Source organism: Ranitomeya imitator, chromosome 6, assembly GCF_032444005.1.
Source record: "Ranitomeya imitator isolate aRanImi1 chromosome 6, aRanImi1.pri, whole genome shotgun sequence".
Classification (NCBI taxonomy): domain Eukaryota; kingdom Metazoa; phylum Chordata; class Amphibia; order Anura; family Dendrobatidae; genus Ranitomeya; species Ranitomeya imitator.
Genome location: NC_091287.1, coordinates 448838890 through 448983068, shown reverse-complemented (window position 1 = coordinate 448983068; position 144179 = coordinate 448838890). Strand labels below are relative to the sequence as shown.

At 44.0% G+C, this 144179-nt stretch overlaps 1 protein-coding gene across 1 annotated transcript; it reads left to right on the top strand.

Moving 5' to 3' along the window:
* The first annotated feature begins 29666 nt into the window (after window positions 1-29666).
* Window positions 29667-121633, top strand: PPP1R42 (protein phosphatase 1 regulatory subunit 42). Its single transcript, XM_069731431.1, has 9 exons — window positions 29667-29717; window positions 32422-32614; window positions 59280-59446; window positions 60155-60293; window positions 61022-61138; window positions 70549-70666; window positions 81783-81911; window positions 85539-85704; window positions 120570-121633. The coding sequence occupies exons 2-9, from the start codon at window positions 32483-32485 to the stop codon at window positions 120670-120672; spliced, it is 1071 nt and encodes a 356-aa protein (XP_069587532.1). The 5' UTR covers window positions 29667-29717; window positions 32422-32482; the 3' UTR covers window positions 120673-121633.
* The last annotated feature ends 22546 nt before the right edge of the window (window positions 121634-144179 follow it).

The following is a 144179-nucleotide window of genomic DNA, read 5'->3' as shown; positions in this document are numbered from 1 at the left end:
CATAGTAACCAGGCTTCGCTCACCAGAAATAGTTACATACTGTAGGTTGAAAAAAAATCCATAGGTCCATCAAGTCCAACCTTTCTCCACCAGTTATACTTTCTCTATCGTTATTTATCCACAGTACCATTTGCTATGTGGAAATCGTCCAGCCCTTTTTCAAATGCTCTTATAGTGTCTGTCATTACGGCCTCTTGCGGTAGAGCAATCCACAGCATACACTAACTGTAAAGAATCCTTTTTTCTTTTTAGCTGCCGAACAAAATGCTCATTCGTTGGATGAAATATTTTGGTTTTCCTATTGGATCGCCATTCTACACAACACATAGTCCTGTGTTTCCAAGACGAGAGGACATTCGATGCTGAGAACAATGGCAGCCTATGTGCCGTGAGCGATCTGTTACTAATCGCTGTGTGTGCATATTAAATGCTGCCTGACTGTGCCCATGTACTGTATTAAACGACTGCCTATCAGCAAACTAGCTCAATCGGCAATGATGTTCTGCAAGCCAGGTGGAGTAAACCCACCGTTACTCTCCTCTGACAGATGTCGGGGAAGATTATTGTCTGGTAGTTTGAATTCTGTTCGGCAGAAAAGCCATTGGAATAACAATCTGGCAGCGTCTTTTTTTTTTTTTTTTTTCTCCTCCTTCTCTCTCCCGATAGAAAACGCACAATTAGTTTAATTATTAGTGATGAGCGAATATACTCGTTGCTCAAGATTTCCTGAGCACGCTCGGGGGTCCTCCGAGTATTTTTTTAGTGCTCGGAGATTTAGCTTTTATTGCCTCTGAATGATTTACATCTGTTAGCCAGCATAAGTACATGTGGGGATTCCCTAGCAACCAGGCAACCCCCACATATACTTATGCTGGCTAACAGATGTAAGTCATTCAGCTGCGGCAAGAAAAACTAAATCTCCGAGCACTAAAAAAATACTCGGAGGACACCCAAACATGCTCGAGAAATCTCGAGTAACGAGTATATTCGCTCATCACTATTCATAATCCATGTGCCAAATTGTAAGAAGAAACACAGCCCTTGGTAATAAATATGGTGCATCTTTGGGCAACAGGAAATTGCATTGAATGGTGTGGATTTGTGCAACCTGTTATGCAAATTCATGGCACAAATTATGTTCAGGCTCTGGAGGCCTCTCACACAAAACTCTGCCTACTTTTATTAGCTGTTTCAAATTGTATGGAGAGTAGCTCAAAACTGCATAAATGTCTGCAACAAATTATGCAACTTTTTTCCTTTTTTTTTTTTTTGTACACCAGAAAAGTGATGTACAGATTTCCTTAAATGCCTGCAATGTCAGTGAATATCTGTGCCGTTTTAGCCCCTGCCTCTTTCATAGATCTCTGTAGTCTTTGTGACATTGAGGCTATTTTTTTTTTTTTTTTTTTTTTGCAGGCCATGTGCTGCGCTATATTTAACAATGTAATGGGTGGGAGAAGCGTTTGATTTTATTTTTTTAAAAAAATTTTTTTTCATTAAAAAAAAAAATTACTGATGGGGGGGGGGGGGGGGGGGGGAGTGAACAGACCGTAATGAAAATTGTACCCAACACATGGATGATAATCCAGTGAGGTGTTTTGTTTTTTTTGTTTTTTTTTTTTTTTTTTTCTGAAATACGAGAAAAAAGCACCTCTGTATGAGGCCTTATACAGTAGCTGTACAGGCATAGGGATTGAGATTGTCTTGTTGAGTTGTCCCTTTAAATATATTGTTGACTGCAGCTGGGACCTTAATGCATGCAGGGTTTGGTATGGAAGCTTTATAAAACCTGTACTCGAGATGTTTTGGGGCAAAAAAATGCTTTGTCCCTTATAAAAATACTGTTCTGAAATTAATTGCTACAAAATGTTGTATGTAACCCATTTGATAATACCAGCAGCTGGAGGTAAGAATTGCTTCACATTATATCTTGACTTGCTACATCCTCTGTATAAACCAAATAAGCTGTGTGCCAACCTTTCATATCCTGAGTTGTTAACAGAAGCAGAGAATTGTGCTGGGGATGTGCAGAACAAACATTGTTGCCTGTGTAAGTTGTCAATCTGCACTGGAACAGCAGAAGAATACAGAAAGGTGCAGCTTTCATCAGTGACGCTCCACAGGTTCTGAATAGCTTCCCCTCCATATGCTGAAGACCGATTGACAGCGCCGACATTCGATTTGTCACCCGCAATGGGACAAAAGTGCATACATTGTACTTAATGTATCTGGAAATATAATTGTTCAGATACCAAAGTAAATAAGTGGATCTATTGTGCTGGGACATACTGTCATTGCCTCGTAATGTAGCCAGAGTTTGCTTCTGCCAGAACAAGTCCTTGCTACAAATAACCCAAATGTAGAGGAAGGTTAAAACTAAGTGTCGCTTTAATTGGATTTTTTTCATTGTAGTCTACGTATATAAACCCTGTGGCCGCTTAGGCTTCCTTTATGATAACAGATGCTCTATTAAAACATAAGTATGTCCATTAATAACCATCCCATCCATTATGATCATCACATGGCCAGAAGTAAGCCCAGACTCCTTCGTACTTTGCGTGTAATGTGATAAATCTCATACATTGGGTACAAGCCGCTGAACAAAAAGGTGCAGACCGGAAGGAATCCCATGGCTGTTCAATCTGCAATATGCCCATAATTTTATGCAAATATTCTGTATCCGTGAGTAGAGTTAAACTTGGTGTATTGTAGATAAATAATTTTATGGATTGTAGGAGGAATAAAAGAAATATAATAAAGATGAAGCTAAGTAAATTGCATCATCCATCAGTGAGGAGCAGACACCAGCTCCTCAGCAACAGATGTTGCAATTCACTGAAATATTTCTTTTGTTCCTCCTACAATCCGAGTATCTGATGGAAGATCATTAGACCAAAACTTCACTTTTACCCTTTTTTATTGCTGATATAAATAATCCATCATGTTTGCATTTGAGAGCCAGATTCTTTTCATACCGGTTATACGTACGAGGTTGGACCCTATCTAAGTACCTAGACCCTCTCGGAACTGTATTTCCTACTGTACAAGGCTTTATTTATGGCCTTATTTAGCATTTTTTTCTTCTCCGGTTGTCGTTAACAGCTGCAGTAGCTTCTCTTTGTATCTTTTTTTTTTTCCTCCTTCCCAATCAGAAGTACATAATCCAAGAAGTGACTGTTAAAAGGGTTGTCCAATACACGGACAACCCCTTCTCAATCTGCATTCTGTTCCAGCGGTATCGGCACTGCCAATCGTGCCAAATCCTGCTGCCAATCAGTGTCCGCTTCACTCTCCCTGCCTTACGACAAATCGGTTACATCCATAGGAAGTGAATGCTGCTCTCTCTTCCTCTGGATGTATGTGATGTGTCCGAAAGGGGGAGAGTAAAGTAGACTCTGACTTCAGGGTTTGCGTGACGTCAAACTGTTACGGATCTCCGAAAGAAACAGTGCCGACATCACTGGAACAGTGCTAACACCGGAGGTTAGTTTAAGTGTTAGGCGGGGCCACACTTGCGATAAACTCGCACGAGTCTCGCGTCTTTATACCCGCCACTGCCGCCGGCACTCGGGACCTGAGTGTGCAGCTGCATGTATTTCTATGCAGCTGAGCCCTCCGGTCCAAGTGTCGGCGGCAGTGTCCGATATAGAGTCGCGAGACTCGTGCGAGTTTCTCGCAAGTGTGACCCCGGCGTTAGGGGGGGAAACAGATTGAAAAAGGGTTGTCCGATTAGTGGCCAACCACTTTCAGTGAGGAAAGAGGTGTAAGTTCCTAACATTCACTGCTATTATAGATTTATGAATAAAAAAGTTAAGTCTCTTGAAACTCCCATTAACAGAATCATTAATGTGGGTTAACCTGATTTGAATCACATTAGGATTAGTGATAAGTGAGTATACTCATTGCTCGGGTGATCTCCGAGTATTTCTGACTGCTCGGAGATTTAGTTTTCATTTGCTGCAGCTGCATGATTTGCGTCTGTTAGCCAGCTTGATTACATGTGGGGATTACCTGGCAACCCCCACATGTACTCAGGCTGGCTAATAACTGTAAATCATGCAGTTGCGTAAACAAAAACTAAATCTCCGAACACCAACAATAACTCGGAGATCACGCGAGCGAGCAACGAGTATACTTGCTCATCACTAATTAGGATAGGATGAGTTTAACCATGGGAGGTCCGGCTATGATATTGACATTATAATTCTCCAATATAATGATAATTGGAAGTAACATGAGTGTTAAGAGGACAATCTTGTTACATGCCTAACCTAATCAGAATTTTTTTTTCCAGAAATGACATATTAAATGCATACAGTGCTCCATATAAATGAGTACACCCACATTGAAAAAACAAGATTTTAATATCTCTCTAAATGCAAGAACAATTTCCAATATTTTGATAAGACCAAGTTTTATAGAACATTTTTTTAACCCATCAAATGAAAGTAAGGTTATGTAACTTTAATTACAAAATCTTCGTCTTTACCCAAATTAATTGATGCAAAAATTAATACACCCCACATCAAAAACTACTACCTTTAGTATTTTTTATGACCTCCATGAAGGGCAGCACCAAGTCTTCTAGGCATGAAATGAACAAGACAGCAAGATTTTGCAACATCTACAGGTGCTTTTCCCTCAAACTCCACCCAAGCTCCACCCCCAGTTCCACCTCTACCCTAGCTCCGCCTCCAACCATCGAACCTTCCACAGTCCCACCACCCACTCTTGGAAAAACTCCACTTCTGCACCACGTCCTCACCAATCACACATTAACACCATATCATATACATAGCCATCAGCTTTTGTTTTGACCAAAAGATTTTTTAAGCTGCCACGACGACAAGGTAGACTCTTGATCTAACAAGAGGAATCTGACTAGAGGAACCATTGGTGAATATCAGTCTGCACTTGGGATGGGCCGCGGGTCTCCTGACCTGAACTCAGCAGCCTCACAGCATGTATGAGGACGCTGGTCAGGAGATCGGCGCCCGATCCATGCACTGCTGTGTGAGCACAGACCGATTTCCCCCTTTCAAACATTACGCTGCCATAATAATAAAGATGCTTCCCATTCATATATACTCTCTTGCATCAATTATTCTCCACCCCACTTCCCAACCTCAACCAAAAGTTATAAGTTACTGGATGATCCTGATCTGCTGCCTGATGTTGTAATTGGGCATTAGGTTTTGCAGCAGCTCAGGCTCATCCAGTAACATATATACATTGCTGTTGGGGAGTGGGAGGGGAAAGGAATGATTGTATCATACAATCACATACTGAAATGGTGGACAAACGAATACATGGACTTGTTATTTACTCACACAGCCGATGTTGCCACAGCGCGCACTACCCAGTCAAGAAGAATCTAATGGTCGCCTCAGCCTGCCCACCGCTGCCGCCTCAGCCTGCCCACCAAATAAATGGAAACAGTGTATATTATTGCATATATAATCACCAATTATGCAAAACTAAAAAATATCTTTATTGGCATTTATTAAAAATCTATAAATTGTAGAACATAAATACACCTCAAAACTTAACTCAAAGTGATCGTATAAAAAATAAAAAGTAGTCAACAGTAAAGGGGAGATCACCCCATTTATATACTACCCAGGTTAATACGATTAAAGGGAACCTGTCACCCCGAAAATCGCGGGTGAGGTAAGCCCACCGGCATCAGGGGCTTACCTACAGCATTCTGGAATGCTGTAGATAAGCCCCCGATGTTACCTGAAAAAGGAGAAAAAGACGTTATGTTATACTCACCCAGGGGCGGTCCCGCTGCTGGTCAGGTCAGATGAGTGTCGCTGGTCCGCTGCGGCGCCTCCCATCTTCTTTCCATGACGTCCTCTTCTGATCTTCAGCTCCGGCGCAGGCGTACTTTGCTCTGCCCTGTTGAGGGCAGACAAAGTACTGCAGTGTGCAGGCGCCGGGCCTCTGACCTTTCCGGCGCCTGCGCACTGCAGTACTATCCTCTACCCTCAACAAGGCAGAGCAAAGTACGCCTGCGCCGGAGCCGTGGCTGAAGATCAGAAGATGACGTCATGGAAAGAAGATGGGAGGCGCCGCAGCGGACCAGCGACACCCATCTGACCTGACCAGCAGCGGGACCGCTCCTGGGTGAGTATAATATAACGTCTTTTTCTCCTTTTTCAGGTAACATCGGGGGCTTATCTACAGCATTACAGAATGCTGCAGATAAGCCCCTGATGCCGGTGGGCTTACCTCACCCGCGATTTTCGGGGTGACAGGTGCCCTTTAATCCCCAATCCCCACAGTTTTAAGCGTGCCCTAAAAACTCATTTGTTCAGACTGGCCTACCGCCTCAATGCATTAACCTAACTATCCCTGTGTGGCCCATTCAAAAAACCTAAACCATAATCAGGTTCCTCGCATCATGTTCTCATACACTTTATGCAGTTATTAGCCCTCTGTATCTGTACTGCTACATATTTAGGCTGATGACTGGTTCATGCAGCTTTACATGAACACCTGAGCCTAAAGGTACCGTCACACATAACGATATTGTTAACAAAATCGTTATGCGTGACAGCGACCAACGATCAGGCCCCTGCTGGGAGATCGTTGGTCGCTGGGGAATGATCAGGACTTTATTTCGTCGCTGGATCACCCGCTGACATCGCTGAATCGGCGTGTGTGACGCCGATTCAGCGATGTCTTCACTGGTAACCAGGGTAAACATCGGGTTACTAAGCGCAGGGCTGCGCTTAGTAACCCGATGTTTACCCTGGTTACCATTGTAAAAGTAGAAAAAAAAACACTACATACTTACATTCCTGTCGCGTCCCCCAGCGTCAGCTTCCCTGCACTGTGTCAGCGCCGGCCGGCCGTAAAGCAGAGCACAGCGGTGACGTCACCGCTCTGCTTTCCGGCCAGCGCTGACACAGTGCAGGGAAGCTGACGCCGGGGGACGCGACAGGAATGTAAGTATGTAGTGTTTTTTTTTTCTACTTTTACAATGGTAACCAGGGTAAACATCGGGTTACTAAGCGCAGCCCTGCGCTTAGTAACCCGATGTTTACCCTGGTTACCCGTGGACTTCGGCATCGTTGGTCGCTGGAGAGCTGTCTGTGTGACAGCTCCCGAGCGACCACACAACGACTTACCAACGATCACGGCCAGGTCGTGTCGCTGGTCATGATCATTGGTAAATCGTTAAGTGTAACGGTACCTTTACACTATGGCTGGTCCGAATAACTAAAGCAATTGTTACCATCCACCTCTCGTGTCTCCCCTTTTCCTCATAGTTTGTAGCTTGCGAGCAGCAGGGCCCTCACTCCTCTTGGTATCTGTTTTGATTTGTGTTTATTGTTATGCTGTAATGTTTATTGTCCGTACAAGTCCCCTCTATAATGTAAAGTGCTGTAGAGTATGTTGGCGCTATATAAATAAGAATTATTATTTATTTTACTTACTTTTATAGCACCATTAATTCCACAACTATTTACAATTGTCAACTATTCTTGTTTGCTACCTGTTCGCAGAGGTTGGCACCCTCTTGAAACGCATCGTCGACTAGCCCTGGTTGTCCTCGCCGTCTCCACAGCCTCCCCGCAGCAGATTCCTCCTGCGGAATGCAGATTCACCCTAGCAGCCTCCACCAATGGGACACCGACTCCCCGCAACAGATTCCCCCTGCAGGACGCAGACTCCCCCTAGCAATCTCCACCTGCTGAATGCACACTCCCCTTAGCACCCTTACCCTATTAGCCTCCCCTCACCCTGTTGGACGTGGCCCCCAGTTCCCATTAGCCTCGCCCTGGGCCCTGTTGGATGCGGCCCCAGTCCATGACTGGCTGCCACATCCAACAGGGCCCAGGGGAGGTTAGAGGGCTGCAGGGCAAAGGGGGAGGCTAGTGGGATTGGGGGCTGCAGGGTCCAGGGGGAGGCTAGTGGGACTGGGGGCTGCAGGGCCCAGGGGGAGGCTGGTGGGGACTGGGGTGCTGCAGGGTCCAGGTGGAGGCTGGTGGGGGCTGCAGGGCCCAGGGGGAGGCTGGTGGGGGCTGGGGGACTACAGGGTCCAGGGGGAGGCAGCATTTAGTGGGGGCTGCAGGGCCCAGGGGGAGGCTGGTGGGGGCTGCAGGGTCCAGGGGGAGGCAGCGGCTAGTGGGGGCTGCAGGGCCCAGGGGGAGGCTGGTGGGGACTGGGGGGCTGCAGGGTCCAGGGGGAGGCTGGTGGGGGCTGCAGCCAGGACCATGATGTCCCCGGGCCAGTGTCAACTTAACCCTGCTGTTCTGTTCGGTCTGGGGAGACCTATTTTGAACTTTGGTATTTTTTGGGGTGTTCAAGATGCGGTTCTGAAACTTGTGGTTGATTGACTTAAATGAGGATGGGTCGGTCGGCCACGGGTTTCAGAGCCGCATCTTGAATATTTTAAAGAATATTGAAGTTCAAAGTCGGTCATTTTTGACCAACAGAACAGCAGGGTTAAAGGTACAGTGCCCATTTACGTCCGCCCGATGCATTAACAATAACAACACTGTAGGTGTATCTTTAAATCACCAGTGTTGTTATGCATCGGGCGTTCGGCAGAACACACAACAAAATGTCCAGGGGCCCGATGAACAGAAACAAAGAAGGGGGCCCGAGCGGAGTGACCTGCCAGCGTGTACGGGCCCCCCTTTTTGCCTCTGACCACCGGGCCCCATACTGTAGTGATGGCTGTCATGCCCTGATGGCGGCCCTGCCAATGGGCATCGCAGGTCCGGGTCCTCCCATCTTCATACAATGTCGTCATCTTCTTTGCTTCTGTCGCGGCTCCTGCGCAGGGGTAATTCTCTGCCCTGTTGAGGGCAGAGGAAAGTACTGAGGTGCGCAGGTGCCGGGAAAGGTCAGAGAGGCCCAGCGCCTGCGCACTGCAGTACTTTATGCTGCCCTCAACAGGGCAAATCAGTACGCCGCAACAGAGGCAAGGAGGATGACGACATCGTATAAAGATGGGAGGCGCTGGACCTGGACCTGCAACGTCCATCGGACCACCCCTGGGTGAGTATAATCTAACTTGTTTTTTCCCTTCACCATGACAGCACCGCACGTGAGAGATGGCATCCGCCCCCAGGAACAGGAAACCTGTAGCAGAGATATAAGAATGGGGCGGCCCCTCCTCAGTTTTGGTTTCCTGTTCCTGCAGGTGGATGCCTGTCGCGGAGCTCCTACCTCCGGAGGGATCTCCCTCTGATGATGCCGGTCCGGAGGCCGAGGTCCGCAGGGGGGCCAGCCGTACTCGGCGGCATCGCGTGCGGTGCTGTCCGGTGTCAGGCTGCTGGGTCCGCGCCATCCCTTTCCCTCGCTGGACTCCCCGGCGACCGCTCTGCAGGAGGCCGGTCCGGGGATAAGGGGGCGTGTCCTTCACTGACGCTGGCGCCGAAGTGAAGGATGACGACTTCCGGTCGCAGGAAGTGACGTCACACGCCGAAGGAGCCAGTGTGCTGGACACTTCCGGGCGGAAGCTGATCCAGTGGCGCGCACACCGCTCCTCTATATAATAAAGCAGCAAAGAGGAGTCGCTGGTCCTGCTCTTCAAACGGAGATGTCCGAACCAGCGGTAGATCCGGAGCTGCTGATGCCTGCGCCCAGAATGTCGGAAGACACTCAAGCTGCAGCGGTACCCAGGGTCCTGGAGGGGTGAGTGCCTTTGTAAGGCAAGCCACACACACACTGATACCCTGTACACTGTGTTTTATAGGAAGGGAAAGCCACCTCCAAGCAAAAGAATAGGGCCTGTCCACTATGTAAAGAAAAACTCCCTAGGCTATACAGCAAAAAAATCTGCCAGCCCTGTATCGACAGAACAGTTGTGGAGGAGTCTTCTTCCTTATTACAAAACATTAAAACAATTATACGGGAGGAAGTTAAATCTACAGTTAAAGAACAGTTGAAACATCATACAAAGGAGACCCCCCCCTCCCCCAACATGTGAACAAGGGTCGGACATAGATTCAGGGGATGAGCCGGGAGCCTTAACCCCCTCTGATGCCTCAGATTTAGACTCCTCAGATGAGGAGTATGGCCACCCATGTTTTCAGTCGGAGGACATTGGAAAGCTGCTCAAACTTGTCAGAACGACTATGGGGGTAGAAACCCCTAGAGAACCGCGGACAATCCAAGACACCATGTTTAGCAATTTGGGGGAAAAGAAGCGGAAGTTTTTTCCCTTCCATGATAACATAATCAAATTAATAAAACGTGAGTGGAAAAAGCCTAATAAAAAGATGTCCATCCCTCAGGCTTTAAAACGCAAATACCCCTTTGATGAGGAAGTCTGTGAAAATTGGGATAAGGCTCCTAAGCTAGATGCAGCCATCGCTAGCACCTCTAAAGGGGTTGCGTTACCATTTGAAGACATGGGAGCCCTGAGGGACCCCCTCGACAAGAAAGCAGATGCTTTTCTAAAGTCGGCTTGGGAAGCAGCGACATGGTCATTTAAACCCGGGGTTGCTGCCACTTGCACGGCACGTGCTATGGTCAAGTGGTTAGAGGAGTTAAGTGACCAAATCAGAAACAAATGCCCGAGAGAGAGACTTCTGGAAGCATTGCCCTCTCTGCAAGGCGCCGCGAGATTCCTAGCAGACGCCTCAATAGATTCTGTTAGAAGTGCCGCACGTGTATGTGCATTATCCAATTCAGGAAGGAGAACATTATGGCTGAAAAATTGGACGGCTGACTTCCAATCAAAGGTCAAACTCTGTGGAGTACCCTGTGAAGGGCAATACCTTTTTGGCAAAGCTCTAGACGAGATCCTTGAGAAAGCGTCGGACAAAAAGAAGCGGTTTCCACCTCCTTCCTTTCCCAGGCGCCGATGGGATGCCTCTCGTTCGTCCTTTCGTGGATCTGGATATAGAGGGACCCGCGGCCGATCAGATGACAGGTCTAGTCGAGGCAGACCCTGGAGGGAGCGGAAAGAAAGGGGATTCCTTTTCAACAAACCTCCCCCCAAGCCTGATCCCAAAAGTCAGTGACGCCAGCATTCCGGTGGGGGGAAGACTCCGGCGGTTTGTCCATCACTGGGCAGCACTGCCGGCTTCTCAATGGGTAACAAATTTGTTGTCAGAGGGTCTAAGGTTCAAGTTCTCCAACCTCCCACCAAATCGTGTACAAATGACCCAGGTGGCGGGAAAAAATCAGGCCATATTAGAAAGAGAAATTCATCTCCTCATGCAAAAAGAGGTGTTAGTAGAAGTACCCCATCAAGAGATAGGGAAAGGGTTCTACAGCACTTTATTTCTAACACCAAAACCAGACGGCTCGCTGAGAGTAATATTCAACCTAAAGGCCCTAAACCATTACATTCAAATAGACAAATTCAAGATGGAAACTTTAAAGACTGCAGTGAAAGTACTCGACCCAAACTGTTACATGGTGGTGATCGATCTTACAGATGCTTACTACCATGTGCCAATCGCTGTCCAACACCAACAATATCTAAGATTAGTGGTAAATCTGGGAAAAAACCCTGTCCATCTACAATATCAATGTCTTCCTTTTGGGGTAGCCATAGCGCCCCGTATATTCAAAAAAATTATTTCCGAAGTAGCATCTTTCGTCAGAAAAGAAGACATAATGTTGGTACCCTATTTGGACGATTTTTTGATAATAGCAAAAAACAAAGAAAGTTGCGAAAAAGCGGCCGCAAGAGTACTAGAGGTGCTGACCAGTTTAGGATGGATGATAAACCTGAAAAAATCAAGGCTTGTCCCAACTCAAACTCAAGAATTCCTCGGAATCTTATTAGATTCAGTCAATCAGGAGTGTGTCCTCCCACAGAGGAAAGTTCAATCTATTCAACAGAGTGTACAGTCATTCCAACTACAACAGACTATCTCTCTGAGGAATGCAATGTCGCTCTTAGGAGCCCTAACGGCAACAATTCCAGCAACGCGATGGGCACAAAGCCACACACGAGAGTTACAATGGCAGATACTAGCCGAACAAGAAAGAAATCCATACAATCTGAATCGGAAAATTCTTCTATCACCAAAGGTTCAAAACTCACTAGAGTGGTGGCTGAAAACAGAAAATCTAACCAACGCAGTGCCATGGTCAATACGGGATCCAGTAGTCATTACTACCGATGCGAGTCCGTGGGGTTGGGGGGCACACTTAGAAAATCAGGTCCTATAGGGTCAATGGGAGAGCCCAATGACAACAGCGTCCTCCAATCTGAAGGAATTATCTGCGGTAAGGCTAGCACTTCTTCATATAGAAGAAAGGATTCTAGGAAGACATGAGGTGGTGTTGTCCGACAACAACACAACGATAGCTTATATAAACCGCCAAGGGGGCACAAGATCAACATCCCTTATGGCAGAGGCCAAAGAACTTTTTATATGGGCCGAAAACAACCTTCTTTCACTAACCGGAACATACTTAAAAGGGTCAGAGAATCAAGTAGCCGACTACTTAAGCCGTCACACGTTACATCAGGGGGAGTGGTCCCTGAACCAGCGAGTATTTGGAAAAATATGTGCCAGCTGGGGCGTTCCAGACATAGACTTGTTCGCCACAAAAGAAAATCGGAAGGTGAACAGGTTCTATTCTCTGAACCCGAGAGAACACCCGGAGGGGGTAGAAGCGTTCCTATATCGGTGGAAATTCCATCTAGCATACGCATTCCCCCCAATACCATTAATCCCGACAGTCCTCAGGAAAATTCGGGAAGACAAAGCACGAGTGATCCTCATAGCTCCTTTTTGGCCGAAAAGAGCATGGTTCACGTGGCTCAGGCGCATGTCTATCTCGGACCCGTGGATCTTTCCGGATGCCCCGGATCTCCTACACCAGGGGCCAGTTCAACATCCCCAAGTTCACAGGTTGCATCTCACCGCATGGAACTTGAAAGAGGACTTCTGTTAGCAAAAGGATTCTCAAACCCTTTAGTGACCACATTGCTCGCTAGCAGGAAAAAGGTCACCTCAGACAAATACCAACAAATCTGGCAAAAATTCCTAGATTTCTCGGGGCGACAATTGTCTAACTCGAGTCAACAAGTCCCGGTAAAAGAAATTTTTGAATTTCTCCAAAAGGGGTTGGAAAAAGGTCAGTCTACTAGCACCTTAAAGGTGCAAGTCTCTGCCCTGGGTGCACTGTTTGATCATAAACTTGCTGACCACCCTTGGGTCTATAGGTTCTTTCGAGCCTCCTTTACTTCCAGACCCTCAAAATTATTACCTAAGGTAGCTCCCTGGGATTTGAATTTAGTTTTGAAGGCTCTAACCGTTTTCCCCCTTTGAACCTCTTGATTCTATATCCATAAAATCCTTGACTCTAAAAACGGTTCTCCTAGTTGCCTTAACGTCAGCGCGCCGTACTTGTGAGCTGCAGGCTATGTCGGTGAACCCTCCTTACACTATTTTTCATGATGACAAAGTGGTTATTAAAACCGACCCTGCCTTTCTTCCGAAGGTCAACTCTAAATTTCATAGAGACCAGGAAATTATTCTGCCCTCTTTCTGTTCCCAACCAAAATCCCAGGGGGAGCAAACCTTCCATTGTCTCGATGTCAGACGCTGCCTCCTTCAATACTTAGAGGCCACAAAATCTTGGCATCAGTCATCGGCCCTTTTTGTCACCTTTCAGGGGACAAACAGGGGAAAAAAGGCCTCAAAGGCAACTATTGCACGGTGGTTGCGTACGGCTATTTCACTTTCATATTCTTTTTCTGGTCAAGTTCCCCCACAGGGTGTTACGGCTCACTCCACGCGTGCTATAGCCACTTCCTGGGCGGAAAGGGCAAACGCCTCGATAGAACAGATTTGTAAAGCGGCAGTATGGTCCTCACCCTCTACCTTCTTCCGACATTATAGGTTAGACTTAGGTCTATCGGACTTGTCTTTTGGGAGAAAGGTGTTGTCTGCTGTCGTCCCACCCTAGGAGTCTTCTATTTCTTCCTCTCACGTGCGGTGCTGTCATGGTGAAGGGAAAAATGATAATTACTTACGGGTAATTTGATTTTCCAGAACCATGACAGCGCCGCATTAATTCCCGCCCTATCTTGGTGATGGTTGTGTGATTCACAAAAAAAAAAAAAAAAAAACTTATTGTATATAAGTAAATGTATATATGCAAAATATGTGTGTAGACAGAAGCTAACGAAAGATTATGCAAATGTAAATATGATACATAACTGTGTACTAACAAAGCGGTCATCTTCCATACTCTGGAAACAAACTGAGGAGAGAGGGGCCGCCCCATTCTTATATCTCTGCTACAGGTTTCCTGTTCCTGGGGGCGAATGCCATCTCTCACGTGCGGCGCTGTCATGGTTCTGGAAAATCAAATTACCCGTAAGTAATTATCATTTTCTTATCTTTCAGGTTACATCAGGGGGGCTTATCTACAGCAGTTTATTGGGCCAAAATGAGGTGACAGATTCCCTTTAACAGAAAAAAAAACACTTGACATTGATCACTCTGTCTGTAATGACTCTATATAATTTATGAGTTTCACTTTTTGTTTTGAAGAACTGAAATAAATTAACTTTTTTATGATATTCTAATTTTGTGAGAAGCACCTGAAGATGGTGCAAAATGTTGCTGACTTATTCATTCCATGCCTAGAAGACTTGGTGCTGCCCTTCATGGAGGTCATACAAAATACTAGATGTAGTAGTTTTTGATATGGGGTGTATTAATTTTTGCCTCAATTAAATTGGGTAAAACCAATTTTTTTTCATTCTTCAAGAATGATCTCTTTTAGAGCCTGGATGCTGGATGGAGAATAATGCTCAACTTCTGTCTTCAGACTTCCCTAGGGATGTTTTATCTTGGTTTCAGATCAGGAAAAACTTGGCAACTGAATCACTTTCACCTTGCTCTTCAGAGGTGCAAAACATGTGGTTTTGAATCATTGTCATATTGGAAAAGTGCACGTCTACCAAAGGCACGGAATGATGGTAGCATCATCTATTTCAATATAAAGCAGTACATATATGAATTCATGGTTCCATCAATGAAATGTAGCTCTCTGATGCAGGAAGCACTCATGCAACCCATGTAAGGACACTGCTCCCACCATGCTTTACTGTAGGTACCATGCATTTTTCTAAATGCACAGTGCAGTGGAAAATATTCTGTTTTGATGATCCAGGTTTCCGCTATATTTTGCTGATGAGAAGGTCAGAGTTTGGCATAAGCTGTGTGAATGGATGAACCTTTCTGTAAGGTGATAACAGTTTTGGCTGGTGGAGGTGGAGTAATGGTGTGGGAACTATTTTTATTGTAGCTCCTGGGTACTCATTTGTGCATGGATATTTAGACATTGTGGCTTACCACGTTCATCCGAATAAGGCAAGTGTTTACCCTATGGCAGAAGGCCACAGCAGGACAATGCTCTGTGGTACAAGAGTCATCTAATCACAGACTGGTTCACACTCCCTAGATCTTAATCTTGTTGAGCATGTCTGGGATGACATAGAATGGGCTGTTCAGAACATGTCCGTACCTCCATCTAGTTTGTGGTATCTGCAAGAAGCTATCCTGTCCACAGTGGCCAATGTTCATGCAGAATGATTTCAGCAAGTAGTGAAATCTACCTAATGTTGTAAACCACAAAGGCCATCCAACAGTCCAGTACACTGTGTCTTAAACAAAGGGACTATGCAATGAATGTATCACATTGTTTCTCAAGGCTCTCAGAACTTGAGGTAAGTGAGATAAATTAGTGTCCATGGGGGCATAACATTCTGTGATCTACTCGTTATTTCTCCTATTGAAGCACACTGTAGTCGTTTTGCCCCTGTCTGAAATGGTGGCTTGTGGGGAACAATAGATTGCACTGAACTGGAGATAAGATAGGTCTAGTGTCCCTTGAAGGATACTTCCTGGATATCTGCAAAACGCATACTCTGCATAATGAATGAAATCATGGTCACATATATAATCTGAAAAATGTTGAAGTCATTACAATATATGATTTATAACACGCCAAGAGACTTCCAGTCCCAGAAGAACATGTTTATATAGAAACACTTTACTAACTCATTCTGGGCCATTGTTGTTTCGAGAAAGTAGTCGGTATGGTACAATGTAACCGCATGATACATTTTCCTACTGTATGCTCCACAAAGTGCAAATAAACACAGCATAACAAAAGCCGAGCAAGACTTTAACCCATAAACTTTTCTTTATTGACAGATTGTCACTTGAGTGATGCATTACAGAAGTGTGAATTATGCACATGTGCAGGAATCCATTGATATGACCCTGCTCTGCTTTGTGTCTGTACACGGTGATGTAAGCAGAGAGCGATAGAGCCGGGACTGGTGGCTACTCCAATGAGGCACCACTGCCAAAGGAAGGACACGCTGAAAGCTGAGAAAGGTTATGATTTGTGTCAGAACTTAACCCCTGTTCTCCCAGTAGTTACTTTTTACCTTTAGGACTTTATCGCCAACCTTTTTTTTTTTTTTTTTTTTTTTTTTTAACGTATTTCATAGCATTTTTTATTTGTTACATTTGGGACATGCATTTTTTTTATGGTTGTCTCATAGAGAAGACTATGGTAAAAACACCATGTCTAGAGCATGCTGCACTTTACAATTAATGCTGCTGACCCCAAAATGAAAAATAAATAAATAAATGAAGGGTAACCTGTTACCAGTTTTTGAGCCTATGAACAAATGGCACCACCTTTAACTGCTCCAGTGCTGCATTGCACAAACGTGTTTATTAGCTCCCAAATCCCTCTGTATGTCCCCCAAAATACCATTTGATATGCTCCTGAAAAAGCGCTGAAAACTCACAAAATTTTGTCAGAACTCCAAGTTGTGCCAAAATTTTGCAACTGTTGTGTTTTCACATCGGAATCTCACAGCTCTGCCAAAATGGGCTGAGCTGAGCGTGGTGGGTGTGTGACCGCGCGGATCATCTAATTCATGACTTCCTGTGGTGCTCCCTACAACAGAAATCTCATTCCAGTTCATGACTGGAGTAAGATTCCTAAGGGGGTGCAGGGAAGTGCACCCAACTCGTCAGACGCTCCAGATACATGAAGAGGCGGCCATGTAGATTCACGGATCTACAGCAGGGGTCTCCAACCTGTAGCTCAGGAGCCACATGTGGCTCACGAGCCCGTGATGTGTGGCTCGCGGCTGCCTACCAGCTTGGTGCATTAGCACCAGGTGTAAATGTGACTTTTGTGTGTAGCCCTGTACAGAAGAGCAGATCTGAATGGGGGTGAGATAGGAAACCATGGAGCTTGGCATACTGCCTTGGTGTGATTTCAGTGGAAAAGCTTTGGTTATTATACCGGTAATGGAGGCTCTCAGTGTCACTACTATGAGTGGGGAAGGATCTGGTTGTGGCTCGCGATCCTCTCAGAGCTGAATGTGGCTCATGACCTCTTTCATAGCTGGATGTGGCTCTCAAGGTCAGAAAGGTTGGGGACCTCTGATCTACAGCATCTGACTCCACAATGCCCCCTCATCAAGACAGGCAAGAAAATCACAAATAATGGGTGCCTTGTGAAGCCACCGTATAGCATCCATCCATTTTTTACAGATATGTTGCAAAACTTTGAATGGTCTTATAAATTATTAATAACTGCTGCTGTAAAAAAAAAAAAAAACGGGTGTCAAATGAGAAAAAAAATTGTCAAAATTTTCAGGATGAAATAATGACAATTTTTAATGTGCTTGTGTGAACTTAGCCAAAAACTGATGAAAGTCTGACCAAACTCTGATGAAACTTTGATGACAATGTGATAAAAAAAACTGATGGAACTTGGATCGTTTTTCTTGTAAAAACTGTGCATGAGCCCAGTGTTGTTTTTTTCTGCAATGTATCCAGCTCATGTGAGGATTGTGCTGCTACTACCACAACATGAGATCTCATTAACAATCAGTGTATTTTGTAAGGTTAAGCACATGACGCCATGCAAGAAGATGACATTGTCCCTTATTTTAGGAACAATCCCTCATGTATGTAAACATGTTTTAGATTCATACACAAGCCATCTATCATGTCCTCGGAGAAATGTGCTGTTTACCTTAGATCACTTCACCTTAGGGCTTGTATATCACTACACAGGCATTAATGTATTAAGTAGGAAATGGTGCTATGTGCATAAACCAAAGGACACACACTAATAATTACATCCATCTGAACCAATGTATCCATTTACACCAGTAAGGCAAAATGCATGTATTTCATTTATACCAGTGACCATGGGGAAAAGCAGAGAAACACTGAAGGAGTCCATTTAAGTCAAAACAAATGTGGCCATGGCAATGAATGATAGTAGCTAAGTATATATTATGTAATAAAAGCAATATGGTCCTCACCTGATCAACAAGGAAATCAAACCAACTTTTGGAGCGCCCCCATGGGGCCGTGGGGTACTCAGTACCGGGTCCTGCGGTTCACAGGGGGATGTCATGGTGGCTGACCCGGTCCGTGGCCCTGGGACGTCCGTGTAAAAGGGAAAGGTCTTTAAAGGGATAAACTTTGTGTTCGTGACGCCACCTGTGGTATTCGGTCAGGGTGACCGACGCTGCTTTAAGGGGTCCACAGGTGAAGTATGTCCCCAGGGCTTCCCGGTGTGTAGATGGTGGATTGTGAGAGGCGCAGAGAAGAATAGGGACACAAGGTTGCAGTCTCTTTACCTTTACTGAAGAATTCAGCATCCTCAGTCCAGGGCACCAAACCACAGAGCAGGCAGAGTCCGGCCGGTTTGGAGGCAAGTCCAAAGTCCCCTTGTCCAGGTGGCAATCAGTAGCCTTCCCTTGCGCTGCAGTGTTGTAGTTCCTTACTGCCTAAGGCTTCACATAAGGTCCTCACAGTTGCAATGTCTTTCTCTCTGTCACCCATATAGGATAGGACAAACCCGTATGACTGATGGCTAGAGGCTGTTTATAGGGACTCTAGCATGTCCCGGCCTCCAAAGGTTGCCTCCGTGCCTCCTGGGTGTTGGGTGGACAGGTTGCAATTAGCTGTCCTGCCGGTCTCTGGAGCAAAGCATAAAGGTCGTTACTCCCTCGGTGTTCTGGCTACCAGGATTCTGCGCCACAGAAGGAGGCAGCCTGTGTAGGGCTGGTCCCCTTCTGGTATCCTCTCCTTTGCTACGACTTCCTTCATGCTCGCTGCAATACAGTTCTGCCTTCTATGTGTCTCTTTCTGGGAGCTACAGCTCTGAGGGCATGCACAGCTCTGTGTCCTTCTCCTTCATTCTCTGAGAGGATCCCACCCCTGTCAGGACCAACTCACTGAGCTGAGCTCAGCCAGCAACTAACTAACTTTCCCTACAGGCGACCAGTTTTACCTATGTGGGAAGTGACCTAATAAATAGGAGCAAGAGCTCCCCCTGGTGCCTGGAGTGTGAAATGTGTTGCATGTTTGTGATACCTGGATGCAGTTATCCTTCATTGCCTCCAAACGTAGCATCCTGAGTGGAAAGCAATACCACTGTGACGACCAGGACCCTGGGGCTCCGCACTATGATAGCTGGGGACCATCTATCATATACTCATATGAATAAGACCCCCAAATACACTAAACCAACATCGGTTGAACCCACCAACAGCCAAATATGTATGGGACAGTCCAGATTCTTCCAAACTGATGATGTCAGGGGAGATAAGGATTCTCCATGTCCAATTTCAAGCTAATGATTGGCATGCTAAGCCACCGCCGGAGGAGTCTTTCAGTGGCTCTTTCCCATAGAACCCAGGAGCGAAGTGCAAAGTGAGCACTTCTGTGTATGGAAGAGTCGAGAGACAGAGCTGCCAGCCGAATGATCGCCAACCATCGTTCAGCTGACGGCTATTGTGTATGGTTCCCCTTAGGCTACATTCACACATCCTTGTGAGTGTTATTGGAAGACAGAGGATAATGAGAAAAAATGTTCCCCATCTCTGTACCTGAGATATGGTGATGTTATACTAGGAGTTGTGTATAGAAGATGTACATTTGAAAAAAACACATACAGCATATTGTCATCTATCAGGAAGTTGTTATTACACCTCTGCAGATCTAGAACTCAATCCTAGTTTGAAGAAAAATCTGGCAGTTGTTATGGACCGCTCTTTTTATCATAATTAAATCCAATCACAACTTTTGAATAGAGAAGTTTATTTACCTCTACCTAGTAATCCCACAATGTCAGTCAAAGAAAAAATAGCATTGCTTCTGGAGTGTGCTTTAACTCACAATATTATTGATAAAAATACCTAGGAACTTTTGACCAAAACAGATCCTATCGTTCCTGTCTTTTACACACTGCCTAAGATACATAAGAGGCTTGATAATCCACCAGGTAGACCGATAGTCGCCTCGACCGACTCTATTTTATCCCCCTTATCAAGGTTATTTGAGAAGGTCCTTACTCCCCTCATCAAGGATATACCATATTCTCTTTTAGGCACCGGGGCATTTTTACAAATTATCAGAAATTTAGGTCGAATATCAGAGGGGACTTTACTAGCAACTTTTGATGTAAACAACCTGTATACCTCTATACAGCATAGTAAAGGTATCACAGCAATCAAACAGTTATTGGAATGATCTTCTATGGATTCTGTTGTTGTCTCTTTGATTGATCTATTGAATTTAGTACTAACAGAAAATTTCTTCTTGTTTGAGCACACATTCTATCTTCAAATTCAAAGCACGGCTATGGGGTCACATGTGGCTCCACCATATGCCAACTGCTTTATGGATTTTTTAGAGTCAGAATTCATATATCCGAATGCATTGTACCAATCGCATTGTCTGTTATGGTGAAGATTTATAGATGACATTTTTTGTCTATGGCAAGGACCACCAGAAACATTAGATCAATTTCACATTTATCTTAACAGTAGATAGCCAGAACTTACCTTTACCTTAAATAGTCATACAACAGAGATAAGTTTTATTGATAGCAAAATAATTCAAAATGCCCATGGTAATGTGATAGTTGACCTTTTTTATCAAAGATGCGGACTGTAATAATTGATTATTATACGAAAGTTGTCATCCGGTTGCAGTAAAAAAAAAAACATTCCCATTTCACAGTTTGAAAGGGTGAAGAGGATTGTCAGTGACCCCATTAAATGTTCTCAACGGTTGGATGAAATGGAGGAGAAATTTGCACAGAGAGGATATCCTCGTCGATTATTACGATGTTGTCGCAATATCATACGTCCCTCACATAAATCCACATCAGGTCAGGGGATCCCATTCCTCGACACTTTTCATCCTTTTATGTATAGATTCCACAAGAAAATCCATAAACATTGGCCCGTATTGAAAAATAGTTTCCCAGAAATTCCTGAATTTCAGGTACCTTTTCTTCCATGCTGACATTGAATCCACTCTCAGGATTTCTAGACAGAAATTTCTCCAAACACAAAGGAAAGGTACAGTACATCCCCTTGTCATCAATGTGCACAGTGTGCCAATGTTTTAAAAGGACCTACCATTGTCTTAACTCGTACCGAATTTATTGTTTGTACATGTCCCCGCTTAATTGTAAAGTGCTGCGGAATATGTTGGCGCTATATAAATAAAAAATATTATTATTATTATTTTACATCCTTTCACGGGTGTGGACATCCCTATCAAGGGATTCTACACTTGTGAATCAAAATTTGTGGTTTATGCCATGAAATGCCCTTGTGGCAAAATTTATGTGGGTGAAACCACACAGGCTATAAAGGACCGCATCTCACACCACAAATCAAATATACGATGTGGACTTCATCACTTACCAATTTCCCATCATTTTCACAATACTGGACATACCATTAATAATAATAATAATCTTTATTTTTATATAGCGCTAACATATTCCGCAGCTCTTAATAGACATTATCATCGCTGTCCCCGATGGGGCTCACAATCTAAATTCCCTATCAGTATGTGTTTGGAATGTGGGAGGAAACCAGAGAGCCCGGAGGAAACCCACACAAGCACAGGGAGAACATACAAACTTTTTGAGATGTTGTCCTTGGTGGGATTTGAACCCAGGACTCCAGCACTGCAAGGCTGCAGTGCTATCCACTAAGCCACCATGCTGCCCAATTGCGCAATTGAGATTTTTAGTACTAGAAAAGATTGAAGGAAATAGAAGAGGAGGTATCCAGATCAGTTTACTCAAACACAGAGAAGCCTTTTGGATTCATTTTTTACAGAGTATGGAGCCTAAAGGGTTAAATAGAGAATATGATCCAATGAGCATTTATTGATTACTAGATGGTGGCCCGATTCTAATGCATTGGGTATTCTAGAATATGCATGTCCACGTAGTATATTGCCCAGCCACGTAGTATATTGCCCAGCACAGAGCCACGTAGTATATTGCCCAGCCACATAGAATATTGCCCAGCACAGAGCAACATAGTATATTGCCCAGCCTTGTAGTATATTGCCCAGCCTTGTAGTATATTGCCCAACCACGTAGTATATTGCCCAGTCGCATAGTATATTGCCCAGCACAGAGCCACGTAGTATATTGCCCAGCCACGTAGTATATTGCCCAGCCACGTAGTATATTGCCCAACCACGTAGTATATTGCCCAGCCACATAGTATATTGCCCAACCACGTAGTATATTGCCCAGCACAGAGCCACGTAGTATATTGCCCAGCCACATAGTATATTGCCCAGCACAGAGCAACGTAGTATATTGCCCAGCCACGTAGTATATTGCCCAACCACGTAGTATATTGCCCAGTCACGTAGTATATTGCCCAGCACAGAGCCATGTAGTATATTGCCCAGCCACGTAGTATATTGCCCAGCCACGTAGTATATTGCCCAGTCACGTAGTATATTGCCCAGCCACGTAGTATATTGCCCAGCCACGTAGTATATTGCCCAGCCACGTAGTATATTGCCCAGTCACGTAGTATATTGCCCAGCCACGTAGTATATTGCCCAGTGACGTAGTATACAGCACAGAGCCACGTAGTATATTGCCCAGTCACGTAGTATATTGCCCAGTCACGTAGTATATTGCCCAGTCACGTAGTATATTGCCCAGCCACGTAGTATATTGCCCAGTGACGTGGTATACAGCACAGAGCCACGTAGTATATTGCCCAGCCACATAGTATATTGCCCAGCCACGTAGTATATTGCCCAGTGATGTAGTATACAGCACAGAGCCACATAGTATATTGCCCAGCCACGTAGTATATTGCCCAGCCACGTAGTATATTGCCCAGCCACGTAGTATATTGCCCAGCCACGTAGTATATTGCCCAGCCACGTAGTATATTGCCCAGCCACGTAGTATATTGCCCAGCCACGTAGTATATTGCCCAGTCACGTAGTATATTGCGCAGCCACGTAGTATATTGCCCAGCCACGTATTGCCCAGCCACATAGTATATAGCAAAGCCACGTAGTATATTGCCCAGCACAGAGCCATGTAGCATAGAGACTTAAAAAAAAAAAAAATAAACATATACTCACCTATAGCCCGTTGGAAGTCCTGCTATACTTACCCTCCGCCGCCTTTCTCGCTCCTCTCCACGCTTCCGGGACCGCGCCATTGCAAGCGGTGTGAGTAGGACCTATGATGACGTCACGGTCACATGACCGACCATGACGTCACGGCAGGTCCTTGTCCCACACCAGCCCTGGGACGGGAGCGGAACCTGCTGCTTGCAATGGAGCGATCCCGGGAGCGTGGAGAGGAGCGAGAAAGGCGGCGGAGGGTGAGTATAGCAGGTTTTTTGTTTTTTTTTATTATTTTTAACATGACATATTTTTACTATTGATGCCGCATAGGCAGCATCAATAGTAAATAGTTGGGGACATACAGGGTTAATAGCAGCCGTAACGGAGTGCGTTACACCGCGGGCCGTTACCGCTGCCATTAACACTGTGTGAGCGGTGACTGCGGGGAGTATGGAGCGGGCGCCGGGCAGTGAGTGCAGGGGAGTAGGGGAGGGACTAATCGGACTGTGGCCGTCGCTGATTGGTCGCGGCAGCCATGACAGGCAGCTGCCGAGACCAATCAGCGAACGGATAACCGTGACAGAAGGACAGACAGACAGACGGAAGTACCCCTTAGACAATTATGTATATAGATAATATCTAGAAAGTGATTTCCTTATAAGATTGTAATCCATGTTTTGTTTCATGTTTTCTAGCAACAACAATCAATTTAACAACGTTAAAGAATATATGACACGGAGGGGTATGGACATAGATTGTTATTATTTTATTACTATTATTATTTTTATTATTAACATTTTTATTTTTATTTTTTAATTCTTGTTTAGAGTAATTTCCACCAGTGAGGTACTAATTATTCTCTTTATTCCATTCCATTCTCTTTATTCCATACCTAAGTATTCCTGTGTTCCACCGATACGCTCTTCTGGGCACTAAAGACTGGTATCGTCTTACATTACTACGCACTTCCGGTTTGCTTTCCACCATGCGTTTCACTAGTAACTTCCGGTTGCGTACAAACTCAGTGATGCACTTCTGGTACGCCGACTTCCGTGCGTTCCAACAGAGAATCCTTTTCCGGCAATCACCATCTGGAAACATGGTTGCACTACATATAAAACCCCCCGATATGGTACTATCTCCTAGCGCTCTTTCTATAGCACAGCTTGCACAACTTACTTAGCGCCAGTCACACTGGATCCCTATTCATTCAAAGTACATGGTAAGCAGCTATATGCATTTGTTTAAAGACTTTCCTCTAATGCATATACCTTCTTTTGTGCTAATACCATTATGGTATTTATATATTTTTCTATCATTTCACAGCGCTTTTGAAAGGACATTTTTCTCCATCTCCTATACCTCAAACATACGGGGTTCCGCTAAAGGCTTACAGTACAGACCAAAAGTTTGGACACACCTTCTCATTTAAAGATTTTTCTGTATTATCATGACTATGAAAATTGTACATTCACACTGAAGGCATCAAAACTATGAATTAACACATGTGGAATTATATACTTAACAAAAAAGGGTGAAACAACTGAAATTATGTCTTATATTCTAGGTTCTTCAAAGTAGCCACCTATTGATTTGATGACTGCTTTGCACACTCTAGGCATTCTCTTGATGAGCTTCAAGAGGTAGTCACCGGGAATGGTTTTCACTTCACAGGTGTGCCCTGTCAGGTTTAGTAAGTGGGATGTCTTGCCTTATACATGGGGTTGGGACCATCAGTTGTGTGTGCAGAAGTCTGGTGGATACACAGCTGATAGTCCTACTGAATAGACTGTTAGAATTTGTATTATGGCAAGAAAAAAGCAGCTAAGAAAAACGAGTGGCCATCATTACTTTAAGAAATGAAGGTCAGTCAGTCCGAAAAATTGGAAAAACTTTGAAAGCGTCCCCAAGTGCAGTGGCAAAAACAATCAAGCGCTACAAAAGGCGTGCGCTAGCGATGTGCCGTCATTGAGTGACGGACCCTGGGACGCAGGCTGCAGCGTTTCCAGGTTCGTCACCGCTAGCGCAGATAGAGCATTTGCTAGCTCTATCTGCGATAGCAAGTCGGCACTTGCGTTAACGCAACCCGTTTAACGCATGTGTTGAACGGGCTGCATTAACGCAATGTGAACCCAGCCTTAGAGTACATGATTTGAAAACTTATATATATGGAATATATATATATACTTATTGTTGTATCAGTCTATAACTGAAGTAAGTTCATGAATTGTTTTTGATGATTCTCATATTATTAATGTGAGGAAATAGGTATTTTATACCCTTGATTACCACTCAAGGTCATTGAGTTTGACTTGTAACTCTGTTTATCCATGGGTCTTTATCAGCTCATTGTATTTCACTGTATTTGTTTGTTGTTCAATTTTTGTATATCAGTGATGTATTATAACTGATTATGTACTATTCTTTATTTTGTTAATTGTACTCTAGTCTGAAGGAGGTCTAAGAGAAGACTGAAACGTTACATGAATATAACCTTTTGGAGTATTATATTCAAATAAATATATTTTTTTGTGGCTGAAAGGCAGTGCCAGATTTTTTTTCAAACTATTGATAGGATTGGTATCCTTTCTCTGTGCACCCTAAGTGTGGATAACGGAGTGACGTGTTATTATTGACTAGAACTCCAGCTTAGACCAACGATTATCCATAATTCATATGAAAATTAATTACCTCCTATGTGATACTTCTGATTGTCTTCTTGGAGTCCACAAAGAAAAATGTCACGTTCCACCATCTCACTGGGATTCAGTCACCTGTAAAAAGACAAATATATGATAATATGTTCCTGCTACATGCTATACACACCAATAAGTATAACACACTGGAGCCAAAATTACATATCTCAGAGATAATGACTGTGGTCAGTCTATGCACAGTGTATTGTAAAAGCTGTAGCCAGTCAGTCCACAGTCTACTGTAAGGCTGTGTGCACACGTTCCGGATTTTTCGCTATAAAAAGGCGATAAAACCGTGAAAAAAGCATACATTAAGCATCCTATTATTAGAATGCAACCAAAATTTTTTGTGCATGTTATTCTCACCTTCCGACGGCCCCTGATCTCCTCAGCGGTGCGCGCGGCGGCTTCCGTTTCCATGGATGCTTTGCGCGAAGGACCTTTGTGACGTCACGGTCATGTGACCACAACATCATCCCAGGTCCTTCACGCAAAGCATCATAGGAACTGAAGCCGCCGCGTGCACCGCTGAGGAGATCGGGGGCCGTTGGAAGGTGAGAATAACCTTTTTTTTTATTATTATTAATGTTCTATCTTTTCACTATTGATGCTGCATAGGCAACGTCAATAGTAAAAGGTTGGTCACACTTGTCAAGCACTATGCTTGGCAAGTGTGACCAACCTGTCAATCAGGTCCTCAGAGCAGGAAGTGATCGGCTCCTCCCCTCCACTCACCCCATACCCTCTCTGGCCAGCATTAACCCTCCCCTAGGAGCGAAACTCCACGCCCCCTTTCTTCCTGCTCCAAACCCCCTGTCATGGCGGCTTCCATGTAAGCTGCCCAGGGGAGGGGGTGGGGCGGCTCGCAACAGCCTGGTCTTGACATTGGTATTGTCGACCACCGTGAATGTGTCTCCCCAAGGGGTCTCCGACCCCTTTCCTTCCCAACATCCAAATAATGACATGAGTCTCCAGTTGGATATAATTGGCCACAGCGGCCTTTATTATAAACAAACAAAACATATAACCGTAACATGATCTGGGAAGGGGTCCTTGAAGCTAAAAGTCTGGTGTTAACCATAGTATAAACAAGTGGACAAGAGACCAACCGTAGATTACTCTCAGCCGTTACCCCACAGGGTCGAGAGCACCAAAATACCCCGAAGGGTTACCCTTGTCCACTTCCAACTTAGGAATCTGGCCCACCGTTACCAAGATTCCCCCAAATCACCAGACCCGCAACCAAAACTTATACCAACTGGAGAATCCGTATACCGACGGACCCCCCCGGCCAATTTAGCACCAACTCCAAGGACCCCTCCCCCTGCCACCACAAGGATACTTGACCCCCTCAAGTACCCGAGACCCCACCAACCTTAACCGCTATGGCCCGCTCAATTCCAGACTGCAGCCTAAGGGCGCACAAGTCAATGCCCACTGTGTTCAGATGAACACCATCACCCAAAAGATATTGGTCACCACCACGATCCAACTAAAAATGACGCACGGCAAAGCCCCCCTTCCGTACGACAAAACCAGAAACAGCCCGATTCACCTTGATGCGGACCTTATTAATCTTGTCCACCGACCTAGCGCGCCTCCAGGATTTCCGTTGAACAATCTCCGACCACACAATAGACATGTCCCGAAAAGAAACCCATAACCGTAGCAAGTCATGTTTAATGTCCCGGATCAACTCACGACAAGGACGAACTCCCTGTGTCCGTGTGTGTCTGTATCCGTGTGTTGTGTCTGTGTCCGTGTGTTGTGTCTGTGTCCGTGTGTTGTCTGTGTCCGTGTGTTGTGTCCGTGTGTGTCTGTATCCGTGTGTTGTGTCTGTGTCCGTGTGTTGTCTGTGTCCGTGTGTGTATCCGTGTGTTGTGTCTGTGTCCGTGTGTTGTGTCTGAGTCCATGTGTTGTGTCTGTGTCCGTGTGTTGTGTCTGTGTCCGTGTGTTGTGTCTGTGTCCGTGTGTTGTGTCTGAGTCCGTGTGTTGTGTCTGTGTCCGTGTGTTGTGTCTGTGTCCGTGTGGTGTGTCTGTGTCCGTGTGTTGTGTCCGTGTGTTGTGTCCGTGTGTGTCTGTATCCGTGTGTTGTGTCTGTGTCCGTGTGTTGTGTCTGTGTCCGTGTGGTGTGTCTGTGTCCGTGTGTTGTGTCCGTGTGTGTCTGTATCCGTGTGTTGTGTCTGTATCCGTGTGTTGTGTCTGTATCCGTGTGTTGTGTCTGTGTCCGTGTATTGTGTCTGTATCCGTGTGTTGTGTCTGTGTCCGTGTGTTGTGTCTGTGTCCGTGTGTTGTGTCTGTGTCCGTGTGTTGTGTCTGTGTCCGTGTGTTGTGTCTGTATCCGTGTTGTGTCTGTATCCGTGTGTTGTGTCTGTGTCCGTGTGTTGTGTCTGTGTCCGTGTGTTGTCTGTGTCCGTGTGTTGTGTCTGTGTCTGTGTCCGTGTGTTGTGTCTGAGTCCGTGTGTTGTGTCTGTGTCCGTGTGTTGTCTGTGTCCGTGTGTTGTGTCTGTGTCCTTGTGTTGTGTCCGTGTGTGTCTGTATCCGTGTGTTGTGTCTGTGTCCGTGTGTTGTCTGTGTCCGTGTGTTGTGTCCGTGTGTGTCTGTATCCGTGTGTTGTGTCTGTGTCCGTGTGTTGTGTCTGTGTCCGTGTGTTGTCTGTGTCCGTGTGTTGTGTCCGTGTGTGTCTGTATCCGTGTGTTGTGTCTGTGTCCGTGTGTTGTCTGTGTCCGTGTGTGTATCCGTGTGTTGTGTCTGTGTCCGTGTGTTGTGTCTGAGTCCGTGTGTTGTGTCTGTGGCCGTGTGTTGTGTCTGTGTCCGTGTGTTGTGTCTGTGTCCTTGTGTTGTGTCCGTGTGTGTCTGTATCCGTGTGTTGTGTCTGTGTCCGTGTGTTGTCTGTGTCCGTGTTGTGTCCTTGTGTGTCTGTATCCGTGTGTTGTGTCTGTGTCCGTGTGTTGTGTCTGTGTCCGTGTGTTGTCTGTGTCCGTGTGTTGTGTCCGTGTGTGTCTGTATCCGTGTGTTGTGTCTGTGTCCGTGTGTTGTCTGTGTCCGTGTGTGTATCCGTGTGTTGTGTCTGTGTCCGTGTGTTGTGTCTGTGTCCGTGTGTTGTGTCTGTGTCCGTGTGTTGTGTCTGTGTCCGTGTGTTGTGTCGGTGTCCGTGTGTTCTGTCTGAGTCCATGTGTTGTGTCTGTGTCCATGCTCCTCCTGGTGTAGTTGGTGCAGCTCTCACTCATGGATTTTCCACGTGTAAAATCCACAGCATGTTACTGTACCATTAAAGTAGATAAGTTCAACATAAATCGAGAGTCCACTGCGTGGACAGCCTCCTCCGAATCCATGTTTCTCCCTGTAACATAATAACATAAGATATTATGTATATATGTTAGCTTTATTTTCCAACACAGCAACGATAAGATCAGCGCATAGCGGGAAGTGGAGCTACAGTCGTTCAGTGGTGTCTGGCGGTCGGCACCTGGGTTGACATTGCTAAGTATCAACCAGACTCCTCTCAGCAGGGGATGGCTGGTTATGCGCCTGCGCGGTAACTTTGTCTCCATAGTAACGCACGCTGTTCCGGGCTGTGTACTTACACAGAGCGTATGGAGCGGTGCGGCCGGTGAGTGACGGGACCTGCTCGTTATTGTACGTTATAGCCACGTGCACGGTGCTCTGGAGTGTTATGTGAGCGGTACCGGCGGGGCCAGTCAGGAAGGAGACCTCACCTGGCTAAGGCCGAGGAGGCAGTGCAAACCCCAAACACTGGCTGAAAGCTGCTACCCGCAATCATGGGTCACTGTATACCGACCCCCAAATTCCAGGCCAGGAAGCCACTGAAGCCTTTTCTGTCTGTCTGCCAACCAGTATCGCCACTTCTCACTTAGTGTGCCAGTCATATGTGCCCCTATAATAATGTGCCAGTCATATATGCCCCTATAATAGCGTGCCAGTCATATATGCCCCTATAATAATGTGCCATTCATATATGCCCCTATAATAATGTGCCAGTCATATGTGCCCCTATAATAATGTGCCAGTCATATATGCCCCTATAATAGCGTGCCAGTCATATATGCCCTTATAATAATGTGCCAGTCATATATGCCCCTATAATAGCGTGCCATTCATATATGCCCCTATAATAGCGTGCCAGTCATGTATGCCCCTATAATAGCGTGCCAGTCATATATGCCCCTATAATAATGTGCCAGTCATATATGCCCCTATAATAGCGTGCCATTCATATATGCCCCTATAATAATGTGCCAGTCATATATGCCCCTATAATAATGTGCCAGTCATATATGCCCCTATAATAATGTGCCAGTCATATATGCCCCTATAATAGCGTGCCAGTCATGTATGCCCCTATAATAGCGTGCCAGTCATATATGCCCCTATAATAATGTGCCAGTCATATAAGCCTCTATAATAGTGTGCCAGTCATATGTGCCCCTATAATAATGTGCCAGTCATATATGCCCCTATAATAGCGTGCCAGTCATGTATGCCCCTATAATAGCGTGCCAGTCATATATGCCCCTATAATAATGTGCCAGTCATATAAGCCTCTATAATAGTGTGCCAGTCATATGTGCCCCTATAATAATGTGCCAGTCATATATGCCCCTATAATAGTGTGCCAGTCATATATGTCCCTATAATAATGTGCCAGTCATATAAGCCTCTATAATAGTGTGCCAGTCATATATGCACCTATAATAGTGTGCCAGTCATATAAGCCTCTGTAATAGTGTGCCAGTCATATATGTCCCTATAATAATGTGCCAGTCATATATGCCTCTGTAATAGCGTGCCAGTCATATATGCCCCTATAATAGCGTGCCAGTCATATATGCCCCTATAATAGCGTGCCAGTCATATGCCCCTATAATAGCGTGCCAGTCATATATGCCCCTTTAATAGCGTGCCAGTCATATATGCCCCTATAATAATGTGCCAGTCATATATGCCCTTATAATAATGTGCCAGTCATATATGCCCTTATAATAATGTGCCAGTCATATATGCCCCTATAATAGTGTGCCAGTCATATATGCCCCTATAATAATGTGCCAGTCATATATGCCCTTATAATAATGTGCCAGTCATATATGCCCCTATAATAGTGTGCCAGTCATATATGTCCCTATAATAGTGTGCCAGTCATATATGCCCCTATAACAGTGTGCCAGTCGTATGCCCCTATAATAAGTTTGTCCAGCACTGACGGCCTTTGTGTGGCACCTACATAATCCTCTTGTCACATCCTGTGCCGCACACAGATGCCTCTTTTGGTAGTTTGGTTTCTGGATTGGTGACATTTGAGCAGGCGCGTGCTTTGTGGCATACTGTAGCGTGCCACCTATATTTATACACTGGCTCAGCAGAGAGTTTAGATGTTTTCTTTTTCTGGCAATTGTGTTATCCGTTATAGAAAAGAACAATGTTTCTCGTTAATGTGCTGTATGTCACACTTCACATGTCTTCTCATTGCTGGATTTTCCTTATGGAGCTCAGTGGGAACACTACTATAGGACTGGCAGAATACCGCTGACCATAGGGCGCATTATAGTGACGGGGGGTTGTCCTAAAATTGCCATGTGAGAGCACATGCCGGGGTGGATTTTCCCATTAAAGATGGCAGTGCTCTGTGTTATGAATGCCTTTCTGCTGTGTGATATGTTCTGTAATAACATATAAGCTTGTGCTTTAATAAAAAAAAGTGTGACAATTGGAAGTGAGAATGGGGCCATATTACATGCATTGCCCCCGCATCTTACTGGTCTTATTATATAACTAAACGTAGTTACCATTCAGTTACCATGAACCAAGGGTCCCTTCCTGCCCTGACACGTGGTCCTGGTGATAGGTCATCCGTGGCTTTACAAGTGATGACGAGGCATAGCTCCCACTCTCTCAATAGATGATTCTTAGGCAATTCATTTAGCCTAATCCCAGTTCTGCTGACTTTTTTTTAGATAATTTCTGAATAAGTATAAATGAGCACTATCTAATAAAGTAGACATGTCAGTACTTCCCACAGGTTGTAATTCTACAGTACTATTTTATAGCTTTATATTTCATGTGTTGTCTCTGGCCGGATCCAATCTAATGGCTCACTGTCAGAGCTGTCTGGTCGGTTCGTGCCTTCTGACACTGAGGAAAATGTCGCTATGTGTCAGATAAACCTGACATCGATTTTATGTTCTGAACTATTCCCACTGTAACTTCTAGGAGTTAGTATTGGCATGTGTATAGATCAGGGATAAACTGAAAACCTGCAGTAGATAATATGGCATCATTTTCTCTTTTCTTTTCAGGGTAATGATGAATCTTAGAATCATACACACTTAACAAGTCTTTTGTTTCAACTAAGTAATTATGGTGCGTCTGACAGTTGATCTCATTGCACGGACCAACAATCACCTCCGCAACAGGAAAGATGAAAACATCACTCAGTGTTTGAAGCGGGTGACTCATCTGAATTTTTCTAATAAACACATAGACTGTCTTGTAAGTACCAGGAATCTATCTATCTATCTATCTATCTATCTATCTATCTATCTATCTATCTATCTATCTATCTATCTATCTATCTAACACTGGTGGGTGCGGACCCACTCTGACATGGGCCGGGCTTACCTTGGAGGGGCATAATGAAGCGACTACCTGGCATTCAGTAGAGGCCCTGATGGTGAGGGTAGACTTAGGACGTAGGTAGTCACCAGGTACCACTCTCAGGGCAGTCCCTGGGTCTGCAGCAGCTGACCGGAGGGTCAGAGATACTGGTAAGAGGTACAGGAAGATGAAGATAAAGATGTGGTCAGGGCAAGCAACACAAGATCAGAGTATAAAGCCGAGGTCAGGAGTGGAGAGGTCAGACAGGATGGGTATACAAGCCAGGTCGATAACTGGAGCGACAGAACAAACATGTATCCAAAGGAACCAGAAACAAGCAAGTGGGGACCAATGCTTGGGTAAGAAGTGGTGGGCGGTGCTGCCTTAGGGTATGTTTCCACGGTGAGGAAACATTCAGGATTTGCTGCGGATTGGATGCTGCGTACAGCCGCAGTGTCCAATCCGCAGCTTCCAGATGTTAGAGCTTAGTGGAAACATACCCATAGGTAGCCCTTAGGCGGCCCTGCGTAACCGGACATGCGGCGCGTCTTTTTTGCAGACCGCAGCATGTTTATTTATCTTGCGGAGACGCTCCGTCTCCGCAAGATAAATAGCCCGGTCTATGAATATGATGCGGTGATTCCACATGTGTTCAATGAACACATCCAGAATCACCACGCGTACAACAGGGGGCGGCACTTTGGGCAGAGCAGGGTATCCGCTGCGTCCAAAGCGCAGGGAATCCTGAACGTGGAGACATAGCCATAATTGTGATGCTGCTTATGGGTAGGCTGGAGAAGGCAAACACAGCAGGGTTAAATTCCTGAAGGGACTGGCCACACCACCCTATAGCCAGGTGAAGGTTTTCTAGGAGCAGAGCTGGCAGGGAGCACAGGCTCAGGGACATAGTCTGACGCTGGGGAAGCACAGTGGTGAACGCAGTGAGTAGGGCGTGCTGAGAAGACGTGCGAGGTGTCGGCATGACAGTCTGTCTGTCTAGCCATACATTTCTAATTGACCTCCAAAAACAATAACATTTTCTTTTCATGTTAATTCATTATTGCTTGTAGTATGGCTATAAGATCAGGAAATATTGCAAAATTGCTAAAATCTTCTCTCTCAAAATGATCTGAATATGCTGGAAAGGAGATTTTAGCTATACTTATTTTGCCTTCTGCTCCAACAGGTTGCAGGCTATAAAGTGCAATTTGTAGTTTTAAGCCCAATTTTCGTTGTTGCATTGTTTTTGTTTTTTTTGTCACTTTCTTCCAGGAGCCATCACTTTTTTAATTATTTTTCTGTCAACATAGCAGTATAAAGGATAAGCTTCGCAGGAATAGCAAGGGGGCAGCAACTTGGTCATTCAGCAGGGAGTTTGACAACATCATTTAAATGGTTAATAGCAGCAATCAGAGCTGCACTCCAGACTCTGCTGTATCTAAAAGATACCAGAAGGATACCAGTAATGTAATGTAGCTGACATCTTATGCATGTGGTGTAGTGCAGCGGGGTTGGAGCAGTGTGACAGACTGGCAGTGACCACAGGAAAGTTCAAAATAAAGTGTCTTTAATGTCCAACATACTCACAAACGGAAAACAAATGGTATCCTCCGGATCGCAGACGGTAATCAAGATAGTCTGTATCTGAGACCAATTGCCGTGGGCGACTGCACCACCGTGTGGCGCTGAGGGGTGCCAGGCCTTTTGGCTTCCCTTGGCTCCGTGTTACTTCACTTAGACTGAGCCTTACTGAAGAAGGATCACTCCGAAACGCGCGTCGGGGTGGGTTGGAGCTGGCACATCCCCTCTGCTACATCACTGGTATGTTCCCTATTTGGGCCACGTTTATCTGACATTGGTGTGTATGTATGTGTATATATATATATATATATATATATATATATATATATATATATATATATATATATATATATATATATATATATATATGCACTTTTTCACCTGTGCGTTCATGTTTTCATCACTATTTGTATACTACTACTTACATTGAACATGCAGGGATGTAATTATGTACTTTTTTACAATATCCAATGTCCACTGATTAAGTGGCTACTTTGGGGATGATGGTCAGTCTCCGTGTGCTCCATGTAGTTTGTTGGTATTTGTAACCCACTACTGTCTAATTCTTGTCATTTATGTATTTATACTCAATAAATTGATTTATTATTATCTATTGGATTCTTTGCACCATTTTTTTAGTGGTTTTGTGCTTGGTAAGCATTGGTCTGTTCCATATTATTCCATCAACAGGTTCATGATAACCCTATTTACATGTTCTGTTGGATATCATGTTTAGATGGTTGTACTACTATTGCCTGTTTTGTTTTCATTGCTTTCATTAGACTGAGCCTTGCAGAGCCACGTGTTTGGTTTGCAAACCAAGACTGACAGACCCAACCCTTTGCTGCAAAGTTTTTTTAATGTAATCTGTGGCCATGGGCCACTTGTAAGACCCGGCCTGGAGGGAGCGAACAGGCCCACTACCATCCTGTAGTTCGCTCCAAAAATCAAAAGCCCATGCCGGGTTTTCTTAAATCTGCCTGGGGCAAATAGCTTGTCCAAGACCACACCATGCACTACAGTGGCCTTAATACGCTTCTATGCGCATTATGGGGGACACATAGTGACCCTCGCATATAATACCTCTTGAGCCCTTTCCTCACAAGGCAACCCCGCAATGACATACATGTACAACAACTTGTGTTAAGGTGTTCATGGCTTAAGTCTGGTGTAGGTGATAGAGAGAGGAAAGTTTAAGGGTATGTGCACACAATAAGTAAACGCTGCGGGTTGGGCACTGCGTACTTGCGCAGCATCCAGATGTTACACCATAGCCCACGACTTACCTGTGGAGACGGACATGTGGCATGTCTTTCCAGACTGCAGCATGTCTATCTTGCGGAGACGTGAGCCTCCGCAAGATAAATCTCACCCATACAATGTATTGGACTTGGTGATTCCACACGGTCCAGTGAACACATGCTGATTCACCTGCGTTCAATAGACAGCAGCACTTTGGACGGAGTGAACATGTTCTGTTTCCAAAGCTCTGCCAATTACTGAATGTCTGGGCATACCCTAAAGGAAAGACTTGTACTTGGGTATAAATTGTGCTTCCTGTTGATCAGCAGTGAACCAGCTGCAATTTTTATTTTTCTTGGTTTGAACAGCAGCCCTGGTAATAACATTGTGATTAAAAAATGTTACTTTCTTAGCTCTGATATTTATGGCATATCTGCAGAGTATACAATAAATGTTTCCTAATAAACTCAAACTCACAGAGAGAATATGGGTCCTGTTGTGAATTCTGTGGCAGAGCTCCCTCCTGTGGTCACAAGTGGTACTTCGGCTGATTCTCTCTGTGAGCTTCCGTTGGTGGAGGAAAGTGGTACTGCGGCTTCTGAGTTTCCTTCCTCAGGTGATGTGGTGAAGTCGTTAGGTGCTGCTCTATTTAACTCCACCTAGTGCTTTGATCCTGGCCTCCAGTCAATGTTCTAGTATTGGACCTGTTTCCTCCTGGATCGTTCCTGTGGCATGCTGCTCTGCATAGCTAAGTTCTGCTTTGCTATTTTGTTTGCTGTTTTTTTTCTGTCCAGCTTGTCTATTTGTTTTTTCCTGCTTGCTGGAAGCTCTGGGACGCAGAGGGTGCACCTCCGTGCCGTTAGTTCGGTACGGAGGGTCTTTTTGCCCCCTTTGCGTGGTTTTTGTAGGGTTTTGTGTTGACCGCAAAGTTACCTTTCCTATCCTCGCTCTGTTCAGAAAGTCGGGCCTCACTTTGCTAAATCTATTTCATCTCTACGTTTGTCTTTTCATCTTAACTCACAGTCATTATATGTGGGGGCTGCCTTTTCCTTTGGGGTATTTCTCTGAGGCAAGGTAGGCTTATTTTCTATCTTCAGGCTAGCTAGTTTCTCAGGCTGTGCCGAGTTGCATAGGGAGCATTAGGCGCAATCCACGGCTGCCTCTAGTGTGGTTGGAGAGGATTAGGGATTGCGGTCAGCAGAGTTCCCACGTCTCAGAGCTCGTTCTATGTTTTTGGGTTATTGTCAGGTCACTGTATGTGCTCTGACCTCTATGTCCATTGTGGTACTGAATTACCTTATCATAACAGTACTGGAGGCCTAAAGTACTAATGATTCTCAATAGAGGGAAAAAAGAAGTTCTGAGACCATTTTTTTTTCTCTGCACTGTGTTTTGCCTTTTTTTTCCCCTAGACATTTGGGTGGTTCAGGACACAGGTGTAGCGATGGACATTAAAGGTCTGTCTTCATGTGTGGATCAGCTCACCGCAAGAGTACAAAATATTCAAGACTTTGTGGTTCAGAATTCTATGTTAGAACCGAGAATTCCTATTCCTGATTTGTTTTTTGGAGATAGAACTAAATTTCTGAGTTTCAAAAATAATTGTAAACTATTTCTGGCTTTGAAACCTCGCTCCTCTGGTGACCCAGTTCAACAAGTTAGGATCATTATTTCTTTTTTGCGTGGCGACCCTCAGGACTGGGCATTTTCTCTTGCGTCAGGAGATCCTGCATTAAGTAATATCGATGCGTTTTTCCTGGCGCTCAGATTGCTGTACGATGAACCTAATTCAGTGGATCAGGCAGAGAAAAACTTGCTGGCTCTGTGTCAGGGTCAGGATGAGATAGAGGTATATTGTCAGAAATTTAGAAAGTGGTCCGTACTCACTCAATGGAATGAAGGTGCGCTCGCAGCTATTTTCAGAAAAGGTCTCTCTGAAGCCCTTAAGGATGTCATGGTGGGATTTCCTATGCCTGCTGGTCTGAATGAGTCTATGTCTTTGGCCATTAAGATCGGTCGACGCTTGCGTGAGCGTAAATCTGTCCACCATTTGGCGGTATTACCTGAGCTTAAACCTGAGCCTGTGCAGTGCGATAGGACTTTGACAAGAGTTGAACGGCAAGAACACAGACGTCTGAATGGGCTGTGTTTCTACTGTGGTGATTCCACTCATGCTATCTCTGATTGTCCTAAGCGCACTAAGCGGTTCGCTAGGTCTGCCACCATTGGTACTGTACAGTCAAAATTTCTTCTGTCCGTTACCTTGATCTGCTCTTTGTCATCGTATTCTGTCATGGCATTTGTGGATTCAGGCGCTGCCCTGAATTTGATGGACTTGGAGTATGCTAGGCGTTGTGGGTTTTTCTTGGAGCCCTTGCAGTGTCCTATTCCATTGAGAGGAATTGATGCTACGCCTTTGGCCAAGAATAAGCCTCAGTACTGGACCCAGCTGACCATGTGCATGGCTCCTGCACATCAGGAGGTTATTCGCTTTCTGGTGTTGCATAATCTGCATGATGTGGTCGTGTTGGGGTTGCCATGGCTACAAGTCATTGGAAATCCATGTCTGTGTCCAGCTGGGGTTGTCAGGGGGTACATGGTGATGTCCCATTTCTGACTATTTCGTCATCCACCCCTTCTGAGGTTCCAGAGTTCTTGTCTGATTACCGGGATGTATTTGATGAGCCCAAGTCCGATACCCTACCTCCGCATAGGGATTGTGATTGTGCTATCGATTTGATTCCTGGTAGTAAATTCCCAAAAGGTCGACTGTTTAATTTATCTGTGCCTGAGCACGCCGCTATGCGGAGTTATGTGAAGGAGTCCTTGGAGAAGGGGCATATTTGCCCGTCATCGTCGCCATTAGGAGCAGGGTTCTTTTTTGTAGCCAAGAAGGATGGTTCGCTGAGACCTTGTATAGATTACCGCCTTCTAAATAAGATCACGGTTAAATTTCAGTACCCCTTGCCGTTGTTATCTGATTTGTTTGCTCGGATTAAGGGGGCTAGTTGATTCACCAAGATAGATCTTCGTGGTGCGTATAATCTTGTGCGTATTAAGCGTGGCGATGAATGGAAAACTGCATTTAATACGCCCGAGGGCCATTTTGAGTATCTAGTAATGCCATTCGGACTTGCCAATGCTCCATCAGTGTTTCAGTCCTTTATGCATGACATCTTCCGAGAGTACCTGGATAAATTCCTGATTGTGTACTTGGATGACATTTTGATCTTCTCGGATGATTGGGAGTCTCATGTGAAGCAGGTCAGAACGGTGTTTCAGGTCCTGCGTGCTAATTCTTTGTTTGTGAAGGGATCAAAGTGTCTCTTTGGTGTTCAGCAGGTTTCATTTTTGGGGTTCATCTTTTCCCCTTCTACTATCGAGATGGACCCTGTTAAGGTCCAAGCCATCCATGATTGGACTCAGCCGACATCTCTGAAAAGTCTGCAAAAGTTCCTGGGCTTTGCTAATTTTTATCGTCGCTTCATCTGCAATTTTTCTAGTATTGCTAAACCATTGGCCGATTTGACCAAGAAGGGTGCTGATGTGGTCAATTGGTCTTCTGCTGCTGTGGAAGCTTTTCAAGAGTTGAAGCGTCGTTTTTCTTCTGCCCCTGTGTTGTGTCAACCAGATGTTTCGCTTCCGTTCCAGGTCGAGGTTGATGCTTCTGAGATTGGAGCAGGGGCTGTTTTGTCGCAGAGAGGTTCTGATTGCTCGGTGATGAAACCATGCGCCTTCTTTTCCATACATGCTAGCCACCTTAGGGAGAGACCCAAGTTGGGCTAAATGTAGCGGGACGAAAGAGACCGAAAAGCCCTCTACTTAAAGGAAATACATAGTGGATGCTTTCCTGAAACGGAAAGTACTTGCAAGCAGCATAATACAAAGAATAGCAGGTTTACCCAGAATCCTTTGCAGTAGGCGGAGCTATGCAAATCATCTCTTTCCACCCCTGTCTAATCCACAGCGCTTGGAACCGCCAAGCGTGCAATGCTGCGGATTAGTTTCTAAATTTACACAGCCAACCAATTCCTACCTGTGGACACGTGTTTCGGGCTTTAGGCCCTCATCAGCACAGGGCTGGAATTGGTTGGCTGTATGGAGTGGGGCTCGGTGAGCAAGCGATACATACATGCTAGCCACCTTAGGGAGAGACCCAAGTTGGGCTAAATGTAGCGGGACGAAAGAGACCGAAAAGCCCTCTACTTAAAGGAAATACATAGTGGATGCTTTCCTGAAACGGAAAGTACTTGCAAGCAGCATAATACAAAGAATAGCAGGTTTACCCAGAATCCTTTGCAGTAGGCGGAGCTATGCAAATCATCTCTTTCCACCCCTGTCTAATCCACAGCGCTTGGAACCGCCAAGCGTGCAATGCTGCGGATTAGTTTCTAAATTTACACAGCCAACCAATTCCTACCTGTGGACACGTGTTTCGGGCTTTAGGCCCTCATCAGCACAGGGCTGGAATTGGTTGGCTGTATGGAGTGGGGCTCGGTGAGCAAGCGATACATACATGCTAGCCACCTTAGGGAGAGACCCAAGTTGGGCTAAATGTAGCGGGACGAAAGAGACCGAAAAGCCCTCTACTTAAAGGAAATACATAGTGGATGCTTTCCTGAAACGGAAAGTACTTGCAAGCAGCATAATACAAAGAATAGCAGGTTTACCCAGAATCCTTTGCAGTAGGCGGAGCTATGCAAATCATCTCTTTCCACCCCTGTCTAATCCACAGCGCTTGGAACCGCCAAGCGTGCAATGCTGCGGATTAGTTTCTAAATTTACACAGCCAACCAATTCCTACCTGTGGACACGTGTTTCGGGCTTTAGGCCCTCATCAGCACAGGGCTGGAATTGGTTGGCTGTATGGAGTGGGGCTCGGTGAGCAAGCGATACATACATGCTAGCCACCTTAGGGAGAGACCCAAGTTGGGCTAAATGTAGCGGGACGAAAGAGACCGAAAAGCCCTCTACTTAAAGGAAATACATAGTGGATGCTTTCCTGAAACGGAAAGTACTTGCAAGCAGCATAATACAAAGAATAGCAGGTTTACCCAGAATCCTTTGCAGTAGGCGGAGCTATGCAAATCATCTCTTTCCACCCCTGTCTAATCCACAGCGCTTGGAACCGCCAAGCGTGCAATGCTGCGGATTAGTTTCTAAATTTACACAGCCAACCAATTCCTACCTGTGGACACGTGTTTCGGGCTTTAGGCCCTCATCAGCACAGGGCTGGAATTGGTTGGCTGTATGGAGTGGGGCTCGGTGAGCAAGCGATACATACATGCTAGCCACCTTAGGGAGAGACCCAAGTTGGGCTAAATGTAGCGGGACGAAAGAGACCGAAAAGCCCTCTACTTAAAGGAAATACATAGTGGATGCTTTCCTGAAACGGAAAGTACTTGCAAGCAGCATAATACAAAGAATAGCAGGTTTACCCAGAATCCTTTGCAGTAGGCGGAGCTATGCAAATCATCTCTTTCCACCCCTGTCTAATCCACAGCGCTTGGAACCGCCAAGCGTGCAATGCTGCGGATTAGTTTCTAAATTTACACAGCCAACCAATTCCTACCTGTGGACACGTGTTTCGGGCTTTAGGCCCTCATCAGCACAGGGCTGGAATTGGTTGGCTGTATGGAGTGGGGCTCGGTGAGCAAGCGATACATACATGCTAGCCACCTTAGGGAGAGACCCAAGTTGGGCTAAATGTAGCGGGACGAAAGAGACCGAAAAGCCCTCTACTTAAAGGAAATACATAGTGGATGCTTTCCTGAAACGGAAAGTACTTGCAAGCAGCATAATACAAAGAATAGCAGGTTTACCCAGAATCCTTTGCAGTAGGCGGAGCTATGCAAATCATCTCTTTCCACCCCTGTCTAATCCACAGCGCTTGGAACCGCCAAGCGTGCAATGCTGCGGATTAGTTTCTAAATTTACACAGCCAACCAATTCCTACCTGTGGACACGTGTTTCGGGCTTTAGGCCCTCATCAGCACAGGGCTGGAATTGGTTGGCTGTATGGAGTGGGGCTCGGTGAGCAAGCGATACATACATGCTAGCCACCTTAGGGAGAGACCCAAGTTGGGCTAAATGTAGCGGGACGAAAGAGACCGAAAAGCCCTCTACTTAAAGGAAATACATAGTGGATGCTTTCCTGAAACGGAAAGTACTTGCAAGCAGCATAATACAAAGAATAGCAGGTTTACCCAGAATCCTTTGCAGTAGGCGGAGCTATGCAAATCATCTCTTTCCACCCCTGTCTAATCCACAGCGCTTGGAACCGCCAAGCGTGCAATGCTGCGGATTAGTTTCTAAATTTACACAGCCAACCAATTCCTACCTGTGGACACGTGTTTCGGGCTTTAGGCCCTCATCAGCACAGGGCTGGAATTGGTTGGCTGTATGGAGTGGGGCTCGGTGAGCAAGCGATACATACATGCTAGCCACCTTAGGGAGAGACCCAAGTTGGGCTAAATGTAGCGGGACGAAAGAGACCGAAAAGCCCTCTACTTAAAGGAAATACATAGTGGATGCTTTCCTGAAACGGAAAGTACTTGCAAGCAGCATAATACAAAGAATAGCAGGTTTACCCAGAATCCTTTGCAGTAGGCGGAGCTATGCAAATCATCTCTTTCCACCCCTGTCTAATCCACAGCGCTTGGAACCGCCAAGCGTGCAATGCTGCGGATTAGTTTCTAAATTTACACAGCCAACCAATTCCTACCTGTGGACACGTGTTTCGGGCTTTAGGCCCTCATCAGCACAGGGCTGGAATTGGTTGGCTGTATGGAGTGGGGCTCGGTGAGCAAGCGATACATACATGCTAGCCACCTTAGGGAGAGACCCAAGTTGGGCTAAATGTAGCGGGACGAAAGAGACCGAAAAGCCCTCTACTTAAAGGAAATACATAGTGGATGCTTTCCTGAAACGGAAAGTACTTGCAAGCAGCATAATACAAAGAATAGCAGGTTTACCCAGAATCCTTTGCAGTAGGCGGAGCTATGCAAATCATCTCTTTCCACCCCTGTCTAATCCACAGCGCTTGGAACCGCCAAGCGTGCAATGCTGCGGATTAGTTTCTAAATTTACACAGCCAACCAATTCCTACCTGTGGACACGTGTTTCGGGCTTTAGGCCCTCATCAGCACAGGGCTGGAATTGGTTGGCTGTATGGAGTGGGGCTCGGTGAGCAAGCGATACATACATGCTAGCCACCTTAGGGAGAGACCCAAGTTGGGCTAAATGTAGCGGGACGAAAGAGACCGAAAAGCCCTCTACTTAAAGGAAATACATAGTGGATGCTTTCCTGAAACGGAAAGTACTTGCAAGCAGCATAATACAAAGAATAGCAGGTTTACCCAGAATCCTTTGCAGTAGGCGGAGCTATGCAAATCATCTCTTTCCACCCCTGTCTAATCCACAGCGCTTGGAACCGCCAAGCGTGCAATGCTGCGGATTAGTTTCTAAATTTACACAGCCAACCAATTCCTACCTGTGGACACGTGTTTCGGGCTTTAGGCCCTCATCAGCACAGGGCTGGAATTGGTTGGCTGTATGGAGTGGGGCTCGGTGAGCAAGCGATACATACATGCTAGCCACCTTAGGGAGAGACCCAAGTTGGGCTAAATGTAGCGGGACGAAAGAGACCGAAAAGCCCTCTACTTAAAGGAAATACATAGTGGATGCTTTCCTGAAACGGAAAGTACTTGCAAGCAGCATAATACAAAGAATAGCAGGTTTACCCAGAATCCTTTGCAGTAGGCGGAGCTATGCAAATCATCTCTTTCCACCCCTGTCTAATCCACAGCGCTTGGAACCGCCAAGCGTGCAATGCTGCGGATTAGTTTCTAAATTTACACAGCCAACCAATTCCTACCTGTGGACACGTGTTTCGGGCTTTAGGCCCTCATCAGCACAGGGCTGGAATTGGTTGGCTGTATGGAGTGGGGCTCGGTGAGCAAGCGATACATACATGCTAGCCACCTTAGGGAGAGACCCAAGTTGGGCTAAATGTAGCGGGACGAAAGAGACGAAAGAGATGATTTGCATAGCTCCGCCTACTGCAAAGGATTCTGGGTAAACCTGCTATTCTTTGTATTATGCTGCTTGCAAGTACTTTCCGTTTCAGGAAAGCATCCACTATGTATTTCCTTTAAGTAGAGGGCTTTTCGGTCTCTTTCGTCCCGCTACATTTAGCCCAACTTGGGTCTCTCCCTAAGGTGGCTAGCATGTATGTATCGCTTGCTCACCGAGCCCCACTCCATACAGCCAACCAATTCCAGCCCTGTGCTGATGAGGGCCTAAAGCCCGAAACACGTGTCCACAGGTAGGAATTGGTTGGCTGTGTAAATTTAGAAACTAATCCGCAGCATTGCACGCTTGGCGGTTCCAAGCGCTGTGGATTAGACAGGGGTGGAAAGAGATGATTTGCATAGCTCCGCCTACTGCAAAGGATTCTGGGTAAACCTGCTATTCTTTGTATTATGCTGCTTGCAAGTACTTTCCGTTTCAGGAAAGCATCCACTATGTATTTCCTTTAAGTAGAGGGCTTTTCGGTCTCTTTCGTCCCGCTACATTTAGCCCAACTTGGGTCTCTCCCTAAGGTGGCTAGCATGTATGTATCGCTTGCTCACCGAGCCCCACTCCATACAGCCAACCAATTCCAGCCCTGTGCTGATGAGGGCCTAAAGCCCGAAACACGTGTCCACAGGTAGGAATTGGTTGGCTGTGTAAATTTAGAAACTAATCCGCAGCATTGCACGCTTGGCGGTTCCAAGCGCTGTGGATTAGACAGGGGTGGAAAGAGATGATTTGCATAGCTCCGCCTACTGCAAAGGATTCTGGGTAAACCTGCTATTCTTTGTATTATGCTGCTTGCAAGTACTTTCCGTTTCAGGAAAGCATCCACTATGTACCTTCTTTTCCAGGAAGTTTTCGCCTGCTGAGCGAAATTATGATGTGGGCAATCGAGAGTTGCTGGCCATGAAGTGGGCATTCGAGGAGTGGCGTCATTGGCTTGAAGGAGCTAAGCATCGCGTGGTGGTCTTGTCTGATCATAAGAACTTGACTTATCTCGAGTCTGCCAAGCGGTTGAATCGTAGACAGGCTCGTTGGTCACTGTTTTTTGCCCGTTTTGACTTTGTGATTTCGTACCTTCCGGGCTCTAAAAATGTGAAGGCGGATGCTCTGTCTAGGAGTTTTGTGCCCGACTCTCCGGGTTTATCTGAGCCGGCGGGTATCCTCAAAGAGGGAGTAATTGTGTCTGCCATCTCCCCTGATTTGCGGCAGGTGCTGCAAAAATTTCAGGCTAATAAACCTGATCGTTGCCCAGCGGAGAAACTGTTTGTCCCTGATTGGTGGACGAATAAAGTTATCTCTGAGGTTCATTGTTCGGTGTTGGCCGGTCATCCTGGAATCTTTGGTACCAGAGAGTTAGTGGCTAGATCCTTTTGGTGGCCATGTCTGTCGCGGGATGTGCGTTCTTTTGTGCAGTCCTGTGGGATTTGTGCTCGGGCTAAGCCCTGCTGTTCTCGTGCCAGTGGGTTGCTTTTGCCCGTGCCGGTCCCGAAGAGGCCTTGGACACATATCTCTATGGATTTTATTTCAGATCTTCCCGTCTCTCAAAAGATGTCAGTCATTTGGGTGGTCTGTGATCGCTTCTCTAAGATGGTCCATTTGGTACCCTTGTCTAAATTACCTTCCTCCTCTGATTTGGTGCCATTGTTCTTCCAGCATGTGGTTCGTTTACATGGCATTCCAGAGAATATCGTTTCTGACAGAGGTTCCCAGTTTGTTTCGAGGTTTTGGCGAGCCTTTTGTGCTAGGATGGGCATTGACTTGTCTTTTTCCTCGGCTTTCCATCCTCAGACTAATGGCCAGACCGAACGAACCAACCAGACCTTGGAAACATATCTGAGATGCTTTGTTTCTGCTGATCAGGATGACTGGGTGTCCTTTTTGCCTTTGGCTGAGTTCGCCCTTAATAATCGGGCCAGCTCGGCTACCTTGGTTTCGCCGTTTTTCTGCAACTCTGGGTTCCATCCTCGTTTCTCTTCAGGGCAGGTTGAGTCTTCGGACTGTCCTGGTGTGGATACTGTGGTGGACAGGTTGCAGCAGATTTGGACTCATGTAGTGGACAATTTGACCTTGTCCCAGGAGAAGGCTCAACGTTTCGCTAATCGCAGACGCTGTGTGGGTCCCCGACTTCGTGTTGGGGATTTGGTTTGGTTATCTTCTCGTCATATTCCTATGAAGGGTTCCTCTCCTAAGTTTAAACCTCGTTTCATTGGTCCGTATAGGATTTCTGAGGTTCTTAATCCTGTGTCTTTTTGTCTGACCCTTCCAGATTCTTTTTCCATACATAACGTATTCCATAGGTCATTGTTGCGGAGATACGTGGCACCTATGGTTCCATCTGTTGATCCTCCTGCCCCGGTTTTGGTGGAGGGGGAGTTGGAGTATATTGTGGAGAAGATTTTGGATTCTCGTGTTTCAAGACGGAAACTCCAGTATCTGGTTAAGTGGAAGGGTTATGCTCAGGAAGATAATTCCTGGGTCTTTGCCTCTGATGTCCATGCTCCCGATCTTGTTCGTGCCTTTCATATGGCTCATCCTGGTCGTCCTGGGGGCTCTGGTGAGGGTTCGGTGACCCCTCCTCAATGGGGGGGTACTGTTGTGAATTCTGTGGCAGAGCTCCCTCCTGTGGTCACAAGTGGTACTTCGGCTGATTCTCTCTGTGAGCTTCCGTTGGTGGAGGAAAGTGGTACTGCGGCTTCTGAGTTTCCTTCCTCAGGTGATGTGGTGAAGTCGTTAGCTGCTGCTCTATTTAACTCCACCTAGTGCTTTGATCCTGGCCTCCAGTCAATGTTCTAGTATTGGACCTGTTTCCTCCTGGATCGTTCCTGTGGCCTGCTGCTCTGCATAGCTAAGTTCTGCTTTGCTATTTTGTTTGCTGTTTTTTTTCTGTCCAGCTTGTCTATTTGTTTTTTCCTGCTTGCTGGAAGCTCTGGGACGCAGAGGGTGCACCTCCGTGCCGTTAGTTCGGTACGGAGGGTCTTTTTGCCCCCTTTGCATGGTTTTTGTAGGGTTTTGTGTTGACCACAAAGTTACCTTTCCTATCCTCGCTCTGTTCAGAAAGTCGGGCCTCACTTTGCTAAATCTATTTCATCTCTACGTTTGTCTTTTCATCTTAACTCACGGTCATTATATGTGGGGGCTGCCTTTTCCTTTGGGGTATTTCTCTGAGGCAAGGTAGGCTTATTTTCTATCTTCAGGCTAGCTAGTTTCTCAGGCTGTGCCGAGTTGCATAGGGAGCGTTAGGCGCAATCCACGGCTGCCTCTAGTGTGGTTGGAGAGGATTAGGGATTGCGGTCAGCAGAGTTCCCACGTCTCAGAGCTCGTTCTATGTTTTTGGGTTATTGTCAGGTCACTGTATGTGCTCTGACCTCTATGTCCATTGTGGTACTGAGTTACCTTATCATAACAGGGTCCCATATAGCAAGTAATGTCCTCAGGCTATTACATAGACCAGTGCTATCACTGTGGAGAAAGACAATAACAATGCATCTAATAACAAAGGAGCTTACCCATGGTGAGTGTGACACAATGCCCAGGGACCGGATCCACCCCTGACGGGCGTTTCGCGTAAGCTTTCTCAAAAGGGAGTGCCCCTTTCTGGCATTAGACGTACTATCCCGCTGAGGTGGGGTGGGCACGTATGTCCACCGACGGGATAGTACATCATAGCGATCGGCCGCGCTCACGGGGGGAGCGGTGCCGATCGCGGCCGGGTGTCAGCTATGTGCCAGGAGCGGTCACAGACTACCCCCGGCACACTGCGATCAAACATGATCGCAGTGTTCCGGTGGTATAGGGAAGCATCGCGCAGGGAGGGGGCTCCCTGCGTGCTTCCCTGAGACCCCCGGAGCAACGTGATGTGATCGCGTTGCTCCGAGGGTCTCTTACCTCCTCCTTGCTGCAGGCTGCGGATCCAAATTAGCCGCGGGGCTGCATCCGAGTCCTGCAGGGAGGTGGCTTACCAAGCGCCTACTCAGAGCATGCGCTGGTAAGCCTGCAGGAGTGCACGTCAGATCGCTGATCTGACACAGTGCACAGCAAAGTGTCAGATCAACGATCTTACACTATAACATGAAAAGCAGTGCTCCTTCCCTTCCAAGCTCTTCCGTGTGCCCAAATAGGGGTTTACCCCAACATATGGGGTATCGGCGCACTCAGGACACATTGGACAACAATTTTTGGGGTCCAATTTCAACAGTTACCCTTGGAAAAAAAAACTGGGGGCTAAAGAATAATTTTTGTGGAAAAAAAAAAAGATTTTTTTATTTTCACAGCTCTGCGTTATAAACTGTAGTGGTCCCTGAGGAAAAAAAATGGTGTTGTAAAAATGAGAAATTGCTGGTCAACTTTTAACCCTTATAACTCCCTAACAAAAATAAATTTTGGTTCCAAAATTGTGCTGATGTAAAGTAGACATGTGGGAAATGTTACTTATTAAGTATTTTGTGTGACATATCTCTGTGATTTAATTGCATAAAAATTCAAATTTGGAAAATTGCAAAATTTTCAAAATTTTTGCCAAATTTCCGTTTTTTTCACAAGTAAGCGCAGGTAATATCAACTAAATTTTACCACTCTCATGAAGTACAATATGTCACAAGAAAACAGTGTCAGAATCACCGGGATCCGTTGAAGCTTTCCAGAGTTATAACCTCATAAAGGGACAGTGGTCAGAATTGTAAAAATTGGGCCGGTCATTAACGTGCAAACCACCCTTGGGGGTAAAGGGGTTAAGCATTTTTCGTGACTGGATGCTGATCACTTCAGGAGGTTTGGTCTAACACTGTCCTAGCCCCGTCTGTCTAATGTATACTTTGCAGTAAGTAGGCAGATAAGTGAGGGGGAAAGCAAGTTACTAATAAATATATATTAGTATATTTAATGAGGCACTATGTACAACCCCGATTTATCATTCGTGGGTTTTTTTGGTTTTCTTTGGTGTTATTTCCCAGTTTCTTCAAAATGGTGCACGTGGTTCATGAATTTAAAAAGTTGCAAATGCTAAATAACGCGAAAATATCTCTAGAATAGCAAACACATAAAATAGACTTCAAAAAAAGGCGCAATTTAATAGAATAGGTGCAAATGGAAAAATACCAAAAGCTAGACAAAAAGGACACAGTTGCAATAATGGATCGGACCCTTTTGCTTTATCACTCCTTCATGCTTGTGAAGAATGAGTCCCAATGGCGACAGTCCAGGGCTTGTAGATTTTATTACAATGAAAGAGGCGTTTGTCATCGGCATAAATGTATCCACTATGCAGTAAGAAGGAAGCCGTGCACTGGGTATATGTGTGCGGCCTGTGTAGCTCTTGCAGACTCGTTCCCTGGACACATCGATTTTCACATCACATTATATTGACGTGTTAACATTTCATGCTGTTCTACAAAGCTGAACACCAGTTTATGGGCTAATTGTTCTGTTAACCTTAGCTCGTTCACCTCTGTCAGGAAACTTTTTCCTGTTAGGTCTGGGATTTTACACAACTTAATTGACTGTGGTAAGTGTTGTCTTACGAGACTGTTTAATTCTGTGTCCGGTAATATTTACAGTGTGTCCATAAAGTCATGGTGCACTTTTATAGTTTACATTTTGGCGCCCTTTTTCTGGTCCAATCATATCAGGCCTGTTCATGAGGAGAGATAACAAGAAGCAATCAAACAACACAAACTCATTTAAGGCTACTTTCACACTTGCGTCAGTACGGGTCCGTCGCTAAGCGTCGGCGCGACGTACCGATGGACGTTGTGAAAATTTGGCATGACGTGGGCAGCGGATGCAGTTTTTCAACGCATCCGCTGCCCATTTTAAAGACTGGGGAGGAGGAGGCGGAGTTCTGGCCACGCATGCGCGGTTGGAAATGGCGGACGCGACGTACGAAAAAATGTTACATTGAACGTTTTTTCGTGCCGACGGTCCATCAAAACACGACGGATCCAGTGCATGACGGACGCGACATATGGACATATGTCGCGATCCGTCAGCAATACAAGTCTATGGGCAAAAAACCCATCCTGCGGGCACATTTGCAGGATCCGTTTTTTGCCCAAAACGACAGATTGTGACGGAAGCGTAAAAACGCAAGTGTGAAAGTAGCCTAAGCTGTTGCTGAGCCCCCGGTCAGATTAACCCCTGATAAACTGAACTCTGATTAAAGGGAACCTGTCACCCCGTTTTTTGAGATTGAGCTATAAATACTGTTAAATAGGGCCTGCACTGTGTGTTACTATAGTGTATGTAGTGTACCCTGATTCCCCATGTATGCTGAGAAATACATTACCAAAGTCGCCTTTTTCGCCTGTCAATCAGGCTGGTCTGGTCAGGTGGGCGTGTTCACAGCGCTCTTTTCTTCCCCAGGTTTCCGTTGGTGGCGTAGTGGTGTGCGCATGTCCAGAGTTCCGACTTCCCTGCGCCCACGTGAAGACACAGCGCGCGATCTGCGCTGTAATCCCTTGCATCGGTGGGGGCGACCATCTTCCTGGGGCCGCGCGTGCGCAGATGGAGTGCTCTGCTGCACGGGGCTTCAGGAAAATGGCCGCGGGATGCCGCGCGTGCGCATTAGAGATCGCGGCGGCCATTTTCCCAAAGCCGAGATGCAAACTCGGCTTTGGGAAAATGGCCGCCGCGATCTCTAATGCGCACGCGCGGCATCCCGCGGCCATTTTCCTGAAGCCCCGTGCAGCAGAGCACTCCATCTGCGCACGCGCGGCCCCAGGAAGATGGCCGCCCCCACCGATGCAAGGGATTACAGCGCAGATCGCGCGCTGTGTCTTCACGTGGGCGCAGGGAAGTCGGAACTCTGGACATGCGCACACCACTACGCCACCAACGGAAAGCTGGGGAAGAAAAGAGCGCTGTGAACACGCCCACCTGACCAGACCAGCCTGATTGACAGGCGAAAACGGCGACTTTGGTAATGTATTTCTCAGCATACATGGGGAATCAGGGTACACTACATACACTATAGTAACACACAGTGCAGGCCCTATTTAACAGTATTTATAGCTCAATCTCAAAAAACGGGGTGACAGGTTCCCTTTAATACACTGCCAGGTCTGTGACATCATGCAACCACAAGCTTATGCTATTGTTTGGATGTGTGTAGGGCAACAAATGGAGCCTACATTGAACTGCACTGAATAGGTGTGAAACGGAGAGAGTTTTTCTTTTATTTGGAGCAGATTTCACATTTCTATCATTTTTTGTTGTTGTTTTCCAGTGACTGGTCAAAAGTGCACCATGACTTTACAGACACACTGTACTTTCATGGACAGACAACATAGAATATAATGTGCTTTTTATTATGGGACCACAATGTGTTTGTCAGATAGAATGTAAACCATTGCACACAAATGTAACGTTTTAGTATTACATAATGCTGCATTATTTTGACCAATTTTTGGTAAATGTTTGTGCAACATCTTGTCTCTACCTTTTTCTTCATGTTTCTTATGGATATTACATAAAATATACCCTGTTACAAAGTAAAAGGCGACCTTCATATGTGCATCACAAAAGCCTTTTTTGTGCGGTCTAGAAAGGTGAGAACAGCATACCGTATGTTTGCAGAAGAATTTATATTTTCTGTCCAGCGGACATAGTTTCATTGTACTTTATATTTGTTATATAGGGGGCACCCAGGTTTACCCCAGGACTTCCCCTTTCTGTAAACGCTCACTCCCCACTGTAAACCCTACACCGCAGAGGGGAATAATTGCTGTCAGAATTTGCAGCAGGTCAATTAAAGGGTTTTTTTGAAATTTGGAATTTATCCCTTATCCAAAGGAAAGGAGATAACTTCCTGATGGTTTGTGATTAGGGTTATAGTTAGGGTTGGGTTTAAGGTTAGGGGTGTGTTAAGGATAGGGTTGTGATTAGGATTATGGATAGGGTTGGGATTAGAGTTAGGGGTGTGTTGGGGTTAGAATTGGGGGAATTCCTCTCTGACCTTTCCCGGCGCCTGTGCGCTGCAGTACTTTGCTTTGCCCTCAACAGGGCAGATAAAGTACGCCTGCGCCGGAGCCGCGACAGGAAGCAAAGAAGAGGACGTCATCGCATGAAGATGTGAGTTGCTGGACCGGACCGTGACGCCCATCGGACCCGAATCGGGACCGCCCCTGGGTGAGTATAATCTAACTTGTTTTTCTTATCTTTTAGGTTACATCTGGGGCTTATCTAAGAGTTCCAGATAAGCCCCTGATGGCGGTGGCCGCAGTTTATAGAGCCAAAATGAGGTGACAGATTCCCTTTAAATGTGAGATGGTACCTAAAAAAAATGGCTTTGTAAATTTTGTTGTAAAAATGAGAAATTGCTGGTCAACTTTTAACCTTTATAACTTCCTAACAAAAAAAATGTTGTTTCCTCAATTGTGCTACTGTAAAGTAGACATGTGTGAAATTTTATTTATTAGCTATTTTGCAAATTGTCTCTTCAGAGAGGAAGAGGACTAGAACTCTAGTGTCACTCATTGGAAGTAGCAATCCTAACAGTCAATGTCGACCCTTTAACGAGCCTTGTCACATGACTTAGGCTGCTTTCACACATCAGGTTTAAGGTTTCAGGCACAATCTGGATCAGTTTTTTTCTTACGCCTTATCCGTTTTTCTCTCTCTCTCTCTCTCTCTCTCTCTCTCTCTCTCTCTCTCTCTCATCTCAATTTGCAGACACTGTGTTTTGATTTATTAACTATTTTGTGTGACATAACTCTCTGATTTTAAGGGCATAAAAATTCAGTTTGAAAATTCCAAAATTTAAAAAAGTTTCACCATATTTCTGTTTTTTTTTCCATAAATAAACACAAGTAATATAGAAGAAATTTTACCACTAACATGAAGTACAATATCTCATGAAGAAACAGTCTCAGAATCAGCGGGATCCGTTGAAGCGTTCCAGAGTTATAACCTCATTAAGTGACAGTGGTCAGAATTGTAAAAATTGGCTTGGTCATTAACCCCTTCGCGACACGCGCCGTACTAGTACTGCGCTGCCGGCACTGCATTAGTGCCAGCAGCAGTACTAGTATGGCGCACCGATCACCGCGGTCTCGCGCTGAGCGCCGCGGTGATCGGGTGCAGGTGTCAGCTGTATATGACAGCTGACACCCCGCAGCAATGCCCACGATCGGCGCTATCGCCGATCGCGGGCATTTAACCCCTCTGATGCCGCTGTCAGTAGTGACAGCGGCATAGAGGGGGATCGCGCAGGGACGGGGGCTCCCTGCGCTCTCCCACCGGAGCAACGCAATGAGATCGCGTTGCTCCGGTGACCCGGAAGGAGTCCTCGGATCCAAGATGGCCGCCGGACTCCTTCCGGGTCATGAAGTGACCTGGCTAGCCGGCGCCTGCTGAGAGCAGGCGCTGGAAGCCAGCTAAGCTGCCTGTCAGATCGTTGACAGTGTGCTATGCACAGTGTCAGATCAACGATCTGATCTAATACAGTGATGTCCCACCCTGGGACAATGTTAGAAAGTAAAAAAAAAAAAAAAATAGAATGTGTAAAAAAAAATAAAAAAAAATCCCCAAATAAAAAAAAAAAAAACATTTCCCAATAAATCCATTTATTTATGTAAAAAAAAAAAAAAACAATAAATGTACACATATTTGGTATCGCCGCGTCCGTAACGACCCGCTCTATAAAACTATCCCACTAGTTAACCCCTTCAGTGAACACCGCAAAAAAAAAAAAAAAAAACAAGGCAAAAAACAACGCTTTATTATCATACAGGCGAACAAAAAGTGGAATAACACGCGATCAAAACGACGGATATAAATAACCATGGTACCGCTGAAAACGTCATCTTGTCCCGCAAAAAAAAAGCCGCCATACAGCATCATCAGCAGAAAAATAAAAAAGTTATAGCTCTCAGAATAATGCGATGCAAAAACAATTATTTTTTTTATATAAAATAGTTTTTATTGTGTAAAAGCGCCAAAACATAAAAAAAATTACATAAATGAGGTATCGCTGTAATCGTACTGACCTGAAGAATAAAACTGCTTTATCCATTTTACCACACGTGGAACGGTATAAACGCCCCCCCTAAAAGAAATTCAGGAATTGCTGGTTTTTGTTCATTCCGCCTCCCAAAAATCGGAATTAAAAGCGATCAAAAAATGTCATCTGCCCAAAAATGTTACCAATAAAAACGTCAACTCGTCCCGCAAAAAACAAGACCTCATATGACTCTGTGGGCCAAAATATGTATAAATTATAGCTCTCAAAATGTGGTGATGCAAAAACTATTTTTTGCAATAAAAAGCGTCTTTTAGTGTGTGACGGCTGCCAATCATAAAAATCCGCCAAAAAAACGCTATAAAAGTAAATCAAACCCCCCTTCATCACCCCCTTAGTTAGGGAAAAATAATAAAATGTAAAAAAATGTATTTATTTCCATTTTCCCATTAGTGCTAGGGTTAGGGTTAGGGCTAGGGTTAGGGCTAGGGCTAGGGTTAGGGTTGGGGTTAGGGTTTCAGTTATAATTGGGGGTTTCCACTGTTTAGGCACATCAGGGGCTCTCCAAACGCGACATGGCGTCCGATCTCAATTCCAGCCAATTCTGCTTTGAAAAAGTAAAACAGGGCTCCTTCCCTTCCGAGTTCTCCTGTGTGCCCAAACAGTGGTTCCCCCCAACATATGGGGTATCAGCGTTCTCAGGACAAGTTGGACAACAACTTTTGGGGTCCAATTTGTCCTGTTACCCTTGGGAAAATAAAAACATAGGGGATAAAATATCATTTTCGTGGAAAAAAAAATATTTTTTATTTTCACGGCTCTGCGTTATAAACTGTAGTGAAACACTTGTTGGTTCAAAGCTCTCACAACACATCTAGATAAGTTCCTTTGGGGGTTTAGTTTCCATTATGGGGTCACTTGTGGGGGGTTTCTACTGTTTAGGTACATCAGGGGCTCTGCAAATGCAACATGACGCCTGCAGACCAATCCATCTAAGTCTGCATTTCAAATGGCGCTCCTTCCCTTTCGAGCTCTGCCGTGCACCCAAACAGTGGTTCCCCCCAACATATGGGGTATCAGCGTTCTCAGGACAAGTTGGACAACAACTTTTGGGGTCCAATTTGTCCTGTTACCCTTGGGAAAATAAAAACATAGGGGATAAAATATCATTTTCGTGGAAAAAAAAATATTTTTTATTTTCACGGCTCTGCGTTATAAACTGTAGTGAAACACTTGTTGGTTCAAAGCTCTCACAACACATCTAGATAAGTTCCTTGGGGGGTCTAGTTTCCAATATGGGGTCACTTGTGGTGGGTTTCTACTGTTTAGGTACATCAGGGGCTCTGCAAATGCAACATGACACCTGCAGTCCATTCCATCTAAGTCTGCATTTCAAACGGTGCTCCTTCCCTTCCGAGCTCTGCCATGCACTCAAACGGTGGTTCCCCCCCACATGTGGGGTATCAGCGTACTCAGGACAAATTGGACAATAACATTTGTGGTCCAATTTCTCCTGTTACCCTTGGGGAAAAAAAAATTGCGGGCTAAAACATCATTTTGTGGAAAGAAAAAATGATTTTTTAATTTTCACAATGCTACATTCTAAACTTTAGTGAAACAATTGGGGGTTAAAAGTGCTCACCACACATCTACATAAGTTCCTTAGGGGGTCTTCTTTCCAAAATGGGGTCACTTGTGGGGGGTTTCCACTGTTAAGGCACGTCAGGGGCTCTCCAAATGCGACATGGCGTCCGATCTCAATTCCAGCCAATTTTGCATTGAAAAGTCAAATGGCACTCCTTCCCTTCCGAGCTCTGCCATGCGCTCAAACAGTGGTTTATCCCCATATATGAAGTATCGACGTACTCAGGACAAATTGCACAACAACTTTTGGGGTCCAATTTATCCTTTTACCCTTGGGAAAATAAAAAATTTGGGGCAAAAAGATCATTTTTTGTGAAAATTAATAAAAAAAATTTTTTACGGCTCTACATTATAAACTTCTGTGAAGCACTTGGAGGTTCAAAGTGCTCACCACACATCTAGATTAGTTCCTTAGGGGGTCTACTTTCCAAAATGGTGTCACCTGTGGGGGTTTCCACTGTTTAGGCACATCAGGGGCTCTCCAATCGTGACATGGGCTCCGATCTCAATTCCAGCAAATCTTGCATTGAAAAGTCAAATAGCGCTCCTTCCCTTCCGAGCTCTGCCATGTGCCCAAACAGTGGTTTACCCCCACATATGGGGTATCGGCGTACTCAGGACAAATTGTACAACGACTTTTGTGGTCCAATTTCTCCTGTTACCCTTGGTAAAATGAAAAAAATTGGACCTGAAGTAAAAATTTTGTGAAAAAAAAGTTAAATGTTCAATTTTTTTAAACATTCAAAAAATTCCTGTGAAGCACCTGAAGGGTTAATAAACTTTTTGAATGTGGTTTTGAGTACCTTGAGGGGTGTAGTTTTTAGAATGGTGTCACTTTTGGGCATTTTCTGTCATATAGACCCCTCAAAGTCACTTCAAGTGTGAGGTGGTCCGTAAAAAAATGGTTTTGCAAATTTTGTTGCAAAAATGAGAAATCGCTGGTCAACTTTTAACCCTTATAACGTCCTAACAAAAAAAAATTATGTTTCCAAAATTGTGCTGATGTAAAGCAGACATGTGGGAAATGTTGTTTATTAACTATATTATGTGATATAACTCTCTAATTTAAGGGCATAAAAACTAAGAGTTTGAAAATTGCTAAATTTTCATAATTTCCGACAAATTTTTGTTTTTTTCACAAATAAATGCAAGTCATATCGAAGAAGTTTTACCACTATCATGAAGTACAATATGTCACGAGAAAACAGTGTCAGAATCACCAGGATCCGTTGAAGCGTTTCAGAGTTATAACCTCATAAAGTGACAGTGGTCAGAATTGTAAAAATTGGCCCTGTCACTTAGGTGAAAACAGGCTTTGGGGTGAAGGGGTTAAAGGGACACTGTCACCTGAATTTGGAGGGAACAATCTTCAGCCATGGAGGCGGGGTTTTGGGGTTTTTGATTCACCCTTTCCTTACCCGCTGGCTGCATGCTGGCTGCAATACAGGTCCTTCTCAAAAAATTAGCATATAGTGTAAAATTTCATTATTTACCATAATGTAATGATTACAATTAAACTTTCATATATTATAGATTCATTATCCACCAACTGAAATTTGTCAGGTCTTTTATTGTTTTAATACTGATGATTTTGGCATACAACTCCTGATAACCCAAAAAACCTGTCTCAATAAATTAGCATATTTCACCCATCCAATCAAATAAAAGTGTTTTTTAATAACAAACAAAAAAACCATCAAATAATAATGTTCAGTTATGCACTCAATACTTGGTCGGGAATCCTTTGGCAGAAATGACTGCTTCAATGCGGCGTGGCATGGAGGCAATCAGCCTGTGACACTGCTGAGATGTTATGGAGGCCCAGGATGCTTCAATAGCGGCCTTAAGCTCATCCAGAGTGTTGGGTCTTGCGTCTCTCAACTTTCTCTTCACAATATCCCACAGATTCTCTCTGGGGTTCAGGTCAGGAGAGTTGGCAGGCCAATTGAGCACAGTAATACCATGGTCAGTAAACCATTTACCAGTGGTTTTGGCACTGTGAGCAGGTGCCAGGTCGTGCTGAAAAATGAAATCTTCATCTCCATAAAGCATTTCAGCCGATGGAAGCATGAAGTGCTCCAAAATCTCCTGATAGCTAGCTGCATTGACCCTGCCCTTGATGAAACACAGTGGACCAACACCATCACTGACTGTGGGTACTTGACACTGGACTTCAGGCATTTTGGCATTTCCTTCTCCCCAGTCTTCCTCCAGACTCTGGCACCTTGATTTCCGAATGACATGCAAAATTTGCTTTCATCAGAAAAAAGTACTTGGGACCACTTAGCAACAGTCCAGTGCTGCTTCTCTGTAGCCCAGGTCAGGCGCCTCTGCCGCTGTTTATGGTTCAAAAGTGGCTTTACCTGGGGAATGCGGCACCTGTAGCCCATTTCCTGCACACGCCTGTGCACGGTGGCTATGGATGTTTCCACACCAGACTCAGTCCACTGCTTCCTCAGGTTCCCCAAGGTCTGGAATCGGTCCTTCTCCACAATCTTCCTCAGGGTCCGGTCTCCTCTTCTCGTTGTACAGCGTTTTCTGCCACATTGTTTCCTTCCAACAGACTTACCATTGAGGTGCCTTGATACAGCACTCTGGGAACAGCCTATTTGTTGAGAAATTTCTTTCTGGGTCTTACCCTCTTGCTTGAGGGTGTCAATGATGGCCTTCTTGACATCTGTCAGGTCGCTAGTCTTACCCATGATGGGGGTTTTGAGTAATGAACCAGGCAGGGAGTTTATAAAAGCCTCAGGTATCTTTTGCATGTGTTTAGAGTTAATTAGTTGATTCAGAAGATTAGGGTAATAGGTCGTTTAGAGAACCTTTTCTTGATATGCTAATTTATTGAGACAGGTTTTTTGGGTTATCAGGAGTTGTATGCCAAAATCATCAGTATTAAAACAATAAAAGACCTGACAAATTTCAGTTGGTGGATAATGAATCTATAATATATGAAAGTTTAATTGTAATCATTACATTATGGTAAATAATGAAATTTTACACTATATGCTAATTTTTTGAGAAGGACCTGTATTGGATTGAAGTTCATTCTCTGTCCTCCGTAGTACATGCCTGCACAAGGTAATCTTGCCTTGTGCGGGCGTTTTTTCTTCAAAACGACGCATTGTGACGTGCGTCGAACGACGCTAGTGTGAAAGTAGCCTAAGAGGTACCACTGATATTTCTCCTTACAGGTGAATCATCAGTTATTGGCGTCTGTTTATTTTATTATGATTATTTACACTTTTTGTTATATTTTTTTAACCTGCATTTAACAAGAGCCATTATTATATTGGTTTGTCCCTTCATAACCCTTGTTGTCTTTGTGTTAGTCTCTTGGCATTTTTAGCCATTTTTACAATCCTATTGTTTGTGCTATGTCATTGCTGCTTCTTGTAGTTCGTCCTGTAACGCGATGTACAGCTCTGTATTTGTATCATTTTTATTAAATTTCACAATAATTGTTTGCACTAATTAGAGCTGTCCCATGTTGTTGGCGCTCTGCTGAGTTGCATTTTTGTATATGTGAATTTGCAGTATAATATTCACTAGCAGGTTCATTGTTAATTCTAGGTACTTGTGGAATATTTGTTACAATTTCTTTTGGGAGTTTTGTCTTACTAGCAGATGTGTGCACCACTACTTGCTGCCATGAAACAGCATTATACGAGTAGGCGCGAGTGTCTTTTCTATATTTGTTCAAGGCTGTAAAGGGGACGTGTTGTATCCATGAAAAATGCTTAGATTTTTCATCATTAGTGTTGTGGTGGACGTGGCACCTTATTAATGTTACATTAGTCTAGGACTTGTACTTGTTCCGTACGTTTTTACAAATCAATATGAAATACAAATTGGGCCACCTTTGACTGAAAACCAATGCAGAATATATTATTAAATCTGTATTTTAATGCAGTAGTCAGGAAACCAATGAAATAGATCCAGCACCTGCACCAATAAGCGGCTAACCACAGAGAATAGGTTAAAATCATTCAATATTAGGGATTCTTTATGTACCTAATATCACTCTGATAATTATTATTTCTATCTCCTTTACCTCCTCAGGATGACCTGTCTGGGTGCAGAAATCTCACAGTCTTATACCTGTATGACAATAACATTAGGGAAATACGGAGTCTCGGATTCCTAACAAACCTAACTCACTTGTACCTCCAGAATAACTGCATCTCCTGCATAGAAAGCCTGGGCGGACTGAAAAGACTCGAGAAGCTGTAAGTTCCACCCCTTGGTTTCTGATATTTCTTCAACGGTACGGTCCCAGGTGCCATTTTTATGTGTTTGTGCTGTGTTTTGAAAGAAAATGTATACTGTTAAAATCACAGTATGTTAAAATTCCCTAAGAGTGTGACCATGTTGAAAGCTTGGAAAATCAATATAGACTTAGAAATAAAAAAGTGTGAAACAAAGGAAAATTCTGAAAAGTAAGACGAAGAATTATCCAGGGTTCTACCCTATTATTTCTACATCACAATTTAAAGCCTTTACATTGTTTTGTACAATCAGGGCATTTTTTCCATGTAGGCTACATTCACGGTGGCTCAGTGGCTAGTACTGTTGCTTTGTGGTCCTGGGTTCAAATCCTTTCAAGGACATCTGCAAGGAGTTTGTATGTTCTCCCCGTGTTTGCGTGGGTTTCCTCTGGGTTCTCCGGTTTCCTCCCACATTCCAAAGTCATACTTATTGCGAATTTAGGTTGTGAGCCCCATTGGGGACAGTGATCATAATGTATGTAAAGCGCTGCAGAATATAAGCATTGATAAATAATAAAAGCATAATTCACACAGTGTTGACCTGACTAATGATGGTCCTTTTGTCCATTTTGTTTCCACTTGTACTAGAACTATGGAACAAAATGCAATAATCTACAGAATTGCCCATTTCTTTTGCCACCTGTGCAGATGTTGTTCTTTTCTCCGCAGGTATTTAGGAGGAAATTATCTCACTGTCATTGAGGGACTGGAAGGACTTGAGGAACTAAGAGAACTCCATGTTGAGAGCCAGAAGATTCCACCCGGAGAGAAGTTGCTGTTTGATCCTAGGACACTTCATTCCTTGTCTGTTAGTATCAGTATAGTATATGTTCAGTCACTCAAGTTGCAAATTGTAATGTGCAGTATATGAGATATGTGAAATATGTGATTTTTTTTTTTTTTTTTAAGACAAAATGGTACAGAGGTGTGGAAAAAATAAATGCAACAGAATAAAAATGCTGAAGTGTTAAATAATTATAAAAATGCAAAGAGAATGAACAAAAGAGAAAAAACAACAGCAAATCAATATTTGGTTTGACCACACTCTGTCTCAATACCAGCATCAGTTTTTTTTGGTATACTTAGTCTTTGTAGGAGTGTAGAATGCTCATTGCCTGGACATTATTATTGTTATTTACTATTATAGCGCCACTTATTCCATTGCACTTTACATGTGAAAAGGGGTATACATAATTAAAAAAAAGTGTAATAAGCTTGAAGAAAAACGAGTCATCAACTGGTACAGGAGTAGAGAGGACCCTGCCCGCGGCGTCTCACAGTCTACAAGGGATGGGTGAGGATACAGTAGGTGAGGATAGAGCTGGTCATGCAGCGGCTTGGTGGAGTGAGGGTTACTGCAGGTTGTACGCTTGTCGGAAGTGGTAGGTCTTCAGGTTCCTTTCTGAAGATTTCCACAATAGGCGAGAGTCTGATATGTTGGGGTATGTTGAGACATTCAACGTCTATGGGTGCTCCAGAAGGAGTTCACAAACCTAACTGTGTTTTTCGTTCTTTTGTTTTTTTTCTCCTCCTCAGAAGTCTCTATCTGTACTGAATATTAGCAATAATAACATTGATGATCTAAAGGAACTTGAGGTTTTGGAAAACATAACCCAACTTGTGGCTGTCGACAATCACCTTAATGATATCAAGGTATGTAGGCTTTTTTAACATTTGTTCAAGCAAGTCAGTACTGACCTTTTTGTCAGTTAAAATACAGATTTTAGATATTTTATTTAATATTTGAAAACTTTGGTTAAAAATAATTTATTATTTTTGGCACACATTTTAAGTGCACCTATTGGATTATCAGTGGGAGATACATTGAGAGATACACTAGCACGCAGCTGGGGCATTGCTGCTCCTTTAGGAATAACTGGCCTACCAATAGGCATTTGTGCAAACACCTGTTCTAATGAAGTGCTTCTGTGTTATGCCATCTAATATTATTGCTAAATATAGAAAAAAAATTCCAGGAATGCAGAGCTGATCGTATAAAACATTTATTACATCATGGTTAAAATAAGGTATAAAAAATATAGGAGCCCATGAACTGGCCTATATGTTTTGACAGGTTACTTTCTTTTACAACCAATACACATTATCATAATATTCTATACTAGCTGTAAACCAGCCTACAGTGCCTTTCTCCATTTACCGTATACGAGATTTTCAGCCCATTTTTGGGGGCTGAACGTCCCCCTCTCGGTTTATACTTGAGTCATACCCGGGGGTCGGCAGGGGAGGGAGAGCGGGGGCTGTCTAATAATGCTTTCCTACTTCTGGCGCGGTCCCTGCAGGTCCCTGCTTCCCCGGCGCTGCAGCTTCTTCCTGTAGTGAGCGTCACATGGTACCGCTCATTACAGTAATGAATATGCGGCTCCACCTCCGATAGGGGTGGAGCCGCATATTCATTACTGTAATGAGCAGTAACGGTGACCGCTCAATACAGGAAGAAGCTCCGGCGCCGAGGAGGCAGGGACTGCACAGCGCCAGGAGCAGGTGAGTATATGGGGAGGGGAGCGCTGCACGATATTCACCTGCTCCTCGTTCCGGCGCCGCTCCGTCTTCAGTGTCTTCTGCAGTGACGCTGAGGTCAGAGGGCGCGGTGACGTGGTTAGTGCGCTCCCTCTGCCTGAACGTCCGTGCAGAAGATGCTGAAGATGGAGCAGCGCCGGAACTAAGTCAGGTGAATATTGAAAGTGCCGGGGGCCTGAGCGACGGAGAGGTGAGTATGTGATTTTTTTTTTTTTTTTTTTTAATCGCAGCAACAGCAAATGGGGCAAGTGTCTGTATGGAGCATCTTATGGAGCATCTTATGGGGCATAATCAACGTTTTTGCAACACTATATGGTGCAAATATCTTTATGGAGCATCTTATGGGGCATAATCAATGTTTGTGCAGCACTATATGGCACAACTATCTTTATGGAGCATCTTATGGGGCATATTCAACGTTTGTGCAGCACTATATGGCGCAAATATCTTTATGGAGCATCTTATGGGGCATAATCAAGGTTTGTGCAGCACTATATGGGGCAAATATCTTTATGGAGCATCTTATGGGGCCATAATCAACATTTGTGCAGCATTATATGGCGCAAATATCTCTATGGAGCATCTTATGGGGCCATAATCAAGGTTTGTGCAGCACTATATGGGGCAAATATCTTTATGGAGCATCTTATGGGGCCATAATCAACATTTGTGCAGCACTATATGGCGCAAATATCTTTATAGAGCATCTTATGGGGCCATAATCGGTATTTGTGCAGCATTATATTGGGCAAATGTGTCTATGGAGCATTTTATGGGGCCATTATTAACCTTTATGCAGGATTATATGGGGCATATTTTAATATGGAGCATCGTATGGGGCCATCATGAACTGTATGGAGCATTATATGGGGCTCGTGCTTCAATATGGATATTCAAAAACACTTAACCTACTGATGTCTCAATTAATTTTACTTTTATTGGTATCTATTTTTACTTTTGACATTTACCGGTAGCTGCTGCATTTTCCACCTTAGGCTTATACTCGAGTCATTAAGTTTTCCTAGTTTTTTGTGGCAAAATTAGGGGTCGGCTTATACTCTAGTCGTCTTTTTCTCATCTTTTAGGATACATCGGGGGCTTATCTACAGCATTACAGAATGCGGTAGATAAGCCCCTGATGCCGGTGGGCTTACCTCACCCGCGATTTTGGGGGTGACAGGTTCCCTTTAAGGACCTGGCAGTTGTCTGTTCTTGCACTTTTTTTTCTTCCCTTCTTCGAAGAACCTAGCTTTTTTATTCTTCTATTCACATAGCTATATGAGGGCTTACTTTTGCGGGACAAGTTGTATTTTTGAATGATACCATTCATTTAAACACAGAAGACGGAAAAATCTGAAGTACAGTAAAATTGCTAAAAACAGTGCATGTTCACCATTGTTTATGGGTTTTTTTTTTACAGCATTTATGGTAATATTGGTATGCTAATATTATTCTACAGGCAGTATGATTACAGCGATGCCAAGCTTGTAAAGTTTTTTTTTCTTTTTGTGTATTTAACCCCTTAGTGACAGAGCCAATTAGGTACTTAATGACCAAGCCAATTTTTACAATTCTGACCACTGTCACTTTATGAAGTTATGGCTCTGGAATGCTTCAATGTATCCCACTGATTCTGAGATTGTTTTTTCGTGACATATTGTACTTCATGTTAGTGGTAAAATTTCTTTGATATAACTTGCATTTATTTATTAAAAAAAATGGAAATTTTACAAAAATTTTGAACATTTTGCAATTTTCAAACTTTTAATTTTTGTGCCCTTAAATCAGAGAGGGGTATCACACAAAATAGTTAATAAATAACATTTCCCACATGTCAACTTTACATCAGCACAATTTGTTTTGCAAATATAATTTTTTTTTGTTAGGACGTTATAACAGCTAAAAGTTGACCAGCGATTTCTCATTTTTTCAACAAAATTTACAAAACCATTTTTTTAGGGACCACCTCACATTTGAAGTGAGTTTGGAGCATCAATATAACAGAAAATACCCAAAAATGACACCATTCTAAAAACTGCACCCCTCAAGGTACGCAAAACCACATTCAAGAACCCTTCAGGTGCTTCACGAGAACTAAAGCAATGTGGTAAGAAAAAATGAACATTTTACTTTTTTCTCCAAAAATTTACTACTAATTTTTTTACTTTTACAAGGGTATCAGGAGAAAATGGACCACATAATTTGTTGTGCAATTTCTCCTGAGTACGTAGATATGTAGGGGAAAGCCACTGTTTGGGCGCATGGCAGGGCTCAGAAGGGAGAGAGCACCATTAGACTTTTTGAACGCAAAATTGGCTGGAATCATTGATAGGCACCATGTTGTGTTTGGTGAACCCCTGGTGTACCTAAACGGTGGAACCCCCCCAATTCTAACTCTAACCCTAACCCCAAGACACCCCTAACCATAACCCCAACACACCCCTATCCCTAATCCCAACCCTAACCATAACCCTAATCACACACGTAACCATAATCCCAACCGTAACCCTAACCAACACAACCCTTGCCCAACCCCATCCCTAGCTCTAACCCCAACCCTAGCCCAACCATAACCCTAGCTCTAGCCCCAACCCTAGCTCTAGCCCCAACCCTAGCTCTAGCCCCAATCCTAGCTCTAGTAGCAGCCCTAGCCCAACCCTAACCCTAGCCCCAACCCTAATGGAAATAAATGGAAAAAATTATTTTACCTAACTAAGGGGGTGATAAAGGGGGGGTTGATTTACTATTTTGTATTTTGATCACTGTGATAAGGCCTATCACAGTGATGAAAATGAACCAATAGGAAAAATTTCTTATTGTTGCCAGGTGCTGGCCGGCAGATCTCGGCGGGCGCACTGCGCATGCGCCTGCCATTTTCTTCCCGGAAGAAGATGCTGACGGCAGGGGGACAGGATCGGGAGATAGGACCGGGGGATGCAGGAGGGTCCAGGGACACCTGAGGTACTGTGGGGGCTCTGGGGACTCCTTTTATCTTTCCTCTGATGTTCTAAATCATATGAGAGGAGAGAGAAATTAAATGGGAAATCTGATTTTTTTTTTTTTTTGCTGTCGCCGTTATTCCATGAATAACGGTGATCACAACACTGGGGTCAGTAAAACGGACCCGAATCATGTTCCCCCGAGAATTTCCAATGCTGGGGAGCGCTATAACCTTATTTCTCAGTGATGTTAAAAAGCGGCGCTGAGGAATTAGTACCTTAACTGCTGCCATTAAAAGGTGTATCGGCGGTCATTAAGGGGTTAAATAGTGAAAAATACGTCTGAAAAAAAAATTGATTTGTGAATAGTGATAAGTGAATTTGATCGGGTCCCTGGTTATTCAGCAAGCCATATCGCTTACCGAATAAGCTACGGCAGGAACCTGGATACCTGGAGCGCTCCCGATAATCAGCTGTTCGGCTCCGCAGCTGCATATGTCGCGGCTGTGTGACAGTCACAACATATGTATGCATAGCCTGTGTGTTGGGCTCTCCATGCATGTGTTGTGACTGTCACACAGCCGTGACACATGCAGCTGCGGAGCCGAACAGTTGATCAGCCGGCGCGCTCCAGGTATCCAGGTTCCCACTGTAGCCTATTCAGTAAGTGCTATAGCTTGCTGAATAACCAGGGACCCGATCAAATTCGCTCATCTCTATTTGTGACCCATAGCTTTTTCATTTTTACAGTGATGGAGCTGTAAACAGTGGATTTCAAATGCACTGCTGATTCTGAAGACATAATGATTAATTGAAAGTGGTTTATTGTCAGTCAGTAACGACTTCTTGTGGTTGTCCTGAGGAAGAGGTCATTGCTGTCTTTGAAACGAGTTGAAAATAAACCACTTTGAATTAACCATCTTGTCTTCGGATCTTGGAATCACCAGCGCATTTGACATCCACTGTTCCTGTTTTTTTAATGTAAGGGTTCATTTCTTTGCAGAGTCTTTAATGCTTTCATGAGCTTCTCAGAGTTGGGGATCTTTGAGGTGACAATTTGGGGAGAGCAGAGTAACCCAAGTAAGGTGTCTGCTCTTAGGAAGCACCATTAGTGGTGAAATGAAGCATTCTCGCACCAGCCTGTAGTTTAATAATCCATTTTATTTTCTCTGTAGTTTAGGATTGTGCTGTTGAAACGTCCTCTGAGTGGATTTATCATCATTATGACCTTAATGTATTCAACCTCTGCCCAGTATTGATTATTGGAAGACCATAATCAGAAAGATGAATTCATTTACCCCTCGTCAAAGCCAGAGACAAGAAGAACATTATAGATTTATCTTTTCCACAGAAGTTATGACAAGCAGTCACACGGGTGATTAATTGCTGTCTGAAGTCCTTACGGATCTGAGTTAAACATTTCCGATAAGAATGATGTTCCATTGTTCAGATGCAAGTTCATAAATGGCTAGTGGTAATGATGAGAAGGCTACGGCCAGTGCTACGTCCCTCGGGTCTGATCTCTGATTTCTCTGTAACTTCCAAGTGATGGTGTGACATGATCATTTATCAAGTAGAAGCTGCGTAAAAAGGAGCTGCTCCCTTTAGTAATAGTTACTGAAAGGCTGGAAAGTGAGAGCGCTTTATTAGAGACAGGAAGGCAATAAACAAGTAGAGCGTATCCAAAGAAGTAATCATATTTCACCGCAGGATTAGACTATTCTTACATAAACATACACTGGGACCAACGTGTTCTGGGTCATTTATCAAGTGAGAAGCAGTTAGCAAAAAAAATGCTCTGGAGTAGCAATATATTTATCACAGGCCGGTGCTACAAATTGTGCGTTTCTTTGTAATGTATCACTTTCTGCCTTCCCTGATGAACATTATTAATCTAAAAACCACAAAAATAAACCCTAATGCCCTAAGAGGTTTTTTTTCAATATGTTATGAAAATGGGAGTGAGGTCAGGGAACAGTGACATAGAGTTCACAAAATAGTTTTCTGTATAGATCATTTCAATTTATTTGCTTCTAAAGTGTAGAAAGTTGATTTGTAGTCAATTCAGTGTTGTTAAATTGGGAGCTTATCCGTGTATAATGGCAACCTGTCACTTAGCACATGTACCACCAAGGCTTAGTTTAATGCTGCCCTCATGTCCTTCAGGAGGAGACCGTTCTCTTGCATCTACCTTCACAAGCTGACTTAGATTAGATTTTTATTACATGATTACTTGTAACATTAACATTAGGATTGTATCACTGTCCTTACCAAAAGTAGTCATGGTACACCTGCTTGTTATTGCCAATGTCGGGCAATCATGTGGCAGCAGCTTACAAGGATATGATGAAGAAGTTAAGACCAAACATCAGAAAGAGAAAAATGTGATGTGGATGAAGCCATCAGACGTTCGTGGTTCACATGCTGGTACCATCTGTGTTTTCTATAGAAACAATTATTATTATTTAGCGGCGATCCATGGCAACTTGATGGATGAATGCTCTGTAGGAACATCGATCTTGTGTAAGCCTAGATAGGTCCACCAGGGTCTTCTCCGCTGTTATCTTGATAGTATCAAGCCATTGGGTTGCTGGTCTTCCTCTCTGCATTGTTCTGGCCACAACCATACTGATATGTGTAACTGATGTGCAATCATATAAAAATCATCCTTAAAACTATAGCCAAATGTTGACTGAACTGCAAGCCCCTGATTATCATGGCAGTCATAAATAATGATGAATCGTGTAGGGCTTGATTATATGTTCATATGCAGCGCAAGAGACTAGCTTTATTCATCTTACCAGCAGGCATCTAAATCTCTTAGGCTGAAGCCTGAATTCCTGGGTAAATGTGGATACCTCTCAGAAGACTGTATTTATGCCTAAGAGAGGCAGCAGCGTGAGACCACCTTATCGTTGGTTGCAGGGCATGCCTGTATTTGCCAAATTGTGTGCTAAGCATCTCAGTTTTTTCTTATTATCCAGAGCAGTATTACTATTCATATTTCATATATTCCATGTCTACATGTTTTAGCCCGACAGAGTACAACTTTTTTTGTATATTGTATACGGAGGTAGCTGCTACTAGTTTGCACCTGTTCACATTAGCTTGGAAGTGACAGTCAGTCTTTTGTTATTAAGTATCTACAGGACATCTGTCTATCTATTCTGAAGGTTCTGGTTGTGAATTTATTGTGCTTGGTTGATGAAATTTCCTGGTTCCATTGAGATGTGCGCGAGAAAAAAAACAGACAGCATAAGCATCTACATTTGGCTTTTATCCTAAGTTATATAGCAAGGCTCGTTAAATGGTCTATAGTGACTTGTAGAATCGCTACTTCCAATAGGTGGCACTAGACTTCAAGTCCTTTTCCTAACTGAAAAGGATACATGCATACTTGGTCACAAAGCACTCATGTTCTAATGCACTAATTTAACATATCCTCAGGTCACAAAGCATGCATATTCTAAGGCACTAAGCACGCATGTCGTCAGTCTCAAAGCACTCATGTTCTAAGGCACTAAGCACGCATGTCCTCCGTCTCAAAGCACTCATGTTCTAAGGCACTAAGCACGCATGTCCTCAGGTCACAAAGCATGCATGTTCTAAGGCACTAAGCACGCATGTCCTCAGGTCACAAAGCATGCATGTTCTAAGGCACTAAGCACGCATGTCCTCAGGTCACAAAGCATGCATGTTCTGAGGCACTAAGCACGCATGTCCTCAGGTCACAAAGCACTCATGTTCTAAGGCACTAAATGTACATGCCCTCAGGTCACAAATCATGCATGTTCTAAGGCACTAAGCACGCATGTCCTCAGTCTCAAAGCACTCATGTTATAAGGCACTAAGCACGCATGTCCTCCGTCTCAAAGCACTCATGTTCTAAGGCACTAAGCACGCATGTCCTCAGGTCACAAAGCATGCATGCTCTATGGCACTAAGCTCGCATGTCCTTGGTCACAAAGCATGCATGTTCTAAGGCACTAAGCATGCATGTCCTCAGGTCACAAAGCATGAATGTTCTAAGGCATTAAGCGTGCATGTCCTCAGGTCACAAAGCATGAATGTTCTAAGGCACGAAGCACGCATGTCCTCAAGTCACAAAGCACTCATGTTCTAAGGCACTAAGCACGCATGTCCTCAGGTCATAAAGCATGCATGTTTTAAGGCATTAAGCTCGCATGTCCTTGGTCACAAAGCATGCATGTTCTAAGCCACTAAACGTGCATGTCCTCGGTTACAAAGCATACATGTTCTAAGGCACTACGCACGCATGTCCTCAGGTCACAAAGCATGCATGTTCTAAGGGATTAAGCACGCATGTCCTCAGGTCAGAAAGCATGCATGTTCTAAGGCACTAAGCACGCATGTCCTCCGGTCACAAAGCATGCATGTTCTAACGCACTAAGCATGCATGTCCTTGGTCACAAAGCACTCGCGTTCTAAGGCACTAAGCGTGCAAGTCCTCAGGTCACAAAGCATGCAGGCTCTAAGGCACTAAGCATGCATGTCCTTGGTCACAAAGCACTAATGTTCTGAGGCACTAAGCGAACATGTCTTCAGGTCACAAAGCATGCATATTCTAAGGCACTAAGCACGCATGTCCTCGGTCTCAAAGCATGCATGTTCTATGGCACTAAGCGTACATGTCCTTGGTCACAAAGCATGCATGTTCTAAGGCACGAAGCACGCATGTCTGCAGTCAGAAAGCACGCATGTTCTAAGGCACTAAGCACGCATGTCCTCGGTCATAAAGCACTCATGTTCTAAGGCACTAAGCATGCATGTTCTAAGGCACTAAGCGCACGTCCTCAGGTCACAAAGCATGCAGGCTCTAAGGCACTAAGCATGCAGGTCCTTGGTCACAAAGCACTAATGTTCTGAGGCACTAAGTGAACCTGTCTTCAGGTCTCAAAGCATGCATGTTCTAAGGCACGAAGCACGCATGTCTGCAGTCAGAAAGCACGCATGTTCTAAGGCACTAAGCACGCATGTCCTCGGTCATAAAGCACTCATATTCTAAGGCACCAAGCATGCATGTTCTAAGGCACTAAGCGCACGTCCTCAGGTCACAAAGCATGCATGTTCTATGGCACTAAGCACGCATGTTCTAAGGCACTAAGCGCACATGTCCTCAGGTCACAAAGCACACATCCTCACGTCACAAGGCGCAGATATGCTCAAGACACAAAGTGCACTTGTTCTCAGATCACCAAGCTCTGATATCCATATGTCACAAAGCACTCATGACCTCAGGTAGATAGTTTCATGGTCAGGCCAATTCGTTCATTGTACCCTAATATTTTGTGCAGTAAATTAGTCAGAATCCAATAAAGCATCTGTGGCGCATGATAAAGATGGAAATTTGCAGCATGAAAATGCTGGTAACAAATGAAATGATTCAGCTTATATTATTTGTATTATGGAATCATACTGCAGAGAAAAAACAATGAGGCGATACTGACTTATAAGTGAAATTGTTATACTGTGACGAGAAGTGCATTGTTTTACTTAGGAAAGTGCGCAGTTACATTGAGGTAGTTGCTCCGTCTGCTTATACTTGTCTTTAACTTCTTCCTGTAGGATCTGGAATTTGTTCTGAAGCAATGGCCTCGGCTGTGGAGAATGGATCTTACTGGAAATCCAATCTGCCAGAAGCCAAAATATAGAGATAAAGTTATCATCATCTCAAAGGCTCTAGGTAAATGTAGATATTGTTTACAAGAAAGCTTTAAATGATAGAAAATTAATATGGTTAATAACATATTAAGATATTTAGATGTATTTGATTTTTCTACCTTCAATGACCATACAGTTTTCTCTTTTTACGCTTTTGTTTTTTCCTCCCCTTCTTCCAAGAGCCATAACTTTTTTTTTTTTTTTTAATTTTCCATCGACAGTTTTGTGTGAGGACTTTTTTTTGTGGGACAAGTTGCATTTTTGAATGATATCATTCATCTTTTTTATATTGTGCTGAAAAACACTAAAAAAATTCCAAGTGGGGTGAATTGGGTAAAATGTAATGCCGCCATTGTTTTGGGGGTTTTGTTTTTACCTGCCAGTATAAGTCTTCAGGTTAGTATGATTATGGCGAAGCTGAGCTTATCATATTGTGATAGTTAAAATAATAATTCAGAACTTTAAAAAAAAAAAGTGCATTTGTGTCATCTTCTTATTTCTGCGCTGATATGACAATTATTTTTTACACTATTTGAGGTATTATACGTTAATCACTTTTTATTTTTATTGCATTTTTTAGACATGTATGGTTATTGAAAAACAGCAGTTCAATTTTTAACGTGTTTTAAATTATATATTGCCATATTTAACTATTACAGACACAACATTGCCAAATATGTTTATTTCTATTTTGTTTATTTTAGAACTGGGAAAAGGGGGTTGATTAAACTTTTAAATATTTATTTTCTTAATATTTGTTAGCGATTTATTTTTTTACACCTCATTTTTATTTCTTAGTAGACTTTTTTATATACTGCAGTTCAACAATGTTGCAGTATGTAAAAAAAAAACTGCACTCTCCTATGAAGCCCAGTCACTGACAGGGCTTCTTAGGAGAACCAAAATGGCAGTAACAGGAGCCCACCTGCACCCAACGATCGCTTTGTTGGGAGGGTGGGGGGCACGACTGCAGATGCACACATTACCAACTAATGTTCAGCCGGCACAGACTTTATTATTATAATTATTATTATTATTTATTTATATATTCACAGAAAAGAAAAAATGTCTTTGGGGACCTATATTGTTAAAAAACTCACAGAAAAAAATCCCCTATGCTCAATAGATAAAAATGACCTTTTATTAATTAATTTATTAAAATCCAAAAATTGGTGCACTACACAAACCATCACCATGACAACAACATACCATAGGAAAGACCAGGGTGGTGCCTACCCCTGCATTCCACTATATCCCTCCTACCCCTAACGGGCCCTAATGAGATGGGATAAGATTGTCTTAATCATACATAACAAACCCCAATCATTTGTTTAGTCCACATTGATAAGGTGGCAGATCTCTGATTGCATCTATCCTGCCCCTACCTGTCAGCGGAGGTTGACACCCTATTTTAGTACGCCAATGGCGCCCCCGCTCCTCGACAGCTATCCTCTATCCCAGGGCTCCCCAACCTATAGCTCGGGAGCCACATGTGGCTTGCGGCCCCATGAATTGTGGCTCACGACTGTCTGCCAGCTTGATGCTGAGTAGATTACACAAGAAGGCTTGGCTGAGTAGATTACACAAGAAGGAAAACACACAGCAAGTCAGCAGGATCTAGGAGCATGAAACAACCTACATGGTGAGCTGCAGCATGTGCTACATGTTCACAGATTGACCAGAAGAAGAATCAAATTTCACCTGTCAGAAGTGTAGACTAGTGGCCCTTTTAGAAGAAAAGGTGCGGGGTCTGGAAGAAAGAATAGCAACTTTGAAACTCATCAAAGAGAATGAAGACTTTCTAGACAGAACAGAAGCATCTCTACTGGTCACAGAAGGTGAAAAAAGTGTCAGAGAACCTCCAAAAGCAGATGAGTGGAAGCATGTGACCAAAAGAAGCAAGAAGACCATGGAGAAATCACCAACCACACAACTGAAGAACCGATATCAAATCTTTGTAGAGGATGAAGATGGCACACCTAAGGATGAAGCAATACCAGCAAGCAAAAAAGAAAAGGGCACACAGCAACAAGTGACAGCAAAAAGTACAGCCAAGAAGCAACGAAGAGTGGTGGTGGTGGGAGACTCACTACTGAGAGGCACAGAAGCAGCCATCTGCAGACCGGACATAACTGCAAGAGAAGTATGCTGCCTTCCAGGTGCGATGATCAAGGATGTGACCGATAGGATACCAAAGCTCTTCAGCTCCAAGGACGTCCACCCATTTCTTCTGATACATGTTGGCACCAATGACACGGCAAGGAAGGACCTACCGACAATCTGCAAAGACTTTGAAGAGTTGGGGAAGAAAGTAAAGGAACTGGATGCACAGGTAGTTTTTTCTTCTATCCTTCCAGTAGACGGGCATGGCACCAGGAGATGGAACAGGATCCTTGATGCAAACAACTGGCTAAGACGATGGTGCAGACAACAAGGATTCGGATTCCTGGACCACGGTGTGAATTACTGGTACGATGGACTCCTCGCCAGAGACGGACTACACCTCAACAAACCTGGGAAACACACATTCGCCAGAAGACTCGCTACACTCATAAGGAGGGCGTTAAACTAGAAGAAGAGGGGACGGGAAGAAAAACATTAGACTTGAACAAAGAAAACCCAGGAAAACATACTCAGATGGGAGGTAAGAACATTTCTAAAACAATCCACAGCGAGGAGATTGGAACAAAACAAAATCCTCTAAACTGCATGCTCGCAAACGCCAGAAGCCTGACAAACAAGATGGAAGAACTAGAAGCAGAAATATCTACAGGTAACTTTGACATAGTGGGAATAACCGAGACATGGTTAGATGAAAGCTATGACTGGGCAGTTAACTTACAGGGTTACAGTCTGTTTAGAAAGGATCGTAAAAATCGGAGAGGAGGAGGGGTTTGTCTCTATGTAAAGTCTTGTCTAAAGTCCACTTTAAGGGAGGATATTAGCGAAGGAAATGAGGATGTCGAGTCCATATGGGTTGAAATTCATGGAGGGAAAAATGGTAACAAAATTCTCATTGGGGTCTGTTACCCCCAAATATAACAGAAACCATGGAAAGTCTACTTCTAAAGCAGATAGATGAAGCTGCAACCCATAATGAGGTCCTGGTTATGGGGGACTTTAACTACCCGGATATTAACTGGGAAACAGAAACCTGTGAAACCCATAAAGGCAACAGGTTTCTGCTAATAACCAAGAAAAATTATCTTTCACAATTGGTGCAGAATCCAACCAGAGGAGCAGCACTTTTAGACCTAATACTATCTAATAGACCTGACAGAATAACAAATCTGCAGGTGGTCGGGCATCTAGGAAATAGCGACCACAATATTGTGCAGTTTCACCTGTCTTTCACTAGGGGGACTTGTCAGGGAGTCACAAAAACACTGAACTTTAGGAAGGCAAAGTTTGACCAGCTTAGAGATGCCCTTAATCTGGTAGACTGGGACAATATCCTCAGAAATAAGAATACAGATAATAAATGGGAAATGTTTAAGAACATCCTAAATAGGCAGTGTAAGCGGTTTATACCTTGTGGGAATAAAAGGACTAGAAATAGGAAAAACCCAATGTGGCTAAACAAAGAAGTAAGACAGGCAATTAACAGTAAAAAGAAAGCATTTGCACTACTAAAGCAGGATGGCACCATTGAAGCTCTAAAAAACTATAGGGAGAAAAATACTTTATCTAAAAAACTAATTAAAGCTGCCAAAAAGGAAACAGAGAAGCACATTGCTAAGGAGAGTAAAACTAATCCCAAACTGTTCTTCAACTATATCAATAGTAAAAGAATAAAAACTGAAAATGTAGGCCCCTTAAAAAATAGTGAGGAAAGAATGGTTGTAGATGACGAGGAAAAAGCTAACATATTAAACACCTTCTTCTCCACGGTATTCACGGTGGAAAATGAAATGCTAGGTGAAATCCCAAGAAACAATGAAAACCCTATATTAAGGGTCACCAATCTAACCCAAGAAGAGGTGCGAAACCGGCTAAATAAGATTAAAATAGATAAATCTCCGGGTCCGGATGGCATACACCCACGAGTACTAAGAGAACTAAGTAATGTAATAGATAAACCATTATTTCTTTATTTTTAGGGACTCTATAGCGACAGGGTCTGTTCCGCAGGACTGGCGCATAGCAAATGTGGTGCCAATATTCAAAAAGGGCTCTAAAAGTGAACCTGGAAATTATAGGCCAGTACGTCTAACCTCTATTGTTGGTAAAATATTTGAAGGGTTTCTGAGGGATGTTATTCTGGATTATCTCAATGAGAATAACTGTTTAACTCCATATCAGCATGGGTTTATGAGAAATCGCTCCTGTCAAACCAATCTAATCAGTTTTTATGAAGAGGTAAGCTATAGGCTGGACCACGGTGAGTCATTGGACGTGGTATATCTCGATTTTTCCAAAGCGTTTGATACCGTGCCGCACAAGAGGTTGGTACACAAAATGAGAATGCTTGGTCTGGGGGAAAATGTGTGTAAATGGGTTAGTAACTGGCTTAGTGATAGAAAGCAGAGGGTGGTTATAAATGGTATAGTCTCTAACTGGGTCGCTGTGACCAGTGGGGTACCGCAGGGGTCAGTATTGGGACCTGTTCTCTTCAACATATTCATTAATGATCTGGTAGAAGGTTTACACAGTAAAATATCGATATTTGCAGATGATACAAAACTATGTAAAACAGTTAATACAAGAGAAGATAGTATTCTGCTACAGATGATCTGGATAAGTTGGAAACTTGGGCTGAAAGGTGGCAGATGAGGTTTAACAATGATAAATGTAAGGTTATACACATGGGAAGAAGGAATCAATATCACCATTACACACTGAATGGGAAACCACTGGGTAAATCTGACAGGGAGAAGGACTTGGGGATCCTAGTTAATGATAAACTTACCTGGAGCAGCCAGTGCCAGGCAGCAGCTGCCAAGGCAAACAGGATCATGGGGTGCATTAAGAGGTCTGGATACACATGATGAGAGCATTATACTGCCTCTGTACAAATCCCTAGTTAGACCGCACATGGAGTACTGTGTCCAGTTTTGGGCACCGGTGCTCACGAAGGATATAATGGAACTAGAGAAAGTACAAAGGAGGGCAACAAAATTAATAAAGGGGATGGGAGAACTACAATACCCAGATAGATTAGCGAAATTAGGATTATTTAGTCTAGAAAAAAGACGACTGAGGGGCGATCTAATAACCATGTATAAGTATATAAGGGGACAATACAAATATCTCGCTGAGGATCTGTTTATACCAAGGAAGGTGACGGGCACAAGGGGGCATTCTTTGCGTCTGGAGGAGAGAAGGTTTTTCCACCAACATAGAAGAGGATTCTTTACTGTTAGGGCAGTGAGAATCTGGAATTGCTTGCCTGAGGAGGTGGTGATGGCGAACTCAGTCGAGGGGTTCAAGAGAGGCCTGGATGTCTTCCTGGAGCAGAACAATATTGTATCATACAATTATTAGGTTCTGTAGAAGGACGTAGATCTGGGGATTTATTATGATGGAATATAGGCTGAACTGGATGGACAAATGTCTTTTTTCAGCCTTACTAACTATCTTACTATGTTACTATGTTACTATTATGCATTAGGTCCAGGTCTATCAAACAGGTATGAAGACCACATCTCAAAATGGTAAATTCTGTGAGTAGCCCTGCACAGAATTGTATATCTGGATGCACATTTACTGGTCTTGGGGGTTTAGGGATGTTTTAGGTATGGTACGCTGGAGGTTTGTACAACCTGTTAGAGGAGGTGCTCAAAGCTGGATATGACAGTGTGATGGGAGAATACTGAATGGGGGTATTGTGGGAACCCCTGGATCTCAGTGTACTGCTCTGGAGTGATTTCTGTGGAAAAGCTTTGGTTATCATTATACCTGTAATGGGGGCTTTGGTTGACACTACTTTGAAGGGGGTGGGAGCTGGATGTGGCTCGCGACCCTCTCTCAGTGCTGAATGTGGCTCGCGACCCTCTCTCTAAGCTGAATGTGGCTCTCAAGGTCAGCAAGGTTGGGGACCACTGCTCTATCCTGTCCCTTATCAGGCGGTTGAGGGCAAAAAATATATTAAGGTGCTATAGTGCTTTGAGGTGTAAAAAAAGTGCTCCTCAGGATTACTTATGTATATGTATGTCCGGATCCCATTAACATGATACTCATTCACAGTGCATATACACAAGACACAGTGTGATTTGATAATACATAATTTTGGATACCGGATCCAGTCTTACATATAACCAGATCCCCTTGATATACTACTCATTTCCAATGCATATATACAAGACAAAATACTAATTGGTGATTTGATGATACATAACCTAAAACCAATCAGCATATCAACTGTTGAAATACCGGACAACTCCCTTGGAAACACAAAATGTCTGTCACCTATATACTCAAGTATATCCTATCCCTTGTACACTCGACGCTTTTCCCCTCAATAAATACATGAGGTTCATCAAGAGCAAAAAAAATTGCCAATGGGTTACTTAGCTTCTCATACTTGATAGGTTCTAGCTGATACAATCCTCAGCATCTCAGGGCAGGTCCCCTCTTGATATGATGCCTCGGGGCTGAGGATTGTATCGGCTAGAACCTATCAACTACGAGAAGCTAAGTAACCCTTTGGCAATTTTTTTTGCTCCTGATGAACCTCATGTATTTGAGGGGAAACGCATCGAGTGTACAAGGGATATACTTATGAGTATATAGGTGACAGACATTTTGTGTTTCCAAGGGATTTGTCCAGTATTTCAACAGTTGATATGCTGATTGGTTTTAGGTTATGTATCATCAAATCACCAATTAGTATTTTGTCTTGTATATATGCATTGGAAATGAGTAGTATATCAAGGGGATCTGGTTATATGTAAGACTGGATCCGGTATCCGAAATTATTATTATCAAATCATACTGTGTCTTGTGTATATGCACTGTGAATGAGTATCATGTTAAGGGGATCCGGACATACATATACATAAGTAATCCTGAGGAGCACTTTTTTACACCTCAAAGCACTAAAGCACCTTAATATATTTTTTGCCCTCAACCGCTTGAAAAGGGACAGGATAGAGGATAGCCGTCGAGGAGCGGGGGCGCCATTGGTGTACTAAAATAGGGTGTCAACCTCCGCTGATAGGTAGGGGCAGGATAGATGCAATCAGAGATCTGCCACCTTATCAATGTGGTCTAAACAAATGATTGGGGTTAATAATAATAATAATAATCTTTATTTTTATATAGCACTAACATATTCCGCAGCGCTTTACAGTTTTGCACACATTATCATCGCTGTCCCATTGGGGCTCACAATCTAAATTCCCTATTAGTATGTCTTTGGAGTTTGTTATGTATGATTAATACAATCTTATCCCATCTCATTAGGGCCCGTTAGGGTTAGGAGGGACAGACAATGGTGAGCGGGGGCGCCACTTGCGCAGGTGTTAGGGTGCCAACCTCTGCTGGCAGGTAGGGTGCATATAGTGGAGTGCAGGGGTGGGCACCACCCTGGTCTTTCCTATGGTATGTTGCTGTCATGGTGATGGTTTGTGTAGTGCACCAATTTTTGGATTTTAATAAATTAATTAATAAAAGGTAATTTTTATCTATTGAGCACAGGGGATTTTTTCTATTTATTTATATAGCACCATTAATTCCATGGTGCTGTACATGAGACGGGGTTACATCAAAATACAAATATCACTTAGAGTAAACAAACTAACAGTGACAGACTGATACATTGGGAAGAGGACCCTTCCCTTGCGGGCTTACATTCTACAGAATTATGGGGAAGGAGACAGTAGGTCGAGGGTTGCAGTAGCTCCGATGGTGTTGAGGTAGCCGTGTGGTCATTACAGGCTGTAAGCTTCTTTGAAGAGGTGGGTTTTCAGGTTTCTTTTGAAGAATCCAAATGTGGTGGATAACCGGACGTGTTGGGGCACAGAAGTTCAGAGGATGGGGGATATTCGGGAGAAGTCTTGGAAGCGATTGGGTGAGGAGCGAATGAGCGTGGAGGAGGGAAGGAGGTCTTGGGAGGACCGGAGATTACATGATGGAAGATATTAAGAGATTAGTTCGGAAATGTATGGAGGAGAAAGGTTATGGATGGCTTTGTAGGTCAGTGTTAGAAGTTTAAACTGGATATGCTGGGAAATTGGGAGCCAGTGAAGGGATTTGCAAAGAGGGGAAGCAGGAGTGTAGCGAGGAGAGAGATTAGTCGGGCAACAGAGTTAAGGATGGACTGGAGGGGTGCGAGAGTGTTAGCAGTGAGGTCACAGAGGAGTATGTTGCAGTAGTCGAGGTGGGAGATGATTAGGGCATGCACAAGCATTTTGGTAGAGTGAGGGTTGAGAAAAGGACGGATTCTGGAAATATGTTTGAGCTGGAGTTCGACAGGAGGTGGCGAGAGCTTGGATGTGCGGTTTGAAGGACAGGGCAGAGTCCAGCGTTACTCCGAGGCAGCGGATTTTGAGGGGGGGGGGGTGGAAAGTGTGATTTCATTTATTTTGATAGATAGATTAGGTAGGGAAGATATGCGATATGGAGGAAATAGGCCTCCATAGAAAGGGTGAATATTCATTACCTTAATGAGTGGGGGACACGTGATTTTTCAGCTGGAAGACTGTCACTGGAAGGAGATGCAGCGAGGGATCGCAGGGAAGGTATGTAGGCTGCTCTAACTGTGCGTGCTATAAGAGAAATGAATATTCACTGCCAGCGCAGTGAATATTCATTTTTGTTTAGCAGAGGGCACAGTTGCAGCTGCCAGCTCCTGCCTCCTGTCCCCCTCCCCCTCTGTCTTTCTGGGACAATGAATCCTGTATAAGCCGAGGGGGCGTTTTCAGCACACAAAAAATGTGCTGAAAAACTCGGCTTATACACCAGTATATTCAGTATTTGATTTTATAAGCAATTACGTACATTATAGTACAAACATAATAATAAAACAGTTTAACCATTAAAGTTTATATAGTCCTATACCTGCCAAGGTAATCCATGCCAAACAAAGTTATCAATTTTATTCAAATGAAGAAATTCCCAAACATAAATAAATACAGGGATTATACCAAAACTAGTATTGGTTGTATGTTCACTAACAACATGCTTACGAACAGAAAATAATTGATATCTATATCTCCTCAACATACAATATTTAAAAAGCCGAAATAGCCAAACTGTCTAGTACAGTTATTCTGAGTAGGTCCACAGATGCCACCTCAAGGGTGACCAGCCACCGTTCCCATATATTTATAAACTTTTTTTTTTAATTGAGTTCTTTTTAATGTACCATATATAGTCATGTATAAGCCAAGGCACCTAATTTTGCCATGAAAAACTGGGAAACTTATTGACTCGAGTATAAGCTGGGTATGCATTATCCCCTAATCCCTATTCTGGTATGCATGGTTCTTCATCCTCATCCTTGTGTGCTTGGTTCCTTATTCCCATCCTTGTAGGCATGGCTCCTTATCCCCATCTTTTTATGCATGGCTCCTTATTCCCATCGTTGTCTGCATGGTTCTTCATCCCCATCCTTGTATGGCCCCCCCATGAGAAAAGCCTAAAAAAACAATCTACTTACCTTCCCTGCGCGCCCTCGCAGCATTTTGTTCCAGTGCCAGCAGCTTCTGCAGCCGAGTGATCACGTGTCTCCGCTCATAAGGTAATGAATATTCACCTCTCTCCACGCCTATAGGAGTGGAGAGAGGTGAATATTCAATACCTTAATGAGTGGGCACCTGTGATAGCTGGCAGCTGCTTTGAAAACGGCGACTTCTGCTGACACTGTGCTCGCGCTTCAAGAGAAATGAATGTTCACTGCAAGTGCAGTGAATATTAATTTCTTTTTAGCAGCAGGCACAGGCTTTAGCCGCAGCTGCCGGCTCCTGCCTCCCCCGCTGTCTCCTGGGACAATGACTCGTGTATAAGCCGAGGGGGGCATTTTCAGCACAAAAATATGTGCTGAAAAACTCAGCTTATACAGGAGCATATACGGTATGTACCTCTCTCCAGTCATATGGTATTATTAATTTTACCTTTCAATTTCTCCAATGTTGGGTTATTACAGTCTAGCTAGTGCAATGTTAACAATTTCCTGGCCAGTAACCATATTCTCAGAATGGCAGTAGTCACAGGGGATCTTAAATCTACCACCAACCCTAGAAGGTGCAGTATGCACACCCTAGGATCAAGTTGTATGTGTATCCTGAATACTCGTTTAATCAGGGCGGTCACCCCCACCCAGTAGTGGCCTATATGAACTCATTCGCATAGCATATGCATCAGATCGGCCCCATCCATACCACATCTCTAGACATGAGTCTTCAGTCTGAGCCCCAATTTTAAACAATATATTAGGTGTCTTATATACCCTGTGGATAAGGAAAATTTGGGACATTCTCTGGGACTCGGATAAAGATACTATAGGTGTTGTTTCTAGTATTTCATTCCATTGTCCTTCAGATATGGGGCCAACATCCTCTTCCCACATTGATCTGACCAACATGGGATGCTTATCTAGATATAACAGTAATAATATCCTGTAAATGGAGGAAATAAGGCCCTTTGTATTAGATGCTGTAGCAATTAAACCTAAGATATAGTGATTAGTGATAGCTACCTTAGTATTCTTAATTTGTGTCTGGAAGGCATGACGAGCTGCAAACACTGATAGAAGGTTCTATGTGGAATGCCAAACGCAGAGCAAATCTGATCAAAACTTTGGATTGATCCATCACGTATTACTTGGGTCAATAGCAAAATCCCTCTGCGATCCCATTCACAGAAGCCCTCTAGTTTAGCTATTTCGCTTAGTTTAGAATTGTGCCACAAAGGGGAATAGTTGGTAAATCTTTTGATATGGAGAATGTCCTTGCCCCTATCCCAGATTTTATAAATCAAATTTAGAGTGTGAACCTATTGCATTTCTAAGTGTTTTCTATGTAAGGCAAATAAACTAGGGTACAGTAATTTCTAATTGGGCCTCTGGAAATGTTGAAACACATGCTGGTACATATTTGCATTTAGACGTCTTTATCTGTTTACAAGTCCTTACTCATGATCATGATGAATATGTATGACTGCTAAGTCACATCATACACTGTATCTCTTCACAATAGAAATTCTGGATGGTAGAGAAATCAAGGAAATGGCCCGGCAGTTCTTACTGAACTGGAAAGCTTCAAAAGATGCCAGGAAGAAAAGCAGAGAAGAGGATATGGCTGGTCTATTGGAGTTTCAGCATATGTGTAAGTCATGTCATAGTAATTAGCTCATGATAGTAATGGATATCTGTACTTATATGTAAAATTGTGGTATAGTTACGGCCCAAAACATCTGCGTGTCTCTGCGCTTTGGTTAGTTGTGAGATTAAAGGTACCTTCACACTGAGCAACTTTCCAACGAGAACGACAGCGATCCGTGACGTTGCAGCGTCCTGGATAGCGATCTCGTTGTGTTTGACACGCAGCAGCGATCTGGATCCCGCTGTGCCATCGCTGGTCGGAGCTAGAAGTCCAGAACTTTATTTCGTCGCCAGGTCAGCGTGATTCGTCATGTTTAACAGCAAAAGCAACGATGCCTGCAATGGTTTTTCATGGAGCTAACAACCAGCGAGAATGATAAGTACGTTACTGGATCGCTCCTGCAACATTCAGCTGTTGCCGGTGTTTGACGTCTCCTAGCGACCTAAACAGCGACGCTGCAGCGATCGGCTCATTGTCTATATCGCTGCAGCGTCGCTTAATGTGACGCTACCTTAAGAAACACTGTAATTCCCCCACTGATTTAACCCTTATATAGAAGTATCTTTCTAAATACCTCGAATTGTCCACTCTGCCTGTGAGTGGCGCTATCGCTGACCGCTCACTTGGCATCGCGTGACCCCGTCTACAGCCTCCGCTGACTTCTGCTGATGTCACGTCAAGTGCCATAATCTTTTGCTTCACACGGGCATACTTCTATAAAAGGGTTAAATTGATGGGGGAATTATAGTATTTCTTAATCTCACAAATGGCGCAATAATTTTAATTGAAGTAAACTACAAAGTGGTTTGATTTTTAAAAATGGATTTTATTAGGTAATTTTAGTAAAAGGATAATTCCCACAAGCGGATGTAGTGTGGGGGCACACGCATGACCTCTGCTTCTCTTATCTTATCAGACTGCCAAGTGTTGTACACTGTTTTTTTCTAGCAGCCCCAAAGGCAATGAATGGAGCAGAGGTTGAGCATGCCCATCTCCTCTGCATTCAGACTTGGCTCTGCATCCTCTATGGATATGAAATGACTTTTCTGACTTTTCTATTGTGGGACTATGTCAGGGATGGGGAATTTTTTTTTTTGTCTCCCAAGGGCCATTTGTATATTTTTATCATCCATGGGGGCCATACAAATCATGATAACTTTGCCCACAAAGTACGGTATGTCCTGACGCTGGTACTGGTGTCAGGATGTAAACTTTCATTGCACGTACCTGAACACTGGTTCAGTAGTGAACACGGCATGTGTGTGCTCACAGAACAAGAAGAAATTAATGGGCCGACATTAATTGGGCTAACAAAAAATGCTGCCGGCCCAAGCACTGCGGTCCCCGGAAATCTGCCCGGGGTCCAGATAAAGATCATTGAGTGCCATAAATGGCCCGTGGGCCTGAGGTTCCCCACCCCGGACTATGCCTTTAATGAAAGAACGCCTGAGAGAACCTTTCATCAAATGTTACATGTTGAACTAGGCACACAATGTAATAGTGGAATAAAAGATTTGAGTTTTTTCTTAATTTTGCCTCTCAGTTGCGGAGGTATTAGCAATGAAAGTATTTGGCACTTAATGAGTTATCTTTATTTAAGTCCGCTTGAGTGTTATCATTGGTGATGTGTGCTTCTTCTCCCTGCATGACTTACTATGTTAACTTTATTAATATTATAACTCGTTAGGTGTTAAATTCTTGATTGCTTATATCTCCACATAGGAGAGGTGAAATTAAAAAATAAAAACTTTTTATTCGGCATCCACCATTACATCGTGTGTCCAGTCCAACATGAAAAGTTTGGTGAAAGGTTTTCTTTTATAGCCAAGTCCCTTTTAGTAGTCATTTTGTATGCTTCAAGTTTAGAGTTATTCCTATTTCCCATATGTAATAAACCTTACGTTTAATTTCAAGATTGTAAGTATATTCCTCGAAAATCTTTTCTTTTTATTTTTTTAATCTTTTATTTTTTATATAGCGCTAACATATTCCGCAGCGCTTTACAGTTTTGCACACATTATCATCACTGTCCCTGATTGGGCTCACAATCTAGAATCCCTATCAGTATGTCTTTGGAAAATGCTAAAATATGGCGGCAAAAACAAGCAAACAAAAGTCCACTGCACACAGAGCACTTTGGGCAAGTTCAGGAACATAATATATCCATGTAAAGTTACAAAGGTGTAAGAAATTTGTTGAAATTATTCAGTGTCCATTAACCCCTTAAGGATGCAGCCTATTTTTGTTCTCGCTTTCTCCTCCCCGTTTTCAGAGAGCGATAGGTTTTTATTTTTCCATTGCATGTAGAAAAGCCGCGGAGACACCATCACGTGTTTCTCAACGCAAGCAATAAATAGCCAGGTCTTTCACCGGGAAGGAACAACCACGGGAAGGGCAGCATCCAAAAAAAAAAACCACCTATGCCAAAACATGGTATCCATCCACAGACAGCTGTTTGTAGGAAACTGGCTATTAGGATTTGTTTTGGCATAGGTGGTTTTCCTTTTTGGATGCTGCCCTTCCCATGGTTGTTCCTTCCCAGTGAAAGACCTGGCTATTTATTGCTTGCGTTGAGAAACACGTGATGGTGTCTCCACGGCTTTTCTACATGCATTTGCATATTTCCCATAAGGGATGGGGGCAGTGTTCTGGATCACTGCGTTGAGAAACACGTGATGGTGTCTCCATGGTGTTGGATGTTTTGATCTCCCCGAGGTCATTCATCCTTATGTTTATAGTTTATTTTTCCATTGACATAGACCTATAAATGGCTGATTGATACTGTGAGAGGCAGATGCCTGCTATGTAATCTGCCTGTATCTGTCCTGTGTGCAGTGGGCTCACGCCCTGAGCCATCTCTGTAAGCCCTGACTTGCTCCATGACCTGTATATCCATCATGAGCATTAAGGGGTTAAATTGAACTACACAGCAAAGTTTAAAAGGAACCTTTCACCAGGTTTTCCCCATATAAAGTACAGCCAGCATCTGTAAGCCCTCTGTTGTAGCATTGTAGTTTGCTATACCTATCCAATCCTCTCTGCAAGGCACAACAAGTAGCTTTTACTGTACTCATAGATGGCACGGTGCGGTCCGATGGATGTCTCTGGTCTTGATCCAGCGCCTCCTCTCCTTCGCTGTCCTCCTTCCCTGCTTCATGTGGATGACAAATCCTACATCATCCGCAGTGTTCTCCATTGTGCTCCCCCTGTCAAGGGAAGAGCAAAGTACTGTAGTGCTCATGCGCAAGGAAAGGCCAAAGAGCGCCGATGAACCGTAGTTAAAGTTGGCGCATGCGCAGTAGAGTACTTTGCTTTGCCCTTGGCAGTGCAGAGAGAAGTGGTCCATTCACAATAACGTAAGGGAAGCACGGTGATGACGTGTAATCCACATGAAGGAGGACAGCCATCGTAAGAGAAGAGGAGGCTCTGGATCAAGACTAGAGATGCCCATTGGACTGGACAGTAATGTATGTAAGTATAATAAGAGCTATTCTTTGTTCCTTGCAGAGCGGATTGTGACATATATAACCATGTTGTAACAGAAGACTGAAAGATGCTGGCAGTACTTTATATAAGTTAAACCTGGTGACAAGTTCTCTTTAATCAGATTTTTTTTATTCTTTATAACAGGTGGTGTGGAACATCCTCAGCACATCTTGCCCATCCAGAATCAGAGATATGTAGAAAAAGATAAACCGAAATACTTCCTTATGGCTCCAATGCAAAATGATCACAGACAAAGTCATCTACAGAAAACAGTGGCAAAGAAAACCATTAATATTAGGGAAGACATACGGTGAGCCACCCGTTAATTAGATTTTATATTCTTACATTTTATTGTATTTTCATTATCACTATATGTGTGCACCGATGTACAGGTTGAGCAGGTGCCAATTCAGTGTGCATTGCGGCAAAAAATGTTTTCTTTGTGCCAAGGTGCGCTACACAATTTGCGTAATGTGGCCGCTCTGATGCAAGAGGAATGAAAAGCTGCACGACGCTGTGAAAAAAATCCTGATTGTACTTGGTGTTGTTTTTTCTAATTAAAAAGAGTGTCAGAAATCATCAGTAAAGAAGTCACGATCTGAACAATTTAAAAAGTTGATTCAGCTTGTTAGGCAAATAAATATGACTTCTACACAACGTTATATTTTTCAAAAGACTTGTATGGCTGCGCATGTTTTGATTATCGGATGCACCGTCGGCATGTTGCAATTTTTTTTCCCTCCTGCTGAATCGGCATGCGAAAAAAGTCGCTAATTGGCTCTGCCCCATAGTTAACATTGGCTGAGTGCTATAAAACATCGAATACCACTCGGCTGTGTTATACACTCATGTGAGCGAGCCTTTAGGCATATTCACATATCATATCTGTATGAAATTTCAGTGTTCTGTCCGATTGCTTTTTCTTTTATGTCAAACAGCACACGGATCCGTAGAATTTCATAGATCTATACACTCATCCGTGAACATCATGGTTCCAAGTGTAAGATCTTTGAGACTTTCAGCAGGTTTTCCATTGGCTTGGGGAAAAAAAACATTTATTTATTCAGTGAAAAAAAAAAAATGGACGAGAGAAAAAACGAATGGAGCATGGATGTCACATTGTAGAAGGATCATCTTTATTCTCATTTGCACAAGGAAAGACTAGAAGCAATGGGATGAAACTGATTGGGAGGAGACACAGATTAGATATTACATAAAACTTTTTGACAGTGAGGTCGGTCAATGAGTGGAACAGGCTGCTACAAGAGGTGGTGAGTTCTCCTTCCGTGGAAGTCTTCAAACAGAGGCTGGACATATATCTGGGATGATTTAGTGAATCCTTCTTTGAGCAGGGAGTTGGACCAGATGACCCAGGAGGTCCCTTCCAACTCTACCATTCTATGATTCTATCATAACTAGCAGGATACCTGAGAAAAAGACAGTCCATTTCTCCATCGTCTCATTGGGGGACACAGGACTGTGGGGTGTATGCTATTGCCGCCAGGAGGCTGACACTAAGTAGACAAAAAAAAAGTTAGCTCCTCCTCCATAGTATACATCTTGACACTGGCCCTGACAGCTCCAGTTTATGCTTAGTGTCCGTAGGAGGCACATCTCTGGGTTTTCCCAGATACATTCTACCTTGAGGATAAGATAGGGGCGACGGACCTTTTTGAAGGGGTCCGATCTCCCCAAACCAACAACGGGCGAGCACGTGTGAGTGTCGCCTCCACGTATCCTTTCCCGCGACGTGGGATTGTCGGACTAAAAACCTGACCACCCTGAGGTAACGAAACCCTAGGTTGTACAGGCATTCATGCATTGTCCGTGCAGCCTCCACTTCAATCACCAATGCATTGACTGCGGTGCTTAAAGGAGGCAGACAGTCCCTCTCCTCACCTTCTGAAGGGTGAAGGAGTTAGGGTGCCTGCACCGTCTTTTCCCATATGTATATATATATTTATATATATATATATATATATATATATATATATATATATATATATATATTTATATGTGGATTTACGTGTATGCCTCTTTGCTAACCTTGTGTGTTGTCAGAGGCTGCGGGGGGGGGCTCCTGCTTCAATGCGTGGTCTCAGGTGGTAAAACGCCATGCTGCACTCAGCGCGGTGCCGGTTCCAGGTTGTCTCCATAGCTAAAGCACGGGCGGAAGTCCTGCCCCTAGCAACTTTCTTCCGGCGGCCCGCTGCATCATGGTCACTGTAGTTCCCTGCAGGATCATGGGCGGAAGTTCCGCCCCTGGCAACTTTCTTCCGGCGGCACGCTGCATCATGGTCGCTGTAGTTTCCTGCAGGGTCGTGGGCGGAAGTTCCGCCCCCTTCGGCGGCGCGTACTTCCGGTTTCGCGCTCCCAGCGTTTCTAGGAGAGCGCAGGTATGGGTAAAATCAAGTCCCCTGCTTTGGCCTTTGCACAATCCTTATGGCGGCTCCTCCCCCTTTTCATGATCTTCATAAGGGAGGTTTTCTCTGCTCAGAGCTCGGTTTAGTGTGGTGCTCAGAACCGACGGGGACACAGGACTGGGGTAAGTGCTACTTCCCTCAGCCTGACAGCAGTTTTTTGTTCTAGACCCAGTAGCTCATAAGGCGTTTCATAGCAGCAATAGTCATCATGTCTAGAAGGACTAAGTCTCACACAGTCCTGTATACCTCATGCATTACTTGCCTGGCTTCTTTTCCGCATTCGCAAACTAGCCATTTCTGTGAAACTTGCAATTCCGAACGCGCTCAGGAGCCCCCGCCTGCTACCCCGCCTACTATTCTGCCGGGTATGCCTGTATCTGAGACGGCGGCATCTCCCCCTGAGTGGGTCGTATCCTTAACGCAATCTATGGCGTCTCTAACAAAGGCGGTTGAGTCCCTTCAAGCCCCTGTCAGGGACGTTCATCATCTGTTTCGGAAGATCCTCCGATTCTCAGGACCCTCCGGCCTGCAGGGGCCGTACTCCCTCTAGGCAGACGCGGGGGAAGCGTACCCATACAGCGTCTCCCGGTCCGTCGGGTGCATCTGCATCTATGAATTCCGTCTCTCGGTCTCCCTCACCTGTGGGAGTGAGTGAACATGGTTCGGACTTTGACTCGGAAGGGTCTTTTGATTTAGAAGCTCCTGATTATCAGGAATCAGTTGACAGTCTCATTGAGGCCGTTAACCAGTCTTTGGGAGTAGAGGATGTAGCCACCTTACCTTCAGGTCATAAGGTGTCTTTTAAAAGATTCAAGCAACCTCATAAGGTGTTTTCTTCTCATCCTGAGTTTGAGGATTTAGTTCAACGTCACATGGAGCTACCGGATAAACGTTTCTTAGGCCAGAAGGCCCTGGGTACTAGGTATCCTTTCGCACCCGAGATTTGTAAAAAATGGGCAGAATCTCCTTCTGTGGATCCTCCCGTGTCCCGTTTGGCCTCTAACACACTGCTGTCTCTTCCTAATGGGTCTGCTATTAAAGATCCAACTGATCGGCTCTTAGAGAGTCTAGCTCGGTCGGTGTTTGAGGCTTCAGGGTCAGCCCTCGCGCTGTCTTTTGCGGCGACATGGGTTGCCAAAGCTATGATAGCTTGGTCAGAGTCCGTCACTAAGGCTCTTCAGGATAGGGAGTTTCCTGTAAAAGTGATAGAGATGTCTAATCAGATATCCTTGGCTGGGAATTATCTGATTAATGCATCTTTGGATGCGGCAAATTGTTCAGCATTGGCAGCTGCAAATGCTATCGCTATCAGAAGGGCTCTATGGCTGAGAAATTGGCGGGCGGACTCTACTTCAAAAAAGTCCCTTACATCCCTTCCTTATCAAGGTGGCCGATTATTTGGCGCAAAGTTGGATCAACTTATATCTGATACCACAGGGGGAAAGAGTAATTTCCTTCCACAACAAAGGGTTAAGCAACCTTTTCGTCGCCAATTTCAAGCAAGGTTTAAATCCTTTCGTAACACCCGGTGGTCTGCAGCACCAAGCTCAGGTCCTCCAAGTCGGTCTAACCAAGACAGGGAGCACCAAGTCTCATATAGAGCCAATCCATTGGCAAGAATGCGATATCAACCATCAAGATCTAGGGGATCTAGATATCCTCGGTCTTCGGCTAAATGACTGGAGGCAGCCTCATGTCGCCTTCAACAGAGTAGGCGGTCGCCTACTTCTGTTCCATCAGTCCTGGCTGTCAGTCGTTTCCGACAGATGGGTGAGAGAACTGGTGGTTTCAGGGTACAAAATTCAGTTTCTCTCTCTCCGTCCAAGCCGTTTTTTTCCGTCCAGTCTTCCCAGTTCAAAATCCCGTCTAAGGGCTTTATTCAAAGCAGTCGAGTCTCTTCAGTCCAACGGGGTCATTGTTCCCGTTCCAGGGGTAGAAAGGTTCCAAGGATTCTATTCCAATCTGTTTACGGTCCCCAAAAAAGACGGGACTGTAAGACCCATTCTGGACCTAAAGTGTTTGAACAAGTTCGTCAGCACTCGTCACTTCCGTATGGAGTCGCTCCGCTCGGTTATTGCGGCTATGGAAAAGGGAGAATTCCTAGCTTCCATAGATATCCAAGATGCCTATCTGCATGTCCCCATATTTCTTCCGCATCAAAGATTTCTACGGTTTTCCATAGGCGAACATCACTTCCAATTCACAGCATTACCTTTCGGTCTCGCCTCTGCTCCCAGGGTGTTCACAAAGGTGATGGCAACAGTTGTGTCCATCCTGCACTCCCGGGGCATAGTCATTTTGCCATACTTGGACGATCTCTTGGTCAAGGGGCCAACTTTTCAAGCATGCAAAGAGAACGTCAGCATCACTTTGGACACTCTATCCCGACTAGGGTGGCTGGTCAATCTAAAAAAGTCATCTCTAGTCCCATCTCGAAAGATTTCTTTTTTAGGAATGATCTTCGATACTTCTCGGGGTCTGACTATCCTACCCCAGAACAAGGTACTCTGCCTTCGGCAGGAAGTGAAAATACTGCAGCAGCCGAGTTTTCACTCAATCCGGTTTTGCATGAGGGTCTTGGGCAGGATGGTGGCGGCCATGGAAGCAGTACCATTCGCCCAATTTCATCTTCGCCCTCTCCAGCAGGCAATTTTGTCAGCCTGGAACAGGAGTCATGCTTCTCTCAACCTCCGGTGCCATCTGTCTCCCCGGGTCAGGCAATCTCTCATATGGTGGATGAGGAGCTCCTCTCTGCGGCAGGGGAAAGCCTTTTCTCCAGTCCATTGGCTGGTAGTTTCTACAGACGCCAGTCTTCTCGGTTGGGGAGCAGTGTTTCACCAACACACAGCACAAGGTTTTTGGTCCCCAGGGGAGTCAACTCTTCCAATCAATCTGTTGGAGATAAGGGCAATTTGGCTGGCAATTTGGCTGGCGTGTCACCTGGTCCGGATCCAATCGGACAATGCCACAGCTGTGGCTTACGTAAATCATCAGGGGGGCACCCGCAGCAGGTCAGCCATGCGCGAGTTAGGGCAAATCCTCCGCTGGGCCGAGAACAACCACTCCGTGATCTCGGCAGTTTATATCCCGGGCAAGGAGAACTGGGCAGCGGACTTTCTGAGCCGTCAGGGTCTTGCGCCCGGGGAATGGTCTCTTCACACCGACGTTTTTCGGCAGATTTGCCAACGCTGGGGTATCCCGGACGTGGATCTAATGGCATCCGGGTGGAATGCCAAGGTCCCCAGGTTCGTAGCTCGTTATCGAGATCCAAGAGCTCTCACCGTAGACGCACTGGTCCTTCCTTGGAACCAGTTTCGTCTTCCATATCTGTTACCTCCTCTGGCGCTCCTCCCAAGGGGTAGTCAGGAAGATCAAGATAGAGGGAGTTCCGGCAATTCTAGTCGCCCCAGATTGGCCTCGGATGTCATGGTACGCGGACCTCGTTCAGCTGATTGCCGGGGTTCCTTGGCAGCTACCAATGCGGCCAGATCTTCTGTCGCAGGGGCCGATATTCCACCAGAACTTAGGGGCCCTGCGTTTGACGGCTTGGCCGTTGAATCTTGGATTCTGACCCAGGCCGGTTTTTCTCAAAAGGTAGCTTCCACTATGATTAATGCTCGAAAGACGGTTTCTGCGCGCATTTACCACCACACCTGGAAAGTTTTTCTCTCGTGGTGCAGGAAGAAGGGTCTTCCTCCTTTACGGTTCTCCGTTCCTAATATTTTAGCTTTTCTCCAAGCTGGTTTAGACTCAGGTCTCGCTCCAAGTACCCTTAGGAGGCAAATATCAGCCTTATCGGTTCTTTTCCAGCGCAGGATTGCTACCATTTCACAGGTCAAGACTTTTTTGCAGGGAGTCTCTCACATGGTCCCCCCTTACAGAGCCCCGCTAGAAGCTTGGGACCTTAATCTGGTGTTGAGCGCTCTTCAGGAAGCCCCATTTGAGCCCCTCCAAGAAGTTTCTTTAACGTATCTTTCTTGGAAGGTTTTCTTTTTGGTAGCCATAACCTCCATTAGGCGGGTGTCGGAATTGGCGGCCTTGTCCTGCCAGTCGCCGTTTCTGCAATTTTATCAGGATAAAGTAGTATTAAGACCAGTTCCCTCTTTTCTGCCAAAGGTAGTTTCCTCGTTTCACATCAATGAGGACATAGTCTTGCCTTCTTTTTGTCCTGATCCTTCACACCGTGTGGAAAAAGCTCTCCATACTCTGGACCTGGTGAGAGCGCTGAGAAGATATGTTTCTCGGACCGCTTCTTTTCGACAGACGGATGTCCTGTTCGTTCTTCCTGTGGGTCACAGAAAGGGATTCGCAGCCTCTAGGTCGACCTTAGCCAGATGGATACGAGCCACCATTCAGGAGGCCTACCGCATCAAGGGTGCAGCCATCCCGGCTGGGATCAGGGCACACTCTACTCGAGCGGTAGGGGCTTCCTGGGCACTTCGGCACCAAGCTTCAGCAGAACAGGTTTGCAAAGCGGCAACTTGGTCCAGCCTGCACACTTTCTCTAAGCATTATAATATCCACACTCAGGCCTCTGCTGATGCAAGTTTGGGAAGAAAAATTCTTCAGGCTGCGGTATCGCACCTATAGGCGCAAAATCCGCAAAGTGTGAACATAGCCTAAGGGTTTGTTCCAGTGAGTCTTCTTCCCACCCTGGGACTGCTTTGGGACATCCCACAGTCCTGTGTCCCCCAATGAGACGATGGAGAAACAGGGATTTTTGTGTTGCTCACCGTAAAATCCTTTTCTCCGAGTCATTCATTGGGGGACACAGCTCCCTCCCTATTTTTTCTTGTTATTTTCCTACGGGGTTGTTCAGACTGTAGTATTATTCTAGACATGTTGTCTTTGCTCTAATGCTGTTTTGTTTTCTCTATCTCCTACTGCTTGTGCACCAAACTGGAGCTGTCAGGGCCAGTGTCAAGGTGTATACTATGGAGAAGGAGCTAACTTTTTTTTTGTCTACTTAGTGTCAGCCTCCTGGCGGCAATAGCATACACAGTATAGCTAAGGCATATAATGGAATAGGCCCTGTCTATATCCTCAGGATCGAATATAATAACAGCAGTGGAGGATATCCATTATATAAAACATAACTTTTAATACATCTAGTTAAAATATGGATCCTAACAAACACAAACAGAAAAGAAAACCGTGCTCAAGTGAAACAGTACTCAAGATAAAAAATTGGAGCAGTCTTACCAATTAGACGGACAAATAAGGGAAATCCCTCAGATTGTAGGAGGAAGGTGGTACCGATTGTACTTGCCAGGTAAGAGGGTAGGGAAATAATATGTAAACCACTGTCTTCCCTGTGAACCCTCCACGAGCTCCTGTCCTGAGAAGGACAGGCCCCAAGTAGATCCTGCTATGGATACCCACCAACCAAAGAGAAAAAACAACAGAAAAAAAGAAAAGAAAAGAATGTCTATAATCTCCCAACGCGTTTCAACTCCGATGGGGGAGAATCATCAGGGGAGTTGTATGATTCACGACCAATGGGTCTGCGATAGTCCGTAAAAAATAATCAGATCTCATTCATGAGGGTCCGTGTAGAGCCTGGGTCCCGCAGTGGCAGGGAATACCCATATGAGGTTAACAGATGTCCGTTGTATCCGTAACTTGTAAGGAGTCCCTGCATACTGATCCAAGTACCTCCCCTATATAGCCCCCCTAATACGTCAGCTGTTAAGGATGATTACCCCAATGAGTGGGTTGGTAATACATACCTGGTTCAGAGCCATGTGTGTTCTTTCGCCACATGCTGGGCATTTCCGGTCGCTAGAACGCTTGTTACCGGAAGTATAGGCGCCATATTGTGCGCGTCATTTCCGCCCACCATGTTATTGTAGCCCGATGGTACTCCCTATAATCCCTCGTGCCGCCGAGCGGCATCAACACTCGATACCGGAAGTTTGGACGCCATATTGCAAGCGTCACTTCCGCCCACCATGTTATTGGAGCACAGTGCTCCCTATAGTTCATGATGACGCTGGGGAGTATCGGCCGCCACAGCACACATGACCAGTGGCTACGACACCGTATAGAGGGCATCAGTTTCGTCCATCATTTTACAGAGCACGTCACCCCCATAAACACATTGTAATACCCAACGATGGTATGGTTACGGCCACTATCTATACACCCCCGGAAATTCCAGTGCTTTGTATGATGCATAGTGCCCTCCCACCATATTCTAAGGGCACCATGCTCCCACTATTTGTTAACATTAGTGTATAGTATCTATGTCCATTGATGTACCACATAGACCTTCAGCAACCAATACAGGCACAATCTACAGGGGTATATTGCGGGAACATAGCGTTTGTCTTAATAGTTAACACTTCGAAAATACAAAAAGTATTATATGTTCTTTTGTGCTATACATTATATAGATGTACCAATAAACATCAATATAGCAACTCTATGTATCCACATATGAGTGCAAAAGAAGTCATATTGCCTGGTGATAATTGGCTACGAGGGAAGGAGGAGGGAGGGGGGAGGGGCATACGAGCAAGGAGGTATCAGTATGCAAAGCGCATTGGTTACTATATTGGTTAGGTCCTATAAACAGAACGAATTCCATACTGTAATCGGAGAAGAGAAAAACCCAAATGGGTCCCCAATCAATGCAGTCCCTGGAAATCAAAATAGAAATGAGCAGTGGCTCCATTGCTATATAATAAACACAGAAAGAATGACTGATTTTGTTTTCTTTGGCTGTTCTCGCAGCGCAGGTCCTTAGGCAGAGATGGAATATGGGGGTGAAACGGATATATGAATCACCTCCCAATATATATGTACAAAATATCTCAAAAAAAGGAGAAAGAAAGGGGGAGTAAAACTTAGCAATAACTGGTAACCCACGTATAAAAAACAAAGGCTTACAAAGAGAGGATACCCTAATAGCTGTAAAGAAAAGAAAAAGGGGGGGGGGGGGCGCAAACGAGAGAGAAAGAGGAGAGGGAAATTAGCAAGGGGAGCTTGTTACAAAAAACATCCAAAATTGATCTGATCATTAAGACCCCTGGGGTGGCAAGTATCCAGCAGTAATATCCAACTGGCTTCTTTCTGAAGCAACAGTCTGTCCAGGTCACCACCTCTAGCTGGCATATCAATTCTGTCAATTCCCATAAATCGTATGGCTCTAAGGTCTCCTCCATGCATGTTATTAACATGTTTAGCGATTGGGGTATCCCTATGATTTCGTATGTCTCCCAAATGCTCCCCTACCCTCCTCCTCAATTCTCTAATTGTTTTCCCTACATACGTGATGCCACATTGGCACAGAGCTCGATAAACAACTCCTTTGCTCTTGCAGTTCACAAATTTTTTTAGTTTGAAGGTCTCTTGTGTATTCTCGTTATAGAACTCTCCATATCACAAAAATGTCATCAATATACCTGACCCATAAATCAATATGGGCCAGGTATTGGGCGTGTACCTCAGAAAAGACGATGCACCTCAGTACCTCAGAAAAGACGGGAGTGATACCACAAATGGTCTAAGTACATCATCCAAATAAATACCAACATTCTGTCCAACACTCCCTATGCCGGACACGATGGGCCTGCCCCTCAGAGGGTCCAAACCCTTCTGGACCTTTGGTAAGGCATAAAAAGTCCGTAATCTGGAAGCAGATACATCTCTGGTCCTAAAACCATCCGACAAAGGAGGGAATGTGGTCATGATGGATACAGACAAATATAGAGATCTTTGCCTATCGCTCCTAAATGATCGTACCACATATATACGGGTGACCTCCAACCCAGTTGGTGAGTGTGTAAAAACTCTTGGGGTTATTTTAACAAAAGCGAAAGATGACATGCTCATTAGTGAAGAGGAACTATCCTTCCTTCTACCCCGCCATCCAGTGATGGCTACTTTTTATGCCTTACCAAAGGTCCATAAGGGTTTGGACCCTCTGAGGGGCAGGCCCATCGTGTCCGGCATAGGGAGTGTTGGACAGAATGTTGGTATTTATTTGGATGATGTACTTAGACCATTTGTGGTATCACTCCCGTCATACATCAGGGACACGATGGACCTGCTCCGTAAGTTGGAAGGTATTTCCCTGGAACCTGGTACATTGCTTGCAAGTATTGATGTGGAGGCCTTGTACTCCTCAATCCCACACGAACATGGGATTGGGGGTGTGCGCCATTTCATTAACACTAGGGGTTGTCAATTCAATGCCCATAACAAACTCATTCTAACCCTTTTGGAGTTCGTACTCAGTAATAACTATTTTACTTTTGACGGCAGAACCTTCCACCAGCTCAGGGGCACCGCTATGGGTAATCCCTGTGCGCCCACGTACGCCAATCTGTTCCTGGGCTGGTGGGAGGACTGCATCGTCTTTTCTGAGGTACACGCCCAATACCTGGCCCATATTGATTTATGGGTCAGGTATATTGATGACATTTTTGTGATATGGAGAGTTCTATAACGAGAATACACAAGAGACCTTCAAACTAAAAAAAATTCGTGAACTGCAAGAGCAAAGGAGTTGTTTATCGAGCTCTGTGCCAATGTGGCATCACGTATGTAGGGAAAACAATTAGAGAATTGAGGAGGAGGGTAGGGGAGCATTTGGGAGACATACGAAATCATAGGGATACCCCAATCGCTAAACATGTTAATAACATGCATGGAGGAGACCTTAAGGTACCTTCACACATAACGATATTGTTAACGATATCGTTGCTATTTGTGACGTAGCAACGATATCGTTAATGAAATCGTTATGTGTGACAGCGACCAACGATCAGGCCCCTGCTGGGAGATCGTTGGTCGCTGAATAAAGTCCAGAACTTTATTTCGTCGCTGGACTCCCTGAAGACATCGCTGGATCGGCGTGTGTGACACCGATCCAGCGATGTCTTCACTGGTAACCAGGGTAAACATCGGGTAACTAAGCGCAGGGCCGCGCTTAGTAACCCGATGTTTACCCTGGTTACCATGCTAAAAGTAAAAAAAAACAAACAGTACATACTTACCTACCGCTGTCTGTCCTCCAGCGCTGTGCTCTGCACTCCTCCTGTACTGGCTGTGAGCCGGAAAGCAGAGCGGTGACGTCACCGCTCTGCTTTCCGGCTCACAGACAGTACAGGAGGAGAGCAGAGAAGCAGAGCGCAGCGCTGGAGGACAGACGGCTGTAGGTAAGTATGTAGTGTTTGTTTTTTTTTACTTTTAGCATGGTAACCAGGGTAAACATCGGGTTATTAAGCGCGGCCCTGCGCTTAGTTACCCGATGTTTACCCTGGTTACCGGCATCGTTGGTCGCTGGAGAGCGGTCTGTGTGACAGCTCTCCAGCGACCAAACAGCGACGCTGCAGCGATCCGGATCGTTGTCGGTATCGCTGCAGCGTCGCTAAATGTGAAGGGGCCTTTAGAGCCATACGATTTATGGGAATTGACAGAATTGATATGCCAGCTAGAGGTGGTGACCTGGACAGACTGTTGCTTCAGAAAGAAGCCAGTTGGATATTTCTGCTGGATACTTGCCACCCCAGGGGTCTTAATGATCAGATCAATTTTGGATGTTTTTTGTAACAAGCTCCCCTTGCTAATTTCCCTCTCCTCTTTCTCTCTCGTTTGCGGCCCCCCCCCCCCCTTTTTCTTTTCTTTACAGCTATTAGGGTATCCTCTCTTTGTAAGCCTTTGTTTTTTATACGTGGGTTACCAGTTATTGCTAAGTTTTACTCCCCCTTTCTTTCTCCTTTTTTTGAGATATTTTGTACATATATATTGGGAGGTGATTCATATATCCGTTTCACCCCCATATTCCATCTCTGCCTAAGGACCTGCGCTGCGAGAACAGCCAAAGAAAACAAAATCAGTCATTCTTTCTGTGTTTATTATATAGCAATGGAGCCACTGCTCATTTCTATTTTGATTTCCAGGGACTGCATTGATTGGGGACCCATTTGGGTTTTTCTCTTCTCCGATTACAGTATGGAATTCGTTCTGTTTATAGGACCTAACCAATATAGTAACCAATGCGCTTTGCATACTGATACCTCCTTGCTCGTATGCCCCTCCCCCCCTCCCCCCTCCTTCCCTCGTAGCCAATTATCACCAGGCAATATGACTTCTTTTGCACTCATATGTGGATACATAGAGTTGCTATATTGATGTTTATTGGTACATCTATATAATGTATAGCACAAAAGAACATATAATACTTTTTGTATATTCGAAGTGTTAACTATTAAGACAAACGCTATGTGCCCGCAATATACCCCTGTAGATTGTGCCTGTATTGGTTGCTGAAAGTCTATGTGGTACATCAATGGACATAGATACTATACACTAATGTTAACAAATAGTGGGAGCATGGTGCCCTTAGAATATGGTGGGAGGGCACTATGCATCATACAAGGCACTGGAATTTCCGGGGGTGTATAGATAGTGGCCGTAACCATACCATCATTGGGTATTACAATGTGTTTATGGGGGTGACGTGCTCCGTAAAATGATGGACGAAACTGATGCCCTCTATACGGTGTCGTAGCCACTGGTCATGTGTGCTGTGGCGGCCGATACTCCCCAGCGTCATCATGAACTATAGGGAGCACTGTGCTCCAATAACATGGTGGGCGGAAGTGACGCTTGCAATATGGCGTCCAAACTTCCGGTATCGAGTGTTGATGCCGCTCGGCGGCACGAGGGATTATAGGGAGTACCATCGGGCTACAATAACATGGTGGGCGGAAATGACGCGCACAATTTGGCGCCTATACTTCCGGTAACAAGCATTCTAGCGACCGGAAATGCCCAGCATGTGGCGAAAGAACACATATGGCTCTGAACCAGGTATGTATTACCAACCCACTCATTGGGGTAATCATCCTTAACAGCTGACGTATTAGGGGGGCTATATAGGGGAGGTACTTGGATCAGTATGCAGGGACTCCTTACAAGTTACGGATACAACGGACATCTGTTAACCTCATATGGGTATTCCCTGCCACTGCGGGACCCAGGCTCTACACGGACCCTCATGAATGAGATCTGATTATTTTTTACGGACTATCGCAGACCCATTGGTCGTGAATCATACAACTCCCCTGATGATTCTCCCCCATCGGAGTTGAAACGCGTTGGGAGATTATAGACATTATTTTCTTTTCTTTTTTTCTGTTGTTTTTTCTCTTTGGTTGGTGGGTATCCATAGCAGGATCTACTTGGGGCCTGTCCTTGTCAGGACAGAAGCTCGTGGAGGGTTCACAGGGAAGACAGTGGTTTACATATTATTTCCCTACCCTCTTACCTGGCAAGTACAATCGGTACCACCTTCCTCCTACAATCTGAGGGATTTCCCTTATTTGTCCGTCTAATTGGTAAGACTGCTCCAATTTTTTATCTTGAGCACTGTTTCACTTGAGCACGGTTTTCTTTTCTGTTTGTGTTTGTTAGGATCCATATTTTAACTAGATGTATTAAAAGTTATGTTTTATATAATGGATATCCTCCACTGCGGCAATAGCATACACCCCACAGTCCTGTGTCCCCCAATGAATGACTCGGAGAAAAGGATTTTACGGTGAGTAACACAAAAATCCCTGTTTCTCTCAAATGTTAAAATTCAGACAGATGTGTGACTGTGGCCTCAAGTGCACATTGCTTCTAGAGTTTTATGTACATTTCATATGTTACTTTCTCCTGTAGACCCTGATCCTTCAGTGTGTTCTGCTGGCTTTTATCTGGCCGGTTTACGTCTGTGAATTGCTTGTGTAACTGTATAGAAAACATAGCAAACTGTGCTTTACAAACAGGAAATCATCCCTCCAAAAAAACGTATAAGTAGCTGTAAGGAGGTTGCTGTCCCTGCTCCTTACCTGGAACCACTTAGTCAGGCAGCTGGGTTGTCGGGGGGGGAAGACTTTCTGCTCTGGACACTAGGGACCATGTGACGGCTGGGGCAGGGAGGAAGAGACGGAGGTGTGGTCAGAAAAGTGCGGGAGAGCACAGCGCGCCAAAGAGAGGGGACAGCTGCACGGAGAGAGGGCAGGTTGCAGCATCGCGCTCCCCATGACAGAGTGCTCCCCGTGAGGGCACTAAGGCTGGAGTGAGAGTGGGGACTTGGAAGCCTCCATAATCTGAGAAGACTCTTCCCCTGACAGTGACTCTAGTGCAGCCCTGGTGACTGCAACCCTGGTGACCGCAGCCCTGGTGACCGCAGTGACAAACAAAGATCCCTGAATGTGATAAGTAACTGCCCAGTGTGTGTGTGACATTACTACAGAGAAGCTGCCAGGCTTACAGAGACTCCTGTGGCAGTGACTGACGAGACTGTGCTACTTCCCGGTTTCAGTTTCACTTTGAGAAGAACAGACTGCAGAGACTTTAACCCCCGAGTTTCCAGGAAACAGAGAAGAGACTTATATTCCCTGGTCTCTGCAGTATCAGTACAGAGACTGTGATTCTTGGTGAGAGACTTACCAGTCCTGAGCCCCTGATTCCTGGCTGTGCTGTAAAAGCTAAAGACTGCATCTTGTGAGTACATGAAAGCGGACTCTGCTGGTGACTGTACCCACACTGGAATTAGGACCCTCCAGTCAGGACCTCCCTGGACTGATAAGTCGCAAGAACACTCGTTAACCCTTTTGTTCTCACTTAACTGTTTACTGTTTAATGTACCTCTTTTAACCCCCTGTTTACTCCCTGCGAGGAGAATCCTACTCCTGTTAATAAATTCCCCTCAACAGTTGGTCTGTCTGTTCCGTGATGACATACGCAACCCTGCACTCTATTACACTTGGCGTAGTCGGCAGGATGTCACACGGTAGCGCGGAAAGGGCAGACCAAGCAGTTGGGGGAGGCCCCAGGTCTAGCATTTCCCTGGGAGCCATGTTGCTTAACTTGCCAAAATTCTCGGGGAGTGATGTCATGTTGTGGAGTTGGACGGAACGCATCCGAGGGATGATGCGGATGCATCCTATGACACCGGCTTTGCAGGTGGAAATAGCGGTGATGGCCCTAGAGGGGGATGCACGGGACTCTGTTATGCTCAGACCCCCCCAGACGAGAGATACCCTGGACAAAGTATTACATATACTTGAGGAGACGCATGAAAACCCCACTGACGTAGGGGAGCTGCGCATGCGACTGTTCCGCCGGGTACAAGGAGAGGGGGAGACCGTGACGCAATATATGAACACACTGCAGGAGCTTCATACTGCCATTATACGGAAGGACGGCGTAGGTGTGGGGTCAATTGACGTTGTGCTGCGGGACCAACTGGTGACAGGCTTGCGAGATGTGTTGGTGAAACAGGCCCTGCGAGAGCGCATGCGCGTAAAGCTAGATATGACTTTCTCTGAGGTTGGGAGTGAGGCACGCATGCGTGAGCAAGAGCAAGGGGTGGTAGTGCCAGTAGGACAGGTATGGAGCGGGGAGGTAACAGCCCCTCAAGATTTGAAGAAGGAGGTTAAGCGAGTCCATGAGGAAGTAGCTGAATATAAGAAGACCCCTGCTGCAGAGTACAGCCCTCCGGTGCGAGAACGAGAGACCGGCCGCCACAGTGAGACTAGTGCCGCTCGGCGAAGAAGACTGCCTACATGCTCCAACTGCGGAGCACCCAGTCAAAATGAAGAGGAGGCGATGTGGACCCGAGATTCCCAGCTGAAGATAAGAAGAATCTGGGAGGAGATTTAGAGTCTGGGGAAAGCCCTTACTGCCGTTTTGGAGACCAGCGGCATACCCCGAGGTAACATGCGGAAGCCGCCAGAATGAAATCGAGGAGAGGTGCGCAGCATGAAGAATGCTTCGGTGGTGGCCCCAGAGTGTAACTCCGTATCCTGGGGTGAAGAGCAACCGCAGATGAGAGATGTCCCCCGCCGAGGTCGACGATCCAGACTGAAGCGCCCTCCAGACAGACGTAGACGTGAGTGCTGGTCGTGCAGAAAGGTGGGACACATGTCCAGAAATTGCCCTACCCGAGAAGAGCGGTGGCAGAGATCCGCTCACCTCTCTGAGCGTCCTGCTAACTGGAGGGAACGTCGCCCCTGGAGAGAATGGTACGGCCGGAAGAGAAGAGTTCCACCTAAGGCAAGGCAGTACCACAATGTCGGACGCCAAGGAGAGGTGGAGAAGGTGTCAGGCATCTCTGGTGAAATGACTGCGCTGTCCCAACACGTAAAGGCGAGCCTGGTGGATCTACAGCCTGGGTCTGAAGGTTTTGTCGGTGAGACTCAGTCCGGCGGAAAGAAAGTGACGTTCACTCGAGAAGACCACCAAAGTGCTTTACTACCTTGCCCAGCACGAGTTCCTGAAGAAGAGAAAGTGCCAAGTGTTCCTGTGACACTCGTTTGCAAGGTCCTAGCCGATGAGGAGGAACCACTGATGTCGTCCCCTGAGGTGAAGAATGTGCTGGCTGTCAGCTCACCAGTTCCTGATCGGACAGGGGAAATGGAACAGCTGTGTGAGACAGGGCATGTGGCTGAGAAGCCCTAGGAAGTGATGCCCGCAGAGCCCGGCGCAGATGACAAAGACTCCAGCCTGCATGATCTTAATTCATCTGACTCAAGTTTCGATGGGAATGCTCCTGTCAAAGAGAGGGGGAGCTATGGAGAAGAATTGCTTGTACTAAGCCCCCAGACTGAGGAACCCGAGCAAGAAGCCCCTACGCAAACACCTGCTACTGGCAAGGCTAAGAAGAAAAAGAAGAAGAGGTCAGCAGTTGTTGATGAAGCAGAGAAAGCATATCTCAATCTGACTGATGAGCAGCTCCTAAACCATTTAGTTTGGGAGTATGTACAAGAAAGGCAGAAGGAGATGCGAGAATCGCAGGTATCTGACTCCCCTCAAAAGGACAAAGAGAAGCACGAAGAGTCCTCGCCCGTGGAATGGCGAGCTTTCAGAGAGGGGGAATGTAAGGAGGTTGCTGCCCTGCTCCTTACCTGGAACCACTTAGTCAGACAGCTGGGTTGTCGGGGGGGGGGGGGGGGGAAGATTTTCTGCTCTGGACACTAGGGACCATGTGACATTGTGACGGCTGGGGCAGGGAGGAAGAGACGGAGGTGTGGTCAGAAAAGTGCGGGAGAGCAGAGCGCGCCTAAGAGAGGGGACAGCTGCACGAAGAGAGGGCAGGTTGCAGCATCACGCTCCCCATGACAGAGTGCTCCCCGTGAGGGCACTAAGGCTGGAGTGTGAGTGGGGACTTGGAAGCCTCCATAATCTGAGAAGACTCTTCCCCTGACAGTGACTCTAGTGCAGCCCTGGTGACCGCAGCCCTGGTGACCACAGTGACAAGCAAAGATCCCGGAGTGTGATAAGTAACTGCCCAGTGTGTGTGTGACATTACTACTGAGAAGCTGCCAGGCTTACAGAGACTCCTGTGGGAGGAGACTGTGCTACTTCCCAGTTTCAGTTTCACTTTGAGAAGAACAGGCTGCAGAGACTTAACCCCTGAGTTTCCAGGAAACAGAGAAGAGACTTATATTCCCTGGTCTCCGCAGTATCAGTACAGAGACTGTGATTCTTGGTGAGAGACTTACCAGTGCGGAGCCCCTGATTCCTGGCTGTGCTGTAAAAGCTAAAGACTGCATCTTGTGAGTACATGAAAGCGGACTCTGCTGGTGACTGTACCCACACTGGAATTAGGACCCTCCAGTCAGGACCTCCCTGGACTGATAAGTCACAAGAACACTCGTTAACCCTTTTGTTCTCGCTTAACTGTTTACTGTTTGATTTACCTCCATTAACCCCCTGTTTACTCCCTGCGAGGAGAATCTTACTCCTGTTAATAAATTCCCCTCAACAGTTGGTCTGTCTGTTCCGTGGTGACATACGCAACCCTGCACTCTATTACATAGCCATATACATTTCTTTTTTTACAACGATTCCCTATGGTTGACATCTAGACAACCATCCTGACTGTGGCCACGACTTTTGCTGCACATTTGGATACAGATTTCACCCAAAATAGACATATGATGTAGACTTGTGTAAATCCACTGTGCAGTTGACCAGAGGGGTTTGTAGCCAAGGGTCAGGATCAACTAACTAAAAAGTACAAAGTGGTTGGTGAGTGATTGTTGTTCAGACACTCCCAAAGTGCAAGTAAGGAGGTCCTTGATTTTCAAGTTGTGAGTATATATGAGGAATAAGACTATTTCTGGCCATTATAGTACTTGTATCTCACATTTCTTAATGTCCTCCTCTGCAGACTCTAGTCATTAGATGTTACTGCGGCTTCTCTTCGTATCTTTTTGCTTCTGTCTCCCTTTTGCATCTTCCCTCCCGTATTCCAAATACTTCTATAGGCAGTAGCTGTAATATGATCCCTCAGTGAAGACCCAGATTTGATCATTTTTTTAAGTGAATGGTGCATTTCAGGAGACAGGTGTGGAGACTGAAGAAGTGACTGATAACGGGAGTGGGGGGGAAGCATTTTCTCAAATACGTTATATTAGCTTGTTTCTTCACTTGTATGCTTTTCATAAATCAACACTACAGGAATAGCTACTATTTACTGGAGTATAATATTTCACATTTAGATACACAGTTTGTCTACAATAAGAAGTCTATATATTTCTAGACCAGTGACCAGTATTCCACATCTTATCTATTAGGACTTTTCTTGATGGTTTTTAACTGTTTGGAAATGCAGAACTTCACCATGTCATGCTCCAGTGCTTAAACTCAATGCCTTCATGGGATTTCTTCCAAAAGCTTTTCTTCTTGTAGAATATATGCAAATATTCTATTTCTTTTACTGCTTTGAGTGATAGGTGGAAGGGAATTTCAGCATAATTGGTTTTCTTTTTTCTGCAGCGAATACATCATCATATGACAAGAAGTTGGAGCTGCTCCTTTTGGTTTATGGCAGGACTCAATGCCATGTATATTCAGGCCTTTCCTCTTTACATTATTAAAGCTGCTAGTTAAAGGTTACTTAGTGATGACATCAGTGAAGCGCCTTTACAGTTCTACAATATATTTATTTAGTCTGTGATGATAAATGAAAGCAATATTGTGTAAACAACAAGGAACGCTAAAGAAAAAGCTAACCACAAGTTGAACGGTGCAGCCGAAAGCAGCTTTTCAGATTTCCCATGTCGCACCGCAGATTTGTGTTGCTACAAAGACCAATTTGGCAGATGGAATTAATGAGCCATATACTTTGTATTTTCTCAGAGGTTTGATGATAGATATGTAACTTGCACTTTATGATAGTACTTATATGGGTATGATGTAGCATGGTTCACATTTTACGTATGTTTGTGACTCCGTATCATTTAATATTTATTACGGAAAGTTAAGTATTTTAAATATATCTGCTATATGAGAAAATGTTTAGTGATGAGCGAATATACTCGTTACTTGAGATTTCTCAAGCACGCTCGGGTGTCCTCCGAGTATTTTTTAGTGCTCGGAGATTTAGTTTTTATTGCCGCAGCTGAATGATTTACATCTGTTAGCCAGCATAAGTACATGTGGGGGTTGCCTGGTTGCTGGGGAATCCCCACATGTTCTTATGCTGGCTAACAGATGTAAATCATTCAGCTGCGGCAATAAATACTAAATTTCCGAGCACTAATAAATATTCGGAGGACCCCCGAGCGTGCTCGAGAAATCTCGAGTAACGAGTATATTCGCTCATCACTAAAAATGTTCATTACACGAGGAAATAGACATTTTGGTGCTGCTTATAAAAGTGTATGCAGAGAAAAAGAGACAGTCAGACAGAAATGCTGCTGCAAGTTAACCTGAAACGAAAGTGTGTAAGGGGTGGTCAGGGAAAAATGAAAATGTTACCGTTGGCTTGGAATGTTAAGAAAACAACAAATGTATGTATTGACCTCCTGGTGCTTACATGATCCAGCCTTGGCTGCTTCTAGGTCTGTGTTTGCACTGAATGTCACCATTTACAGCGGGATCAGGACCACTGCAGCTTGTGACTGGCTGCCCTGGTGAGGTGACTTCCGCAGCACCACTGATGACATGATGCAGAAATTACAATCCGTGCTGCAGACCACAATCTTATGTCATCCAATACGAACAAAAACAACCATTAAAGCAGTTGGCCACCTTCTGGGTATATATTTTTTTACTTAAATGTATGTATTTTGAACAAAAAATCTTGTTTTGCAATTAGTTTCATTACAAACTTTTGCTCAGTTTGGCTTTGACAGAATCTTTGTTTTCCTTCACATTCAACACTCAACATCAACACCTTCCCACAAAAAAACATTGTATTCACATCCTGAGAAGGGATCCTCGCATGTTAAAGGGGGCTTAGGAGCTGAGCTTCCTCCACACGCGGCTGATATCGACTATAATATAACCGGAGATGTGTCCTTATGTCTGAAGCCTTGAAGCCTGTGCAGCAGGGCCGGACTGGCTATCGGGCAGTTTTGGCAAATGCCAGAAGGGCCGATGGCAGTAGTGGGCCGCTCGAGTGTGCCGCTGTGGGCACACACCCCCCACTGTTGGCACACTCCCGACCCCGCATTCAACTATGCCGGCGTCATAGACGCCGGTACAGTTGAATGCAATGATGGGGAGAGAGCGTCTGCTGTCGCTCCCTCTCCCATCATTCCCCGCTCTGTCTGCCGCTTACACTGCGGGTGCGCGATGACGTCATATCATCGCGCACCTGCTGTGTGACCGGGCGGGCAGACTGCAGCTGGTGAGACCGGAGGCAGGAGCAGCGTGGGGCAAGAGGAAAGGTGAGTAGAGTCAGTGTTTTTTTTTTTTTATTATTATTACATGGCATGGCTGCATTACATTCTATGGGGCTGGGCAGTGCTGCATTATATTGTATGGTGGCTGTGCTGCATTACAGCATTACATTCTATGGGGACTGGCTGCATTACATTCTATGGGGCTGTGCTGCATTACATTCTATGGGGTCTGTGCTGCATTACATTCTATGGGGTCTGTGCTGCATTACATTCTATGGGGTCTGTGCTGCATTACATTCTATGGGGCTGTGCTGCATTACATTCTATGGGGGCTGTACTGCATTACATTCTATGGGGGCTGGCTGCATTACATTCTATGGGGGCTGACTGCATTACATTCTATGGGGGCTGGCTGCATTACATTCTATGGGGGCTGGCTGCATTACATTCTATGGGGACTGGCTGCATTACATTCTATGGGGACTGGCTGCATTACATTCTATGGGGACTGGCTACATTACATTCTATGGGGACTGGCTACATTACATTCTATGGGGCTGTGCTGCATTACATTCTATGGGGGCTGTGCTGCATTACATTCTATGGGGGCTGTGCTGCATTACATTCTATGGGGGCTGTGCTGCATTACATTCTATGGGGCTGTGCTGCATTACATTCTATGGGGGCTGGCTGCATTACATTCTATGGGGCTGGCTGCATTACATTCTATGGGGACTGGCTGCATTACATTCTATGGGGACTGGCTACATTACATTCTATGGGGCTGTGCTGCATTACATTATATGGGGGCTGTGCTGCATTACATTCTATGGGGCTGTGCTGCATTACATTCTATGGGGACTTGCTGCATTACATTCTATGGGGGCTGAGCTGTAATTCTGGATACAGCTGTAATTATATGTTATATAGTTGTGTTACACTCCCCTCACTTCTTGTAACCTACAAGTGTACAAAGATATTATACAGTCACCATGTGACAAGTGGGCCTGTGTGACTTCAAATGCCAGGGCTGAATTTTAGTCCCAGTCCGGCCCTGCTGTACAGTGTGGCATTGGAGTCAGCGCATGCTGCACTACAGCGCCCTTTTATTGAAAAGTGTCTTCAATAAAACAGCGCCTTAGTGCAGCCGATGCCAGCCCGTACAGACGCACATGCAGGTGAAGTGTATTGCAGCACACTGGCTTGCCGGGCCAGAGGCCAGCAGGTGACGTCGGCGTGCATGTGACTGGGCGCTTGGCATTGATGTCATGCACGCCCGTCGCTTGAATGCTGAAACCAGATGCTGGCTTCAGAAGACGACAGTGTTCTGCAAGGGAGTGGGGGAAAGGTGAGTAGTAGTGATGAGCGAGTATACTCGTTGCTCGGATTTTCCGAGCACGCTCGGGTGGTCTCCGAGTATTTATGACTGCTTGGAGATTTAGTTTTCATCACGGCAGCTGAATGATTTACAGCTACTAGACAGCTTGAACACGTGGGGGTTCCCTAGCAACCAGGCAACCCCCACATGTACTCAGCCTGGCTAATAGCTGTAAATCACTTAGCTGCCGCGATGAAAACTAAATGTCCGAACACTAAAAAATACTCGGAGACCACCCGAGCGTGCTTGGGAAAACCCGAGCAACGAGTACACTCGCTCATCACTAGTGAGTAGGAGTGTTTATTGTTTTTTATTTGTTTGTTTTTTCTATGCTAAAGCACAGGCAGAATGGGGGGAGCATATACCTGGATGGGGGAGCATATACCAGGATAGGGACATATACAAAGATGGGGGACCATATACCAGGATGGAGGGACATATACCAGCATGGTGGAGAATATACCAGTATGGCGAAGCATATTCATATATATATGCTGTCTGGTACCCCTGCTCCTGTTCTGTGGCTGCACTCTGATGCCCCTGTCTGCTCTGCTGCCCCCATCTGCTCTCTGTATGAGTTATTTTTGTAAGCTAATCCTCAGTATTCAGGTTAAATTGCCATGTTGGCAGTTCGTGATAAATAAGTGAGTTTTGGATTGCAGTTACTGCGATCTACAGCTTAATTTTATGGAATACGCTGTGTATGCGAATTCACAGACATAGTATCTTCAAAAAATGTACAATTTTAAAATGTACCAGTAGAAATGCTCGCCACTTGTACGTAGAACGGGTTCAATAGTTAATACTATATAACAGCCGTGGCTGGCTCCAAGATCCAATGGCGGATGTTAGCCATTTAAATGGCACTGAAAGTCTCTGACCCTAGTATTTAAATTTAACGCGCACCATTCCTCGATGGTGGCAGCTCCCATAGGTCTATTATGAGACGAAAGCAGATGACAGATGAGTTACTATGATAACCGGGGGTCTCCTGAAATCCCCCCCATCGCTGTCTTCTCGGGCTGTAGGCGGAGCTCCATAGGCGATCAAGATTTTCAATATACAGTGACATATAAAAGTTCAAAATTACTGTTATTGTGCACATTTAAGCAAGTTGAAGATGAAATGATCACTAAAAGGCTTAAAGTTAAAGCTGACAAATTTCCTTCTTATTTTAGGAAAGAAGAAACATATACCGTATTTTGAGGATTGTAAGACCCACCGGACCATAAGGCACATCCCAAGTTTTGTAGAGGAAAATAGGAAAATATTTTTTTCAGTAAAACTTATATGGTAGTTTACCGGGGGATGGTGGGGAGCCGCTGTGGTGGAGCGGGTTCAGACGAGGTAGGATTTCTGCTGTAGGATCCTGGCGGAGGCAGGAGTGAAGTGATGCTGCAGGCCCCAGGCTGGGAGGAGGAAAAGTTTGGCAGTGCAAGGATGCAGCGGGTACTGGGCTTTCACAAAATGTCATTGAAGACCTCGCACTTTCCATGGTTTTCAATGTTGTGGATTTAGGGAAAATGACTGCCAGAGGTGGCGCATGCGCAGATTGAGGCCTCTGCACTAAGATCTAAGCTCTTGATATCTCAATCTGATTATGTGCTGCCTCCAGTGGCTGTTTTCCCGAAGTCCACCTCATTGAAAAAAAAAAAATAGTAGTGCGAGGGCTCTGCTTACATTTTGTGAAGGCTTGGGCCCGCTGCATCCTCACACCGCCAAACACCCCCTTCTCCCAACCTGGGGACTGCAGCATCGCCCCGCCGCTGCCAACTTCCTGCAGTAGCAACCCTGCATCCTGTGGACCCTCCTCCACGGCAGCCCTCACCCCACCTGGTAAGCTACATTTGGATTACAAGACACACCCCGATTACCCCCCCCCCCCTCCTAAATTTGGCAAAAAGGTGCATCCTTTAATCCGAAAAATACAGTATAGTCATTTATTACATTTTAGAAATTACGAAAAGGAAAATGGTTTGATGCAAAAGTTTAAGCACCCTTTTCTGTTTTCAGATAACTTTGATCAAGGTTTCAGACCTTAATTAGCCTGTTAGGGTTATGGCTTGTTCACTATCACCATTAGGAAAGGCCAGGAGATGCAAATTTACCAGCTTTATACAACCCCAGACTCCTCTAACCTTGTACCAAAAAAACAGCAGCCATAGGTTTTTCTAGGCAGCTGCATAATACTCTGAAAATGGTGGAGGCCCACAAAGCAGGAGAAGGCTATAAGAAGATAGCAAAGCGTTTTCAAGCTCCTCTTTCCTCAGTTCAAAATGTAATTAAGAAATTGTAGTTAACAGAAACAGAGGAGGTCAAGATAAGATCTGGTAGACCAAGCAAAATTTCAGTGAGAGCTCCTAGGATTGCTGCAGAGGCTAATCACATCCCCCGCTTGACTGCAAAAGACCTTCAAAAAAGATTTAGCAGACTTTGGAGTTGTGGTACATTGTTTTATTATTTAGAGACACCTGCCAAATATGGCTTTCATGGAAGAGTCATCAGAAGAAAACCTCTCCATAAAATTCAGCATCAGTAGTCTGCAAAGAACACCTAAACAAGATGATGCATTTTGGAAGTAAGTCGTGTGGACCGATGAGGTTAAAATAAAACTCTTTGGCCACAATGATTAAAGGTATGTGTGGAGAAAAAAGGGCATCCTTTCAGGAAAAGAACATCTTGCCAACCATTAAACATGAGGACACAAAAGATCATAGTAGAACCAAAAACACTCAGTTTCAAAAAATCACAGTAATCCGCAAGTGCTAGTAAAAAGATGTAAAAAACAGGGTATTTGGTTGATACGTTTTTTTTCAAAAAATGTATACTAAGCTGCTCCACCAAACGTCAAGGTATACCCATATCAGAGCAGTCCTAACTGATGTATGCAATCCCTATCTGATGTATTTAAAAACCTGATCATCTGTATATTACCTGTGTGAACAGGGTTCAGAGAGGAAAAGTCCATGTGGACATGCTGATCGGAACAGCTTTTGTGCAGATAGCCCAAGAGGAGTGGTGGGTAACTCCCTAGTCTTGTAGACACAAGAGAACAATTATGGAAACGGGAACACATGGGCTACTTGCACAGTGAACAAGTCTGTAGGAACATGTTCACACACCACCTAGAAACTTGAAGACACAAAAGATCATAGTAGAACCAAAAACACTCAGTTTCAAAAAATCACAGTAATCCGCAAGTGCTAGTAAAAAGATGTAAAAAACAGGGTACAAAAGCTGTTCCACTCAGCATGTCCACATGGACTTTTCTGTTCATAGATTGGTGGCTGGTGAAGGAGCGTGTGACCAGACCTGTCCGCCTGCCTCCTCCAATTGCACCTCACATGGACGGGAAAGCTGCTTTTCTACCCAGCGTTGGCTACTTTATTTTCTTTCAATTACTACTATAATTTATTTTTCCATATTTTTACTTTAAAGGGATTGGTCACTACTTAGACAACCATCTCTCAATCACTATGTTTTCACCTTCTAAATAATAACACCTATACTCTGGTGCTGTCTCCGTTCCAGTGAGAGCAGCTCCTCACTTCCTCCATGGATCACGTAACATAATAATGAGGCAATCCCCATCAGCACCCAGAGATCATGATTGTTTGATCCTGATGTTTGCCATGGCAGTTCACGACCAAATAACGGTCTTAGAGTCTGCCGGCTATAGCGGCTTGTTCAGAAGTTAGTGACAGTTAGGTGGTAACAGTACATTTCTTCATTTATGTTATGCCACTTTGCATTAATTCCTGAAAATCACCTGAATGGTAAATAAACTACCTGACAGCAGTTTTCAATATGTCGGGGGGTGTTGTTTTTAAAATGGCATCACTTTTGGAGGTTTTCCAATATATAGGACCCTCAAAGTCATTTCAAACCTGGATAGGTCCCTAAAAAAATATATTTTGTAAATTTCCTTGAAAAAATGAAAAATTACTGCTACATTTTTAAACCTAAAATGCTAACAAAATAACATTTTACAAATGGTGCTGATATAAAGCACACATGAGGGAAATGTTATTTATTAATGTTTTTCTGTGGTATGGCTATCTGGATTAAAGGGATAATCATTCAAAGTTTGAAAATTGCAAATGTTTTTACATTTTTGTCAAATTTTTAATATGTTTTGTGTTTATTTATAAAACATATCAACCTAAGTTAACCATTATCATACCTTATAATGTGCCACGAAAAATCATTCTCAGAATCACTTGGATTAGTTGAAGCGTTCCAGAGTTATTACCACAATTTATGACACTGGTCAGATTTAAAAAAATTGGTCTGGTCACTAAGGGGTTAATTAGCAGTAATTTGCAAAGTGTTGTTTTTTACAAGCACCTATTTAAGAACTTGAGATCACCCTTTTAACAAAACCTATAAACCCTGTAATCTGTAAACTACTTGAAATTTTGCATTGTGGCTGGAGAAATAAATAAAAACATGAATCAGTTGATTAACAAAAATCTCGATGAATGGCCAGTTTGTCATTGTGACAGGTAGCTGTGACCCGACATGACAAAGCACATACAGCTTTTTCACATGCATAAATATGACGTGCATGTGGATTATTCACTGTTCGGCTTTTTGATACTTTTTTTCTCTTGATATTAATCAAATAAGTTGGGCACAAATGTTCTCTTCTATGGAGTAGTATTATTGGGAACAATAATGTAGTGTTTGGCTAAGCTTGGTCTCATTACATATAAATATGCTTAATAAAGCTGACTGGTGAGGTTTCCTGAGTCTTGCTACTGTAATCATTGTAGAAATTAAAATGGCATAATTAACCTTAAATTATGCATCACTATGCTAAAAGTACAGGACTGAAAACTCCGGGCACACTACCTTTATTCACTAGGAATCGTGGACTGAATTTCAAATCATCTACATTGGACATGGATTAATTTCAGGTAGTTTAAAGGAAATAAAGGAAAAATATTTCGAAGATGTACTTAAAATACAATCTTATTTCGGTATAACAAGAAACAGTTTTATATTTTAATTACGGTACTACAAGATATTTTTTACCAAACGTGAATGGATTCCCAAAAAGAGCAGTTTAGTCCCTTTTTTAGTTTGTGCTTTCTTTACTTTTATAAACCTTTAACAAAATAACTGTATGAGGTCTTATTTTGTATGGAATGAGTTGCAATGGCAACATTTATTGTACTATATAATGTAAAAACTACTTATGGTATAGAAAAAACAGTAATTCTGCCATATTTTTGTTATGTTGCCATAGTTTTACAAAGAAAATTAAATGTTTTGTGCTGCAAATTTCTGAGAATCATCCCTTTTTTGTTTTTCATTGATGGAGCTGTTTGAGGGACTGACAGGGTGTAGTTTTTATTGGTACTATTGTGGGTGTTATGGCTTACCTGTGAGATGGATTTGCTAAGCCATAGTTCAACGTGAGCAGGACTGACCCGAAGCACTGATGCAGCGGAGTTGGATAGGCGAGAATCAGTAGAGCTGGATATGCATACAGTTACTTTGGAATAGCAAAGCTGAGAATGCTGACAGTATCCTAGAGCAGTAAGACAGTGTATGTAGTCAGGCACCTTGATACAACACAGGCAAAAGTGCTGACAGCATGAAGGAACAGCAGAGCCGTATGGGCACCTTGATGTAGCGGAGCCGAGTGTGTGGACAACACCTTGGAACAGCAGAGATAAGATGGTAGAGAGGCACCTTAATGTAGTAGAGCTGAGCATGCGGATAGCTCCTTGGAACAGCAGAGTTGAGACTGCAGACAGGCATCTTAATGTAGCAGATCTGAGTGTGCATGTACACCTTGTAACAGCTAAGCTGAGATGGCAAACAGGCACCTTGATGTTGCAAAGCCGAATGTTTGTTAGGAGGCAAACTTGGTTTATCTGTAGCAGAGCTCCGTTAGTCAAGTGGCTCAGCTCAAAACTCATATAGTAGCAGCGCTGGTTCCAGGGCCGGCGTCAGCACCTGGCGTACCCGGGCAAGTGCCGGGACCCTGGCGAGACAGGGGGGCCCATTCAAGGCCGACGTTAAGGGCAGGCAGCTGCCAGTGCCTAGGACCACCGCTCCCCCAGGGGCCCTCAGCTAGCGGCACATCACGGAGCTGACTCAGCAGGGGAGGGGGAGCGGCCGGGGGCTGTTTAATTATACTCACCTACTCCTGGCGACTGGCGCGGTCCCTACAGATCCCCGGCTCCCCAGCTTCCTCCTGTACTGAGCGGTCACATGGTACCGCTCATTACAGTAATGAATATGCGGCTCCACCTCCCATAAGGGTGGAGCCGCATATTCATTACTGTAAAGAGCGGTAACGGTGACCGCTCAATACAGGAAGAAGCTGCCGGCGCCGGGAAGCAGGGACTGCACAGCGCCAGGAGCAGGTGAGTATAAAGGTGAGGGGAGCGCAGCGCTGCGCAATATTCACCTGCTCCTCGTTCCAGCCGCCGCTCCGTCTTCCACGTCCTCTGCAGTGACGCTGAGGTCAGAGGGCGCAGTGACGTGGTTAGTGCGCGCCCTCTGCCTGAGCGTCAGTGCAGAAGACGCTGAAGAAGATGGAGCGGCGGCTGGAATGAGGACAGGTGAATATTGAAAGTGCCAGGGGCCTGAGTGACGGAGAGGTGAGTATGTGATTTATTTATTTTTTATCGCAGCAGCAAATGGGGCAAGTGTCTGTATGGCGCTTCTATGGGGCCGTAACGTTTGTGCAGCACTATATGGGGCAAGTGTCTGTATGAGGCCATAACATTTTTGCAGCACTATATGGGGCAAGTGTCTCTATATACTACATGGCTGTTCTATATACTACGTGGGCCGTGTTATATACTATGTGGGCTGTGCTATATACTAGATGGCTGTTCTATAAACTATGTGGGCTGTGTTATATACTATGTGGCTGTGCTATATACTATATGGGCTGTGCTTTATACTACGTGGCTGTGGTATATGCTACGTGGGCTGTTATATACTACATGGCTGTGTTTATATGCGATCATGAATCGTGGTATGTGTTAAAGGGGGGGCCCACTGAGACTCTTTCGCCCGGGGCCCTCAAAAACCTGGAGCCGGCCCTGGCTGGTTCCTGAGTACTTGATGGTAGGCGAGTGTGAAGTCAAGCCACAAAAATGAAATCAATCACTGCGCATGATGAGAATTTAACTGACGGACAGAATGAAGATACTCAACATTTTTATGATGCGTGAATAGCGACTAGGGAGTTGGTTCCTTCAACAAGATGTTATAAGTCCTCCAAAGCTAATTTTACAACAGGAAGTTCTTGATCACCAATGGAGAAATTCTGTTCTGCCAGAGAGAATTTGTTGTAAATTAAACCACAGGGATGGTTTATAGATTGAAGAGAATATTGTGAAAGAACTACTCCTCCATCAATAGCATAGGCATCCACTTTAAGGAAAGAAGAATGGTCTGTTGACATATGGGTGATATAGAAATTGAGCTGAGAAAAACATGAAGTTTGAAAGGCCTGATTTGAAGAGTATGGCCAGTTCCAAGAATCCGCTGCATGAATTGTAAAAGTAGTTACAACATGAGAATAGTTTCTGATCAACTGCCAGTAAATAGGTGGTGAAGCAAATGAATCTTTGAAGGACTTGGTGTCCTGTCTAGAATAGCAGAGGCTTTCTCAGGATGAAGACTACAAGAAAAGATCATATATCACTAAAATGGCAATTCATAACCTTTAAAAAGGTGTTTTCGAATTTTACCATAAATATGGTTTTGTTGCAATTTCCTCAAAGCACTACTCCAGCGTTTTTCTTTCATTGCACCGCTAGAGTGGTGCTTTAAATGTAAGTCCCCTGCCCCCTGTCTGATACTCACCTTCCAGAATTTTCATTCATTCTTTCTGCTGCTCCCGTTGGTCTCCGGCGAAAATGACCTGCTCGCAGCTACAGTGTTTCATGGAGCTGCGTGGAAGTCACTTTACAATACAAGTCTACCAGAGTCTCTTTCTGGCTCTCATAGACTTGCATTGTGCTCTTGTGACGTAGCTTCTAACTTCCGGACAGTCAGAAGCTGGGCTCACAAGATTGTGCAGGAGGACTGGAGTGGCTCCGAAAAGCAGTAAAAACACCGGTGGGTGAGTTTATGACGAAGGGCAGGGGGCTTAGATTTGAAGCACCACTCCAGTGCTGAAATAAACCCCACTGGAGTGGTGCTTTAACACTGACATGAGCTTTAGTCAGTGTGAATCCACATCGTTAGGGAAGATTAAGATGTCATCCAAGCACAGCTTGCAGTTTTCTATTCTTTGAATGACTGAAATGGCCCCTCAACAAAAATTTCATATCTGACATATAAAATATTTTACAAATCCCTGATGATGGTTCTTTGGTTAGACTTCCATATATGTCCAGATGGGAAAATTGTTTGGGTAGAACTCCCTGATGTTGAATGGAGACTTAATTATAATAATTTTTATTTCTATAGTGCCAACAAATTCCGCAGCACTTTACATTCTAGAGGGGACTTATACAGACAATAAAGGACATTTACAGAATAACAATTATCACATAAATCAACAAATACCAAGAGGAATGAGGGCCCTGCTCGCAAGACTTGTCTGGTCAAGAGCAGCTGTTACATCATCTTGTATCACCTACAAAAAAACTACAATACAAGATCCTCCACTTCTGGTATCATATTTCAGAGTTTGTAACCTCCCATTGTAATCAAACCTCTCCCCTGTCTTTACTCGACCTATACACTGGGATCAAGGACTTTAGAAATTATGAATATCGCACTGCTATCAATGAAAATTGGGTTGAGAGATTTAATCTCATCTGGTTCCTTTGGGACACTTTCTGGATATCCCTGAATATCTGAGAGTCGTCTCTTATGACCTACTCATTCATCTCCTCATTCCTTCCTCCCAATACCTATATTTATCCTTCACCCTTTGTCTAGTGTAAGTCCTGAATATCTTCTCCTCTTTTCAAACTGTTAAACTCGTTCTTCCGTTAGTCATCTTCTATGATGCAGATCTGGTTGTAGGCTCCACACAGGTGTAATTAAGTATTGCCAAAATGTGTTACGTACACAAATTGACAATTTCCTCATCTCTCTTTGGTCCAGTATTTGATTACCGTGCTACCCTTTCCTTGTAACTAAAACAGCGGTCACGTCAGCAGCACATGTCACCACTCTATTCGCTGAGCTCAGTGCTTGTGAAGAGGTTGACGACATGTTACACTGAGCTCAGTTAACAAGCCACTGTGACTGGCTTTCTATACCAGGTCAAAGCAAAGCTTATATTAATTAGGTGGCTAAACGCTAGGTCTTGTTATTTTATCAATCTGTCTGGACACTACTTTTCTTTTTATTTATATATTTTTTTTTACAATGTGGCGTCTACCAAGTTGAATCACTTGGTGTTGAGACGTGTGCCCTTCTTATGAGGAAGAGCTGCTGGTTGCTACACGTGTTACTATCTTTCAGGTAGGCAACAGGATCTTTTAGCCAAAGATTATTTTTTTTATTTTTTTATTTAAATTGCATTTGCTCTTCTTAGCGACCTTTCTGCGAGGAGCTTTAGAAGAAACTATAGTATTTGTAACTCCAGATATTGAGCTTTCTCCCTTGACCTTTTCTTAAACCGTAGGGAAACTCTGGTGGCAAGAGAAATTAACTCACCAAAGGAGGTCAGCGATATTTTAGTAGTTCAGACGGTTATGGTCTTGGTAATATCAATTATTTTTTTGTTCTTGTCTATATGTTTCTTATGTGACAAACAAAAGGTTTTCTTCTTTTTCAAACTTTTCTCTTTACCTTTTTTAGTTCCAATAGGCCTTAAACAAATAATTGTCCTATCACTTGCACTGAACATTGCTTCTGTATTGCAGTATATTGTCCTGTCAGTGTTCACTTATTAATCTCATTAGCCCTGCCATGGGGGTCAAGTTTTACAAAGTTAGTGTGGGGTTGTGATTCTGTGACAGAGGGAGCTATGGACTACAACATCTAAGGGGCTAAATGGCTCGGATTGTATCTTTGATCCCAGCCGTTACAGCAGGAGCCCACGATGCATGGAGCACAATCATTTCCAAAGCCCACTGCATACAGCTGATTCTGACATGCAAAAACAACAGCTGGGTGAGTATGGTGATTGATCCTATTGTATTTGTAAACTGGCATTAGCCCTTTTACACAATCGCTTATCCCTTTTCAAGATTAAATGAATAAACTTTCTATGTTTTTATTTCATCAAGCTCACATTTTATTTAGGCACCCTCTCCAGCTGCCATAAAGTCTTAGACTCCCTAATGTTCTCCCTAACGAGCCTGGGTAACCCTCTTTTTCCATCATATATAACTGACACCATGTTCAGATCATGGTTGGCGATTGATTGCTTGAGAGCACAGGATTTAAAGATATTGCAAAATATTACTGTGCTTCTTCTGTTTTTTTGATGTGCCCCAATTTATTCGCCATGGGACCCTGATTTTCTACCCAGTTGTAGCGCTTTTTATTCTCTGTCATTTCCAGACACAAATTTTCAGGGAATAAAATCACATTTGCAGGCCACAGATTGCTTAAGCATACTTTATCTACCATATAAAAGTATCTTACGCCTCTCAACAGTCCTGAAATCGTTTCATGTCTCCAGGCACAAGTTGTCCTCTTTCTAAGGATGCATTCAGATGAACGTGTTAAACACCCGCGTGCTGTCCTTATGCAAAACTGGCTAACACGGTACAAAGATGTATATCTTTCCTGTATGAAAGTATATCGACATTACAAAGACCAATGCAAATCAAAGTGATAGTTCATATGATCGTTTTTACACATAGACCGATGGTCTGTGCTTTGTAAAAAAAAATTGCAGCATGTGCTACTGTGATCCATATTCTGGATCAGACTCGCCCATTACAAGTCAAACGTGCATAAAAATCATGTCACAAACAGGTTAACATTCATGTGTTATGTGGTTTTCACGGATACATTATAATTATAAGGATAGAAAAGCATACTTGTCCTTTTTATTATTACTTAAATTATTCATGTGAAAAACGGATGGCGTATGGATGGACAACACTAATGGCATACAGATGACATAACAGATGAAACGTTGTCAGTTTTTCTGGACATAAAATGGATGATTTTGCATACGTTCATGTGAACTCAACTTAACCCTCAGCCGGAGAACCGTTTTGACTCAAACAGGCTCAATCCACTCCAGGATGAGGATCAGGATCAATTGACTAAACTGTAATCCAAAAGAAGTGAGAGCTGCTTCTGATCTTGTCTGAGAGTTAGTTTTGCGAAGAAGGTGACAGTGAAATGGCTGCTGAATGGCAGCAGGGCTTGCGTGACATAATATCTCGCAAGCCCTGGGAGACATCACTGGAACAGTACCAGCATTGCATGTTACTATAGTTGTTATTATTTTACATGGGCTATTATAGCAATTGAGAAGGGGTTGTCCAAGTAGTAAGGAAGAAAATTGTCTTTTCCACACCTTTTTTTTTTTGTCTTGTAATATACTCATGCCATTTAGGACATTTGTATAATCTATAAGTCACAGTCACTTATTACTTTTTACACATTGTCCTACTTTTGCTCTTTTCCTATTCTCAAGATGTACAAAAAGTCCACATGGTTGCAATAACAAGATTATTATTTATTATTATTATAGCGTTATTTATTCAATGGCGCTTTACATGTAAAAAGGGTGAACTGAACATTGTAAAAAAAACAAAAAAACAAGTAAATTAATCTTAAACAATTTAAGTCACTGACTGGTACAGGAGGAGAGAAGGCCCTGACCATGGGGATTGGTGAAGATACAGTAGGTGAGGGGTGAGATGATCGTGCAGCGGTATTGTTGAACAAGGATTACCGCAGGTTGTGGGCTTGTCGGGAGAGGTAGGTCTTCAGGTTCCTTTTGAAGGTTTACACAGTAGGCGAGCTTCTGATATGTTGGGGTAGAGAGTTCCAGAGTAGGGGGATGCACAGGAGAAATCTTGTATGCGATTGTGGGAAAAGGAGTTAAGAAGGGAGTAGAGAAGGAGACTAGGTCACAGATATATAGAGGAGACAGGTTGTGGATGGCTTTATATGGAGTCTCTAGGCAATGGGGAGCCAGTGAAGGGATTGACCTGAACCCAATCGAGATGGTTTGGGGTGAGCTGGACCGCAGAGTGAAGGCAAAAGGGCCAACAAGTGCTAAGCTTCTCTGGGAACGCCTTCAAGATTGGAAGACCATTTCCGGTGACTATCTCTTGAAGCTCATGAAGAGAATGCCAAGAGTGTGCAAAGCAGTCATCAAAGCAAAAGGTGGCTACTGTGAAGAACCTAGAATATAAGACATAATTTCAGTTGTTTCATTCTTTTTTGTTAAGTATATAATTCCACATGTGTTAATTCATAGTTTTGATGCCTTCAGTGTGAATATACAATTTTCATTGTCCTGAAAATACAGAAAAATCTTTAAATGAGGTGTGTCCAAACTTTTGGTCTGTACTGTATATATATTGAAGGTTTTTGTGTCAAATAAGAAATATGAATTGCTGCCTGCCAAGGCCTGCCTACAGATTTCTATTCAATAAATAAATCTGCTCACGGAGACCAAAGTGCTCTGACACGTATTGTAAGAAAGATTAATTGGGGACCATCGATGTACTACTAATTTGTCACAAGCATCAGACGTTTGTCTGTTTATTGTTTCAGTCTGACCAATGTAATTGTTTGTTTAATATTGTGGTTTGTTTTGTCATTACAGACAATTAGCTGTAAAGGATCCTACGAGCTCACTGCCTGGACAAGACGTTCTCGAGACACACCTACACAGCCAAGACGTGCATTCCCATGTAATGCTCCATTAATCATCTCTACCTAGATGTTCAAGAGAACAGCCAGCTAGCTCACTCACTGAAATCTCTGCAAACACACTTTAATGAGGCGGCTTACGCTCTGCATTAACTTTTTAAGATGAGGGCTCCACAAATCCCCATTATTTGGTAAAAAAAATCACAGAATTTCTTTTCTATTTCCATAAAAAATATGGAAAAAAGAAAATACGTCACATAAAAGGAAAATTAATTTAGAGGAAAACACATCAAATTATTCTGAGTTTTGTTGTGATCGCACTTTTACTAAAGTACCACTAAAAGGGCTCGTGCGGACGGCCATATTATCAGTCCCAGTGTGATCCCACAATTCATCGGATCACACTCTGACCAATGTTGATCGTTGACCTATGAGGCCGTGCACATGTCCGATTTTGTGTTTTTTTTCATCGCACAGAGCTGGTCAAGGGAAAAATCACAGCATGCCTGAGTTTGAGCCAATATTCGGATTGCATTCGGCCATGTAAGTCTGTGGAATACATCAGACTGCACGCAGATCACATTTCCACAGACTGACAGAATGCAGAAGATGGAGAATTTCTTTTTCTCCATCTTCTCATCCAAGAAAATCGGATCACACTCTGATCAACCTCCGATGTGATTTGCATAATTTATCCGATTCTCGGGATGAGAGAATATACACTCGTGTTAATTATTTCTGCTTGTAGACAGGTGCATTTAGCCCACTAGGAATTCTGAACATCTGGTATAAACACATTTGTAGAAAATAGAACAGGATGATTCATGTTTTCTGTTCTGTTATCTGTTCTGACAGTCAAATCAAATTTTCAAAAACTTTTTTGTGAAAGTGTTATTCTGCAATACTCTGCGGGACTCCAGTTGATAAATTTAAAACACATAAATATTCCATCACATGATTTGTTGGAATAGCAAAACACTGTACCATTAAAAAAAAAATACAAGCTATGAAATATTGGCTTCTTAGTATATTTGTGTTTTTTATATCTTTAGCTGTAGTTTTAGATTTTTTTTCTCTTTTGTTATTTTTGTATCATTAAAGAGTGCATATTGTTCCATAAAAATATCACTTACCTGTACACTTTTCTAATATAAAGCACTGAAAGCTGAAGCCCGGCATAGACAGAGATTGAAAAGATAACCCAGCTGCCACCACCATAAGAAACTCTGTTGTGGAACCAGCAATGATCATGAGATTGGGGTCGCGTGTGAATGGAATAGTAATGCACATGGGTGACTGCTGCTCCATTCATGGTCTGTGGTAATGGTGGTCACAAGTGTGCACTACTGCACCCATTGAAGTGGATGGAGCAGTGGTCTTGCATTCACTTGGGGACACTCGTTCTCATAATTGGCGGCAGTTGGAGCCACCATGATTAAACATTGCTCACCTAGCCTTGTTGGGCTATCCTGATTAGGATCGCCCTAGTCATAGCTACATGCAGCAAGCTGCGTATACAATTTGGATCTCTAGATAAGGAAAATGTTGTTGTAACCATTCTAAAAATTATATAAAAAAATCCAACCAGTTCCAAAATTTAAGATTTTTTTAATGTAAAAAATAAAAAAAAGGTGCTCAAAAGTGAATATCCCCTTCAAAACTATGATGCCAAGATGGTGGAAATGTTGGAGGGCCGGGTTCTGGACAATATTCCACACTTGAAATATATAAAAAAAAACCTCTTAAATTATAAACCTCAAGCCACACATTTCAGCCCTTCTCTTGTATTGCAGCTTGTAGAGCTGGTGAATTTACCGTGTGAATATTCTCCACAAGTACATGTGATTTCTTCAGATCTCATGTATAACGCTAGTACACCAAAATTAAAGACCAGGAAGCAGGGAGCCACTACTGTTACCACGCCGCAATATGTCGGCGTCCTGCATGGAGGAGGACCGGGAGCTGCGCAGGAGCGCCGGCATTACCATTACAGACTGCTTATATCTCTGCAACAGAGAGACAAAACCAAGAAAAAGCTGTATTCTTTTCTGGAGCGTCTATTACATTGATGCTGATGTCAAACCCGCAGCTCTCCTCAATTTACACAGATTGATCTATTTCGTAGTTTATGCATAACATTTCTTAAACACTCATGTACAATGCTGGCAATGTAAAATACAGCAGATTTCCACAAGCAAATACACAAAGGAAAATCTGATCAATTATCGCTATTTAGGAATGGTATGCCATAAAGATTTTCATGCAAAAACTTCATTGATAATATATATTAAATAGAGGCTAGGACTGCAGCCAAGATGTAAGTTTGATACTTGTATTAGTGAGAACGTTAGTTTAATGAGATCTTAGCATTTGTTTTGCTATGTTGCAGCAGCCAGATTTGCAGCAGTGATATAAAAGGTTTACAGTGAGCAGCCCCCTTACAGAAGAATATATTGTTCTATTTTGATTGCAGCAGACATTACTTTAAAATGAATGTTTTCAATTTGTTTATATTCAATACAAAGCGTCCTGAACGAATGTTCCTTGAAGCCAATTGTTTCATGCGGCCAGCCTGCTGTTATCAGTCTTGTTTGAAAGTGACTTGGAAAGTAGAGACTGAGTAGTTGAGCTGATGAAGCTCACCAGATTATTGATACAGGCTGTGATCCAGCAAAATTCTGTTATCACTAATCCCCAATGTTAACCATATCAGCATTATATCGTTTTATGTTATTACTTTGAGAAACACTTTATCAAGCCAACTTGGAACTCTTAACAAAGTCTGACGTATAACATTAATAATTTTTCAATTGGAAAATAAGCAACTAATATAATTGTCCTTTTTTTAATTCAAGGTAATAGATTGTTGACAGATGTCTGTAAAAAGTAAGAAAACAGTTTTTAAGTCTTCACTGTTACAAGGGTGCAGGATCAACTCATGTGGCTCACAAACAACCCAACTGCATGTGTTAATTCCTCCACTTGAAAGCCATGCATATTTTTTTGTTTCCATTTGTTTTTTGTGCACAAAATTTGCATTTAAAAATTTAAGCAAAGTGCATGTGAAAACTCATACACTACACATTTGTAGATTCTTCTATATATCTTCCCTATAAGCTTCTTTAGGGAGCCTGGAAAAAAAATTCATGTAAAAAATTGAAATTGTGTTCTTAACTGAAGAATCCCAGCATTTCCACGCTAAAAAATACACCAAAAATGCATTACAAAAAGGGAAATGCACCAAATATGCTACAATCAGAACAGAATGGTTGTGTATTTTGTATTTGTATTGCATTACTATGCAGAGTTTTCTGATGTCACAACATGGGCTAAGAAAGATATTTGAGTAAAATGACAGATGTGTTTGCAGCAATTCGGAACGATAAGTCATACAAGAGAAACCTCATCGTCTCACATATGCAAAATAACCTGGGGTGACCCTCAAAGCACTTGGGATACTGTTCTAATAACTCAAATATAAAAATCTTTGCAAAACCTGTATCTGATAATGCAGATATAATAATTCACAATCGTGGCAGTGTGTGATCATGTGCTACCTTAGGAGCTAAACAACTTGACATCTCTGAATGAATTTTCCTTCATTACCGTAGCTATATTCTGTAAAAAGATAGCAGAAAACAAAGGCAGCCATATTTAAACACAGGTCACAAAACTAATGCACTTAAATCATAGGTGCAAAATACTGATGAAACAACCATTCAACTACCAATTACTGAACACCTACCAATTCATGCACCCTGAGGGGTGCACATATATAATGCTGGGCAGGCCACCTGATCAAATAGTATGGGAATCACTAATATGACATAAGCCGGACTTTGTGCACTACATCTGTGTGACTGGCGCCCTATACAAGCCTCATCCATGTGCAAGTCTAAAACTAAGCAACCATCCCCTCCATGAATTAGTAGTTTGTGAGTGGTTGTTTCATCAGTGTTTTGCGCCTATGTTGTCTTCGCCTTTTTCAAGGGGGGCTGCTGCATTCTGTAAGTGCATTAGTTTTGTTACCTGTGGTGGTAGAAATGGCTGCATTTTTTCTGCTATGTTTATTTATTTATTTTTATTTTTTTTTGCTTTTGACTTTAGATAAATTCTTCAACAGAACTTCCAGTCATCTGTCATTAGGCTGGAGCATAATTGAGGTATGCATCAAGACAATGATCTAAAATACAAAAAAAGTCTTAAAATGAGGAGTAACAGAATTAGTTACAGCTATATATAGCTTTTGAACAAGTCTATAGTCTATAAAGCCAAACCTGTCTTAGAATAGATGGCGTGAAATGAATCTGGGCTACGAGCATGATTTACATTCAACTGAAAACCCATTAGAAAAACAAAACCTGTAGCCTAACTATATAAATGGGAAATTTTTGCAACTACCTAGTGAAATTTCTGTGATTTCTAAAAATGTAACACAATATCCTACGCAGACTGCCATTGATTTGAATAACCCTATGTAAAGTCAAAAGCATTGGAGCACTTACTACAGTCATTGCCAAAAGTTTTAAAACTGACACAAATTTGTTTTTCACAGTTTGCTGCTTCAGTTTTTATAGTGGAAATTTGCATTAACTCTAGATTGTAATAAAGAGTGATCAGATGAATGGCACAAATTTGCAAAAGTATTACCTTAATCACAAAAAGCAACATTTCCTGTGAATGTCAGCAGTGCTGCAAAATGAACTGCTTAAATAATTTCAGTGATCTTCTGATTAGCTCAGGAGAAAGTGTTAACGAGGACAATGTAGCTTATATCTGTCATGTTTATTGAATTGAAACAGCAGTCTGGTTACTTTAAAAAGGAGCTGGTGCTTGAAATCACTCTTCTATTAACCATGGTTACCACCAATGAAATATGCAAGATTCTACATCTGGGCAAAAAAATGAAAATTACATCTACAGAATGGGAGGAATAAAAAAGATTTTGGCATAATAATCGATCACAGACTGCACATGAGTCAGCAGTGTGATGCAGCAGCAAAAAAGGAAAACAATTCTGTGATGTATTAAGAGAAGCATGGAGTCTAGATCACGTAAAGTAATTATCCCCCTCTACTCCTTGGTCAGTTCTCATCTGGAATACTGTGTCCAGTTCTGGGCACCACATTTAAAAAAAAGTCATTGAAAAACGAGCAAGATCGGAGAGAAGCTACCAGAATGATGAGTGAACTGCAAAGTATGTCCTATGAGGAACTGTTAAAGGATCTGGGAATGTTCAGCTTGCAAAAAAGAAGTCTAAGAGGAGACTTAATATCTGTCTACAGATATCTGAAGGGATGTCACAGTGTAGAGGGATCATCATTCTCATTTGCACATGGAAACATGAGAAGCAATGGAATGAAACCTAAAAGAAGATACAGATTAGATATTAGAAAAAGAAATTGACAGTGAGGGTTATCAATGAGTTGAACCGGCTGCCACGATAGATGGTGAGTTCTCAGACTGTCTGAGATGGTTTAGTGAATCCTGCGTTGAGCAGGGTATTGGACACGATGACCCTGCAGGTCCCTAAACATTCTATGAAACGCTCAGTCATCATTGCTTGACATCAAAAGGCCTTTATAGGCAAGAACATTGCTTCTTAAAATTTTGCCTCTAAGTGAACCATTTATTGGATCATCAAAACTGAGGTATTTTTGTTGTGAAGAAGGCTTCATGGCACCCAAGAAAGTCCAGCAAGTGCTGGGACGTGTCCTAAAGAGGATTTAGCTATGGAATGGGTACAACACTGGTGCAGAGTTTGCTCAGAAATTGCAGCAAGCAGTTGTCAGTGCATCTGCATGAACAGTGAGGCAAAGGCTATTGCTTGCTGGCCTGGTGTCTAAAAGGGCAGCAAAGAAGCCACTTCTCTCCAAGAAAAAGGGTAGTAGACTGAGGCGAGGGAGGAGATGTAGGGTGGTGCAGAACCGTGGAGCACTTTGCGGGTAAGAATTATAAGTTTATATTGAATTCTGTATCGGATGGGCAACCAGTGCAATGGCTGGCACAGGGTAGAGGCATCAGTGTAGGGGTTGGAAAGGAATATGATCTTGGCTGCTGCATTCAGGATAGATTGGAGAGGGGAGAATTTAGTAAGCGAGTAGTAGAGAGTTGTAATAGTCCAGACAATAAAGGATAAGAACAAAAGTAAGAGTTTTTTGAATTCTAGAGATGTTTTTGAGGTGTAGGTGACATGAATGGGCGAGTGATCGGATGTGGGAGTGAAGGAAATATCTGAATTAAATATAACACCAAGACAGCGGGCATGTTGCTAGGGAGTAATGGTGTAACCACAAATGGAAATTGCAATAATCGGCCATGGGTAAGTGAGTAGAGGGAGGAAACATAAGAGGTTTATGACAGATTCTGTTTTAGATAGAGGGAGAACATAATGATAGGGGCATCAGAAAGACTATTTTGTAGTAATGCAGAGGAGATGTCAGGAGACAATGTGTGTATTTGGGTGTCATCAGCAAAGAGATAGTACTGAAAACCGAATCTACTGTTTATCCATAAGGGGCGGTGTACAAGGAGATAAGATGGGGGCCTAGGATGGAAGGGGAGAGGAAGAAGAGCCAGCAAAAGATACAGTGAAGGAGTGGTCAGAGAGGTTGGAGGAGAACCAGGAGAGAACAGTGTCCTTGAGCCTGATAGAGCAGAACATAGTGAGAAGGAGCTGATGATCCATAGTCTCAAATGCAGTATAAAAATGTAAAGTAAATGACCAAAAGACAAATCAAATCAATATTTGACCACATTTTACATTCAAAACAGCAATAAGGCTTCAATTATCCTCAGTACACTTTCAAACAGTTTTTGAAGGAACGCAGCAGGAAGGTTGTTCCAAACAACTTGGAGAATTAAAAACATCTTCTATGGATGTAGAATTGCAAAAATGCTTCGATCCCTTCATGTAATCACATACAGATTCCACAATGTTGTGATCATAGTCCTATGGAGTCCATATAATCTCTTCCAGGACTCCTCATTCTTATTTTCTTGTAAAAAAGACTTGGCACCTGATAGTAGAGAAAAAAATATTTTTATTGTAAAATGTAAGTAATCGAGAAAATTAAGCATTTGACCATTAATTCTGATCTTCATCAGTAATACAGATTGCCCAGGAAGAGAGAACTAGAAAGGTGCGGAAGTAAAGTGGTCTCGCTTGGAAGGGATTGGATCCTACTTGCGCAACAACGTTCAGAAATGCCATGCATGATCTACACCTAATTCTTATTAATCATGAGCATAGACTACTTGTGCTTCTTTATGCTGATGATAGTTCTTAATGACATTGGCTGTGTGTTTGGGATCATTGTCCTGCTGCAGAATACATTTTGAGCCATTCAGATGACTCCCTCTTGATATTGCATGATGGATAAAAATCTTCTTGTATTACTCAGCAATGAAGACACCATTAGTTTGCCTAAATACCCACCTCCATTTGCTGAAATGCAGCCCCAAGCTTGCAAGAAACCTGCACCATGCTTCATGGTTGGTTGCAGACACATTATTGTAGCACTTTCCAGCCCTTTGGCAAACAAACTGCATTTTGGTAAAGTCAAATATTTTACATTTTGACTCATCGGTCCAGAACACCTGCTGCTTCCATTTTTCGATTGTTGCTTACAGTGCTGAATTGATAACACTGCTGGACATCTTCCGATTTCAAAGGAAAGTAAGCATGATGTGTCTTTCACGTGCTTCACTAAGTTTCATTAGCTGACCACTGCATCTATGATCCTCAACTTTGCCCATTTCTTGGTGCTTCTTCAACACAGCTTGAACAAAACATCTTGAAACCCAAGTTTGTTTTGAAATATTTGCCTGGTAGATACCTTTATACAGTCTAACTACCTTGTGTCTTGTTGCTGTGTTCAGTGTTGTCATGGTGTATGACCTGTGACTAGTGTTGAGCATTCCGATTCTGCAAATATCGGCCGATATTCACTGTATCGGAGTTCCGATACTAAGTTCCGATACTTTTGCAATATCGAATACCGGAATCGGAAGTTCCCATAATGCAATGATGCACTATAATGGAGTGTGGGTGGAGATTTCGTGTCTGTGTGTGTGGGGGCGGGGTCTGTGCGGGGCTGCCGGGGGTCTGTGCGGGGCTGCCGGGGGTCTGTGCGGGGCTGTCGGGGGTCTGTGCGGGGCTGTCGGGGGTCTGTACGGGGCTGCCGGGGGTCTGTGTGGGCTGCCGGGGGTCTGTGCGGGCCTCTCAGGGGTTGTGTGTGTGTGTGTGTGTGTGTGTGTGCAGGCATCATCCAATGGGACTACAAGTCCCATCGGGCTATGCCTGCTACAATGACCGTGATTGACACATTAGCCAATGATGGGACAGTAGTAGTCCCATCATCCGGCTAATGTGTTGAATGTAAGAAAAAAAAAACCACAAACATACATACTACATACTTCATACATATAACATACATACTACATACATGCAACATATTACATACTACATGCATGCAACATACATACTACATACATACAACATGCTACATACATGCAACATACATACTACATACATACTACATACAACATGCATACAACATACATACTACATACATACAACATTTATACATACTGCATACATACAACATACATACTTACAACATACATACTTACAACATACTACATACATATTACTTACATACAACATGCTACATACATACTACATACATACATCTGCATACATACAACATACATACTACATTCATACAACATACATACAACATACATGCAACATACTACATACATACATACTACATACATACAACATACTACATACAAACTACATACATACTGCATACAATACATTACATACAATACATACATATAGACATACAGTACATATAACAGAGTACGTACCATCACTTATCACTTTGTTCCCCGAAGCCAGTGTCATCTGTAAAAAATATTAAAATAACAAACAATATACTCCCTGATCCACAGAAATCCACGAGTGTCCCACAACGATCTCCGGGGAGAACAGCAGCATCAGCTGATGCGACCACTCTCTAGGGGCTCCAGGAATACAATAACAGGAGGAAGGTATCCTTCTGCACTGTATTCCTCCGCCGCTGTAAAAAAAATAGTCCCTAGTCTCACTTTTGGAATTGCTGTGTGAGAAAGTTCCCACGCAGCTTTTGCCATAAAGTGAGACCAGTGAACTATATTAACCTCTCAGTGATGCACTGCAGGAGCCATTGTCTCCTGTCAGTGTGTCACTGAAGGTCCTATAGAGCAGTGATATCACCCGATGTATGTAGTATGTTGTATGTATGTAGTATGTATGTAGTATCTTGTATGTATGTTATATGTATGTATGTAGTATGATGTATGTATGTTGTATGTATGTACAGTACAGACCAAAAGTTTGGACACACCTCATTTAAAGATTTTATATGACTAAGAAAATTGTACATTCACACTGAAGGCATCAAAACTATGAATTAACACATATGGAATTATATACTTAACAAAAAAGTGTGAAACAACTGAAATTATGTCTTATATTCTAGGTTCTTCAACATAGCCACCTTTTGCTTTGATGGCTGCTTTGCATACTCTTGGCATTCTCTTGATGAGCTTCAAGAAGTAGTCAACGGGAATGGTCTTCCAACAATCTTGAAGGAGTTCCCAGAGATGCTTAGCACTTGTTGGCCCTTTTGCCTTCACTCTGCGGTCCAGCTCACCCCAAACCATCTTGATTGGGTTCAGGTCTGGTGACTGTGGAGGCCAGGTCATTTGGCGTAGCACCCAATCACTCTCCTTCTTGGTCAAATAGCCCTTATACAGCCTGAAGGTGTTTTGGGGGTCATTGTCCTGTTGAAAAATAAATGATGGTCCAAATAAACGCAAACCGGATGGAATAGCATGCCGTTGCAAGATGCTGTGGTAGCAATGCTGGTTCAGTATGCCTTCAATTTTGAATAAATCCCCAACAGTGTCACCAGCAAAGCACCCCCACACCATCACACCTCCTCCTTCATGCTTCACGGTGGGAACCAGGCATGTAGAGTCCATCCGTTCACCTTTTCTGCGTCGCACAAAGAGAGCACAGATTTCCACTGGTCTAATGTTCATTCCTTGTGTTCTTTAGCCCAAACAAGTATCTTCTGCTTGTTGCCTGTCCTTAGTAGTGGTTTCCTAGCAGCTATTTTACCATGAAGGCCTGCTGCACAAAGTCTTCTCTTAAGGCCGGCGTCACACTGGCATTTTAAACGGCCAAGTGCAATGTGATAAAAAAATTGCATTGCAGTCAGACCAATTTTAAGCTATGGGGCAGCTCCCACCAACCGACTTTGTTGGCCATGCTGCGATGGTCTCGGATCGAGGAAAACTCTTGGCTCACTAGCACCCATATAAGCCTATGGGTGCGAGTGAGACAGCGCACACCACTCGGATATCATCCGAGTGATGTGCATTATAAGCGGACCCCAGCAATGGAGGAGATGGAGAAAATCATTTCTCCGCCTCCTCCGCAGCTGTGCTCTGATCCTCCCTGTGCAAGAGAATCGGAGCACAGATGCATGACACTCGGCTCCTGCTCTGCTGCGAGCAGGAGCCGAATGTCATTAGCATATCGCCAATACGCCAGTGTGACGCCGGCCTAACAGTTGTCGTAGAGATGTGTCTGCTGCTAGAACTCTGTGTGGCATTGACCTGGTCTCTAATCTGAGCTGCTGTTAACCTGCGATTTGTGAGGCTGGTGATTCGGATAAATGTATCCTCAGAAGCAGAGGTGACTCTTGGTCTTCCTCATGTGAGCCAGTTTCTTTGTAGCGCTTGATGGTTTTTGCCACTGCACTTGGGGACACTTTCAAAGTTTTCCCAATTTTTCAGACTGACTGACCTTCATTTCTTAAAGTAATGATGGCCACTCGTTTTTCTTTACTTTTCTCTGCTTTTTTTCTTGCCATAATACAAATTCTAACAGTCTATTCAGCAGGACTATCCATCAGACTTCTGCACAACACAACTGATGGTCCCAACTCCATTTATAAGGCAAGAAATCCCACTTATTAAACTTGACTGGGCACACCTGTGAAGTGAAAACCATTCTCGGTGACTACCTCTTGAAGCTCATCAAGAGAATGCCAAGAGTGTGCAAAGCAGTCATCAAAGCAAAAGGTGGCTACTTTGAAGAACCTAGAATATAAGACATAATTTCAGTTATGTCACACTTTTTTGTTAAGTATATAATTCCACATGTGTTAATTCATAGTTTTGATGCCCTCAGTGTGAATGTACAATTTTCATAGTCAAGAAAATACAGAAAAATCTTTAAATGAGAAGGTGTCCAAACTTTTGACCTGTGCTGTATGTAGTATGTAGTATGTATGTATGTATGTATGTATGTATGTATGTTGCATGTATGTATGCAGTATGTTTGCATGTAGTATGTTTTAAGTATGTATGTAGTATGTTGTATGTATGTTGTATGTACAGTATGTTGTATGTATGTATGTAGTATGTATGTAGTATGTTTGTAGTATGTTGTATGTATGTTGTATGTATGTAGTATATAGTATGTTGTATGTATGTATGTAGTATGTTGTATGTATGTAGTATGTATGTTTGTGCTTTTTTTTTTACATTCAACACATTAGCCGGATGATGGGACTACTACTGTTCCATCATTGGCTAATGTGTCAATCACTGCCATTGTAGCAGGCATAGCCTGATGGGACTTGTAGTCCAATCGGATGATGCCTGCACACAGACACAAAGGCCCTCGAGAGGCCCGTACAGACCCCCGAGAGGCCCGTACAGAACCCCGGCAGGCCGCACAGACCCCCGGCAGCCCACACAGACCCCCGAGAGGCCCGTACAGACCCCCGGCAGCCCGCACAGACCCCCGAGAGCCCTGTACAGACCCCTGGCAGGCCCGCACAGACCCCCACGGTCCCACACAGACACGGTCTCCGCCCACGCACCGCCCACACTCTTCCCCCTTCCGGAACTGGATGTGCATGGAAAGAAAGGGTCTATTTTCATTCCGATATTTGTGTCCCATTGACTTGCATTGGTTTCCGGTATCAGCGATATCCGATATTTTTTGGGAATCGGTCCAATCCAATCTGATCCGATATTTCCCGATATCGGAAGGTATCGCTCAACACTACCTGTGACATGAAACTGTATTCCACAACCTCACAATTGTAGCAGAGTTTGGCTGTTCCTCACTCAGTCTTAAGTCTCCTAAACAGCTGTATATACAGTGGGGCAAAAAAGTATTTAGTCAGTCAGCAATAGTGCAAGTTCCACCACTTAAAAAGATGAGAGGCGTCTGCAATTTACATCATAGGTAGACCTCAACTATGGGAGACAAACTGAGAAAAAAAAATCCAGAAAATCACATTGTCTGTTTTTTTAACATTTTATTTGCATATTATGGTGGAAAATAAGTATTTGGTCAGAAACAAAATTTCATCTCAATACTTTGTAATATATCCTTTGTTGGCAATGACAGAGGTCAAACGTTTTCTGTAAGTCTTCACAAGCTTGCCACACACTGTTGTTGGTATGTTGGCCCATTCCTCCATGCAGATCTCCTCTAGAGCAGTGATGTTTTTGGCTTTTTGCTTGGCAACACGGACTTTCAACTCCCTCCAAAGGTTTTCTATAGGGTTGAGATCTGGAGACTGGCTAGGCCACTCCAGGACCTTGAAATGCTTCTTACGAAGCCACTCCTTCGTTGCCCTGGCAGTGTGCTTTGAATCATTGTCATGTTGAAAGACCCAGCCACGTTTCATCTTCAATGCCCTTGCTGATGGAAGGAGGTTTGCACTCAAAATCTCACGATACATGGCCCCATTCATTCTTTCATGTACCCGGATCAGTCATCCTGGCCCCTTTGCAGAGAAACAGCCCCAAAGCATGATGTTTCCACCACCATGCTTTACAGTAGGTATGGTGTTTGATGGATGCAACTCAATATTCTTTTTCCTCCAAACACGACAAGTTGTGTTTCTACCAAACAGTTCCAGTTTGGTTTCATCAGACCATAGGACATTCTCCCAAAACTCCTCTGGATCATCCAAATGATCTCTAGCAAACTTCAGACGGGCCCGGACATGTACTGGCTTAAGCAGTGGGACACGTCTGGCACTGCAGGATCTGAGTCCATGGTGATGTAGTGTGTTACTTATGGTAGGCCTTGTTACATTGATCCCAGCTCTCTGCAGTTCATTCACTAGGTCCCCCTGCGTGGTTCTGGGATTTTTGCTCACCGTTCTTGTGATCATTCTGACCCCACGGGGTAGGATTTTGCGTGGAGCCCCAGATCGAGGGAGATTATCAGTGGTCTTGTATGTCTTCCATTTTCTAATTATTGCTCCCACTGTTGATTTATTCACTCCAAGCTGGTTGGCTATTGCAGATTCAGTCTTCCTAGCCTGGTGTAGGGCTACAATTTTGTTTCTGGTGTCCTTTGACAGCTCTTTGGTCTTCACCATAGTGGAGTTTGGAGTCAGACTGTTTGAGGGTGTGCACAGGTGTCTTTTTATACTGATAACAAGTTTAAACAGGTGCCATTACTACAGGTAATGAGTGGAGGAAAGAGGAGACTCTTAAAGAAGAAGTTACAGGTCTGTGAGAGCCAGAAATCTTGATTGTTTGTTTCTGACCAAATACTTATTTTCCACCATAATATGCAAAAAAAATGATAGAAAAACAGACAATGTGATTTTCTGGATTTTTTTTTCTCAGTTTGTCTCCCATAGTTGAGGTCTACCTATGATGTAAATTACAGACGCCTCTCATCTTTTTAAGTGGTGGAACTTGCACTATTGCTGACTGACTAAATACTTTTTTGCCCCACTGTATTTCAGTTTATTACTGTGTTTCAACCTACATGTGAAGTTGAGGACCATTATCCTGTTTGGTATAATTATACACCTGACTATAATCCTACAAAATTCATGACTTTGTATAGATGTACCTGGAGAAATTGAATCTGTTTGTTCATTCTATTCACATTTTATTAATTGCAAAGCCAAATTATTAACACTTCTATTTTTTAAAACATTCTTAGGTTGCAGAATTTTGCTAACCTGCTTCATACTTTTGCACACTACTGTAGATATATATATATATATATATATATATATATATATATATATATATATATATATATATATATATTTCATAAGAGAAATCAGAGTGAGGAAGCGGTTCAACCTGGAGCCTGGTCTCAGTTACTAGCCTGCAGCTCTTGTGTCACCTAACTCCAATGAAAACAGCATTTTGCAGGGCTAATAGAATCTATTACTCATGCAACATAATCAAGCCTTTCATGAGGGGCTTACGATTAAAAAACCAAAAAGAAGTATTATTAACTAGTTTAGCACCAAAGTACAGTGATCCTTGGATGTTACATAAAAACACATCCGTGATATTCAGTGTTTAATATATTTTTTTGTAAATTATGCTAAAGCTGTGAAGGTAAAATGGGATATTTAGAATTTCCTACCTATATTTACAAAACTAAATAAATCTAATTTAAAAGAAGATAATTGCTCAGCTGGTGTAAAACTAAACCAGTAAAATCACACATCTCTCAATGACATCTATTAGAAAGCCTTGCTCAATATGAGAATTTTGGAGGTTAGTAGTCAGTTAATGATCAGTCTGGCTACAAATTAATTTTTCTGTTAAGGCATTTTATAAATTAGCTTGTCCAGGATTATTTTTTTGGAAATAAAGAAACTGATATACTGTACAAATTATCTTCTCTTATTTTTTTCATCCTTCCTGCTGGCAAAGAATAATAATATAATATATGTTGTTCATCCTTCATAGCCGAAGATGACCATGAGTTCAGGGTTTAGAGGAGGATCAGTGGCTCTTGATCCGGAGGTGACCGATGAGGCCATTCTGGGCTCTGAAGGCTCGACCACATATGTGACATAATTAACTAGATGTGGTCAGGACAGTGGATACCGCTTGTGCTTTGCACACAGCTTTCTTTTTCCTCATAGATTCTGGTATCTCCAGCTGCACATGCTCCTGAGGTGATCCTGCCTCACCAAGCTGGACGGTGCAGGGCAAGCTTCTCCCAGTCGTTGATGTTGATTCCCAGGTTTTTGAGAGACGCTTTAAGGCAGTCTTTGCAGCGTTTCTTCTGTCCGACTGCTCGCTTTCCCTCACACAGTTCTCCATACAGCAGTTGTTTAGGCAATCGACTGTTTGGCATTCTGACCACATGTCCAGCTACCTGACTTAGACTTTCAGCAGGACAGTGTAAATGCTGCAGAGCCCAGCTTGTTCCAGGATTGCCATGTCTACGTGTATGGGGTGTCCAAATAGAGGTATCACCACTAGGGTTGAGCGAAACGGGTCGAACATTTTCAAAAGTCGCCGACTTTTGGCGAAGTCGAGTTTCATGAAACCCGATCCGACCCCTGTGCGTGGTCGGCCATGCGGTACGCGACTTTCGCGCCAAAGTCGCGTTTCAATGACGCAAAAAGCGCCATTTCTCAGCCAATGAAGGTAAACGCAGAGTGTGGGCAGCGTGATGACATAGGTCCTGGTCCCCACCATCTTAGAGAAGGGCATTGCAGTGATTGGCTTGCTGTCTGCGGCGTCACAGGGGCTATAAAGGGGAGTTCCCGCCGACCGCCATGTTACTGCTGCTGATCTGAGCTTAGGGAGAGGTTGCTGCCGCTTCGTCAGAAGCAGGGATAGCGTTAGGCAGGGTCCATTAACCACAAAACCGCTTGTGCTGTAGCGATTTCCACTGCCCAACACCACCTTCGGTGTGCAGGGACAGTGGAAGCTCCTTTTTTTTTTTTTTCCTCAGCGCTGTAGCTCATTGGGCTGCCCTAGAAGGCTCCCTGATAGCTGCATTGCTGTGTGTACGCCGCTGTGCAAACCAACTGCTTTTTTCAAAGCACAAATCCTCTTGTTCCTTCCTTTCTGCACAGCTATCTTTTTTGTTTGTCCACACTTTTTATTTAATTTGTGCATCAGTCCACTCCTTATTGCTGCCTGCCATACCTGGCTGAGATTACTGCAGGGAGATAGTAATTGAAGGACAGTTCCTTTTTTTTTTTTTTTTTTGTGGGAGATTAAGATTGACATTTCTGCTAGAGTGCCATCTCTGTCTGTGTCATCTCTCACTCAGTGGGCCATAGAAAGCCTATTTATTTTTTTGCTTGATTTGGGTTCCAAAATCTACCAGAAAAAATCACAACATCAATCAGTGGGAGAAAAATATTGGCCTCAGGGCTTGTGTGCCACTCCTTACTCCTGTGTGTGCCATCTCTCACTCAGTGGGCCATAGAAAGCCTATTAATTTTTTTGCTTGATTTGGGTTCTAAATTCTACCTGAAAAAATCAATAAATCAATCAGTGGGAGATTAATATTGGCCTTTGGGCTTGTGTGCCAGTCCTAAGCGTGCCATCTCTCTCTCTCTCAGATAGTGGGCCATAGAAAGCCTATTTTTTTATTATTTTATTGGGTTTATAAATTTTCCCTGGAAAAAAAAAAAAAGTGGGAGATTAATATTGGCCTCTGGGCTTGTGTGCCAGTCCTGAGCGTGCCATCTCTCTCACAAATAGTGGGCCATAGAAAGCCTATTTATTTTTTTGGTTGATTTGGGTTCATAATTCTACCTGAAAAAATCAATCAATCAATCAGTGGGAGATTAATATTGGCCTTTGGGCTTGTGTGCCAGTCCTAAGCGTGCCATCTCTCTCTCTCAGATAGTGGGCCATAGAAAGCCTATTTATTTTTTGGGTTGATTTGGGTTCATAATTCTACCTGAAAAAATCAATCAATCAATCAGTGGGAGAAAAATATTGGCCTCAGGGCTTGTGTGCCACTCCTTACTCCTGTGTGTGCCATCTCTCACTCAGTGGGCCATAGAAAGCCTATTAATTTTTTTGCTTGATTTGGGTTCCAAAATCTACCAAAAAAAATCACTAAATCAATCAGTGGGAGATTAATATTGGCCTCTGGGCTTGTGTGCCACTCCTGACTCCTGTGAGCGTCATCTGTCACTCAGTGGGCCCTAGAAAGCCTATTTTTTGTTTTATTTGTTTTCTAAATTCTCCCTGAAAAAATCATTTTATTTTCTTTGGTTTCTAAATTATTCCTGAAAAAAATCATTTTTTTTGTATTTTTTTTTTCTCTAAAGTCTCCCTGAAAAAAAAAAAAAAAATCTGAGGGAGATTCATATTGCCCCTTCTGCTTGTGTTCCAGTCTTGACTCCTGGGTGTGCCATCTCTCTCTCTCTCCCCAATTGTGGGCCATAGAAAGCCTATTAATTTTTTTGCTTGATTTGGGTTCCAAAATCTACCAAAAAAAATAACTAAATCAATCGGTGGGAGATTAATATTGGCCTCTGGGCTTGTGTGCCACTCCTGACTCCTGTGTGCGTCCTCTCTCACTCAGTGGGCCCTACAAAGCCTTTTTTTTTTTTTTTCCTAAATTCTCCCTGAAACAATCATTTCATTTTATTTGTTTTATAAATTCTTCTGTAAAAAATAATTTTTTTTTAATTTTTTTTTTTCTGAAGTTTCCCTTTTAAAAAAAACAAACACAAATCAGTGGGAGATAAATATTTACATTTGCGCTTCAGTGACAGTCCTGCGTGTGTGCCATCTCATTTGTTGCCAACAACAACAGAGTGTGTAACATTGTGGCTGATTTTCGTTGTGGTCTCACCCACCTGTAAAGGGGTAGCTAAATCATACTGAAGTTATAGCTCACCGTGTAAGTTGTGTGACAGCAACAAATACCGTTCGTTTGGTAACGTTTTTAAAACAATGAGGAAGTCTGGTGGAAGAGGTCGTGGCCGGGGGCGTTCATTGTCAGCTGGTAATGAGGGTAGTGGTAGTAGTGGAGCATCAGGTGGTCGTGGGAAAAAAAATATTGCACCTAAGTCTGGAGCTGTGGAGTCAGGTTCGTCGTCTGGCTACACAAGGCCTCGAACCCTCCCTTTTCTGGGAGTAGGAAAACCGCTTTTAAAGCCGGAGCATCAAGAGCAAGTTTTGGCTTATCTTGCTGACTCAGCCTCTAGCTCTTTTGCCTCCTCTCGTGAAACTGGTAAAAGTAAAAGCAGCGCGTCGTTAGTGGATGTTCACGGTCAGGGACAAGTCGCTTCCTTGTCCTCTTCAGCAAAAACAACAACAGAGAAGAATGCAGCAGACGACACAACGGGTTACACCATGGAGCTCTTTACACATACCGTCCCTGGCTTAGAAAGTGAAGCAGTTAACAGTCCATGCCCATTACAAGTTGAATCTGACATGGAGTGCACTGATGCACAGCCACAGCCAGACTATTATGCTGGTCCTTTGACTCAGACCACAACATTGCCCTCGCAGGGTGCTGATCAAGAATCAGACCCTGATGAGACTATGTTGCCCCATCACGAACGCTATACCACCGACCGACACGGTGACACAGACGAAGTTGCACACGAGCTACAAGAAGAGGTAATAGATGACCCAGTTCTTGACCCCGATTGGCAGCCATTGGGGGAACAGGGTGCAGGCGGCAGCAGTTCTGAAGCGGAGGAGGAGGGGCCGCAGCAGGCATCAACATCGCAACAGGTTCCATCTGCCGGGCCCGTATCTTGGCCAAAACGCGTGGCAAAGTCAAAACCTGTTGGAGGACAGCGTGGCCATCCGGTTAAAGCTCAGTCTGCAATGCCTGAAAAGGTATCCGATGCTAGAAAGAGTGCAGTCTGGCATTTTTTTAAACAACATCCAATTGATCAGCACAAAGTAATCTGTCAAAAATGTTCAACTACCTTAAGCAGAGGGCAGAATCTGAAAAGTCTCAATACAAGTTGCATGCATAGACATTTAACCACCATGCATTTGCAAGCTTGGACTAACTACCAAACGTCCCTTAAGGTTGTAGCACCCTCGGCCAATGAAGCTACTCATCAACGCAACATCCCTTCCTGCAGTGTAGGGCCACCATTTTCTGCACCACCTGCAGTATCTGTGCAGGTTTCTTTGCCAGGCCAAAGCAGTCAGGGTCAGGGAATCTCCAGTTTCGTAGTAGGAAACACTGCATCTAGGGCACCGGCGGCAACAATACCATCTCCCACCGTCTCTCAGTCTGCCATGTCCACCGGCACCCCCGCTAGTTCCACGATCTCCAGCTCTCCAGTCCAGCTCACCCTACATGAGACTATGGTTAGAAAAAGGAAGTACTTAGCCTCGCATCCGCGTACACAGGGTTTGAACGCCCACATAGCTAGACTAATCTCGTTAGAGATGATGCCCTACCGGTTAGTTGAAAGCGAAGCTTTCAAAGACCTGATGGACTACGCTGTACCACGCTACGAGCTACCCAGTCGACACTTTTTTTCCAGAAAAGCCATCCCAGCCCTCCACCAGCATGTTAAAGAGCGCATCGTCCATGCACTCAGGCAATCTGTGAGCACAAAGGTGCACCTGACAACAGATGCATGGACCAGTAGGCATGGCCAGGGACGTTACGTGTCCATCACGGCACACTGGGTAAATGTGGTGGATTCAGGGTCCACAGGGGACAGCAAGTTTGGGACAGTTCTGCCTAGCCCACGGTCTAGGAAACAGTTGGCTGTAGCCGTTCGCACCCCCTCCTCCTCCTCCTCGTCCTCCTGCAGAAGCGAGAGCTCGTCCACAGACCGCAGTCGCACAACCACTCCATCCGCAGCTGCCACTGTTGCACACCAGGTCTCCCATTATGGGGCAGCTACTGGCAAACGTCAGCAGGCTGTATTGGCTATGAAGTGTTTGGGCGACAACAGACACACCGCGGAAGTTCTGTCCGAGTTCTTGCAGCAAGAAACGCAGTCGTGGCTGGGCACTGTAGATCTTGAGGCAGGCAAGGTAGTGAGTGATAACGGAAGGAATTTCATGGCTGCCATCTCCCTTTCCCAACTGAAACACATTCCTTGCCTGGCTCACACCTTAAACCTGGTGGTGCAGTGCTTCCTGAAAAGTTATCCGGGGTTATCCGACCTGCTCCTCAAAGTGCGTGGACTTTGCGCACATATCCGCAGTTCGCCTGTACACTCCAGCCGTATGCAGACCTATCAGCGTTCTTTGAACCTTCCCCAGCATCGCCTAATCATAGACGTTGTTACAAGGTGGAACTCAACACTGCACATGCTTCAGAGACTGTGCGAACAGAGGCGGGCTGTTATGTTTTTGTGGGAGGATACACATACACGGGCAGGCAGTAGGATGGCAGACATGGAGTTGTCAGGTGTGCAGTGGTCGAAGATTCAAGACATGTGTCAAGTCCTTCAGTGTTTTGAGGAATGCACACGGCTGGTTAGTGCAGACAACGCCATAATAAGCACGAGCATCCCCCTAATGTGTCTGCTGATGCAAAGTTTGACGCACATAAAGGATCAGGCGTCTGCACCAGAGGAAGAGGAAAGCCTTGATGACAGTCAGCCATTGTCTGGTCAGGGCAGTGTACAGGACGAGGTAGCGGGCGAAGAGGAGGTGGAGGATGATGGGGATGAGTATATTTTTAATGAGGAAGCTTTCCCGGGGTCATTGGAAATTGGTGGCGTGGCAAGGGCGGGTTCTGGTTTTTTGAGGGACACAAGTGACGTAGATTTGCCTGCAACTGCCCCTCAACCAAGCACAACCGCAGATTTGACAACTGGAACTTTGGCCCACATGGCGGATTATGCCTTGCGTATCCTCAAAAGGGACACACGCATTACAAAAATGATGAACGATGACGATTACTGGTTGGCCTGCCTCCTTGATCCTCGCTATAAAGGCAAATTGCATAATATTATGCCACATGAGAACTTGGAACTAATATTAGCAACAAAACAATCAACTCTTGTTGACCGTTTGCTTCTGGCATTCCCTGCACACAGCGCCCGTGATCGTTCTCACACGAGCTCCAGGGACCAGCAGACCAGAGGTGTTAGAGGGGCAGAAATCAGAAGTGGCGTTGGCCAGAGGGGTTTTCTGACCAGGTTGTGGAGTGATTTTGCTATGACCGCAGACAGGACAGGTACTGCAGCATCAATTCAAAGTGACAGGAGACAACATTTGTCCAGTATGGTTACAAACTATTTTTCATCCCTTATCGACGTTCTCCCTCAACCGTCATTCCCATTTGATTACTGGGCATCCAAATTAGACACCTGGCCAGAATTGGCAGAATATGCATTGCAGGAGCTTGCTTGCCCGGCAGCTAGTGTCCTATCAGAAAGAGTATTCAGTGCTGCAGGTTCAATACTAACTGAAAAAAGGACTCGTCTGGCTACCCAAAATGTAGATGATCTAACCTTCATTAAAATGAACCACAACTGGATTTCGAAATCTTTTGCCCCACCTTGCCCGGCTGACACCTAACTTTCCTATGAAAAGGTCTTGCCTGTGGACTCTTCTGAATGACTTTTCCAATCTCGTAATTTTCTGCACCTGATTGTCCAGCATACGACATGTTTACTCCTAACAAAATGGCCAAACTCCCCACACGGGGCCGTGGTATCACCACTTTGCGCCAGCACCCGTGAGAGTGCTGTTTGTCTGAAGAGGTGGGTGTGCCCGCTTTTGGTCGACGGCACTGCCACTGGGTCCCTCATAGTACAATAAAGTGTCTCTGGCGGTGGTGGTGCGCACCCAACGTCAGACACACCATTGTAATATGAGGGGCCCTGGGCCTGTACCGCCGGCCACAAGACAGTTCCCCCCCCCAGCTCAAACAGTGCTCTACCACTAGCAAAATTATCTCTCACAGCTTCACCAATGTTTAGTCTATGCGCTGACATCCTTCAATGCCTGGCACTGACAATACCATTGTTTTGACATTTTTGTTATGTTAGGCCTTCGAAGCCTGTCTGCGGTCCGTTCTTTCTACAACTACTACACTGACCAGGCCACTGCTGGCCGTGTTCCCCTGGAACCAATTTAAACTTGCCTACAGCCAGCCCAATTTTGTTATGTTAGGCCTTCTTAGCCTGTCTGCCGTCACTCCTTCCACTAGACTTCCACTGACCAGACCACTGTTGCCCGTGTACCCCTGGAACCAATTTTAAATTGCCAACAGCCAAATGTTATTATGTTAGGCCTTTGATGCCTGTCTGCCGTCACTCCTTCCACTAGACTTCCACTGACCAGACCACTGTTGCCCGTGTACCCCTGGAACCAATTTTAAATTGCCAACAGCCCAATGTTATGATGTTAGGCCTTTGATGCCTGTCTGCCGTCACTCCTTCCACTAGGCCTCCACTGACCTGTCTACTGCTGCCCGTGTTCCCATGGAACCAATTGTAAATTGCCTACAGCCAGCCCATTTTATTACGTTAGGCCTTCGAAGCCTGTCTGCGGTCCCTCCTTCCACTAGGCCTCCACTTACCTGTCTACTGCTGCCCGTGTTCCCCTGGAACCAATTTTAAATTGCCTACAGGCAGCCCAATTTATTATGTTAGGCCTTCGAAGCCTGTCTGCGGTCCCTCCTTCCACTAGGCCTCCACTTACCTGTCTACTGCTGCCCGTGTTCCCCTGGAACCAATTTTAAATTGCCTACAGCCAGCCCATTTTATTATGTTAGGCCTTCGAAGCCTTCTGCGGTCCCTCCTTCCACTAGGCCTCCACTGACCTGTCTACTGCTGCCCGTGTTCCCCTGGAACCAATTTTAAATTGCCTACAGCCAGCCCATTTTATTATGTTAGGCCTTCGAAGCCTGTCTGCGGTCCCTCCTTCCACTAGGCCTCCACTTACCTGTCTACTGCTGCCCGTGTTCCCCTGGAACCAATTTTAAATTGCCTACAGGCAGCCCAATTTATTATGTTAGGGCTTCGAAGCCTGTCTGCGGTCCCTCCTTCCACTAGGCCTCCACTGACCTGTCTACTGCTGCCCGTGTTCCCCTGGAACCAATTTTAAACTGCCTACAGGCAGCCCAATTTATTATGTTAGGGCTTCGAAGCCTGTCTGCGGTCCCTCCTTCCACTAGGCCTCCACTGACCTGTCTACTGCTGCCCGTGTACCCCTTGAACCAACATCATAAAATAAAAAAAAAAGTATTTTGCTTATAAAAAAGAAAATACTGGTGAGATATCAAATGCAGACATTTTAACATTAAAAACAAACACACAACTAAAATCTGGTACAGTACTAAAAATGGCCACCAGTTACAATTACTTTATCCTGCAAGTATTTAACTGAAAGGTTTTTTAAATTGAAAATACAGATATGGCATCCACCGAGTGTTGTCCTGTCGCGTCTTCTTTATATTATTGCCGAGAAGATGCAAAACAATGAAAATAATAAAATCATTAATTACCAAAATAATAGAGAAAGTCAACACCACATTGCAAATAAACATTCATTCCAAATAAAGAAGCAGGGCGCGTCCGAGGGTGAGTATATACCTAATAAGAATATAATCACCCTCGGACGCGCAATGCTTATTTCCAACAGCCTTCCTTCCTAAGAATCAGCCCTTCCGTCGTGTAGAGAGACGTTGTGTTACACTTCAAGGTGTTCCCCAGGTTGTCTTTCCTGAGCTTCGATCTTCCGGCTCTCGTTTAGTTCTTGGAAACTACACTGCATTAGGCCTTCAAATTGG

Excerpts from the sequence above, each read along its gene's own strand:
- PPP1R42 (XM_069731431.1), top strand. The coding sequence starts at position 32,483 with ATGGTGCGTCTGACAGTTGATCTCATTGCACGGACCAACAATCACCTC. Across the intron at positions 32,615-59,279 it reads ATAAACACATAGACTGTCTT|GATGACCTGTCTGGGTGCAG; the intron begins GTAAGTACCAGG and ends TTACCTCCTCAG. Across the intron at positions 85,705-120,569 it reads AATATTAGGGAAGACATACG|ACAATTAGCTGTAAAGGATC; the intron begins GTGAGCCACCCG and ends TTGTCATTACAG.